This window comes from Vitis riparia, chromosome 1, assembly GCF_004353265.1.
Source record: "Vitis riparia cultivar Riparia Gloire de Montpellier isolate 1030 chromosome 1, EGFV_Vit.rip_1.0, whole genome shotgun sequence".
In the NCBI taxonomy this organism is placed as follows: Eukaryota; Viridiplantae; Streptophyta; class Magnoliopsida; order Vitales; family Vitaceae; genus Vitis; species Vitis riparia.
The window spans coordinates 11,834,695-11,972,640 of NC_048431.1; the positions used below are offsets into that span (position 1 = coordinate 11,834,695).

The window sequence follows — 137,946 nt, forward strand, 5'->3', positions numbered from 1 at the left end:
ATGAAATCTAATTACAAAAATACACAAAATAAATAATAAAATAATTATGCAAAAATGATTTCTTGAACTAAAAAAAGGAATTAAAAAATGGTTTTCAAGAAATTTCAAGGATTTTATAAAGAATGATTTTGAATTAATGATTTAAATTTATTTATTTAAAAAAAAAGTCAACTTATTTTCTCAATTTCAAAAAAAAAAAATTATTTATATTTATTGTATCAAAATAATTTATTACAAAATTTCTCAACCTCGAATGAAAAGATTCACCCAAGCCAAGGATACTCTTGTTAGCTTGGGAGCATAGGTTTAAACCTATGTGAATAAAAAAAAAAACAAAGTTTTGGAAAACCAAAAAAAGAGAGAATGCAACTTGGATGAAATGAGTTGCATGGTTTTTTTTTAAAGAAAGTGAGATCTTTGCCCTAAACCTAGAATGGATTTCTTTCAAAGTTTTTAGATGGTTTAAACTCTTTTGAAAACAATTTTTAGAGGAAGCAAAAAGAACTAAGTGAATTAATATATCGCAATCAATATACACAAAAAGGATTTTTAAGTTTCTAACTTGAAGTGATTAAAGAAAACAAAAGAAATGCTTACTTGGATCCACTTTTTGGCTACCCTTCATTAGCCATCAAGGAGCCTCATCCATAATGGTGTAAATTTGTTATTATTATTATTTTTTTTTTTTTGTAAAATAAATTTTGACTCAACTCAAAATGCTAATTTTAAAAAGCTTTTTCTAAAAAAGTGAGCTCTCAAAGATAAATAATTAAACATATATTATCCAATTTTAGCAAGAATACTAGATTTTAAGAATAATTGACATGCTTTCAAATATAAATAAGTAAAAACGAATTTTAACAAGGAAATCAAATATTAAAAATAAACATGTTTTCAAATATTAATGGCAAAAATCTAGTAGCATATCAAATATCAAAGACTTTACTAACAATAGATCTAAATCTTAAAAAATAAATAAAAGCAAGCTTTCAAAGATCAATGGCAAAAACACGCTTTCATTGAACAATGGTAAAAACATTCAATAGCATGTCAAATATCATGGATTTCACTAATAATAAATCTAAATCTTAAAAAATATAAAATAAAATAAATCATACTTTCAAATAACAATGACAAAAACACTCGATAACGTATCAAATATCATGGATTTAACTAATAATAAATCTAAATCTAAGAAAAAAAAATCATGCTTTCAAAGAACAATGGTAAAAACACTCGATAACATATTAAATATCATGGTTAACTAATAATAAATCTAAATCTAAAAAACATGCTTTCAAATGACAATGACAAAAACACTCAATAGCATACCAACTATCATGGACTTAACTAATAATAAATCTATATCTAAAAAAAAAAATCATGCTTGCTCTCATATAAATGTTCCTCATCATCTAACTTAATCCCAATAACCTAGAGAAACAAAACAAGTAAGATCACGTAAGAATGTAGTTGGCGGGAGAAGGAGAGATGGATAGAAAGGGTAATTTTGGGACTTTGATGCTTTACTCTATTAGAGTGCATGTTTAGATGATTATTTTTTCCAAAATGCATGTATGAAACTTCTTAAAAATGTTATTTAAAAAAAAAATTGTGTATGAAAGCATGATTTTTCCGTTTTAAAAAATGGACAATTATGTTTTAAAGGTAGATGAACCTAATAATGGCTCTAAAAGTTGCATATTTTGCATAATTGCTAATAAGGATAATGGTTCTGAAAGCTACATATTTTGCATAATTTCTAATAAGAACATGAGATATGATAGACAAAAGTACTCTTATCAAATGTCATGTCCTCTACTGCCTAGGCATCTCATACTTTCTTCTTTGCATCCCTCCACCTCTTTCAATGGAAGACTATCTTTTATTTCAATCCTTCGAAGATCCAAGTCTTTATTATCTCCACCTTGTAAGCTCGACCACAACCGCCAAGAATAATCTTAGCCCTTCAATAGGTTATCTCGTTTGTAATTTGTTTTCAAATTTAACAACTCACTCAACTTATCAAGTTGTCTCCAATCTTCAATAGATTATCTCGTTGTAATTTGTTTTCAAATTTTAAAAAATTTAATATTATTAAAGTAGATTATTATTTTTAAGATAAAATTAAAAATAAAATAAAATAATGATAAAGTTAATTTTTTGAATCTTTCCTTTGATTTCTAAATATTTTAAAAATGAATAGAAAAATTAAAATATTCAATTTGAAAACTAAAAATAATATTAACTTTTATAGGCTTACATTAAAAACGTAATGATTTTAAAAAATGAGATTTCAAATTCTTTTTTACTATCTCACATTTTAAAATTTTAAACAATGACTTGAGAACAGAAATTGCGTGGAGACGGATCAGGGCTAAGCCTACAGAGACGTGGTGGGCTTATCCGGAAGGACAAGGGAGCTTGATTGTTCCCTGATGGGTCCTAATTAGCGTGCCCTGGTTGGATAGTGACGCCCCCATTTTTAGTCAATCATCGAAATCCTACTAACCCCGTCTTTGTCGTGTTCTGATTGGATTTAATATTTAGTGCCTTCCGCTTTCTGAATAAGTCCATCACGTGTCCCTGTCCAGTGTCCACCTATTTCAAGTGCTCCTTCCATATGATTTTTTTAAAATAATTTTTAAAAATATAATGGGCACGAAAGTTTGACTGAGAAAGCTTTCAAAACAAAACTATTCATTATTTAATAATTAAAGTTAAATTATTTTTAATTTTTTAACTTAAAATTTATTATTTAATTTTTATTTTAAGTATTAAAATTATTTAATAAAATTAATTTAAATTTATTTTAAATCATCAATCCAATATATTTACTCTCATTAATTTTAACTAATATTTATATTTTCACTAATCTTAACTAATAAACTTATTTATTAAATATTTATATTTTAAGTATGGTAGATATATACCATAATAATTTTTATTTTAAAAAATAATTAGTTTCTATTACCTTATTGCATTTGGACAACGAAGTCTTATTTTTTTACAAGATTTTTCCATTGGTTTGAAAGCTGTCTTTTTCTTATCATCTCACTTGGAAATCTCCATTTTCAACAAGATATTTTTCCTCACCTTTACATCCTATTTTCCCCCTCTATGCTCCACTTATTAAACATTTTTGTTATTTTAAACAATATAATATTCATATTTAGTATTATTGTTGTAATTGGAATATTTAATACTTTAAAATAGAAATTCAAGTTTATAAAATATAAATTTTAAGTAATTATCTAAAAATAATTAACATTTCTACACTTTTTTATCAAAAGTATTACTAACTTTTAACCATCCTAGGTATTACATTTTACTCATAGTACATAAAACTTAAATTATTTTTAAAGAGTTTTTATTTTATAATTATTTTTTCATGAGTATGTGAATGTGATTAGTTGATATTCAAAATAGACAATTCAAGTAGGTAACTCAAGAAAGAGATGGTTGAATAAAAACAATTCCATTTTGAATTCTATTCCTATCAAAGGGCGATATAAATATTCTATTAACACGCTAAAAGGGTCATATGATATATCTAGTGTAGAAGACGGCCAACATTTGATAAATAAGAGGTTTCCAAGTTCATAACTAAATACTTATTACTTCGTGATTGTAATTGCTATTTTATTAGGTGCAGGTATTCTAGTTGTTCAGAATCTATAAATCATTTCTACTAAGGAAATGAAAGCGTTCTGGTTTTTTTAACGTATAGAATATTAAAAATATTAAAAATATTTTTTAAAATCGAAACGCTTTTAAATGATTTATAAATATAATTATTTTAGTTTAAAAAGTAAATAAGAAAGCTGTCTTTCTGAAAGAGTAATTTCAAAATTCAATTTGAATTTGAATTCCTTAACATGGTCGTAGATTTAGAAATAGTTTAAAAGAGGATATATTTTAATAAATAATTTCAAAATTATTGAAACCATACTGCGACACAACAGATTTATGCTTTCTACGAGAAAGGAAAGGAACATTTTACCCAAAAAGAAGAAAACGCGTGTGATATTATTAGGAAATGACCACACCGTGATACCCTGGAAAATACCTTGAAAGAGGGGACCGAATGCCCCATATTTTAGAAGTTTCTTGGCATTGTGCCATTCTCGCTTCCAAGCTCACAAATATCTTATCGGTCTCTCTCTATCGCCCTTATATATTACCACCCTTCCTCTCTGCTCTCAATTCTCTTCTTCTCCTCATCGCTCCCTCTGTAGCGGATCGGGGTTCCATAGACTCTTAAGGTAATTGAGACATTTTCTCTTAATCGCTGTGATCTTCCTAGATTTTATGAACAAATGCTTTTACTGTTTGGTTGCCGAGAAATTGTATCGGAAAATAATGAAACCTTGCCTGTTTCCGAGATTTATTCTCTTTTTTTTTTTTTTTTTTTTCTCACTAAGAAAATTATTTTCCTCCCTTTCCTAGCAACCAAACGTTGCTTTACTTTTAACGCTTGGTACCTTATATTTTGAGAAATCGGTTGTATTAATATGACGCGATCTATTAGCGACAGTGAAAGGGGAGGATTGGGTTGGAGTATAGGATCAGGAGCTGTGGATCAATTTAAAAGTGACAATCTGATTATTGGATTTAATTCCGTGTATTGTTGCATGAATTTCTTGAGTTCGGTTCCAATTCTGCGCCATTTCTTTTCCATTTTATGACATAATTTTTCTTTTAATTATAGAAGCTTCGGAAAAAGTAATTTATGAGTATTTTTAATTGAATTTTTATCCTTTTTTTTCACTTTTCTTTTATTTATATCGTGCTTTTCGTGATTATCTTGACATTGAATTGAATTGTATGATATATTTCTATATGTTTTTTCTGAGTGTTTTTTTGTTTTAGTTACTACTTGCATAAACTACTAAAAAATTTTAGTTTATTAATTGTATGAGAGAGTTTTAAGAGCATACGGTATTTGACCAATTCATCACTGAAAATGATTTCTCATTTTATTTGGTTTGTTGACCTATTTATCTTATGTTATTTTCTTGTTGCAATTACCCTTCTATGGATCTGAACCAGAGGACAGCTCTTTTTGTGTTGTCTTATTTTCTTCCTTTAGGCATATTCATATTCTTTTTGAACCTTATTGCAGCAAACTTTGAACAATTAAGTGTTTATTGCTGTCGAGTTGTTACTTAAAAACAACTTAATGCAATTTTATATGAGTTCCACATGTGTTACTTAAAAACAACTTAATGCAATTTTATATGAGTTCCACATGCCAGGCTAATGTGTATATATACGATAAAGGAAGAGACAAAGTCGGAGCTGTTCCTTTTGGGAATGTGATGTTGACCTCTGCTCCTGTCAACATTGTGCTAATGTACATACTTTGTATATTCATGAATAATGATCATTTGTTCCACCTGGTATCAAGTCCTTAGTTGTATTTGTGTCATTAAGAATTAGGATCCTTAATGGTGATAGGTGTCTAGGGAATATCTACTTCCAGGTCTGGCATGAACTAATTTAGATATGGTGTTGTCATGGTGTACCCTGTCTTTTTCTGCAACCATTACTGTACTATAGCCATTTTAAACCTTGTTAAATCTTTGGTCAGTATGACAGTAACAGCTACCCTTCTTTATATTTTTGTTTGCAAGATTACATTGGCATCATTAGTTGATGTTTGATTCCATTAGAATTGCATGAAATAAACTGCTAACCTTCTTTTTGTTCCTTTTCCTTCTTTTTTTCTTTTCCTTGTTTGCTTAATCATTTCTAATATTGTGAATGGGCATGCAAGTGTTATGGGTTGTTTGTTGCAAAATGAAAACTGAGAAGTTGTCTGGGAAAAGGAATCACTGCTTGGTCGGGAGCCTGTACAATAATGGGCTCTCTATGACAATGAAATAGTTTAAAAAATCCATCTTGTGTATGAATGAATATCTGTCTCCTGAATCAAATTCAGGTGCCAGCTTCTCAACATCACCTACTGAGAAGTTGTTCCTTCTCATGGAGCTTTTTGTTTATTCTAAAAGAACTTAGAAAAGTTAATTATTCAGGGTAGCTCATTTGAAAATATTTTGTGGTTTTTAAATAAGGGTGTCTTGGAAAGGCATATATATATCAATTTTTCTGGACGTAATTTTCTGCTCCCAGATTAAAATGGCAATGAACCAAATCCTTTTGTCAGTTTTCGTACTTGGTCTTTTTTCCAAGTCCAAAACAGCCAAAATCATGCAGTTGAAGAAAATCTATCTTGTATCTTGAAACATTTGAGTTTTTGAAGATTTGATCTATATTTTGTTTTGTTTAATAGGATGTTTATATTTTGCTTGGCTGTTTCTTTTCTATCTGAGATGAACTAGAAAGTGTTGTGACAAGTCATTGATCTAGGGTTTGATATGGTTCCAATGGATAAAATGGCTTTAGGCCATTGTGATGGTGTTCTTGAATTGGGGTGATAGTTTCTTTTTAGAATTCTAGGAATTTGCAAGCCATAGATATGAAAATGAACTCTAAGTAATATGAAATGCTGAAAGTAAAGAGATAAATGATAGAGAAAATGAAAACAATGATTTTTAATGTGGTTTGGCCCAACCCACCTACATCCACAACCCCTTAACTCCTCCACAAGCATTGAGGTTATCCACTAAATCCAAAGAGTCTTCTCAAGCATGACTTTTCTTATCCTCCTTTACATTGGATTTCTTAGGTTCTATTGAACCTTTACAAGATTGAAAATATTATAAACATACCTTCTACACAACCTCAAAAGAGTACAATGAGTAAAAAGTTTGGAGTGTATGATATACATTATGGGCTCAAATCCTACAAGCCTAAGCTTTTATGAAAATTAGTTGTCTACCATGGTATCAATGCCTTGTTTGACTAAAGTTCAAGTATTGGAACCCCACTACATGTTTATTTCCCCACCTTATTAAGCCTAAAAGAGGTTGTTTATGGTTTTATTTATCTATGTGTTTGTGTGTACTTATGTGTCTCTCCACATGCGGGTATGGAGTTGCTCTAACAAAAGGTACAGGAAAAGTCTCTTGAAGAGTAGGTGGACAGAAGTGTTTTTAATGAGAGCAAGCAAATTCAATCTAAGAGCATTCTAGAAATTTTTAAAGAGGATATTCAATGGAGTACAAATGATATGCAAGGGTTTAGTAAGTAATAAATGTCTCTTAGGCTTCATATATATACCTTTTGGGATTAAACTAACTGTTAGACACAGGCTTCCCAGAAAGTGCCAATCATAAGGTCGACGAAATGAACTGTAGATAACCGTTGGACGGAAAACCTACTGATGAGTTCTACCACATACACAATCACAGGCTTCCCAGACGGTGCCAATCATAAGGTCGACGAAATGAATTGTAGATAACCGTTGGACGGAAAACCTACTGATGAGTTCTACCACATACACAATAGGTCAACCACATGGTCGCCTACATGGTAGGCAGCAGCATTTTTCCATGATTTTCAAGTTTCAATAGGTCAACTAGGTTCAACCACACGAGTTGTAGCAGTGTTTTTGCTACCTCTTTAGGCTTCATTTTGAGAATTTTTTTAATACCCTACTTTTTTTTTTAAATCTCGTCTGAGAGTAGTATGACTTGATTGAGTTTTATCTACCTTGACCATACCCACTACTTGACTGAGTTGAGTTGATTATTTTGTTGACTCACAAAACAACTTGTTTGAATAAGAGGAGATGAATGTGTAGTCTTAGAATGATTTGCATGACAATTTCAAGATGACTTGTAGACGATGCTGAGAGTAAGTAATCCAACTGATGAAGAAGGTGGTGATGTCAAAGTGAAGGGTGATGGAAAGGAGGGGAAGAAAAGCTGTGAAATGAAGAAGATTGCAAGGACAGAGAGAGAGAGAGGAGTATGTTTGGGTCTCTGGGACCCTTCATTTACATCTTCATCCATGATTGATTTAATTCACACTTTGGTATTTGCATCTTCATTCATGGCTGATTCATCTTCAGTTTAAACTTTAGAGATGAAATGGAGAGACAAAATGGTATTCGTGTAGGGAATGAGAACGGGTATTTGGTCCTAAATGGGTAATGGTAGTAGGTATGTGATTGGAATTTAGTTTATGGATGATCAGTATCTGTTTTTAAATGGGCAATGGGTATTTGATGAAAATTTGCATTCATATAAAATGAGTAGGAGGTATATGGGCTTATATGAAATAAATGAGATATAAATATTGATATAAAAATTGGAAATGGATATAGGCATTAAAAAACATATTCATTTTTTAAATATGCTAATTCAATTAAAAATAAAACTAATAAAAAATTTTATTTGCAACTTTAAATGTTACATGAAGTAGAAGTTTATTTTATTATTTTTTTAGTTTATTCAATTGTATTTATTTTTATGATATTTTTAGAATTTTTTGTGTTTTCAAACTAGCATATTTTGCATATCACTGAATGCTGATTTGAGATGCCAAGACCGAGCACCTCGAGACCTCTTGACCAATACCATGAGTTAGAACCATGCCCTAAAGCCTCTTAAATGTGCGTACCATCTTTTAAGGACTTAAATCAATCTTTAAGAGTAATTTTGAAGCCCAAAAAAATTCTCGGTTTAGTTTTTTAACCTTTTAAGAACTTGAAGTTATTTTCAATAAAAAAACAAGGTATAACATGGTCCTCTATCACTTAGGTAAGGTCTTTGTCATTCTCATTAGTTGTACCCCCACCAAACTGTACATAAAAGGACCAATATTGCCTTCTTAAATTGATCCTTAACTAGCTTCTTGGGAATGTAAGCATACTTGATTTGTGCATGAGATATTCGTGACCATGAAAACCTATACACTTGGACAATGAACACATTAATACCATTAGCAGTGACAGTATTTGACTGATGTCATTTGCCTTTATCAAAATATGAGATATTTCCTGTGTAGGGATCAGGTTGTTATACCCCTCAATAAATAGGATTCAAGTTCAACAGATGTAAAACTACTACTGGAGAACATTACTTTGTACAAATCTTGTAGATTTTTTACCAGAAATTTACCCCTACAACACCTATATTTCACGTTGCAAATCTCTATCTCTATCTCTCTCTCTCTCTCTCTCTCTCTCTCTCTCTCTCTGGGAACACTCTGGATGTCCATGAGTGCCATTCTCCTTGAAGGCATTTCCTAAAGCAACCTTTGACTACAAGCAGCTGCAATGTAGCAACAGATTTGCATTCAAAGTTTTGCATTTTTATTTTTAAGATTTGTGTTGAAAGGTTCCCGTATAGTTTTGTCTTCTTATTTTCAATATTTGTGTTGAAAGTTCTTGTATTATCTTGTTGTATTATCTTTGTGGAAAGACAATAGCCCCCCATCAGGGCTATACAGCTCATCAAGTGTATATTAGTTTGGATGATCTTCTCTAAGGATGTACCTGATCTTCATAGCCTTCATTTACCTTGTAGAATCTTTACAATGGGACAAGCTTTTTGTTGTATTCAAGTGGACCAGTCTAATGTAGCTATCAAAGAACAATTTGGAAAGTTTGATGAGGTGCTTGAACCTGGTTGCCATTGTTTGCCATGGTGTCTTGGGAGCCAGTTAGCTGGTCATCTTTCATTGCGTGTGCAGCAGCTAGATGTTCGATGTGAAACGAAAACTAAGGATAATGTTTTTGTTGCATTTTTACTTCAATAGTAACTGGATTTAGGCAAACTAAAGTCTGCTGATTTTGGCACCATTCTTTAACTTTCTTTAATTTTAAACAGCTTAGATGTTTATAGTGCAATTAATTAGTAGATTCTGATTCATGGTTTTTCTTCAGGATAATGTTTTTGTTACTGTTGTTGCATCTATTCAATATCGAGCCTTAGCAGAAAAGGCATCTGATGCTTTCTATAAGCTCAGCAACACCAGAGCACAGATCCAAGCCTACGTCTTTGATGGTATGGACCTGAATCTTAAGCTTGTAGCAAAATTTTCAAAACCTTAATCCTGTTTTTTTTTTTACTTGATCTGTTCTCTATAGACAATTGAGCATCCATCCATACCAAGCTCTAGCTATGTCCTGTCTAATTGAAAAAGATTGAATTTTCCATTGTTTCAGATTCTTGTGGTTTTGAGCTCAGTTATTTTTCGATAAAACCTTCTGAAAGACCTCTTAGAATTGCTCCTTAGCACAGAATTAACTTTCAGATTTCAAAATGAGTATATTGGGACAACCAGCATGAAGGAAAAATTGAGAACATCAATGCAACTGACTACAAAGTCCTAAAGATGTGATTGATTGGATTTGATCACAACTAATGGTTGTTTATACTAAGTTGTCACTCTATAAATTACTTCAGAGGGCACTAGTTTTAGTCTACATATTTATTGTAATTATGGCTTGCTGAAGGAACTGTTTGCATAGTATTAATGCAGTTGTATTATTGCTTTAGTAATTAGAGCTAGTGTTCCGAAGTTAGACCTGGATTCAACCTTTGAACAGAAGAATGAAATAGCGAAAGCTGTGGAAGAGGAACTTGAAAAGGTATCTTGGTGTTCAGGTATCTTGGTTTGGCATTAATTTAAATTTATCATCTGATTTAACATTCTTTTGGTGATGCATAGGCAATGTCAGCTTATGGATTCGAGATAGTTCAAACACTTATTGTGGATATCGAACCAGATGAGCATGTGAAAAGAGCAATGAATGAGATAAATGCAGGTATTTTGTTCTTACAGTCACAGATTAGGAAAAAAAGGGCTGAATTATGTAATTTGTTTTTTGACTTATTCCCCCCAAAAGAAGAATTGGCATGGCTTAATTTCCTTATACAACGATCCAATTATCTAAAATTTAATATCTGAAAAGGTTTTACCTGTTTCTTGTCCGTACATGCGAAGGAGCCTTTGGAAGGTGGAATGAGTCTGCTTTTTCAGATAAGCTGGCGAGAAGCCATTGCTTAATTTGAAACTTGTGATTGTAATCAATTTAAAGCTCTTCCCACATTTAATTCATATCATGTCAAGTTTGGCTCCCTACAAAGATAAGGGCTTCATCTTGCATCAACCCACATTGGTCAACCAACATTCAGCTTATCCTTTGTCTATTAAATTGATTTATGGTTCTTTGCTGTAAAATAGCTTCTAGAATGAGGTTGGCTGCTACTGAGAAGGCCGAAGCTGAGAAGATATTGCAGATAAAGCGAGCTGAGGGAGATGCAGAATCCAAGTACCTGGCTGGGCTTGGCATAGCTCGGCAGCGCCAGGCCATTGTAGATGGGCTTAGGGACAGTGTTCTTGCCTTCTCTGTGAATGTGCCAGGGACTTCATCAAAGGATGTCATGGACATGATTCTGGTGACCCAGTACTTTGACACATTGAAGGATATAGGTGCATCCTCAAAGGCTTCGTCTGTTTTCATCCCACATGGGCCAGGTGCTGTGGGAGACATTGCTTCACAAATTAGGGAAGGTCTCCTTCAGGCTGAGACAGCAAAACATTAGCATTAAATTTAATCATTTAATCCCATGGCCCTTGTTTAGTTCCAATGGTATGCCTAAAGATTAGTGTGCTATACTGCTATTGTCTGAAGCTTGCTTTTACTTTGCTTTCTATTCTAGGTTGTAATTGAATACTGTAGGAGAAAATGTGTGTAAGCAGTAAATAATGGAGAAGGGTGATGTTCCATGTGGTTAGGGCATTGTGGTAAAGATGTTTATATAAATATGTAGGATTGGAAACCGGATTCCTTTGTGATGTACTGTTGGGTTACTATTTGTTCTGACTAGCGCAAGTGCCGCAATAGTCTGTTGAAAACAAATTAAATGCTGGATCTGTCTCAGGTTCTTGGCATTTGGCAAATACCATATTGTTTTCTGAGTTTATATGGTTAGGGCCTATTAGTGGCTATTTGTCTCACGGATCAAAGCAATGACTTTAGTGCTGCACCGCAATTATACAATTTTTGTTTCTTTTACTGATTTGCATAAGACTCCAAAATTACAAAGAAAAAAATGGGAAGGAAATTTTATGAGATTGGGTGAATGGATTAAATTATTGAAATATTCACAAAAAGTCGCAAATTTTGCAGCGGCCGTTGCAATTCTGATTTAGACAAAAAGGCACAAGGTAATACTGCATCCAGCTTTTAACAGGCAGCGGTAGGGCTTGTACCAAGTACCATACCATTCTTTATTGGGTTTGGGGAAAAGTGGCGACAAAGCAGTCCCGAAACGATTTGGCATGGGGAACTGCACACCATGCCTATATCGAAAACACAAATCTGACTAAGCATTTCCAAACTAGTTCTAGAAAAATTTAAAGAAAAATACTGAAAAACAAAGAGAGAATTTTAAAAAGTAATAATAAATAAATTTAACATTAATAAATTAATATTTTTCTATTAAAATTAAATAATTTAATTACACATAAACTTATAATTAATTTTAATTATATATATATTATAGTTTTTTTTTTCTAATAAACCAAACATATAAAATCACCTCTCAGTATTTTTTTTTTTCTCCCTACTTAGCCAGCTGATACATTTCCATCCATAGACACGGATAACCGGATGTAAACATATTAACGGATGAGGACCTACGGTTGCCACACCAAACTACTACCCCAAATGTCGCTTTTTAACCGAAAGGAAACTAGGAGCCTATTTGAGAATTATTTTTTGTTTAAAAAAAAAAAAAAACTATTTTCCATAACATTTGATAACTTTTTGACAAACAAGTAATTTTCAAAATGATTGTCCTTGACATAAGATATTACCTGAAAACGTATTTTAATTGTTATAAAAATATAAGAGGACCGTTAAAGCTCTCATTTCTAGGTTCCTAAAATTTCTTTGCATTCGAATGAGATCAGTTAGGAAAAGGGAATAAAAGGTTCAGCATATAAGTGGTATTCAAGCCAAAAAGGAAACAACACACACTGTCGAACCAAAATTCATAAGAATTTTTTGCTGAAAGTAAACTATCCTCCTTACAGTTCAATTTCAGTTGTGAAGGAGGATAATGAGCTTTGAACTGGAAAATGACGACCGTTGGTCCATTCCACCAGCAACAATTATTTTTTACAACCCATAACCACCAAATCCAAAGAAATAAATAGGGCCCCATTAATAGACCAAAAAAAGTTTCACCAGGAAAAAGGGAAACTGTCTAAAGGTCATTCATTCTACCTACCTTATTGCTCTCTGCCATAAACAAGGCCAACCTTCCACATACACCAAGTTAAGGGCTTAATCTATGGCTTTAGAGCCAAGGCCAGTCCAATCTTTGCACTTTTCTCAACCGCCCTGGCATCCACTTCTCCTGATATAGTGAAGAGAGATTTTGGGCGCCACTCATGCTGGATTAGAGCACTTACCTTTCCACTGTTATTAGCCCGAGCCTTCACCTTGGTTAAGGGGTCCAGGGCATGCTGTGTGCCAATGGTAAGAGTGTTTTCATTGGTAGAAAAGCAATGGCTCAGCTCCGCACCAACAGCTGTGTTAGTCAGTGGGCTTACAGTGTGGTAGTATGAAGCATTAAGTGTGTCACCCTTGTCATTCCTGCATTATCAAGAAACCTCATCAAACAGAGGAAGCACATAAATACATACATATGCATGAGCATACAGAAACCATACAAATATTAACATAGTCCCACCCCATTCTTGTTCCTTTTTGACGATTTAATAGGATATTTGAATACTTCCATCCAGCATATACTTAAAGACTGTGTAACTATAACATTTTTTAGTTTTTGTTAAGATTATTTACTGGAGTACTTTTGATGTTTCCACCCAGCCAATATTTCAAAGATTAAGGCATAGATATTTCAAATAACCTTGATACAGAAAGAGTTTTATCCATTATCTGGACTGTAGAATGAGACTGAATTAATTCTGGGCATTGAAATCACAAACATCAAACGGATCCAAGTTTTTTGGGGTATAGCACCTCCATGGTACCATAGAATTTTCCAAATAAAAAGTATTAAGTGAGGGCTAGCAAGGAAGCAATGAATGAATAAGATAAATTAAAAAATAAAATAAAAACATTTTTCCAGAAGGAACTACTCACAAAGTCAAGGCAGCAATGAGGTCAGCATTGGAGAAACCCAGGCCTGCATTGCATTTGGTGAAGTTCCCAGTGGCAGTGTCAAACGAGAGATCAGTCCCAAGAGAGAGAGTATTGTTCCCAACCACACCAGAGAAGTTCACAATTGGATTTGCAGTCAATCCAATGCTAGTGCTTATTCCAGCATACTCATGCAAGTACTGGAGTTCCACCTGTAAACACAGTCACCATAAATCCAATCAAAGGCGAGCCTTAAATGTCCATTTCTAAAAGAATATGATGTTCCAACATGATGAGATAAATTTGCACAAGGGCAAAGAAAACATGCCTCTATTCACTAGACAAACCAGTAATTCACAGAGAACAAGCTGCAAAGATGGGTAAGGATTGCAATGTTTCTTACCTTACCAGATCTCTGATCAGGAATGATAAAGCTAAATATCGTCTTGAGTCCAGGTGCAGGTTCATCAACAGTAATTGTCGTAAAAAGCTACACATTGGCATGAAAAATATTAGCCAAAACATCATAGCTAAATAATTAAGAAAAAACTGGCAAAGGTCATTTTGCCACATTTTTGCCTGCTGATCAGACCTCGGAAAATAAAACAATTTCAAACTCCTGAATAGTTGATTGTATCTGCAAGTTTTTCTTATACTTGCCGAGACACCACTATTCTCCAATGTTTTAAGCAAAATATAATGCATATGATAAGGATAAAAATATTTATTGGATCCAAAAACAAAAATGGGTAACCAGACAAGGCATTTTCATGGCTGACATAAAACCTAATATATAAGTCAGATGGTATCAAATTATGGAGTGGCAGAAAAATAAAATCATTAAAATCATTGCCATCACTAATAAGCTTTTATTACTTACATTAGAGTTTGTATCAACTTTCACATCTGTTGTTATGTTCTTGTTCTTCAACTGGGTATTCACATCCGCAATAAAAAGCTCACCTTTCTTAGTTCCTGATGAAGTAATGGCCTGAAATTTGTGACTTGAAAGGTCAAAATCTAATATGCAAAGCTAAAATTAGAAGCATCCAATATCACTCACACAAAATTTATATTTGCAATACATTCTGATCTGTAAGGATATGAATATAAACTTTAAGTTATTACCAAAAAGCGCATGAATGGATACCATTTGTTTTAGAGGATATAGTTATATGCTATCTGCAGCTCAATGATTGAAGGTTGCTGTATCAGACACCTTGCCTCACCGCACAATGGTAGCCTTGTAATTAACATTTACCCAGTATAACACTTCAGAGTAGGAATGTTCATATATGTTCTACACTACTTCCCAAGCACCATGATAACGTTTCTAAATATAACAGTACACCAAGAAAACAAAGAAACCAAGCACAGCATAACAAACCAGTGCAAAGTGGAAACAATGGTCATGCTGAATCAACCTTGCAAATGCTTAACACACTGGTAGCATATAATTAATAATGTGCCAACAAAATCAAAGAAAACCCAAAACGCACTAACCATTTTTAACTTCAATATGACTGATTAATCTATGTGCCAAATAGAAGGAAAATCATATAGCTCAATGTCAGTATGTCCTAAGGAGCAAAAATAATAGAAAATAAATAAAGAAAACGGAGAAAAATAGTGTTTGGTTAGCATTTTAAAAGCAATTTTCATACCTTTGAAAACAAAACAGGAACCATACATCTACAGATAAAAATCACTTTCACAAACCAATTTGCTTTCCTAGAGCCTACAGCTTGTGCAATTGAGCAACCTTTGCCTCAATTCCCACAGCCCACAACCCACCAAAAACTAGAAGAGACATCAAATTAAAAAATAAATAAAATAAAATAAAAAAATCATCTGCAAGCCTTATCATATTCCAGATATACTCAATGATCAAATATCTTGAGAGAGAAATCAAAACTTCACCACAAAATTTCCAAATTTTGAGTACGACAAAAACACCACCATCTCAACTCTATTCCAACAAAACTTCAAGCAAAAGATTTTATTTTCTTTTATTTCCCACTATTTTCTCGGGAACATACAGACAGCAATACTCCATTGGGCTGCCAATAGAAGGAGAAAACGAAAGCCAAAACCTAAAATGAAATCGAAAGTGCACACATTTTCCATGGTTTTATCAAACCGAAAAATCAACTTAAATAACCCAAAGTCAACTATTGGCACAAATGAGGTGTATGTTTATTCCTTTAAAGATAAAGGACATAGCTTGCTACCATCACAAATCACTTCCCCTTCCTTCCCTCGATTTTCTAGCCAACCAAACAGAACTCTCAAGAAAAGAAACAAAATGAAATCAAAACCCCTAATTCCATCAACTGATTAAATCGAGAGAGGGACGTACGACTCCAGAGGATGTGTAAGTAGTAACAGTGAACTTGTGGTCACTCTGGTAATCCCTGTAGAGAAGATCTGAAATAACAAGAAGAAGAAGAAAAGCAACAACATCATATTCATGAGTAAGAAAAGAAAAAAGGGGAAAAAAAAGCATAAGAATGAAGCAAAGATAAAAGAAACAGATGAATCACCTCTGGCTATCTTGCCGATGTCGGAGTAGAGACCTGGACCCTTTCCCATATTTTTTCCCGAGGAAATGGAGATCGACGAGAGAGAAAGTGAGGGAAAATAAGGAGTTGTTTCGAGCTCCTGGGCGAGAGACGAGGAAATATATACTGAAAACCCTAAAATAATATTTCTATTTTAGAATAATTTTGAAACGGTCGATCTTGAATGCGGTGAGAGATTCGCGAATCCTGACCGTTGATCGTAACATGACAGAAACAGATAGTATCGATAGTCGAGATCAATAGACTGTTTGGGCGTTTTCATTTTAACGCGTTATATAGTAGAACCCAGTTTTTAGTCTTAACGTGTTGTTATTTATTTATTTGGTTTTCATCTAAACGATCCACAATTGCTTAATAAAATATGTGAAAAAAAAAATCGAAATAGTTGATATTTTAAGATTAAGATTTTATTTGTAATTTGAATTATAAAACACATCTATACTTAATGAAGTGAAAAGAAAAAAAATTTTCAAATTAATTTAATTTTCATAAAAAAAAAAAATATATAATATATATATATATATATATATATATATATATATATATATATATATATATATATATGTGTGTGTGTGTGTGTGTGTGAGAGAGAGAGAGAGAGAGAATATAAATTATTTTAAAGTTGATTCTAAATTATATGATTTTTCAAATGTTCTTTATCTATGCACATAAAGGGGTAAATGGAAGAAAAGTTATTATTCATTTTCAAAATATTTATAAGGGTTAATTTTTTTTCAAGTTTTGATTAAATACACTTAATCGGTTTGAAATTTTATCAAATATCTCTTTATTTTTCTTTATTTTGAATAAGAGAGAAGGTGGATAAAATTCAAAATAAGAATGATGAAAAATGTATTTAATAAAATTTCAACTTGAGAATTAGATGCATTTAAGTAAAACCTCGAAGAAGTAAATAAAATTAATCATATTTATAAATAAAAGCCATTATCAAGTTGTTGACTATTTTACTATGATTTTTTTATGTTAAAGATGAAATATTGAAAATATGGAAAGTGAAAACAAAATTATAATTATGGATTTTATTATTTTGTTATTAATAAACCTAATGAAAATAGAAAACAAAATATAATCATTTTTTCCCACTTTCTTATATTTAAAAAAATATAATTGTCAAATTTTTAAAATTTTTATGAGAGAATACTAATATATCTATGGAGCATAGTAAATTTTGAAACCTACGGATTTTTTTATTATATATTTTTGAAACTTGTTTTTTATTCTTTAATTTAAAAATATAATTAAATATTTTTTTTATATTTAAAACAGGTAAAAACAATTGTTTTTTATTTTCTAAAAATTGTTCTTTATTTTTAAAAATTATTTCCAAAGAATAACGATAGAAATTTTAAAAAAATAAAAAACACACCAAATTGTTTTTAAATCACACCACACAAGAGGCTCTACATTTATGCTTTTGAATGGGTTTAAGGGATACACGTTGCATCTCCTCTATTAACTTCAAATTTTAATATGACACACCTACTACAATTTCAATTGGAAGAATAAGACAATGAAACGATGTCGCTTTCAGTATTGATATGTTAGCGGCCTAACTTTGGAGGCGGCTGGGCCACGTCAGGGTTGAACATCGAAGGATGCCACCAAAGCAACCTTAAATTTCGAATATGCCAATAATATTATCTTCTCACGTGCTTACACACTCTAGCCACAAGAAGCCAATCATATTTATTAAGAATTAAGCTATAAGAATTAAGCTAATTCTTTTAAAGTATTTATAAAAAAAATAATAATAAAATGGTCTTATATAAAAAAAAAATTATATTTATTATTATAAAGAAAAAGGATATATTAAATGATATAAAAAGGAATAAAACTCGTTTCTTAAGCTTATTATTATTTTTTATATATAATTTTGTTTGATTAAATAGATTTAAGATTTTTTTTATAAAAAAATTCCTACTTATTTTATAGTATGTGACTCATTGTTAATAAAACTAAAATTATTTAATTTATTTTTTATCAATAAAAATTTAAAACATTAAATAAATTTTTTTTTTTTTAAAAAAAAAGAAAAAGTATGTTTTGATTCAACAAGATCTACTTCAAACTTTAACAAGTAAAATTGCACAATTAGATCTGTCAAACAAAGCCTTATCTTCAAACACAAAATCAATCAATGTAATGAAGAAATTACACCTGAAAATGTAGATGAAATACAAGCTATGTTTGAAGATAAGGATCCTCAGATAAATAAGATTGTTCATAAGTTCAAACAACAAAGTAGGACTAGGAATTTTTATCCTAGACCCACACCTCCTGATCTTCAATACGAAGAAAGGAGTCAAATAGTCCAATCAAAGTATGATGGAGATGACATCTATGAATGGAACATAGATGGAGTTAGTGACCTTCAGGTCCTAAACATCCTCCAAGAAATGATTATGGCCTCCACGGCCTACAAATCAAGAGGAAATCTTGATCCAGCAATCTGCTTTCATTTAATAGCAGGTTTTACTAGACAACTCAAAGGATGGTGGGATAATGCTCTCACTGAGGAAGAAAGGAGATTCATCCAGAAAAGTATAGATGAAAGTGGAAACCCTAATGCGGTCCATACTTTAATCTATGCCATAACCAAACACTTCCTAGGAGACCCCCATTTCCTTTCAATCTCGAAGTTTTGAGATTCTTCAAAATTTACATTGTGACAAATTGAGTTATTACAGATGGTATAAGGAGGTATACTTTGCCAAAGTACACTCAAGAACATATTGTAACCAACCCTATTGGAAAGAGAGATTTCTGAATGGGTTACCCAAAGTCTTTAGTCAAAGAGTACAGTTAAGAATCAAAGAAATGTACAATGGTATAATTCCTTATGATTCATTGACATATGGAAGTAATAGCTTCTCCGTTCAAAATTATAAACCCTAAAGATGATGAAAAAAGATCTATAACTAGATTTCTATCTAGAAAATGTGGAGTAACTATTTGACGAGAAGGTTGATGGCCTTCTAGCTTATCTTCTATCCTATCAAGCTGGGAGGAGATAGTTTCAAGCATTTGATTTGTAAAATTATTTTGTTGTTGTAGATTTTTACAATCTTTTAGAGTTATAGATCTTTTTTCATCATCTTTAGGGTTTATAATTTTGAACGGAGAAGCTATTACTTCCATATTTTGAGCAGTTATGGTTATTTCTTCTAAAGGAGGATGGTTTGCCACAATATTTTTGGACGCAGTTTTCCAAACTTGTCCCTTATGAATCATGTTGACTTCCCCAAAGGGATAATCAAGGTTATTATTTGAAGCATAAATCTCCAAATAAGTGAACATAGGAATATTTATTCCATTTTGTTCCATACGCCTATACCATTCTTCCCTAAACTTATGTCTAGTTTGGGTGGTAAGTTTTGTAGAGAAAAACCATTCTTTTTTTTCCCTATGTTTGAAAAGATGTAACTCTTTGTTTAGATAATCCTTATCTATTTGAAAAGGTTCTGTAATATCATCAATTACCATTAATTGATGAGGTTCATCAGGTGGCAACATTTGTGAAAGTGTTGGAGAGGTTGGAGGTGAAGACTCTTGCTTAACATACCTGGGGTAAGGAATGTTAGGAGTAAAGTCTACGTTATCCAATTTGACAGGTGGCTTTCTAGAATCGAAAGAATACCTTGGAGGGGAAGAAGTGGTACTTCCCTGAGTTGACTCCTGGACAGAGATCCTACTACTTTGTCTAGTTTCTTTTGAAGGAAACTGAATGACAACGTCTCCTTTGTCATCCTGAGTGATATAAAGCGGCTTCCTATGTTTAATAGGTTTTAGCGCGCTTATGTATTTGAAATTCCAAGTATTTGAATGAGTTAGAGATGCCCAAGGAATCTCTAAGGGTGTCATAACAGAAGAATGTTCTTCATTTGCTTGGAACAAGAGGGTCATTCCCTTTTTTGGTTTCACTAGACACTTTGCATCAACTGCAGTAGTCATTGCCTTATAGTATATTCGATATACTATAAGAATATTTTTAGCTCTAGGGTCCATATCATAACCTTTGGTTTGAATATTTAGAGTTAAAGCCTTTTGTATGGATAGATCATCTATACAACTTAACTCTAAGTCAGGGAAACAATTAAAATAAACAGGGCCATGTGCCATGTTTGATTCTATGATTCCTAACAAGGAGTCATCAAAGTTGTTGTGTCTTGCATCTCTGAGGCAAACACAAACTGGTTTGTTTAACCCTAATCTGGTTAAAGGTTTGATTGCTACCTGTATGGCTCCTATATGAAGAATTTTGAATTTTTCATTTCTTAAAATTTCTATGTCTCTAGGTTTGAAGAGTTCTATAGTTCCAATATGTGATCCTATAGAATGGGTATTTTCTTACACTTTGATTTTATAGGTTGCTCTAAATTCAAAGCTTCCTATTTGATATATTTTATGTTTTTCTTGTCTGGGCATTTCCCAATTTTTGATATATTTTTCAAGAACATCAATTGATACATTCAATTGATTTTCAAACTTTGAAGTATTTTCTTCAACCATTTTGAGATCATTTTCCATCATGGTTATACTTTTACTAGAACTACTTCTACGAAGATTTCCAAATAAATTTGACATTTTGAATTATGTTTTCTTTGTTTAAGGGGATTGTTTATCGGGACCACCAACGGGAACACCTAACGCCTTCCATGGCTACAACGGCTTACCAACGCATGACAAGGGCTGACCAACACTAACCAGTGGAAACTTAAACAAATATTCATAAACTAAATGGCAAATTCACTTTGAAAATAAACGCAGTAAATGACTCTGATACCAATAACATGTAGGATCGATTTAAAAATATTTTAAGATGCACTTTTTCAAAAGTAAAATATTTACTTCCTGAAATGATTTTTCATTGTTAATTTTTTTTAGTGCGAGAATGGATTAAAATTATACATTTTTAAAAATTAAAAATATAATTAATTTTTTTTTAAAAAATTTAAACTAAAAATATAAAAATAAAATATTAACTTTCACTTTGTTAAAGTACAATTTCATTTAAAGAGAAAAGTTTGAATTTGGTTTTATTTACAAGGAGATATTTTTATTATTTTTATTGAAAACAAGATTTTATTTATTTATTTGTTTTTAAAGTATCAACTAAACATCTATTTAGGAAAAGTGGTTTTATCAAAGCATTTTTCACTAGGTTAAATACAAAAGGAAGATTTCAATTCAATTTTTGTTATGAAGATGATTTCTTCACAACTTTTATTTACAAAAATATTTATGATCTAATTTTCTATAAAAAAAAATATTTTTAATAAAAACTACATTTCAAAATTATTTACAGAAGAAACTTCAATTCCCTTTTTTTATTTACCAAAAATGATTTTTTATTCAATTTTATAAACAAAAAAAATTATTCTTGTTTTGTTTAAGGAAAGAACTTTTAGATTTATATTAAAACTTTGCAAGGAAATTTTCAAATTTATTGTTAAAAAAAGGTTTCCAATTTATTTAAAATAAACATTAGAAAAGATTTTATCTTTATTTTGTTAAAAAGAATTTTTCAATTTCATTTTATTTATTTATTTTTACTTTTATTAAGAAAGAAATGATATTATAACTTTATTTTAAAAAAAAGTTTTTTATTTTCTTTGAGAAGATAGGAATTATACAATTTTATTAAAAATTTTTTTATCATTTTATTTACAAAGATTTTGTAGTTTTATTTAGAAAAAGTATTTATATAGTTTTTATTTAAAAAAAAGGAATTTACAAATTTTATTTCAAAAAATGCTTTTATACTTTTTATTTGGAAAAGTGATTTTACAATTTTTATATGGAAAAGTGATTATATATATATATATATATATATATAGAAAAAGTGATTTTACAAATCTTGCAGTTTTATTATTTTATTTTATTTTAAAAAGGCATTTTAGTTTATTAAAAAAAAAAACTCGTTTTTACAAAGACTCTACAGTTTTATCTTCCTTAAAGAAATGATTCTAAATTTTGGTAACAAAAAATAAAACTATGCAGAATAAATACATATGGATGCAAATAAAATAAATGTGACATAAAATAAATAATAGAAACCAACTACATATCATCATCTATATAATAAATAAGAATACTAAAAGAGAAAGTAAAATGGACAACTAATCAATATTCTAAAATAAATATTTACAAACAAAAAATAACAAAAGATAATTAAAATGAAATAGAAATGGAGAAATAAAAAATAAACAAATGAAAGGGGAAGAAGAATGTACCAAGTTCAATTAATGCTCCCCATAGCTTCTTAGTGAAGCTCTAATAATACTCTAATAAATACAAAACAATGCACTCTTTCACCCAATAATACAAAATAAAAAATAAATAGAAAAAAAATGGAGAACAATCCTCCCTAAGTCGTCCACCTTCTCCTCCAAGCCTTTAGGTTCTGTACCCTTATATATAAATCCTTCAATGAGAAAATCCAACCCTCCACATGGCTGCATCTCCTAACTTCTTTCAAAAAATTTCATCAATAAACCCATGCATAAAAAATAAAAATAAAAAGACAAGCCCATTATCAATAATCTGATGTGTGCCTAAGCTTAAAAGATTAAATTAAAACCCAACAAGTTTAAGCCCAATATTACCAGCAAACAAGTTCAGTTAATTAAATAAGACCCAACAAGACTTGAGCTCAATATCACTATAAAGCAAACCCAAAACATGCATTCAAGAACCAAATAACATGACCCACTAACAAATTCAAAATCCATAGACCATTACTATAGAGATCAATGGAAAAGGTTACCTATATCTCCAAATGAAATCTAGAAGCGAGGAAGGGTGGTCATAAAGCAGTAACGGTGAGTGATGGGAGCGATGATGTGTGATTGGTAAGGTGACAACCAATGATGGCACATGGTGGAGCTGTTGGTAGTGTGGATTGTGTTGCAGTGGTGCATGGCATGGTGTAGATCTGGTGGTGTGGCCACACTAGTTGCAGTAAGGATGACGGGTTGTGGTGGAGGTGGAGTTATGGAGAAAATGGAGTATGGTAGTGAAGGTTGTAAATCTAAAGGCTATTAATTAAGAAAATCACCTAAGAGGGGAAGTGAATTAAGTTTTTGAAAACTTTTACAAACATATTTAATTTAAGCAAATTATAAAACAATAAATATAAAGAAATAGGGATAAAGAAAGCAAACACTCCTTACCTACATCCACTCTCCTTAAGCTTCAATCGAGTGATGGTTCCACTAAGTAGAAGATTCAACCAAGCCTTCAAGTCCTTATAATTGGATTTATGGCTCCAATGAGCATTTTTGACTGGTACTTGATTGGGAAAAGGTAATTGATTTGATTTGTTCCCAATCGGCTTAACTGGTTGAGCTTATCCTTGACCAGTTGACCATTTTTGTCCAAAAACCTATTTCTTTTAACACTTGGGTAAATTATTTTGATATCTTAGTAGATCAAGTTTAAAAAATTTTGCCTAAGGTTTAAGTAAGAATACTAGAGTTTTAATAAAATTTCACTTTAATGCATAAACTAAATATGAAGTTATGCATGATTTAATATAAAAATCCTAGATGCGCCCAAAGTGTTCACCTTACAAAGGATTCCTAGGCTTGAACGGTCTTCATGCATACTTGAACCTGCACTTCTTTGATCATTTGATGATTATCTTGACTTTTCATTCAAATTTCTCAATTAAAACCTAAAAACTCATCTTGATTTTAAATCATTAGTAAACTAACCATGATTTGTTATCATCAAAACATGTTTAAGAGAACCCTTGGGGTAACAAAGGTTAATGGCAAGGGTAATTGCAAATTTGGTGGTACGACCAATTGAAGAGGAGTTGCTATGAGAGGAATGAGAGAGAAAGTATTTAGCATGGTATCATGGAGAGAAAAATAAGAAAATGAAAGTGGAAATTAGAGAAATAAATGAGGAAAAGATTTGAAGAGAGAGGGAGTGAAGAATAAATATGGGGCTATTAGTGAGAAATAAGAGATGAGAATGAGGTTTAGAAAGTGGGGTTGTGTGGGAAAGAAAAAAAAGGAAGTAGAGAGTGAGTGAAAATGAAAGCATAATGGAAGGGAATAGTAGGTTGTATAAGTGGGTTGGTATAAGGGTAGTTGGCTTTGCTCTTTTTATTATTATTCTTTAATTTTCAACAGGTCTTCAATAATTCAAATAATATTTACATATTAATTGATAAGGAGTAAAAGCAATAAGGTAGGGGCGAAAATGTTAAATAGCCATTCCCAAAAGAAATAAAATGAGATTGGGGTGATGAGAAACCTAGACCCTGTTTGGTTACTGTTTTTGAAAAACAGTCTTTGAAAAGTGTTCTTTGATGTTTTGTAAAATTAATGTCTGTTTGGGAACTTAAAATGTTTTTAATAGGTTTTCTATATTTTTAAATATGTTTTAAAAATATTTGTATAATTAGTTGCTTTCTATATTCGTATAACATTTTATTTTTAATTATTTTCCATATTAATATAATTAGTTGTTTTATATCCTTAAAAAACAACTAAAAATAAGTAAAAACAACTAAAAAATGTTATTTAAAAACAATCTAAGATGATTGCCCAATTCATGCTAAGATGATGACATTAACTACCTTATTAAGGCATTGTATTCGCCATGATGATAATCATCAGTGCAAGAAATGCATGAATGCACAATCAAGGCCATGATGATGGCACCATATGTCCTATAAAAACCCCTCCAAAAGTATGAAAAAGGTACACGCGCACATAGCCATTCAAAAAAATTGGATTCACTTTTGCTAGATTCTGACTTAATCTTCGGAGATGCGTGCCCAGACCATTTGTTTGGATATCCTTTTGTGTGGAGAAGAAGTTTGTCTGACTCCAGTGAAGCTAGATGAACCTGTATCCAGTTGGCACGACACCAACATTGATGTTGTTTGTGGGAAAGTTCAACTATGAATGTCAATACCCTCCAAAAACCAATCATCAGCCATAGGTGACGAAGACTATTTTGTCTAGCATGAAAGGATGGAAAGACACTAACAAGAAAATGAATGGTGGATGCAGACACTACTCCGCCAAATGAAATGACTAAGAGAATAGAACGAAGAGTTGCGGGTTCAAATGTCAACAGTGGGCTTATCTCAAAGTTGACACACTCAAAGCCGACAAATAACCTCAAGATGAATTGTTGAGGCATCTTTTCCTAAGAGCACAAAGTTCTCATCCGGCAGCTACTAGAGGCAATTCGAGGACGGGTCTTTGCTAGTTTGCCAAACGCTGCCGGATGAAGGCACCAGCTTTACCCAAGCATCAAGAAAAATGAGGTGTGACAGAGGGTCACATTTGTTTGATGCGATGCGAGCCTGATTGGGACCCTAAGTACAAGGTGTGAAAGGATAACCACGCATATTAGAGACCTTGAGGGCACGTTTGGGATAGCCAGCCGTAACAACAACATTCGAATAACCTTCTCAACCACGAAAGTGGCAGCAAGTGGTAGCACCTGCAATGTGAGCCCCACCCAACTCTATCAATCAACGGTTGGACAACATACTCTCCACACTATTCAACCCTCATATCATTAACTACGAACCACCTAGAAGGTTCGTAGTGAGGTTCGTAGTGCCCAAGTTCACAATGTATGATAGAACGAAGAACCCGTTTGACCACATCATACACTTCAGACAGCTCATGACTCTCGACATAAGGAATGATGCATTGATGTGCAAGGTCTTTCCAGCCAGCCTACATGGCTAAGCTCTCTCTTGGTTCCATTGCCTCTTGTAGAATTACGTGAACACTTTCCGAGACATTTTAGAAACTTTTGTAGGCCACTACCTATGTTTTGCTCACCAAAAGCAGAACATAAGCACCCTGTAGAACATCAAGTTGTAGGAAAATGAGATGCTAAGAGACTTCATGAAGCGGTTCGGGCAAATAGCACTTCAAATTGAATCCTACAATATGGACGTTATCCTATAGATGTTCAAGCGAAGCATCAGCCCGGGCATGCCATTTTTCGAGTCCCTCGCTAAAAAGCTGCCTACAATAATAGATGGTCTATTCAGGTGAGCGAACAAGTGTTCTATGCTCGAAGATGATGTTCGAGCAGCCTCTTAATAGGTCTTGGTCACTAATCATCCAACCAAGAATGATAAGATGATGAGTTCTAAGCCCTTGAACCAATCAAGGCAAAATAACAAGAGGCGAGGCGGTTAGCAACAATGGAAAATGAGTCTCATCCTTCTAAGCATCTCCTATGAAAGACTCTTCCCACAAATCTGCGACTTGTTAGAATTTAGATGGCCATAACCAATCAAAACATATTCAGCTAGACGGGATCGGAACAGAAGGTGCTCTTACCATAAGGATCATAGCCACACCCTTGAATCATGCAAGAGTTTGCATTGCTTGGTGAAGAAACTTATCAAGGTCGGACACCTTAAGCAGTATGTTCGTACAACCAGCAGATAAAGATATGCAGCACCAGAAGTTGTCGTCCAAGCCTTTACATTTCCTACAGCTCTTAAAGTTGTCCTTAATTATATACATGGAGGTCCAATAGATGATAAACACAACTTTAGGTGGTAGAGGCAAAGGTTTCTCCGCACGACTTTTGTAAAAGAACATATTGGTTTTGTCCAAGGCACATTCGCAGAAGGAAGTGTGCATCTAATTGATGACACAATTACCTATCCTCTAATGGATGTCAATTGGGTGCTGCAACTGCATGAAGACACCTTGATCCTAACACTGGGGGTAGGTGGATTTGATGTACGAAGAATCCTAGTTGATTTAGGCAGTTCGGCTGACCTCTTCCAAATGTCGATCTATAGGCAAATGGGCTGCTCAACATTTGCCCTTGAAAATCCAAGACGTTTGTTGTCTAAATTCAATGAAGCTATGTCAACCTCCTTAGGCGATGTTGTGTTGCTTGTCCAAGCTAGTCCGGTCACATTAAGCATGCAATTCTCGGTGGTCGACAATCTGTCTCCTTATAATGCTATTATGAGACGTGCATGACTTTAACAAATGAAAGTCATTTCTTCTACGTACCATCAAATGGTGTGTTACCTCACAAAAGCAGGGCAAGTTGACCTTCGTAGTAGTCAACTAGTCGTGCGATAATGCTGTCAGGTGGCGCTAAAGTCTGGACATCTGATCGACGAGGAAGCACATCAGGAGCCATCAAATGCAAGAGAATAATAACAGTTATTGAGTCCGATGGAGAAAGATCCATTTGCAGTTGATTCGCTCCAACAACCTGTGGAAATCCGGTATGATTTGAGGGGTGATTTATAGGAAGATTGAGGCCCTAATAAGACCCCAATTGTGGCAGAAATTATGGTGATTTGTATGATTTTATTTTTTTTTCCATATTTTGCTCTCTATGTACATGTTAAATAGAGACTCGATTATATAAAATACATACGATTGAATATACAATTAAATGATTCTTAGTTTCTTCATGGTATCAGAGCACGAATTGCTCTAAAACCCTAATCAATCCATGGTTGCCCAAAAAGGACACAACCATGAGTCCAGTCAATTGGCAACCCAGGAAAGAGAGTCAGAGATAAACTCCTTCATGGGCTCGGCCAGTGCATTCGACAACTTCCCACTCCATCTTACCGTTGAAAAATTGAACGGTAAGAATTACATAAAGTGGGCACAGACAATCAAGCTTGTTATTGACAGAAAGAGAAATCTAGGGTTTCTTACTGGCAAGACTCGGCGACCATCTCTGATCGATGCAACAACATCCCAGAAATGGTTGTTTGAAAACTCCTTCATCACCTCATGCTTGATCAAGTCCATGAAGCCAGTCATTGGAAAAATGTATATGTTCCTCCCGACGACAAATGATGTGTGGGATGTTATACGGGAAACATATTATGATGCTGAGAAGGCTTCCCAAATCTTCAAACTCAAGACGCGACTCTAGTAGATGAAGCGGGAAGTTACGGAATACTACACCGAGATGCTGAGTTTGTGGCAAGATCTCGATCTCAATTGCGAAGAGAAATGGGAGTGCACGGGTGACAATGTGTGCTTCAAGAAGAAGATGGATAACGAGAGAGTCTTCAAGTTTCTAGCGAGGCTAAACCGCAAGCTTGACGACGTTAAGAGCAGAGTTCTCAATCACCAGTCGCTGCCCTCAATCCGAGAGGTCTTCTCTGAGGTGCGACGTGAGGAGAGTAGAAAGAAAGTGATGTTGCAAGAACATCCCACTTTTGGGCTCGAGGCTTCAGCACTTGTAACCCATGGGCCTCACATTGGATCTGGCCCAAGACAGTCTAAGATGACTTGTTGTGAGCATTGTAAGAAAATGGGCCACACTAAAAACACTTGCTAGACTTTACATGGCAAACCCATGGATTGGAAGCCTAGACAGCCCAATAAAGCCCATAGTCATCAAGCCTCCACCGAAACCCAAGCAGACAAAACACCCACAGAAAATCATCAGTCAGCTTCTAGTGTGGGGTTTAATTCCAACTAGCTTGCGAAATTATAAGAGTTTTTTTTTTTTCTAATTTCCAAGCCTCTAGTCAGTTTTCTACTACTCCGTTCTCTAGTTCTTTAGCTTACAAAGGTACATTTTTTTATCACACTTAGCACCACGTCTTATATTACTCCCTGGATTATTAACTCTGGTGCATCTAGTCATATGACTGATGCTCATCATTTATTTTCTACATACTCTCTTTGTGCCGGTAATTTAAAAGTAAAAATTACAGATGGTACTTTATCCCCAGTTGCTGGCAAATGGAGCATTTGTATTTCTGAGTCCATTACTCTCAACCCCATTCTACATGTTCCTAATTTATTTTGCAATTTGTTGTCTATTAGACAGTTAATCAAATAGTCTAATTGCTCAGCTAAATTCCTATCGTCTCGTTGTGTTTTTCAGGACCTATCATCGAAGAAACCGATTAGCAGTGCTAAGGAACGTGATGGACTATATTACTTCGACGAAACTAATATGCGTGGACAGTGTCCTCCTACTATTTGTAATTCTGCATCTAGTCCTAGGGAAATTGAACTTTTGTTATGGCAAAAAAGGATTGGTCATCCTAGTTTTCAGTATTTGCAACATTTATTTTCTTCACTATGTTCAAATAAAGCTTCATGGGATTTTTAGTGTGAAGTGTGTGAACTTGCCAAACACCATCGTGCATCTTTTCTTAAATCCAAGTATAAACCATCCATACCATTCACTTTAATTCATAGTGATCTATGGGGATCCTCACGTACCCCTAATAGGACATATAAAAAATGATTTATTACTTTTATTGATGATCACACTGGCTTATGTTGGGTATATTTATTGACTAATAAAACTGAGGTTCGATCAATCTTTATGAATTTTCACTCTATAATACAAACTCAGTTTCACACCAAAATTAAAATTCTTCGTACTGATAATGGTACTGAGTATTTCAATCACTCATTGAGCATTTATCTACAAGAAAATGGTATTATCCATCAAAGTTCTTGCGTTGACACCCCTCAACAAAATGGGGTTGCAAAATGGAAAAATAGCCATATTCTTAAAGTTTTTTTGTGTCTTGTTGTTTACCTCTCACATGCCCTCACAATTTTGGGGTGACTCCATTTTGACAGCCACATACCTTATTAACCGAATGTCTAGTCGAGTCTTATATTTTGTCACACCTCTCCAGAAATTCCAAGAGTTTTTTTCTCCATTGTAGACTCTATGTTTTATTTTCTAGTTACCAAACGTGTTTTCTTATTTTTTTTTTCTAGAGAATAGAAAATTGTTTTAAAAAATAGTTACTAAATAAACCCCTATCCTCTCTATTGAAGGAATGAGTTTCCTTGCAAATAAGCAAGCCACATAGAGCTTCACTTCAAGTACATTTAAACCTCGATATATAAATCCTCTATTTTGTTCCCATAACATATGATTTTTATTATGTTTGATGCCTCTTAGTTCATTTCCTTACATAGTATGCTGCTCATAGGATCCTTTTTGGCTTTTCTATTCTTCACACTCCTTAGTGGTTCACCTGTTATTTAGATTTAACATTGACTTTGAAGCCACTTTTTGAGACATTTTGAAGGGAATTTTAGATTCTTGTTGTGACTTTGGTAACGCCCTAGGTTTTACTTTTTTTTTTCAAGTTTCCTATGCTCAATTTAAGAGTATTTTTATGAGCTTTAACCTTGGTTTGTTGCATTTTAGGAGTTTAGGCTTGATTTAGGAAGATTTTAGATATTTTGGGCTAATGCTCTAAAGGAAATGAGGATAAGTGTCTAAATCTCCACCATTCTTTACCCTATAAAAAGAGGTCTTGTTGGCTCATTTAACAATTTTTTTTGGAATTTAGGAAATGGGAAATTCTATTGGATTTTTGGGAGAAGAGGAACTTTGAAGATTGGAAGAATTTGTGGTTTAGAAAACAAGGAAAGCTTACTTGAACTGCAAGTTTGGACACTTGTTTGGAGAAATTTTGTAAGTATGGTTTAATTTCGTTTTTTATCTTTCATTTATAGTCTATTTTTCTTCTCTTTTGATTATTCTTCATCTTCTATTGATTCTTGGGTTGATTGATATATTGAGTGTGGTTATTGAAGGCCACATTTGATTATTAATTATTTATTCATGATTTATGATGGTTTTTCTTAGTTTCTCTCTTTAATTCATATTAATTGCTCAAGAGATTGCTTAATCTTTAGTTTAAGTTATTGCACAATGATTTCTGATGCCTTGATTATCTTGATTTTGTTCTTATTTTGGGTATTTTGTCTTTTTTCAAACCACCCATTGATCAAATCATGAAATGAAACTTCATTTGAATTTGAAATCCTTTTATTTTTCTTTTGATTTTTATTTTGGGGATTTTTATTTTTTCCTTTCATTTTAATGATTTTTGAAGGTCTTTTTGATTGATTTTTAAATCAAATTTGAAAGCCATAAAGTGTTTGTTTGTTTGCTAAAGTGTTTCTCCATAGAAAATGCCTTTCAAGGCCTCTTTTGACCTTTTATTTTTATTTTTTTTATTTGTTTATTTTTCTTTTAAATTTGGTTGTAAAACTCATATTCAAACCTTCTTTGGCTAATATTTCAAGTATTTTTAATGGTCAATTTTGTGGCCCAAGGTCAAACCTTCTTCCATAAGCTTTGATTTTACTTTTATGCTTGAAAAAATTGGTTGTTGCTCTTATGATTTTTAAGTGTTTGAAAAGTTTTTCAAACTGATTTTAGATGATCATTTATAGACTATTTGAACCCTCTTTCATGGTCATTTGAGGCTTAAGTTTATGATTATTTGAATCTTAATAAATGGTTGTCATATTCTTTGATACATAATGTATGATTTTACATTAGAACATCCTCATCTATAAATATTTCTTTGTGAATTTTAGTCCTCTTTTCAAACTTATAATTTTCATATTTTATTGATTTTGGAAATATGAATAAATCTCACAAATCTCAATTTAATGAGATTATTTCCAGCCCTCATGAGCTTTCTTCTATGATTATTAGAGGGTAAGGGGGTGTAAATTAATATATGAAAATCAATTTGGGCATTGATAAGAGCCACATTCTTTGATTTTCAAAAATCACTTACTTGCTGCCCTATTTTCTACTCCTATACTTTTTGACATGTCCTAAATATTTTTGGGGCTTGGATGATATTTTGGCCTTCTTACATGTATCAAAAAAACTTTTGTTCTGAATTAAATTAAATTTTCAAAATGTCCAGATTTTGCCTTATTTTTTATACCCAAAATGTTTTTACAATTCCATATTAACTTGTGAGTTTTTAATTATTTTTGTTATTTTTCTTATATTATAGATTTCTTAAATAATGTTTTATTTTTTTATTTCACTCAAAAATATTTTTTCAAGCTTGAAAATTAATTGCATATTTCCTTATTGTGCTAACTAGAATATAATGTTATAAAATGTTATTCAAAATTTGGGATTATTGATGCATGATTAAACTTTGTAAATATTTTTCATGTGATCTAAACACTTTAATATACTATGAATTTTTTTTTAAAATTTTATCTTACTCTAATCTTGTCAAATAATTTCATTTCTGCATGACTTACTAATCTGTCTTATTTTTTAGCAATAGAAAGTTTAGTGAAATTTGAGAAATATGGTGCATGTTTAGGTCTCTTAGAAATTTTTTTGTGTTCTAAATACTTTGAGTATGATGCACACTTTTCGGTATGATTTCATCTTATTTTTAGACTTGTTAAATAAATTCATCTTTATATGATGTATTGTTCTATCTTGCTTTTTTTAACAATGATAGTTTGATTAAATCCGGGACAATTCGTTCATGTTTAGGTACTTTGGGCTTTAGGATTGTATTCTAGATACTTTGAAAATGTTTTTTATTTTTTTTATTTTATCTTATCTTTAACTATTTTATTTGGATTTATTTTGTAAGTACTTGTGTGTTATTCAATTTCTGTGTATGTCGTATATACTTGTTAATTTAATCTTTGTTTGTATGCTTTTGACCTTTGATTTGTATTATAGATATCTTGTACATGTTAAACAAGCCTTTCTTTGTATCATATCTCTTTATTATCTATTTTATTTGGATTTATTTTCAGATTGTATACTTACTACCAATTCTGAACCTGTGAATGTTGTATCTTAAGCTTACTTTAATGCTAGTTTAGGCATCTCTTGCTTCTTGATATGAGTTGTATCTATGTTGTATATTCTTGGTAGCCCTTGTTATAATTTTATGTTTTTCATTTTGATTGTGAATTAATCCTCTTTCTATGTAGGCGCGCTGCCCTACTTTAGGCATAATTGAGGTACCTTTCTCATTTTTTGTTGGTTTATTCCTTTGATCCACATGCTATACTCTCATGTGTTATCACCATTGTCTTGTTGCATATTGTTGTTATTTCTTAGTATCCATTGGTTTATTAGTTAATTGTCTTAATTCCCTCTACTTGTTTAGTAGAGACCTTTTTAAGACTAGAGGGGTGTTATCTTATAGTATTTTCCTAATAAGTAGCTTGACTCCTAAACTTTGACTTGGTTTTCGTAGACTTACTTTTCCTTTTATAAGGAATTACTTTTAGGGTTTTATTTTTTTTTATTTTCCATTTAAAAATAAATAAAAATAAGTGTTGATTTCAACCTTTTCAAAAAATAGTTTTTCATAATAAAAAGTGAGTTTCGTTGTGGCGTGGGGACACATGAGTAAAAAGGTAGTTCCACAAGCTTTATGAAGAAGGAATTTCTATTAATTGAGTGAATATTAATTTATCAAATTATTATTTTTTTAAAAATATTGTATTTAATATCAAGTTATTGTAATTAGGTAAATTAAATATTTCATTATACAACTAATTATTTTCTACGTATTTTTTTTAAACAAGTAAAATTATTTTCCAAATAAATATTTTTTTAAATATAACATTATATTACTTGAAACAAATAACACTAGATTTATATTTTATGAATACCTAGATCATATGAATTTAGTTGTATATTAAGAAATTATTGATTTATATAGTAAGTCGATCCTATATGAAGCTATACAAGTTTTTCTACAATGCATTATCTTGTTAATTTATCAAATTACTAATTTAGCACGTTATTTCCAAGTAGAATTTGTAAAAAAACATTATTTAGTTAATCTTATAAATTTATCAAGGTTCTACTATATAAAGTAAACATTTGGGACAAAGATAACAACATGATGGGTTTGAGAAGAACAATGTTTTATTCGCACTTCGTTATTTTTTTTTTTAAATTTTAAATTTTTTTAACCATATTAAATAAAATAGTATTATAATTTTTATAACTTATTTTGTTAAAAAAAAAATAGTTTTAGTTCATTATTTTATGTGTGAAAAATGGAAAAATAGAAAAATAAAAAATAAATTAAACTATCTTTTAATTGAGGCAAGATCGAGTGAGATAAGAAATTACTAAGGCCCATCCCCAATTATTAAAAAAGAAAAAAGGAAAAATCTCAAATATGTGGCCACCCCTTTTATTTTAATTTTCAAAATTGTTCTATTAGAGAGAGTTCGAGTAGTAAAAAAAAAAAACTTATCCTATTATCACCCCTAATTTGAAATACCAAAAAACATTGTAGGGACCCCTCCCCTATGACACGTGGCATGCCTCGCTGTCCGGAGCAACTCCATCCGGACTCCCCTTAGAGGACACGTGGTGCGCTCCCCTATCCGGACTTTCTCAGGGAGAAGCACACGGCACTCGCGAACATCACATCCGGACGATAGCATATCCTATTCGGATATGTTGTCCGGATCGTTGACTAAAGTAAGCAAATCTTACTACGTCATTCCGACAACCTGCCACAGCCCACGTTCCGCCACCTGCAGAGCGAAAGGACATGAATGATGGCAAGTCACCTCCCGCGATCTCTGATAGCCGTGTCGCCTACCACGATCTCTGACAACCGCCCGTAGGGTGATGATGACCCTGCCACCACCTAAAGGCATCATGATGAGCCAAAAAGTCTCCCCACCATTAAAGAGGGAAGCAGAGCTCTTGACACTACATATATGGACCTTCACACAAGAAGGAAGGTAAGCTTGCTATACCTAGTAAAAGGCCAACTGATTAATCTCTTTATTCATGGCTGACAAAACCATCGGAGGGTCCGGACACCCTGTCCGGATATCTTTTGTAGGGACAACTGAACCAGAACTCAATCTTGGTTGAGAGCGTGCGTCCATTTGGCAGCTACGTGATCACTGGGACGCGAGGCCTCAACAAACATGATGACTCATTTTCCTTTCGTTCCTAAGAAACGAAGCGCAAATATTATTATAGTTAAATGAACTTTAAACCTTTTTAAATAGTGAAATCTATTTAACATTTTTATGTTAATAAACTTAATTAAGTTTGTGAAATTATGATATAAAAGAAAAATTTTGTAAACTAAACATGAAATTTTAAAATATTGACTTGATTCATTGTTTCATTCCACCAAATAAAAATAATTTATAGCCTAAGTGAAAATAATTTTCTTATTCTCAACATTGCTAAAAATTGTCAAAAACACTATTTGTAAATTGTCACAACTTCAATCTTTTTATATTATGTACAAGGAAAAAACATTCACACTCAAATTTTATAATGAAAAAAAAAATATATACTATTATTGGGCTTTGGAACCACGTGGAGGTGTGACACTACAATTGAAAACCAACCTAACTTTGGAAGTATTGAGGTCAATTGAAGTTGCTTTGTTAATTTCTTTGTCCTTTTCTCTTTTGGTTAACTCTCACGTTTTATCCCTGGTTCTAATAATTCTTGGGTGGAGAAAATATGTCAAGTTGATTGGGTTAAGAAACTATTTAATGCCATGGACGATTCATATTGGTTCGTTTTATGTCAACACGAACGACACATGGCCTAAGAAGCTATACAGATGTAAAATATGTAATATCAATGTCATTAAAAGTATCTGCGGTATTTGGAATCGGAATTTGAATTGATTTTGTCCACGGTCACGTGCCTTTGCACGTGGAACAAACTTAGTGTTGAAGGGAGGCACCATATGGGTCGTGAAATGGTCGGCTCGAATGGCGTGGACCTCCCTGGAACCGTCTTTTGAGGAGTGGGACCAATATTTTTTATCGTGGTAAAAAAAGGATGGTAAATAGATTATTGGCCCTTCAGAATTGCTTCTGTCTGTCATCCATTCATTAACCACGCGTGGCGTATGGTGCCACCAATGTGCACATGAAGGAGTTTGGCCTGCTCTCTGACCAATAAAGGGCCACCAAGCATTTTTGGTAATTCATCTGAATGCCTCACCCTCCACCAGTCTACCTTTCTCTTTCTCCGCGGCGCCGCCCCCGTTTATGTATTTATAGATATTTTTTATTTTTTCAGGTACTATTATTTTCCATAAATAATAAAAATAAAACATCCTTTCCTCTCTAAGCGACTGTTAGATAATCTGAACTGTCAATTAAATGGATAAGGGATATCTGTTACATAATCTCAGCTGTCAATTAAATGGACAAGGATGGCGTATTATTATTTGACAATCCAATTGAGGGAAAGTATGTGACATTCATGTGGTGAAAAATATGTGAAAATTTGAGTGGGCGGTTATGACTGGTAATAGAATGAAAATGTGGGGAGACACGTAAGCAAAAATACATGAAAGTTCATTTTCGATTCAACCTCTGTGGGCTTTTAAGAGGACATCATTGTTATTTTAAGAATTTGAGGGGAGGTTTTTAACCATTTTAAAAAGAGTGAACATTTTTTATTTTTTTTTAGCGGAAAATTAAAAAATATCTGCCAACTCTTGTATATATCTGCAAACCGACACCCCATCTCCATGATCGTCTTCCTTTGCTCCGATCAACGATGTCGACTGTCTGCATAGAGCCTCTCTTTCAGCGCTGTCGCCGAGAAAACCCTAGATTTCGTCTCAAGTCGCTGGCAACGAAGCCGTCCTCTTTGAATTACTCTCGGAAGCCGCTCCGCAATGGCGGGAGCTTTTGCAACTTCAAATCTCTTCATGGAGTTCGTCCTCTCAGAGCTGCTTCGATCGATACAGCGCTTTTCGAGACTACAGACGTCTTCTTCAAGGAGACATTTATATTGAAGCGAACTGAAGTGGTTTGCACTTTTGGCAATTTTTCTCCATTGTTTTTGTATTTTCCTTTTTCTTGTTGGAGTTTGTTTGGGTGCTTTGAAAGTATTGGGAAAACTTTATTTGAAACAGCTCGACGGTTGTATTAATTCCTAGTTGAATTGATTATCCTTTTCTCTTGAAGTGCGGAAAATGTAAGATTTAATTTTTCTCTTTGGTTCCTCTGGTTTCTCGGTAACCAAACAGGGCATTAGGTTATTTTCATGCTTTAAGATAACAGAAAACGAAGGTAGAACCTCTAATGAATAGAGTACGATTTCAACGTTCTGACCTAGTCGAGTTCATTGTTTTATTTATTGAGACAACATAAGACACAAAACTAACATATATTTTCCATTTAGCTCTGTTTTCTCAGTTATCAAGGAGGCTTTCTTTGAATCTGACCATAACGTTACCATTTGGAAATGTAGGTGGAGGGAAAGATTTCAATCAGATTGGATCCCGGGAAGAATGGAGAGAATTGGCAGCTTACTGTGGGATGTAACATTCCTGGCAGCTGGGTTCTGCATTGGGGTGTTTCTTATATCGATGATGTTGGCAGGTTTTCTTTGCTTTATTGTTGAGAGTTCTTTGATAAATATTTTGAATCCATTGCTTCCATGCACTGATAAGTTTCCTCAGAGAAACAGGTCATCAGAGGTGTTTTTTGCACCGACACTATTTGAGCTTGCCTTTTGGTGACCTTAGAGCAAGTCGTTTCATTTATTTCATGGATGAGTTATGTCTTTGTGATCATCTGCCATCATCTCATGATTAGTTAAAATCTATTTTCTAAATTTTTTCAGTGAATGGGATCAGCCTCCTCTAGAAATGAGACCTCCTGGTTCCGTTGCTATTAAAGTATGTATTGGTTACTTCAATTGAGTACTCATCAGTTTGGTTTTTATATTGCCACTACAAATCTTAAAATTTCTATGCATGCTTTTTCAGGACTATGCCATAGAGACACCATTGAAGAAATTGTCCTCTGCTTCAGAAAGAGATACACTTCATGAAGTGACCATTGATTTTAGTCCTAACAGTGAAATTGCTGCTATACGTTTTGTTTTGAAGGTTCTGTTTTTCAACAGCTTGCTGTTTAGACTTCTAATTTTTGTATTATATATATGATATACTTATTCTTCAGTATTTAAGGAGCTTTTCCTGTTGACTGTTGTCTCCTTCTTGCATGATTTTCTTCCCACAGGATGAAGATAATGGAGCTTGGTATCAGCATCGAGGGAGGGATTTTGAACTTCTTCTTATGGATTACCTTTGTGAGGGTACCAATACCGTAGGAGCAAAGGAGGGCTTTGGAATATGGCCAGGTTGTCTAAATCACCATGTGATGCTTTTACTCAATCCCTATTACTCTTTTCTCTTCTTGCTTTTTTTCCCCCCCTTTAAATCCTACCACCTTTAGGATCCATGTTAGTCTGATGGATGCTTGTGGGCCATTTCCTAACAGCTTAAGCTTAGGTGCCCGAGTCTTTGTTTACTGTTATCTGCTCTCTTTCCTGGATTCCTTTTTATTTTTCTGGGGTTGGTTGTCCACCATTTTATATTCAGGCTGGGGTAGTACTATGGTTCTCTTAAGTATTATCCAAATAAGAGCCATTTTCTGAAAGGACTAGTTACATAAATGTTGATTATACAGGTAGCTTGAATTGTTTTTGGTTATTGCATTGCTTAGCTCTGAAGTCATTGTTGCTGTGTTTGCACCTTTCCCTTTGATTCAATACTGTTGACTGCTAAGAACAGAAATCACTTGTTATAGCTGCAGGATTTCTTTTCCTGTCCAGTCTTGTGCAACCTGACATATGATCGATTATTAGCTCATGCTAAAATCTGTTCCCAAATACTGCTATGTATTTGTGATCCATTTATAAATCAATTTGAAAATTTAAATCAGGTGACTTCCACTGGGCTAAGTTGTCAGCAGTGAATTCCTAAACCTGGAACCTACCACAAACCCTCCCCATCCCTTTACCACTTGAGCTAGGCCTCAAGGGCATTTGGACCGTTCATCTTCCATCTAAAACTTCCCTTGGTGATTGGTTAAGGACACCCATAGCATTGGGTATGGGTGGTGGATTACACGGATGTTCTATGATTATTCTTTCAGAGGCTGACCTTAGGTGGTGAATGACCATCCAAATTTCATGCTAAATGTAGAATATGGATGGATAGAAGTTAGCAGCATTTTAATATTTTTTCTAAGTTGATGAAATCATTTCTTTATAATTTTTTGAATTTTTTTATTTCATCAAAAAGTTATCCTTGTAATTTCTCCTGATGAAAAATTATCAAAGAAATGCTATCGGTTTGTTGCACTGTAGGGCCTTTGGGACAGCTGTCTAACATGCTTCTCAAAGCAGAAGGATCTCACCCTAAAGGTCAAGATAGCAGCAGTGTATCTGGAGACCTTATTACTGGGTTCTATGAGGAGCATTCTATTGTAAAAGAAGTACCTGTGGATAACTCAGTGAATGTATCTGTAAAGAAATGTCCGGAGACAGCTAGGAATCTTCTGTACTTAGAAACCGATCTAATTGGAGATGTTATTGTTCATTGGGGAGTTTGTCGAGATGATAATAAGACATGGGAAATTCCAGCTGCTCCTCACCCACCAGAAACAAAACTATTTAAGAAGAAAGCTTTGCGGACTCTATTACAGGTATAATGCACTTCTCAGTAGTACAGGTTACTGGAACTCTGGTGGTGCCTCACATGTTAATGATATGCTTGATTTATATGTATGTGCATATTCTTTTCTATTCCAGGAAACCAAGAAATTGCTCAGGTAATTGAATATATTGTGGATTTGATATTGCCTTCATGCTTGTTTATACCTGTGGGCACTTTTTTGTGTGCTACAAATATAAATAATTAATTCAAGTTTGATAGCACAGGTTTTCTGCTTGCTACACGATAAAAAGTAATCTCGAATTGATGGATCAATAAGGTCCACAGACGTATATTTAGTTTGGTGCACTTCCACTTTCCAAATTATTAATACATAATAATTTGGTGCACTTTTGCCTTCTGGGCTATTAAGACATAGGCTTTCCTGAGAGATCTACCTTGGACTTTTGGCTGACACCCATATTTGTCTTTGTTTGATGGTCAATCAGTTGTAAAAATGGGATAATCATATTTTAAAGATAATTTTGACTGACAAGACACAAATACAGGTGCATGTACAAACCTATACAGATACATATAGGGTCTTATTGGTGGCTTCACTATGCTTTCAATTTACATAAGCTCCCTTTCTCTTGCATCTCTCTTCTGTCCATCTTTTTCTTTTGAATTAGGATTGGGATTTTTACCTTGTTTAAATTGTTTGTTTTGTGACATGCTGGTTAAGAATGGTTGTGTTGTTGTTCTTATTTGTTATTTACACAGATATCTTGTTTTGCAGTCAAAAGAGGATGGGCATGGAAGTTGGGGATTATTTACTTTAGATGAAGAACTTGAGGGTTTCCTTTTTGTGCTCAAGTTAAATGAAAACACTTGGTTGAGATGTATGGGAAATGACTTCTACATCCCCCTTTCAGGTTCAAGTAGTTTGCCTGCTCAATCTAGGCAGGGTCAATCAGAAGGTTGGGGAAAATCTGAGAGAGTGGTATCAGTTCCTACGGAGATATCAGGGAAAACTGCTGGAGAGAATGAAATAGTTTCTGATGCTGCATATACTGATGGAATTATTAATGATATAAGGAATTTAGTGAGTGATATTTCCTCTGAAAAGCGTCAGAAAACAAAAACCAAACAAGCACAAGAAAGCATTCTCCAAGAGATAGAAAAGTTAGCTGCAGAAGCCTATAGTATCTTCAGAAGCTCCATTCCAACCTTTTCTGAGGAAGCTGTTTTGGAAACATTAAAACCACCTGAAAAACTCACCTCAGGAACAGGCTCCGGGTTTGAGATACTGTGCCAAGGATTCAACTGGGAATCTAATAAATCTGGAAGATGGTACTTGGAGCTCAGTAAAAAAGTTGCAGAATTATCTTCTCTTGGTTTCACTGTGGTTTGGTTGCCTCCACCTACAGCATCTGTGTCACCTGAAGGTTACATGCCAACGGATTTATATAACTTAAATTCCAGGTACAAGTAACAATCATGTAATCACAAGTAATGTATCTGTCATGGTTTTTATTCAACAATTTTTACCTTGGTCTACATGGAAGGAACTGATGCTTGAAAGGATGATTAATTTCTTAATATATCTCATGGAAATTTTATTAATTTCCCAAGCCCTAAATGCATGCTACATGTTTCTTGTTAAATAAGCTTAATTACCGTTTTCATTTGATAGTTCTTACTTGAAAGGAGCTAATGCCTGCAAAGATGATTAAAATCTTATTCATATTCTAGATTTCAGTATTTGCTTAAGTACCTCAACCATGCATGTGCTCTGCATGCATCTTGTTAATTGACTGCAATCAAATTGCTACAATTGCTCAATTTCTGGAGCTTTATATGAAGCTGCGTTACTAACCCGCAAAACCATCTTCAATAATTCATCAGGAATGAAAGCTTTATCAATTAGGTTTCTGTCTTTTATAAAGTCTGCTTGTGGCTAGAAGTGAGTGTTCTAACATACTGGAAATGCTAAGTTGGATTTTGGTGATAAAGCTTTTTTTTAATGTGGGTTGGAAAAAGGATAAAAGAAAAAAGAAAAAAGGGAGAGAAAGAGAGGAAAAAAAACAAGATTGATTCTCATATACAGCCATGTACTCTTAAATTGGGAGCACAAACATTGTCCTTGAAACCTTAAATTTTTGCTATAGAACTATTAAGAGATTAAATATCCTTGGAACCTAAAATTCTCATTGTCTGTCCAGTTTTTTGAAAATATGTATATGTATATATATATAGCTATAAATCTTCTTTAATGAGGAGATGAGTTCTTTGAAATTTTTTCCTATTTTGCTTTCTTTTTTAATATTAAATGTAAATAGGTAGGACCTTTATGAGTTGGATCCCATGAATGTTGTTTTCTTATTGGTGGTATTTGTATATTAGATATGGAAATAGTGATGAACTAAAGGCTCTTGTGAAGAGTTTCCATGAAGTCGGTGTGAAAGTCCTCGGAGATGTTGTTTTGAATCATCGATGTGCTCACTATCAGAATCAAAATGGTATTTGGAATATTTTTGGTGGTCGTTTGAATTGGGATGACCGTGCAATTGTTGCAGATGATCCTCATTTCCAGGTATAAGTGCTTCCCCCATATTAATCATTAAAATCCCATAGTTCAATCATGGATGTTGATTACCTTTGGGAAGTTGCTAAGTGGTAAGAATTAAGGATATTTCTAATTTTGATTTAACTTGCTATGTATTTGTGGGCTCCATCTTTTATTGTTGGCAATGACCACTGCAACTGCTCACCATCTCCATAATTTCCACCACCACCACCGATGCATCCAATATAATTAACAAAAATGATGCTTCTACCCCCATGGCTGCCTCTACCACTACAGTTTTCAGAGACTTTTGTCAAATAAATGAGGCCCCAGTGTGTTGTTCCTGAGTTTTCATATAAATGACTTCAAACACAAACTTCACCTCCACTGAATGTATTTTTATAAGATGACATATCATTCAATCAGTTCCAATTTTACAATGCATATACCAAATATCATGCATTTCTGACTAGAATACTCATTCAGACATCTTTTTATAATTCATTCCTGGATTTCGCCTTCTTCAAACCAATGCAAATGAATCAATCAAAGACTGCCTTTTAATTTTACAGGCAGTTGTAGTATGGTATTTTGGCCTATGCACACATAAATCAGTACATATATCTGTTTGCAGATATAGAATACTAAATTAATTGACATATGAACTACATATAGAGAGAAATGAACCTTCTAATGCTCATGAATCATGCTGTCAAAATAGTTAGGCACTCTAGTAGTTCAGTTCTTATAAACATAGTCTTTGGATACTTTATATAATATATCTATGATTTTCAATATTGTTTGTTAAGCTACTTAGTTTACTAAAAGTTTAAATTCTTAGCATATGAGCCCACAATGTGCACCAAACTAAAACCCTTCTCCACATGCAGCTCCATACCTGCACTTTGAGCGACAAATTAGCATTTATAGATTATAAAATCGAGACCTTTAATTAATCAGAGCTTTGATTCCATGTTGAGCAACCAACTGGACTAAAAGCTTAAGTTATTAGGATATGATGCCACAATGTCTAGCCTGCTAACACCCTGCCTCACATGCTGCTCCATACAAGCTTAAGTTGCCCCATACCTGCATATGGAGAGACAACCTAGTAGTAAACCGTACCTGCTTGTGGATAGATGTCGAACTATCAGTTCAGGATTGCAGATAAGTGGCTCCATACAAGCTTAAGTCACCCTATACATGGACATTGAGAGACAAATTAACAGAAAACCATACCTGCATGTGGATAGATGACAAATTATCAGTTAAGAATTACATGTATATAGATTGGTGACAGTAGTTGTAGGAGAGACTTGAACTTGAAACCTCTAGTCAACCATAAATTTGATACCATATTAGGTTACCAACTTTCCTAAAAGCTTGAGTAAGATATGAGATCACAATATATATTAGACTAACATTGTTTACATAGAAGTGGATTTCATGTATTCTGGTGTGATTATGTTAATCAAAAGAGTGGAAAGGGACCATTGTTCTTGATGTTCAGTGGGATCAACATAAGTTCTATGTTGCTTTTCTTGGTTCCATGTGGGTATAGGAACAGAAATCTTGAGAGCTTTTACTTTGTTGCGGCAATAAGAATTAAGAAATTGTTGTATGAGGTACTGTTAAATTTAAACTCCTCCATTTTGCTGATTCTGCTTTTATTATGTTGTTTCTTTAAATATTATTTCTTCATCTTTGTCCTGCTCTTTCACTGTGATTAACCTTGGTCAAAAATCTCTTGACTTTGCTGAAACTATATCAACTTTTGAATTGGATCTTCTGGTAGCAGGAGTAGTAGTTGCAGCTGCAGCAATTTCTTTGAATGACTAAGACTACTTGGTTGGCCACTTGGCTTGAACATCCAGTTTAATGCATATGCAATGATTTAAATTCATATCATGTGTCTTGGAACATTTGCATGCAATTTATATGTTTTGGAGCTTAATGAGTATATGCATTAGCAGAAACAGCTGCTTTGGTAGTTGAGTAGAATGACTACTAGCTGTCTGACTGGCTTGTTAAGTATTAGGTGCCTGAATTGACCATCTGGCTTTAATTGTGTGCATGCCGTATCAGACATCTCTTTCTTTTGATTCTCTTGAAAAAAGCAACTGCAATTATCAGGAATATATCCTATGTCCATATTTTGGAACTGCATTTTCTTACATGTGGGTGTAGATTCAGAATTGCTTAAGCTATTTTGTTCTTTCATACAGGGCAGGGGCAACAAGAGCAGTGGGGATAATTTTCATGCTGCTCCAAACATTGATCATTCACAAGATTTCGTGAGGGAGGACATCAAAGGATGGTTATGCTGGTTGAGGTTAATAGTCGAGCTTTTTCTTCCATTTTCTGTGGGTTTCCTTGATGTTGTTTCCCATTTTATCATTAGATACAAATTCTAATTCATATAAGAGGAAAACAGAGATGAAAAATTAAGCTGCTATATGAAGAATAGTTGATCTTTTAATCTAGTTCTGCTGTCACATTTTCTAATGCTGAGGGCTTTGAGAATGCATACTTGAACTGTTCCCATGCAGATCAAAACGTTAGATCCTGCCCTCCTCTCTCTCTCTCTCTCTATATATATATATATATATATCACACACAAGCGTTGTTGCTTACATCCACAACTAAGCCTTGTATTGCCTGGATATGCTTACAAATTTAATTTCAAATGTTATACAACTAGACCATTTCTTGGCATCAACCAACATGTTACTGGAGATTGCTTACAGTTTTTCTGAAATCAACAGCATGTAGGAGATTGAGTCTCAAATCATAGATGGAATCAGCCTTTAAAGTTTAGTTTTCCTAGTCACTTTCTTGTATGCAAATCTTGAGGCTGTACTTCAGAATGATGTCCTAGTGTACTTCTCTGAATCTCAATAATTGACTATACTTTGCTGCAATCATCAGCATGGTAATTGAAGAACTTCTTACTCAAATAACCTTTTGAGTTTATTGCATATATTTAATGAGAATTGAGTTTTCTAATGAATGAGGGCATCTCTTAGAGGTATCTCCAAGCCATTTTCCTAAATTTGTTATTCACAAGCTCATGCTTTGAAGAAAAAAATTCGGTGATGTTGTGAGAAGATTCATGGTTACTTATTTTGTCCAAAGATTTTCTATTTGAATATTTCTTCACTGAGAAACATACTTTGTGAAATGGATTTGTGTTGTATTTCAAATTTATTGTTCAACTGATGTATTATATGTGCTTGAGTGTTGAGTACCTTTGAGCTTCAGTTTGCTACTTAATGGAGCTCTTGTGCTAATAGGGATTTGCATTAAGCATCCTGCTGGGCCAACCCCCTAGCTGCATCATCTATGATTTCTACATACTCCTGTTTTTCAAAGAACTTGGCTGATGTACGTTGCCATGATTGGAAAATGGGGATTTGAGAAGTCTTATTCTGTCCTCATTTGAATTCATCAGAAATAGATAATGATTTTGTTGATCGTTCTTCACCTGCTAGGTAGGAAACCTTTTCTGTATTTGTACATATTTCTGAAGTAAGCTGTGTTGCCTGTGTTCTTCAATACTCAATCTCTGTATTCCTTCTTATAGATTTTTTATTTTGTTTTTTCTAGGAAGCATAAAGATCTTCTTTAGTCTTCCATTAAAGGAATCAGAATCCCTTTATTTGACAAGACAACAATTAGCTGAATGTTGCTGCAAATTTTTATGAGTTGAAGATGTCTGATTATATTTTTTATATGTATATCTTACCTTGTCATGTTTCAATGTTAGTACATCCATGTTTTCAGTTGCTTGATGTCGGATCCTATTGATGTGCATTATTTCTATGATCCATGCTTCCATTCTGTTTTCATGGATGATTCAATATAAAAAAATTTAGTTTTTTTTTGTTTAATATTCTGTGACTTGCAGGAAAGAAATTGGGTATGATGGATGGAGGCTTGATTTTGTTCGGGGATTTTGGGGTGGTTATGTCAAGGACTATATGGATGCGAGTGAACCTTACTTTGCTGTAGGCGAGTATTGGGATTCTCTCAGTTATACATATGGGGAAATGGATCATAATCAAGATGCGCATAGGCAGAGAATCATTGACTGGATTAATGCTACTAATGGGGCTGCAGGTGCATTTGATGTCACAACAAAAGGAATTCTCCATTCTGTATGTATTCATTCACATTATTCTCCTATGGGTTGTTTGGATGTAATAGAGAAATTCAATCAGTTCATTGTTTTCTAAGCAGCATCAGTAATTTATTATCTGATTTCATCTGAAAATAAGTTTTTTACCCAAAATATGTTAAAATTTAATTATGCCCATTTCTAATTTCTTTCATGACTGGTGATCTCTCCACATTAAAAGATCAACTTCTTATCCAAATGCTATGTGGAAAACCAATGGAATGATTCAATCCCTATGACTGAACTGAATGACAGATCTCTTTGGATTGGAAGAAACTCATAGTGGTAGCATTTATGCTCTGGCTTTTGCCATGCTGCCATTATTTGTAGTAGTTTCCAGTGAAAGTGGAACAAGCTGCAAATTATTTCTTTAGCATGATATTGAATCAGATAGTTTAATCTTCGTGGTATATTTGATTTCTGGATTCTCCAGTTGATTCCCTTAAACATTACCAGTTCAATAAAAACATGACTTGATTAATTGCTCTTACAATGATTTCATTAGTCATTGAACTACTAGTCCTTTTCCTCTTTCTTATTGTAAGATGGAAGTGCAGGATATTATACTTACAGAATCTAGTCATTTCATTTAGGCACTGGGAAGATGTGAATATTGGCGCTTATCTGATCAGAAGAGAAAGCCTCCAGGGGTTGTTGGCTGGTGGCCTTCTCGAGCAGTTACCTTTATTGAGAATCATGACACTGGTTCTACTCAGGTGCGGACGCTTTTCGTTTAATTATCCCATTTATCCAGATATCGCATCTGTAATACTTCTGAAGAGGGAAAGTATTCTCTGTCCTCCTTTCTCTACCAGGAACATGGCCCTTTCATTGATTGATCTTGGCTGCCTTAATTTTGGGGAAGATCAAGTTTAATCTATTTAGCTGCCAAAAGAATGTTTAATTATTTGAAATTATGCATTCTTTAGCCCTTGTAGTGTTAATTTTAACTTAACTGTCTGTCCCTTTCTGGGTTAGATTGTACCTCAATGCTCACCCAAGAAATCTCCTCTTTTGTTGCAATATAGTTTCATGTGGCGAGGCCTTAAAAATTTAATCCAATAAAATTTCTACTCCATAGAGTGTCATCTAACTTGCTTTTTCTCCACTTTTTCTTGATGAAGGGTCACTGGAGATTTCCTGGTGGAAAGGAAATGCAAGGATATGCATACATCCTGACTCATCCTGGGACGCCAGCAGTTTTCTTTGATCATCTCTTCTCTCACTACCGATCTGAAATTGCATCACTCATCTCTCTCAGAAATCGGAATGAGATCCATTGTCGGAGTACAGTAAGTATTGAAATATTAACATCTTTTGCTGAAATTTCTTTTGATTTGTAGCAATTTTGATGCAATTCATGCAGTGGCCATGCCTAATTAGAAAATCATGCTTTAAACAGAAGACGACAGATTGCCATGTCTGCATTGGCATTATCCATGCCATATATTAATCTAGGTTGCCATGTTGGTGCCCTCTTTCTTGGTGTCCACCATGACATTGCTTCTCTCTCCTATGTTCCTACAAAATGGGTTAGGCTTTTCAAGGATACAATAATAAAATCCATTTCTACATTAGTAATTAAGTTGGTACCTAATTTTGGAGTCCATCTTCTTCTTGTTCAATTTGAGAAATTGCTTCCTTCTCCTATGTTCTCACACAAGTGTTTGGACTTATCCATGACTGGTAGCAAAACCCATATTATTTACCAAAGCAACCATTAGTTCATTTTCTGTTTACTTTGTTTCCACTCCACCTTTATGAAATTGATCCTTCTTTTATAGTCTCATTAAGGTCCTTAAATTTCTTGAGGACCAAATAATAAAGCCTGTTCCATGAATTAAGTTATTATCTTTTTTTTCCCCTCATTTGTGTCTAGATTTGTGAAATTATCTCGTCCCACATTCTCTTTGTTCAAGACTCTGTTATCTACCCACATTATCTTGTCCTCTATTTCTTTTGTTTTGTTTTCTCTTCTCATTTTTCCTACTGGTGATGAACTACAAATAAATTAATCAATTATATTCACACACACACTGGGAATCATGTCTTGTGATCTAAAATAAATTCGTGCTCGCTACAAAAAGTTGATTTGGTGATGGTGTCCAATAATTTGATGGTGGTTTCTATCCAATAAATCAACTAGCCCTGTATAAGTTAATCAGAGATTCTTAACTACTTGATAAATGTTTCTTTCATGACTTAATTAGTATATCAGCAACTGCAGTGGTGAATTGCTGAGGGGGTGTTATTAAATTGATTCTTGACTAACATTTATATTGTAGAGTACTTTTTTATTGTCTGATAAATCTTTTCTGGCTGCTAGAGTACTGATATCAATGATGGTCTAGTGCCAGTAATTGGTCTGTTTGACCTGGAAGCCTAATCCCTTATGTCTTCTGTATGTTTAAATGTTTATTATTATATAGGAACTTGCTGCATCACTTCTATATGAAGACAAATTTATTTATTTATCTATCGTCCTCTTCTGTGGAAGCGAGGGTCTGATTCTTTGAAAAGAGAATTCTATAAAAATGACTTGTCTGTTCCCCACCCCCCATAGAAATGACTTGTCTGTTCATCTCGCAGCAGCCAAAGAAAAAAGTTTGTAAACATACTGACCAGCTTCTTGGTCTTTGTTTCTTGTATGCCCAATTCAGATTCAAATCACAATGGCAGAAAGGGATGTGTATGCAGCCATCATAGATGAAAAAGTAGCGATGAAGATCGGACCAGGTTATTATGAGCCCCCAAAAGGGCAGCAGAGATGGACTTTGGCTCTTGAGGGTAAAGATTACAAGATTTGGGAAGCCTCATAAACATATTACAGCAACACAGTTGTTATCAAGTATACGAGTTAATTATAGAATGTATCCTCCTCCTCCCACTTCAAAGGAGATACAGATCGCCCAGGGCAGGGCAGGGCAATGCAGTTGATGGAGATGGTTATGCTTCCAAGAACCTCAAACCACAGCTTCTTATCCGAAACCTCCTTTTCCATCAGCACCTGGGGTCTGGATGTCAGCCCTCAACCAATTCCCTAAAACGTTCTTGGAAGATGGAAATGTCGCTTTGGGTCTGGGAAGATGTACTTGTGGTTCTTGATATTATATTTACATTGCAATGCCTTGTGGAGATACTGATGAAATAAAATGCTAAAGTGTATTATATTACCTCGCACTAACGCTGGAAATTTGTCCGCAAATCATTGATTAATAAGAGATGCTGACGTATTTTTGTTAATGAAGTAGATAATGATTACTCTTCTTAGGCTCTTTTCCTTTTATGAATTGTAGCATCTCTCTTGTAGCGTGAGACTGAGTATGAAACCAATAACATGTCTTGGAAAGAGCAGGATGGGAAGCTGTGTGCTGTCCTTAAGAGAGATATGTAGCTTTTGGCTTTGCCTGCCACATCTCAAATCTCTATGAAGATCACTGCTTATTCGACCAACCGCACATGTCCATAATTGGAACTTATGGCAAAATTAATTAAGACAACATCTTGATGGTTTCAGATATTCTTAACATTTTGATATATTTTACTAATTGGGTTCAAATAAAAACTCAAGTTAAGATTTGGTACCCTACCCAAGTATTCATTAAATTTTGAGAAAATTTAAGTATTTAAAATTTATAATTTGAATATCTTCCTGTTGGATTCTACTTCAAAATCATGGTCAGGTTCTAATAAGATGCGAACATATTTGATAAATTATTTTTATATATTATTTTAAATTTATTTGACTCATTTTTAAAAATATTAAATAATTTTAAAATACATAATTTTCAAACTAATTTTTATTATATTTCTTTTTCATCATTTACATATGAAAATCAGATATGAAAAAAATTATCTTCTTTAATGTTTTTTTGTCCTCGGAATGCACAAAACCTCCTCTCCACATTTCCCATCAATTTGTCCATTATCTTTAAAACGAGTGACACGATCTAAGTTTACAAAAACACGAACATATACCAATCACTTTTGTAACGGCCGCTTCTTGTTCGTTTAACTTGTTTTAGAACACACAGCCTTTGTAGATAAACATAGAATTCAAAAAGCCGTTTTAACTTCCTACCGTTACGAGTAATTGGTACCCAATCTTCCAGCTTTATTTTTCCTCAAAACTTGATAACTTCTGCCTTGTTTCGGTTAATTTTGTTGACCCATTTAAACAAACTCTTGTCTCTATAATAATTGCATGCTCCCCCACAACCAAGCCACCCAGTTCTCTCTGATTCCTTAGTGTTGGTTTTGGCCAGGTCTAGCCTCGCCATCACCAACGTTTAATCACAAGGCAGGACAAGGAGGAAAATTAAAAAGGAAAAGGAAGAGAAAAGAAAATGGCAGCAGTTAAATCCAGTTCCTTGCTTCTCCTTTTTTTCGTGTTCTTCGCTGTTATAGCGCCAACAATACGAGCCAACATTGCAGAATATGATGATTATTGGAAGGAGCGAGAAGAGGAAGCCAAGAAAGCTGCCCTCGAAGCATTCCATCCGACACCGCAGGAAGTCAACGACCATTTCAATCTGCATGTTGAGGAGTAGGTTCAATCATGAGGATCCATCAAACAGTTTCCCATGATTTTCTGTCATACGTGCTTTTTTTCCATTCTGGTTGATCAAAATGCCTATTCATATGCTCTTTTAATTCTTTATTTCTTCTTTCATGTAGTGAGCTAACGGGGAGCAATGGAACAAGGAGGAGCCTGAGAGTTAACAAGGGCCCATGCAAGGCTACAAATCCTATTGATCGATGCTGGAGGTGCCGTCCAAATTGGGCTTCACAACGCAAAAGGCTAGCTGACTGTGTCCTCGGTTTTGGGCGGAACACAGTAGGAGGAAAGTATGGCAAATACTACTTCGTGACCGATCCCTCCGATAATGACATGGTGAACCCTAAGAAGGGAACATTACGCCATGCCGTGATCCAGCCAAGGCCGCTGTGGATTGTGTTTGCTCGCAGTATGATAATTAGGCTGAATCAGGAGCTGATCATGACAAGTGACAAAACCATTGATGGAAGGGGAGTCAATGTCCATATCGCCTATGGTGCCGGCATTACAATTCAGTTCGTCAAGAATGTGATCATCCATGGCCTCCACATTCACGACATTGTTTCAGGCTCAGGAGGACTTATTAGGGATTCTGTCGATCACTTTGGCTATAGAAGCAGAAGTGATGGTGATGGAATCTCCATTTATGGTTCATCCCACGTTTGGATTGACCATAATTCCATGTCCAATTGTAAGGATGGACTGATCGATGCCATAGAAGGATCCACCGCCATCACCATCTCCAACAACCATTTCACCAAACACAATGAGGTTATACTCTTCCATTCATTAATTAACATTTTATCATTTTTACTGGTGCGTATTAGATAGATTGCTCTATATTATTAGTCCATTTTTCTGACCAAGAGGGGGTGTTACAGGTGATGTTGTTCGGCGCAAGTGATAGTAACTCCGCGGATGAAATAATGCAAATCACGGTTGCATTCAACCACTTCGGAAGGGGATTGATTCAGAGGATGCCGAGGTGCCGATGGGGCTTCTTCCATGTTGTGAACAACGACTACACCCACTGGAACATGTATGCCATTGGCGGTAGTGCACATCCTACCATCATCAGCCAGGGCAACCGATACACAGCTCCTCATTTAGTGGATCCAAAACATGATGCTAAGCAGGTACTCCAGCTTACAAATTTAACATTTAAGCATTTGTGCACGTTCACGTGATTGCGATTGCGTGCATGCAACGAATATTATAATAAGCTTCATTTATGGAACTGATGTTTTGGTAATATATGATGAAGGTGACCAAGAGGGACTATGCGATGGAGTCGGAGTGGAAGAAGTGGACATGGAGATCGGAGGGAGATCTGATGAGGAATGGAGCCTTCTTCGTTCCATCCGGGAACCCCTCCAAAAGGATGCCATACTCTAGGCTGGATATGATCAAAGCAAAGCCAGGGACCTATGTTTCAAGACTCACCCGTTTCTCCGGTGCACTTACCTGCAGGCGTGGTGGACCTTGTTAATTCCAAGATGTCCTACTTCTCTTCTGCATTGAAAATCCTGATGTGACTATAAATCATCATGTATTGCAGAAGAAAACAAAGACATTGCTACTGCTGTCTTGTTGCTATTTGTCATCTTACACTTTGTTTAATTTGTTTCTTCCACCATATTTTTGGCTTGATAATGCAGAGAGAATTAAAAAAAAAAAATGTGGGACTACAACAAAGTGACTTATTTTAAAATTTAAGGATTAATTTCATTTCGTGAAGAACATGTATATGCTTTGAAAACACAGTCTATTTTAAAGTGACTTTATCAAAGGGAAAAGTGGGAATACATGGGATGGGAAGAGTGATGCCTCTTTATCATCACTTTTTTTTATCACTTGTTTAATTATGCCACAAAGTGCTAAAAAATTAATTAGTATACATAAGATTTTTTAGACATTTATTAAGAGCTTGCAATATGGTTAACAAGTGATCGATCCGATAAAAATTATGATATAAACCGCAAAAATTGTGAAAGAAATACCATCACTCATGGTTACCATTTTCTTATCAATGGTGAATTTCCCAATTACTATCAGTAGTATTATTAAAATTTCATGAAGAAGTGGAGCATAATCAGTCAGTTTCTTTTTCTTTACAAGAGGCACGTCGGTCCAAAAACCTGTAAGTAAATACCCTACTACTTATCAGAATTCGGAAGATAATTGTTCTCTTAAGCTTGTACCAATTGAACTATTTTAGAATTAACAATTATCGATTTTATAATTTCTCATTTTCTTCGTCTCATTATCTTGTAACTTATCGTGTGATCATAGGAAAAAAATTGTACGAAAAACGCAACAATCAGGATTTCATAATTTTAAGTTTCATTTAAATATTTTGAAATTCAGTGGATGGCATCTTAACGCGGCCCGTAGTCTCCTTCAATTGATATATAATTACAAAGGTTGAGCACGAACATATATGATATATCACAGAATTTTCATCTAAAAGGAAAAAGAAATAATAGTACTATCAATAAATATCCATTTTTAGAAAACTTTCGAGATCGATGGCTTGATTTAGAACATCCGATTGAGGGGTAAAATAGTTATAACTGTTGGGCGATGTGAGGAATCCGATCTTCCTGCCCTATTTCTCTCGCAGCCTTGTATTATTGGCCTTTGCTTAGACCATGACCTGATGTGTATAAATAAGTTGTTCTGCTAATGGTCGGACACCCACAATCAGGGCAAGACGAATCATCTGTGGTTCGGTGTTCAATCAGTTGGGTTTAGGCTGGGGCGGGGGCTTGGGTGTGGTCCTGGGAGTCTGGGACTCAAACCTAAGCCTTGACTATCGCCAACGTTTGAACCCAACGAACCAGGACGAAGGGGAAAATAAGGAAATATGGCAGCACCTAAATCCAATTCATTGCTTCTCCTGTTTGTGGTGATGTTCATGGTGGTAGTCCCAACAATACGAGCCCACATTGCGGAATACGATGACTACTGGAAAGCGCGGGAAAAGGAAGCCAAGACAGTTGCAATCGACGCATTTGATCCCAGCCCAGAGGATGTCAATGACGATTTCAACAATAATGTTGAGAAGTAGGTTATCACAAACAAAGACCGAAATGATAAGTTCATGGAACACTTTTCAAAAATATTGTCGTCAAATGGCCGGGTTTTTCTTTTCTCCTGTTTTGGTTACCATTTTCTTTCAAACTTGAATTCTTCATTTATTTTTTCATGCACAGATCGATATTCGGAAAGAATGGCACGAGAAGGAACCTGAAAGTAAACAAGGGCCCATGCAAGGCGACAAACCCCATTGATCGATGCTGGAGATGCCGTCGCAACTGGGCGATGGATCGCAGGAGGCTAGCCGACTGCGCCCTTGGTTTTGGGCGGAGAACAGTGGGAGGAAAGCACGGGAGGTTATACATTGTGACTGATCCGTCCGACAATGACATGCTTAATCCTAAGCCTGGAACCTTACGCTACGCCGTCATCCAGCCACAGCCACTGTGGATCGTGTTTGGGCGCAGTATGATAATTAAGCTGAAACAGGAGCTGATGGTGACCAGTGACAAAACCATTGACGGAAGGGGAGTCAATGTCCACATCGCATATGGTGCCGGCATTACGATTCAGTTCGCCAGGAATGTGATCATCCATGGCCTCCACATTCACGACATTGTTTCACGCCCAGGAGGACTTATTAGGGATTCTGTCCATCACTTCGGCTTGAGAACCAGGAGCGATGGCGATGGAATCTCCATCTTTGGCTCATCCCACGTTTGGATTGACCATAACTCCATGTCCAAGTGCGAGGACGGCCTGGTCGATGCCATCCAAGGATCCACCGCTATCACCATCTCCAACAACCATTTTACCAAGCACAATGAGGTTAGTCAGAAGTCAGAAGAAGAATTATAATTTCAGTTCCATTCTCTAATAATAAGTGATGAGGGTCATGCATGCAGACGATGTTGTTAGGCGCAAGTGATGGGTACTCGGGCGATATCATAATGCAAGTGACCGTGGCATTCAACCATTTCGGGAGGGGATTGATTCAAAGGATGCCAAGGTGCCGATGGGGGTTTTTCCATGTTGTGAACAACGACTACACCCACTGGAACATGTACGCTGTGGGTGGTAGTGCACATCCTACCATAGTCAGCCAGGGCAACCGATACGTCGCCGCCCCCTTAATGGATCCAAAGCATGACGCTAAGGAGGTAGGCATTTATACTGGCACAACCCCAAATTTTTTTAATTTATGGAAAATTAATGATGATGATGGTTTTTGTGGTAATAATTAAAAAAAATATATGGTGAAGGTGACCAAGAGAGACCATGCGACGAAAGCAGAGTGGAGCAAGTGGACATGGAGATCAGAGGGAGATCTGATGGTAAATGGAGCCTTCTTTGTTGAATCGGGGGTGCCTTTTAAGAAAAAGCCTTTCTCCAGATATGATATGATCAAAGCAAAGCCAGGCAAATTTGTGCCCAGACTCACTCGCTACTCAGGCGCCCTTACTTGCTGGCGTACCTCACCCTGTTAAGTCCAAAAAGTACAGTTGAATGAAGATGCTTTCTTCTCTTTTCCATAGATATGAAGCCAAATTACCTGTTGTTACAACAGATGATCATTATATGTAGGAGAGGAAGAGAAAGGGAATACAATACCATTGCTGCTATTCTTGTTTTTGTTTCACATTTTTTCTTTTTCTTTTTTGTTTTCTTCTTCGTTATTTTGGCTTGATTGAATGGAGATTAGTATCTTCCAGACCGATGTGGGATTAAGCACAACATGTTCAGGAAATTAAACAAGCAAATTCCTTTTACAAGTCTCTTTTTTGCCTTTGTTTTTATTTTTTATTTTTAATCCATTTTCTCCTAATAATTTCATTTCTACCTTGCAATTAATTTCATTTCTAAAATCATATGATCTAAAACATAGGGATAAATCTCCATACTCTGAGGACTATCCCTCCAACCAGGTCAACATTTTTACTTCTTCCTTGTCGGTGACTACACCAATAATGGTAACATACACTACATTCATAGAAAAACAATTAGTTGAGATGACTCATGCCATTGTCAAACTCACCAAGACTATCAAAGAAAAAGATCTACAAATAGTCTCCCTCATGAATAAAGTTGAGGCACATACATAAAGTACAACTTAGTTGAGTCAAAGATTCATTCACGTTCCAAGGATTGCATTTTTAAGTGATGCATCACATGTGTCTAAGTTGATGTAGGCCAAAAGGTAAACCATGGAATTTGCCTCAGTGGCATTAGTATTTGTCCAACAACTTCAAGACATGACAACTAACATCATTAGAGTGCATTATGGTAGACCTTCCACAAAGTGCACTTTTGTGCTCTAAGCCTTACATCTAGAGGATTGATAACCTATGTATGCTTGTGAGTTATCAACCTTCAAAAGTTTAGTCATTCAATGGAAAGCGAAATCCAAAGCAATATATTCCTCACTTCATTGAAACTTGTAACAATGTAAGTATAGATGGTGACTTTTTAGTCAAATAATTTATTTGTTCTCTCTAAGGGAACTTTTTTTATTGGTATAAAGACTTTATGGCCAAGGTAATTGACAATTAAGACCAAATGAAGTGTGAATTGCTCAATCACAACTATGGTACCTAACGAATTATAAGCACGATGAAGCTTACAAATACTAAGCAATGGAAAGACGAGTCAGTCATTAACAACATCAATCGTTGGCATTCCTTAAGCCTTAACTACAAGGATATATTATCCATGGTGTCGTTTTAGAGATGTGCATATAGGGAATGCATTGGGGTCTTCTATACATCCTCCAAGGGATACAACCCCATACCTTTGAAGAGATGGCTATTTGAGCATATGACATGGAACTCAACATAGTTAACCATGGTGCAAAGAAAGACTTTATTGTTAACCAAAAAAGAGGAGTGATAAGATCCCTCAAAGAAACCCATGCATCCAGAGTCAATGACAAACTCTCATCAGAATCTCAACATGAGATAAAAATAAAAATGTAAGAAAACGTATACCAATATAGGAAAAAAGAGGCATCGATCCACCTTAAGGGAAATCAAGGATAAGAAATATCATTTTCTTGACTTTGAAATGCTTAGAATGTTGGAAGACTTACTCTAGAAAAAGGTTATTAAATTACTCAAGTGTAAGTGCTCAAAAGAAATGGGTTGTGTTGATGATCCAAAGTACTGCCATTACCACCAAATTGTTAATCACCTAATGGAGAAATGTTTCATCTTAAAAGAGCTCATAATGAACCTTGCGAAACAAGGAACATAGGAAATAAGGAAGAATTCATTTGGATCTTGGTGAATTGGAATAGTTAAATCACATTATTGTCACATTTGGATCATTAAATCTTATTCAATTACATGATCCACCTAAGACACCAGGGGCATGCATTGGTATTATTTGGTGCGAATCACCTAAGCCAAAGCAAACACAAGTGTCATACCAAGACACCTTTCTTCACCTTAGATCTAACAATGAGCCAATGCTGGATAGCAAAGAAGGTTAGACGTTGGTAACTTGAAGAAAACCTTGCAAAAAGTAAGTGTCTTATCCACAACCTAACTTTCCTAGGACGGATCAACTAAAGAGAAACACACGTCAATATTCAAAGAAGAAAGGAAAAAAAAAAAAAAAAACTTAAAAGAAAACAAGTGGTAGTACAAGTTGATGACCTCTTGGCATAGAAACTCATCACTTCTATCACTGTGAGATAATACTTCCTTCTACTCTTCGATAAAGGAATGATGACAATGACTCATATGGTCTTTTTTACAAACCTCTAGAAGATGATGTGTTAATTGAAGATGAAAAAAAGACTTATTGTAGAGTCAAACAAAACCAAGGAAGAAAATGAGGTAGTAGTAAGTCTACAGGGCTTACCTTCACTTTTTAAACCATGAAATGCTACAACTTCCTGAGGAAATGCGATGTGCTTTGATTCATTTACTCAAGAATCTAACATCTATGCCACCAAAATAAATGGGGCAAAAAGACTTGAGAATGAAAGCCACAATTGTGCGACATGTTATGCAGTCATCATCTTCACCAATAAAGGCCTTCAATTAAGGTCAAAACCACATCATGAACGCTATTCTTTACTAATACATGTGAGAACAAAAGGTCACTTGTATTTTAATTGATGGAAAATCTACAATAAATATCATACCTAAAGCAACGATGAAGCGACCCAAGATTGCCATAAAGGAGTTAACACAAAGTCACCAAATGATCCAAGACTTCAATCAAGAGGAACAACAAACTATTGGCATGATTCTTCTAGAGCTTATTATTGACAAGTTAAGTTCAAACACATTGTTTCATGTAATTAATGAAAAAGATCTTTCAATCTATTAATCGGGTGACCATGGCTTCATAAGAATAGGGTAATTACCTTCAACACCGAACTAATGTTTCAAGTTCTATAGATCAAAGGTAAAGAAAGTAAAGATTGATGTTAAACCATTTACGGAAGTTGGGTCTTACTTTGCTAATGCCAAATTCTACACAAAATGAATGAAAATAAGATAAATGAATGATTTTTTAATATCTTTCATACTCAGAATGAGGGATGAACATTTTACACCATGAAATTTTCTTTTGATCTTACAAGAAAATTTTTATATGGGACTTTCTATTTGTTTTCTAGGAATATTATAGTATATTGTGATGAAGATATATATCATTGACATTTGAAAATTAATTTTTTAGAAAATTATTCTCAATATTGTCATCTCCCACAAAAGGAAAAATGAAATAGTTTCCATATCATGTTAGAGTTGGTTTGAAATGTTGGAATTAACAATGAGAAATTAATTTTATTTTTATTTATTAATGTAAATGAATTGTTTTTTAAAATTTAAATAGGAATGAAAATTTTTATAATTATAAAAATGATCAAATCTTATATTTTGATTTTTTTATATTCTTTTACATGGTATTTTGGTTAATATCTCATCATGTTTCTGTTCATATTTTTTCTATTCTTAAAACATGTTTTTTGTTTTTTGTTTTTACCTTCTTTTCTTATTGTTTTTATATGCATTGAGCAACATTTAGAGTAATTTGAGAACGATGATGGGTTAGAAAATTTCTATAAAATCCTTTTATTACATAAATTTTCCTTCCATAAAACTTTTTATTTTTTTTTAAGAAGATGTTTTATAATTTTTTTTTTTTATTTTCTATGAAATTTCCTTTAATCGGATGTTTGTTTATTTTCTAAGAATATTATAGTATGTTGTGATGAAGATATTGGTTGGTCATATTTGAAAAATAATTTTTGAGAAAATTATTCTCAATATTGTCATCTCCCTCAAAAGGATTCTAAAAATATGTTTTAGTTTTGTCTTCTTTTCTTATTGTTTTTATATGCATAGACCAAACTTTGGAGTGATTTGAGATTGATGATGAAATTTTCCTTTCAAGGTTAGGAAATTTCTATAAAATCCTTTTATTACAAAAAATTTTCCAATCCCTTCCATAAAACTCTTCATTTTCTTCATTTTTCTTTTTTCTAAAAAAGATGTTTGATAATTTATTGATCAAAAGAATATTAAAAGTAAAAAATTTAAAATATTGAATATCTTTTCCTTTGATGTTTTTAATTTTTAATTTTTTTATTTGAACATAATTTTCATATCCAAATTTTTTATTAATTATTTTAATTAGGAAAAATAAATATCAATTGGAGTTATGACTAAAAAATCAATAATTTTTGTGAAAGCCTCTTTAGTTCTTTCTCATACTAATTTTTCTCTTAACATTTTTTTATAATAAATTAGGTTTTTTTGTCTTATATACACAATTTGCATGCTTGTTATAATATCATGCCCTCTCATATTAGTAGTTGAAAACATTTTTATATTTTGTTACTAAAATTTTATTTTATATAATTGGGATGAAATTTAATGGACATTGTTATTTCATAAAATGAACATTAAAAAATATTGAAATTAAAAAAATCCTTGCAAGAAATAAAAATATATATAAAAGAATTAAATGTTAAAAATGATTTTTTTTTTAAAGCATAATGAATTATTAAAAAAAATAAATTTAAAAAGTGTAGATTTTAAGTGGAAAATTACAATTTTCTAAAATTTTAGATTTATTTTTTGATTTTTTAGTTTTGATTTTATTTATTTATTTTCTTGAATTGTTTTTATTTGAGTTCAAATGTGATTGCTTTATTATAAGATTCATTAAAGAGATAATTATTGATTCTATAGTTATTGTATTAAAGGTTTTACTCATTTAGTGAATTGCACATAGTTTCATACTTCCAATTATTGTGATATTAATGTTATTCTTATGAATTTGATTTCAGTTTGATGATTAAAAAAAAACCATATTCTCAAGTAGAATTTGATGAAATTAGAGGAGAATTGACTACTTTTGTATTATAACTAATCATGAATCATGTTGATATATCATGATCATGTATGGTAAAAGAAAAAAGAAAACATTAGTAATTAGATTTATTTATTTTTTATAACATCAATTAACTTTTATTTTCAATAAGAACTCTAAAATTCATTAAACTATGAAATGCAGGTATATACTCTTGGGAGGACATTATGAAGAATAAAAAGAAAGGAGAAAGAGGCAACAAAATTTTGGGTTTTAGATGTGACTCTTATGTCATACATTATAGGACATAAACATTACTTTATTTGGTATTAAGAATTTTGGGTTTTTGGATGCAACTTTCGTGTCATTTTATGGTTAGCCGATTTTATGTATATGAAATGCAGGTATACATGAATGTTGGAATGCTTAACATTCCTAAATAATATTTTAATGTGTATTCACTTTTCTTTTTTAGTTTTGGTGGGTTTGATGTACTATCATTTTGTGAACATTTGATATACAAATATTACTGGATGATATAATGTATTACAGGTTAATCCATAAGCATTATGAAAATATAAGTTAAATGTGATATGATTATTATATTTATGGACAAAATATAGACAAATTAATCTTATTTATTAATAAGCATTACAAAAATCTACTGGCTAATTAACAAAAAACAATCATATCTTCCATAATCATTTACAATGACGTGACACCATAACTCAAAAGTGACGTATTTAACGTGACACCATAACTCAAAGGTGATGTATTTCATCTAACGCCTTATATATCTCACACAACTCTATATAAAATTAAGTATCACTAAAAATATATGGTGTCGCTTCTGATGTGTCATCATTTATCTGCTTTGGTATCGCTTCCAAATACGTTACCAATTGGTACCCTTTATGGTGTTAGTGGATAAAGTGACGTTATGTTGTAGCGACACCCTATGTTTATAGTGACTCATTATAAATATCACAATATATCTTTTTTCTTATAGTGATTTGAGTCTTTAAAATTTTTTTCTTAAAGTGTCAAGGTAATTTTTGAGAAATAAATTATTTAAAAGCAAATTTATGTCTATGAGTGATTGGGATCAATGCATGTTTGGGGATCATGACAACACTTTTTCTTCCTTAAAGAAAAAAAGGAAATTAGAAAAAAAAAAAAAAAAGTTTTAAAAGATGGGGTTAGAAAAAACGTGTATATATATACACACATATAAAGAATGATTAAAAATAAGGCACTAGAGATACTAGAGATAAAAGTTATTTTTAAAACATATTTAAAAATATAAAAAATAAGTTAAGAATATTTCAGGTTTAAAAAAAGACTTTTTTTCTATAAAATATCAATGAATGGTTTTTAAAAACTGTTTTTAGACTTGTTTTCAAAAACACTTTGGAAAGGGAGTCTTAACTCATTCCAATTAAGATGCCTTTCTTGCCAATAATGACTTCATTTCAAACAAGGCTGCATTTTATAGTCATAACTAGAGAGTAGTATTAGTAGACATTTCGCTTCTTTATTACTCAGAAAAGAAAAGACAGAAAGATTGCCTGTCTACGAGTTTTGAGAGGACTTCTATAAACAGTTGCAATTGACAGTTAAACAGAAGAAGACAAGGTTAAAGCATCATTCCATTAAGATTTCCGCCCTGTCCCATTGAATAATGGCGGTGCAATATCCTCCTGCAACACTAGACCGGGCAAAATGCATCAGCATTTGATGAACACACATATGGAACATTCCTAACTTCTTCATAAAAAATCCCTCCAAACTCATTTTCCTTGCTAAGTTCTCTTGGTTTCTTTGCATCATTCCCTCAGTTTCTTATTCGATGCTGTTCGAATTCTTCTCCACCAGTTGTCTAAATACTGAAGATCTATGGAGGAGACTTAGTGCAGTTGGCGAAGATGACTTGGTGCAAGGGCTGATGGAAACCTCTCTTTGGAACTTTTCTTGCTTTAGAGGAGTTGCCAAGTCATCTACTGTAAAAGGATTGGGGCTGAGGAAGGAAAGCTCTACTTCCTCATTTGGAAGGCAGTTAGAGGATGCTTGCATTGTTGAATTTGATCTTGGTTCCTGAGGGGTAAGAGCAGTGGCTCTGGGCCTTAGCCACCTTACGTATGTGCTCAACTCGAAGTTTGTTACAGCATTGATCCCTCTGTACTCAATTGCTGCAATGTCATAAGCATGAGCAGCCTCTTCTTGGGTACCTGCAGTGAGATTAATAGTCCTTTTAAGATTAGTGACACTTAAAATTATGTGTTTAAGAATCATTTTGTTCGATAAAAAGTCGACTAAATTTCCTACTGAATCTTTGGTGGTCTTAAAGATTGGAACTGACACTCACTGTAAGTTCCAAGGTAGAGATACTTGTTTCCAAACACCCTCCCAATCCTTGCTTCCCATCTTCCGTTGTGATGATGCCTGCATTTTGTCCGGAAACGCGACCTTGTTACTGGGTGTTTCCTTGTTAGCATCTAAGAAAAAAGGTCAAATTATCAAGAGAAAGGCATTCTTCACCTTGCAACTCCTCTGTACTTGGACACTCCTCTTGAAAAACCACTGCTTCTCCTATGAACAAAGAACAAGGACAATCAATTCCCTTAATTAAATCATAAAGCTCTATCTCTTAACAAATTGTGGTCATTAATTAAGGAAATTACCTTCTTAAAGAAGCCAAGTATTCCTCCTTTGTTAGACCCTGCATTATTTCAATCTCCTTCTCATAATCTGATACCTGAAAAGCAATTGATAGAGTATTAGTGTTGATCCGAACTCTGAAACAATTTTTTTTTCTTTTTTCAGATTTGTTTCTCATGGTCATACTGGGAAATTGGTAAAAGTTGATGGCCCCCAATACTTCAGTGCAGCCAAGTCATACGCTCTTGCAGCAGATTCTTCTTCATCATAAGCTCCTGAACAATTAGCATTAAGTTTTAAAAGTTTCCCAATGAGTTCAGTATCTCTAAATCAAAAAATGGTTTTCATTAGGTATGAGGGAACTCACCAAGATAGACTGTCCCAAGCCAACAAGTGTGTTGAGAGCACAACCACATGACAAAGCCACAAAGAAGCCATAGTTGAGCCTTTTAAGCATTTAATGCAGTAAAGCAATAGAATCAGCAAAGTAGGGTGGTCTATATCTACCTTGCTTTCCCTTTTTTCTCTGTGTCACATTCCAGGACCCTTTATCCCATAAATGAGCCTCAAACCTCCCTGTCCATCTATGTCTGCAGAGAGGCACATAGCAAAAGGAAAACAGTCAAGAAAAATAACCAAAAACATGGGAATATCCCATGAAACCAGCTATAGAACTCATATGTTTCCTTATGTATGCCAACCTGCTAACACCCCTGAATCTTGAACTTCTCTTCATAGTAGTGGCAATGGCAGTAATGGATTGCCCAGCCTGCAGCAACACCTGCTTCTGCTGCTCTCCTTGTTTACTGCATCCGGGTGTAACTGCTGATGGATCTCTTCTCCTTCTCTTAACACACTTGGTCACCTCCAAAGCATCAGTTTCTGCAGTGCACAAGCGGCCCCTTTCCAGGCCTAATTCAGATTTCACAGTAGTCATCTCCATCTATCCTTTCCTTCCTTAGAGAGAATGGCTTATTTTCAGTGGTGTCAAGGGACTCAATGCAAGTACATATATATATATATAATATATATGAGGAAAATTTCTTGTTTTTGCACTTGGTTTGTTTTTCGCTGCTACAAGTGCCTCTTTAGAATGGTTGAAGACAAGAGTGGACGATTATTTCGGTGGCCTTTGAGACACATTTCAAGTGTCAACACTACCTAAGGCCTCCCATTAGGAGATCCTCCAAATTCTCTAGTTAGGAAAGCACTTGATATTAGAACTCACTCCAACTATATTATTCAGTATAACCAATGTTTTTATCAAGTAAAATTGTATGTACAATATAAAGATATGGAAAATGTTTATGTATCATAATGTTACTAAACAATTGATTCCGACTATTAAATAAGATTTGGGCCATTGAACAATAATACAAACAAATAAAATTAAGATACAAAAGTATAAATAAATAAGAGTGGAATACAAACAATAAGACCTAAATATATATATGTAGCATTGATTAATAGTAAATTTTCAATGAATATTGAAAATGTGTTATCCAAAATATACGTAAGACTATCCGGATAGACAAAAAGAGGAAAAATAAGATGGAAGTAGTCATCGAAGTGGACAAGTGATGGTAGGAGACAGTACGGAACAGGGTTTGGCTTATCCCGGATAGGATACCTCATCATTTTGTTTTGTTTTGTTTTGTTTTTCGGGATAAGAATAGAAGGCGGTCCGTATGTGCAGTTCCACGACAAGATGATACGGCGTCGTTTAGCCCTTTTCCTTTGGATTCTACGTCGGCCAGGAGTCCATATTTGACATGGATTTTAGACTGAGTGTAGGATTCGAATTAGGTGATGTGTGGTTGAGAATGCAATTTGTTTCCACCACGGCATGTTTTTTGGCCGGCGGTCTCTCCTATGCGATCCAATCATCCACGCAGCTTCAATTATTTTCATCGCAACCCCTCTATAAAATAGTATTAAAGGCGGGGACATGAAGAAATCCAGTCCACCCCCGTAACCACTCACCTACCCGTGGCACTAACAAAATTAAAACGTGTGATTAATTAAGAAAACTCTTTTCTCTTCTCATGGTCTTTCTAGGGTATACGGTATGCCCCCACCATCGAGTGAGCTCGGGGGAGAGACAAGGTTGGTGTATTTAATTTTTGGAAAATATCTAATTATTTAATATAGGGATTAAATTATCCTTTTTTTTATATTATTTTTTTCTTTTATCACACATGAAAAGAAAAAAAAAATCACTATATTAAACATAAAAAGAAATATAAATATGTTCAATAATTTTAATTCCATTTCACGCTTCTTTTAAAATAAATATTTATCTAATAATTTCTATAATAAATATTTATATATATATACATATATATAAGTTATGTTTGGATGATTTGTCCAAATCAAATTCAGGAAGCAAAACAAAACACTCATTTTTTGTTCGATGTCCAGCACAATATTTCCTCTACTTTCGGAATTCAGAAAACAGAACGTAAGTTAAAAGCAGGAAATCCTGGTGACTGGGTAAAGGAATTAAATAGAATGCCAATTTTGTCCCCCAAAAAGTCCCAACAGTCATGCTTCATCAGCATGATGGTTACATTATAGTATTATACTGTCAAACAAGCACATAGAAAACGAATCAAGAGAGAAACCATTATCTCCATGATTTCTTTTTATGTATCATATTTTACTCGATGGGGTGACAAATGTCACCCAACAATTTGTCAAATGTACAAAGGTAACCCACAGCCATGCCGAGGTGCTCTTATTTAGTAATGCTGTATTCAACACTTCACAGAAAAAGTCCTGCAAAAAAGATATGTTAGGTGGACAACCGTGAGAAGATGCAAAGAGTATTATCAAATCCAAATTCATTAAAAGCAAAGTCATATAGTGAGATGTAGCTTCAAATCATATAAACCACCATAACTGGTCTGACATGAACAATGTAACCTGTCCCACCAGGAAGTAAGTAATCACCACAAAGAGAGCACTCGTGTTCAGTTTCTCTCCACCCAGAAAAGCTTATACAATGTTTTAGACTGTTGTTGACTGACCAAATAAAAGGGTTTTGATAAAGTGTTCTAGGACAGAATAGGAGTGCTTTTATCAGATGGTGTTTTTTTTTTCCTAATTACACAGCATTCTTGTAAAAATGAATTTACAACCAAAAAATGCAGGCAAAATTTTAAGCAAATGCAAACATCGTGCCCAAGCTAGATGCTCAATGGGAGTATATATCCATGCTTATTGATATCTGTTATACAGGTTGCTTTATGTGCAGTTGTGGGTTCTGAACCACAAGCAAACCACATGTATCAATTTCCCAATACATATGCATGTAGGTGGCTGCAAGCACAGAAAATAGGGAAAATGCTGTCAAATTAAATCATCTCATTCAAACCTTGTCAGGCTCCTTGGCTGATCATCCAATTTATCAACACCATCTTGCATGATACCATTTGAAGATCTAGAATTTTCAGATATTATACTGCCTGCGATCTCCTTAAGACCCTGCATTAACATAGAAGACATGAATTGCTTATGAAGTCAAAGAAATGTTAATTGCCTCGAGAGAAGAAAAAAAACACCTAAACACCATCATCAACCCACACATCCATACAATCACAAACTAGCATTTAAGTATCAAGTTTCTCATAGCTACAATCAATAAACAGCTTCTTAACCCCTTGATGGTACCATGAAACTTGAAAGCATACATCCAGGTGGGTTGACTTGAAGTTTGAACCATGAGTTGCACTGCAAACTATAATATCAATTCAACCAACTGAAATGCCTAAACCAGGCAGTCTGGACTGGGGAAACATAAATTTATTTTTCATGTTGTGAAAAGAAAAGAATAAAGAATCTCCTTCAAAAGCATTTGTAATTTCTATAAATTTTTCATGTCATGAAAAGCAGAGATTAAAGAATGTCCTTCAAAATAATTTCTACTTTCCCCAGCTAGCAAATCGGAGTTTACTTCCAAAACCCTCAGTGGAAAAAAGAAAAGGATGTATAAGACTTCACCAAGCCCATCAACTTAAAAATGTTGCAATGAAGTGGTAACAGAAGCTTTCACTGAAATAACCAGATACCAAACCACCCGCTTGGCAGGCCAGCCCACTTATAAAATGGAAATGGAATGACTCTTGTGAAGCAAACAGCTATGCATAAACCTAAGCTCTAACCATTTGAAAATGGCACCATTCATGTAAAACAGAAGATGACAAGGTCATCAATTTGCACATTCAATAACTGTGTATTATTATCACCAGATTGTCAATTGAGATCATGGAGCATCTAACAATTATTTTTGAAGTCAGAAAGAGGGATACCTGGAAACTTGGAGCTTCTGTAGATGTGAGTAAACCGTGGGACTTGCCAGGCAGTTTAAGCTGTTTCTGAAAGAAGATGTTGAACAAAGGATGTGATCAGTGAGAACATCTAGATGAGGAATCTCCCAGATATGACACCACATTTGAGAGTAAAAAAAATGTAAAAATGAATTCAAACTGTATTCTTTAACAGGTCAGGTAAATAACCAGAAATTAATCCAGATATCCAGATGTGTTCAATACTAAATATAAAAATATGCTTTAGATTGATGGGGAAAAGATTGGACTTCAGATCAACGGGAATAACGATGGCATGCCATCAATGCTCATTGGCATCAAACACCATGTGGTTAATGAATGCATTGAGGACCCACACAGAGCATGTTATCAAGGAGAATTAAAGAGGTGCAGCTGTATGTGGATTATAATATTATCTAATTACATTAAGGCACTGCTGTTTGAACATCTAGTGAACAAAAGCATCTTAACTTGAATCTAAGGTAGATGGAAAAATTCTTTTAAGCATAGCAAGTAGTGAATAAGAAATTATTTTACACTTAAAAGTCAATAGCAAACTTGAAATTTATACCAACCAGCATAGTTTCAGACATTGGTACACTTCTTCCATTAACAGCGTTGCACAGGTACACCACACCCTCAACTGCAAAATTCTGCTTATTTGCCAAAATTAGGTTAGCATATGCTCAAGCCGACAACTATGAGAAAAACATAAACCACAGATGCAACTGCAAGTTACATAATAATGTAACAGGTGGCTATTATTACCATAACACAGCAGAAAACAAGAAATGATTGTAAATATAACAAGACACACTGAGATTACACTGCAAATATGAGCTTTTCCATAAACAATCTAATATATATATCAAACCAGCCAACGGATAATATTGTAGACAATAAGATAATAGTAGAATATTTAGATATCATAAGTTCCAATTTGTATCTCCCAAACACTAGTATTGGATATTTTGCTATTAAGAATTAATGTGATCTTCACCATAGCAGTAGATAAAAAGAGTTCAGGTTGGCCGTTCTAATCATCTCTTATTCATTCAAACAGTAACTTTAGGATTTTGTAGCCATCAGATCTAAGAGTTATTTCAGTATTTTTGAATATTTTCAGGATAATAAGCAATTGATTTCATAGGGACCCATTTGCCTTTATTTCGCATCATTACCAACTATGTACTGAAAAAATGCCCCTTCTAAAGAAATCATGCATTCATCATGTGTTGTGACTCACAATTTGTGCAGCTTACCCTCTCATTTTTTCTAAACTTTCCAATCACTGGATTCCTTGTTTCCTTGCTTCCTTTCTTTTTTCTTAGTTCAGTAGCATTAATGAAAACTCAATAAAAGGAAATATAAACATCTTTAAGATTCTTATCATATGACCTGTTACTGCTATCCGGGAGGCACCCTGATGTATTTTCATATTTCTTCCTTTGAGATGTGAAAGATGAATTTTCTTTTTCATTTTTTTTTTTTTTTTGATAGGTAAGAGAAATGACTCAATGAGATGTATTAAAAAGTGCCTAATATAAGGGGGCACACCCTATATACAAAGGGGATATGAAAGATAAAAATTTTAAAGGAAATGACAAGACATTAATCTTTTTTATGAGCATGAAACATATTGAATCAAAAAAGAAAACACACTCAAAATAAGACGGTAATCTTTAATCAACAAGCAGGACACACTTCTACAGATGTTTACCTGTAACCAACAAAGCCATTCATGTATTTAAAAACCACTACTAAAGGCATTATCTTCCCTTGATTGCCCAGATAAAGTTCTCTTCTTGAATACAATCCCTTATATTTATTTTTCTTTTTCTTTTTTGTACTTCAAATTTTTTGGATTGCAAGCTTTTCTCAGGCCAGGATAAGCATTGAAAACAGATATAAGTGTTGACCATGTTCCACAATAATATAGCTTCTTTTTTTCAAATCAGATAACAATATAAACGGTATTTCACCTGCTTATATTCCAATGAACCTATCTTCCCATCCTGCAATTGAAAACAAAAGGTATTCACAAGAATTAAAGAAGATTCGCAAAAGAAATGAGAAAAAAGTACATGTTAAGAAAAAAAACAGAAGAAAGAAACACATCAATATATGCTAAGTGTGTACTGTTGAATTAACAATCTGCCAAGCTACCCAATAAAGCTGTTTAATATCCACACCACATTGAGACAAAATGGGTGCTTAGCTCAAGTTGTTCAATCTATTGGAGATTTGCCACAATCTACCCATGATACCCTAGATTTATATCAAGGAAAAAGGCATTTGATTTGGATTTTGAAAAGAGAGGCTATGTACAAACAAATGCTCCTCTCACTCTATGACAGAGGCCCCATATTCACAGGAGAACCTGGCAAGTCACAGGTTCGCTAGGTGATTAATGCATCCACAGCCCTACTTTTAGGTGATAGATACACCCACTAGGGTAGTCCAGTTGGTCAATGCGAACATTGGGAAGTGTGGTCCCAGTAAGTGGCACATGGTCCTAAGTTCGAATCTTGCCACTAATGATACCCTGAATTTAGCCAGTACTAGTTGTTGCGGGGTGGTCAGCACCCCAAGGTTTGGGTCCCCATGGAAAGTCCTAAGGGCTTGGCCATGGAAGGTTCCTTGATTATCCTAAATGAAAAATAAAAAATTGGGTGAGAGATACATGCAGCGCCTACTTTTTGGAGTGGATTTTAAGGTCAAGTTTTGGTGAGAGATAGAAGCATTGCTTCCTCCATTAAGTGGATTTAAGGTTACAAAGGAGATTTGTTTTTTTTTCTAAAAAATATTCTTCACAAAAGAAAAAAAAATTATTAGTGAAAAATATACATGCAGATCTAACATGGGGTGTATTCAAATGCACAGTCCATTCATTAAATACATCAGCGATGACATAATTTCTAAAAATTTAATACAGAGATTCAGTAGGCTACTTTTCCCTACTCAATCTCTGTTCTTAAAGCCCAAATACATTAGCTAGACATATTTCTCAAAATTTTTTATGATATTTTAAGTGTACAGTCCATTCATTTAATGATTTTTTCTTCTTTATTTTTTGGTTTATGTGCTGCCTCAACTGTAGCCTTCTTTTTATAGAGCCTCATTGTTGAATGAGATTGTGTATGAAGTTTGAAATTTTTCTCCAAATAAAACTCATCAACCCAACTTATCAGAAAAAAAAAAAAAAAAACAAACAAAAAACAAAACAAAACCTCACCAATCCAGAGACCATCCTCTGTAGTGAATCCAAGTCAAAGCCAATTTGAGAAATATCACCACGAGCTTCAGTAACCTGTTTCACAAGTCTGTTAATAATTTTAAAAAGCAGAAATTCCATGATAGCACATAGTATTATAATAAAATGCAATAAATCATGCTAGATCCTTATTGAATTGAATTGAATTGAGATCAATTTAGAACATGGAAATGACCACATCAAAGATTTGGATACTTATTATGTATTCGATACGTTTCCCTGTATCTAAATCAGTTGCAGATCACAATTTAATGCTTTAAAGGGTTGGGAGGGTTTGTGCAAGGTTCCAGGTTCAAGTCCCAATGGGAACAAAAATTTACCCATAAAAAAAAAGGCCTGTTTGTTATTCAATAAGCTTCACCAGAATTAATTATTCTGAGTGCATGGTATTAAGATAAACATATTCTGAAACTCTTCTTTTTTTTAAAAAAAACTTTATTTTTTGTTGCTTTACGTTGTTTCTTAGATATAAGATACAAACTCATTAGGGAATAATACAATAAGGGAGGTAGATTTTTGGATCTACCTCATTCTTAATTAACTTCGAGATCTCCTTCTGCTCATCCAGTTTTCCATCCAAATTCTCAATTCGCTGTGTCAAATGCCTTTTTGTTGCCTGATCACCAAAAGAATTTACAAGAATCAAGAAGCTATATACAAATTTCATGATATTTACGAAGTTATAACAAGGGAGGTTCATTATAATATATGCACCACAATTCATAATCAATTCAATAAATTGTCACAAGTTAAAGGCTAGAAATAAAAATCAGTTGGAAACAAAACTCTCCAACTTATCTCCTCAATTCAACTGAGAAAAACTTCAGATGACAGCAACATAGGGTCCAGTCCGAGAGCAAAACTACTGGGCATTAACTACATCAATCCTTCACATTAACATCCCAGTCTAGAGCCCCATCCTAATGCCCCCACTCCACAAACAAACAATCAAACAAAAAACCAAAAATGCATCAAAGGAGATGTCATGAAGTATCACTTGGTGCTGCAAAAAGGATACACAATGGAAGCTAAAATATGAATTTGTGCATCATCAATTAAACATAGAGGGCTCAAGAAAAAAAAAGAGTCATTTGCAAAAATTTAGTGCACTTGCTTTTAATGAAATTGAAGAGCCCACTTTGTAACAACAAAATCCTTATTATCGAACTCTTTTCAATTTCTCAATTTTTATTGAAAACAAGGAAAACTAATTTTTTAGCCTGAAATGTTGACATGCAATAAAAGGTTTATAGAGCAATATTAATGGGAAAATCCAATACAAATAGTTAGAGCAATGAAGATTTTTAGGCTACTTTAATAACTGTTTCTTTTGAAAGGAAACTTTTGTACAATTTTAAACCAATCCAAAACATAAACTAGAATAAAATAAAACAAATCTATACTATGCTGCCTTAATTCATAAGGATAAAAAATAACACAATTTTTTGATAAGCAATCAAAGAGAAGATATATATTAGTAAAAAGAGTTATACACCAAGGAACACAAGTTGTACAAAGGGAAACAAAAGGCATAGCACGGAAGAGGGAAAATACAAAAAAGTGCTCCCTCTCTCATCTAGATCCCATCCAATCTACATAATCGATCAAAGGCATTGATCAATTTTGAAGAAAATTGTATAGCCTTTACAAAGAAACAAGGAGAATGATGCATGAGACCACAGAAAACCAAGAATTGCGACCCACAATATCAAAAATATAACATGTCCATACATGAATCATCATAACTAATGATCATCCAGAAAAAAATGAACTATAGCATGAACATCCACACATTGTTGAAAAAACCAATTGTGAACAACTCATAAAAAATATCTAAACTGTTTGGAACACAAAGAATGTGCTTCTTTTCAAAGTATCTGATGTGCTCACCTTTTGACATGTGAAGGATACCTACTATAGACAACACAACAGTACAGTATTTTGAAGGGCCTCAGAAATATCAGTAATTGCTAAAACTTCTTTTGTTTAATAGGCAAATCAGTAACTGCTAAAATCACCCTAAAAGTGAAAAACAAGACATAATAGAGTCATACCCATTCCAAATAAAAATCAAAAACAATATCATAGAAAAGTAAAATAGATATTCGCATATGTTTTTCTGATTAACATCTAGTCCACTTAAATGAAAAAAGGGAAACCCTTACACAAGCTTCTTTGCAGCATATATAAAATAAGACAACATTAGCAAAACTAAGACTTACAGAAAGAGCGTCTGAGACATGCTCCAGATGCTTTTTCAAGTTTGTAACCGCAGTTTCCATATTCTTCTTCGTTACATACATAAGATCTGATATTGAAAGACCCTATACATTTAAGGAGAAGAGAGACAAGGGGAGAGAGAGAGAGAGAGAGAGAGAGAATAAGTAAATAAAGGAACAAATTAATCTCTTAGCATGAAAACTACCATTTCGATAACTAAAAATTAGAACATTCTGGAAACTTCAACAATATTAAGCATGTGACTTTCTTCGATCAAGGCACCTTCCAAAGAAGTTTAAATGTCACTTTCTAGGCTTTGATCCCAAAAAAAGGCAACGTAGAAGACTTGAAAGATCTTAAGTCCATCAATTTTAGAAAGGGGAGTGTATAAACTTTTACAAAAAGTTTTGGCAAATAGGCTCAAAACAATAGTGGAAAAGCAGTTTCAACCTATCAGCATGCTCTTGTAAAAGGAAAACAAATTCTAGATGCAATTCTTATTGTTAATGGAGCGCCCCCTGTTTTGGCGTATTTTTATTTGATTTCTTCTCTTTGTCTATCAAAAAAAAAAGCAATTCTTATTGCTAATGAGGCCACTGATTTAAAGTTAAAGAGCATCAACATGGAGGTTATCTGCAAGATCGACTTCAAGAAAGGAGTACGATCACATCAACTGAGAATTCTTAATTATGGTTTTGGTCAAAAGCAGATTACATGGATAATATGGTGCATATCCACCACATACTTCTCTGTTCTATTTAATGGGAACCCATTTGGCTTCTTTCAAAGCCCTAAGGGTTTAAGGAAGGGAAATCCTATTTCCCCTTATTCATTTTGACGATGAAGGCTCTCAATCAGATTCTGAGTAGAGCTAGGGAAGGGAGTTCAATTCCAGGATTTAAGGTGGGTCAAATGGGAGGAGAGTGGATGAAAGTGCCTTATCTTTTGTTTGTCTTCTTGTCGATGATACCCTATTTCTTTGTGACACCAATCAAGGGTAATTGAAACATTTGAGTTGGAAGTTGCCAATTAGGGGACTAACTAATGTGGAGGGATTAGCTTCTATGTTGAGCCGTATAGTGGGGAAGTTGCCAACTACCTAATTGGGCCTCAGGTTTTTCCCAAGATTTTTTATGAGAGGTATCCCCGCCCCATGTATTGAGTTATGTAGTGGGGAAGCTGCCAACTACCAATTTGGTCCTCCCTCTAAATCATCATGGGTGTAGAAAGCAGTAAAGGAGAGATTTTGAAAAGATTGGTGTTGTGAAATAGGCAATATTTATCTAAAGGAACACTTAGTATGATTAAAAGCTCATTATCAAGTCTTCCAATCTATTTTATGTCTTTGTTCATTATTTTGAGAAGGATAAACTAAAGTCTAGAGTAGAACCAAAGATATTTTTTTCAGGGTGAGAGCTTGAAAAAAGGACTCGGTTAATTGGTCTATTGCCTACTTAGGGAAAAAAAAAAAAGACGAGGGCCTTGGCATTTATAATCGATCCACTTTAAACAAGACCAAGTAGAAGTGGATATCCATAACTGACAAAGAGTCCTCATAGAAACATGTCATGATAGGGAAGAATAGAGTAAAGGAAGGAGGTTGGTATTCGAAGGGTATGAGGGATGGCTATGAAGTAGGGGTGTGGAAGAAAATTAGAAACAGGTGGGAGGCTATTAGAAGCAAGGCTTGCTTCATAATTTTTTTTTATTTTTTATTTTTGGTTGATAGGTAAAAGAAAATTGTATTAACAAAAAAAAGTATACACAACGTATACAAAGCAACCAGAAGCGCAAAAACACAAAAACCACCAACCGCATCCTAAAAAGGGCCTAACTAGTCTATGAAGTCTAACATCAACAAAGAACCATCCCCAATGTACAATCTAACTCAATCCCAAAAATGATACAAAAAAGAACTTTTAATTGTTTGGTCTAAGCGTTCCCAGTTCAAAGACTTTCCTATTCTTTTCCCTCCAAATGGTCCAAAATAGGCATAACATAGCAATCCTCCAAGCCTTTTCTTCATTTTTTGCCAATAAAGGAATCACACCAACTCAAGAGCATCCCTCTCACTAAATAGTGCATCACCAATTGTACATCAAGCAAAAAATCAATTGCCACAAAATGTGTGCTTTTGGACAATGTAAGAGGATATGATCACTTATTTCTTCTTCTACTTTGTACATATAGCATCTATTCAACATCCTCCAACCCCTCCTATTGAGCTGCTCCTAAGTTAAAATCTTGGCCTAAGTTGCTTCCCAAACAAAGAAACTAGCTCTTACAGGGACCCAAGAATTCCAAATTGGGCCATAAGGTAATGATTCCACCCTCCTACTTGCTAAGGAGGAGTAAAAAGACTTAACTGAGAAGTTACCATTCTTTGTCTCCATCCACACCATAATATCATCGATATCCAAACAAATGGAGTGATCATACAACCTCTTAAAAAAGACATCTACCTCCTCCAACTCCCAATCATGTAGCTATTGGATAAACCTAGGACCCCAACTACTATCGTCTCAAACATCAATCACACAAGCATCTTTTGAAGAAGTTATAGAATAATGATCCGGAAAAGAGTCCCTCAAAGGCATGTCCCCACACTACTTGTCCTTCCAAAACTTCACCCTGTTCCCAAAACCAATCTTAAAGCTTGATTTATCTTTGAAAGTCTCTCATTCATTTTTTATTGTCTTCCAAACCCCCACTCCATCTCTCTCTCTCACTTCTTTAGTGCACCACCCCCCTTCTTCTTGTCTATACTTACCAACAATTATCTGTTTTTGAAAAGGGTGCCCTCACTCATAAATCTCCAAGACCATTTCCCCAAAAGATCCTTGTTAAAGATCGAAAGGTTTCTAATGCCCAATCCCCCTTTCCATTTATCCAAACAAACAATAGACCAATTCACCAAATGTGGCTTATTGGCCACAAGCGCCCCCTCCTCTCCCCCAAAAGGAAGTCTCTCTAAATCTTCTCCAATCTAATAGCTAACCTCTTAAGGATGACAAAAAGAAACATGAAATAAATCAATTAGTCGGATAAGGTACTCTTTATCAGTGTCTGTCTCCCGCCTTTTGAGAGATATTGTCCCTTCCACAAAGCAACCCTTTTCTGGAAATGTTCTTCCCACCCCCCGCCCCGCCCCCGCGCCTCTCTTCCCACACCCTAAAGGACTTGTAAGGGGCACCCACAACAAGCTCCTCCAAATTTTAGACTTCCCCCATTGGAATCAATTCACTTTTCTCTAGATTAATCTTTAGCCAAAAAATTGCTTCAAACCACATGAAAACCCAGCTCACACACTCTAACTTCTCCTTACTAGCATCACAGAGAATGAGGGTATCATCTGCAAATAACAAATGAGAGACCTCTACTCCCACATCATCTCTTTCTCCAACCGAGAAGCCATCGATAAAACCCCCTTCCTTTGCCCTGATAAGGAGGTGAGAAAGAGTCTTCATCATGAAGATGAACAAATAAGGAGACAAAGGGGCCTCCTTCTCTCAAACCCCTAGAGCTTTGGAAGAAGCCAAAAGGGGATCCATTTACCAGGACAAAAAAACATATTGTAAAGAGACCATCTAATCCATCTTATCCATTTGCAACTAAACCCCATTCTCTCCAAAACCACAAGGATAAAACTCAAATTAACATGGTCATAACTCTTTTCAATGCCGATCTTACAAATGATTCCTCTCAAGTTGCCTTTAACTTCGGAATCAATGGCCTCGTTTGCTATCACAACAACATCCAAAATTTGCCTCCCCACCACAAAAACATGCTAAAAATCTGAGACTAAGTTTCCCACCACCTTTTTAAGTCTGTTAGCGAAGAGCTTGTATAAACCTCCTACCAAGCTAATAGGTCTAAAGTCCTTTAAATCTTCTGCAACACCAAAACTGGAAATGTGGCGTTTAAACTCCTCTTAAAGGTCTTTAGCTCATGGAATTTCTCTAAAACCCCCATAACCTCTTGTTTCACAAAGTCCCAACAGAATTGCCAAAAACCCAAGGAGAAGTCATCCGGTCCAAAGGCCTTATCACCACTTAAGCAAGATAAAGTTGCAAAGACCTCCTCTTCAGAGAAGGGAATCTCTAGAGCTTGGGAATCATCACTAGCTAAGGAATCAAACACCAACCCATCAATGTTCGGCCTCCACTTCCCTGCCTTGGATAGAACCATGTGGAAAGCATTTGCTACACCTTCTTTAATAATGTCCTCCCCAAAAAGCAATACATCATTCACCCTTAACTAGTCCAGAAAAATCCTCCTTTGACGAGCATTGGTCATTTTATGAAAAAATCTAGTAATCTTATCCCCTTCTTTTAGCCGAAGTTCTCTTGATTTTTGTCTCTAAGAGATTTCCTCCAATTCTACCCATTTTTTAAAATCGTCCACCATCCCCCTTCTAACCTCACATTCCTCCATTGTAAAAGGTCTTTCCCTTTCCTTTGCATCCCACAACCTTAATTGTGTCAAAGCCTCAAGCTTTTTTGTGGAAGAGTCTTGCCCAATATTATTTTCTGTAAAAGCCACCAAAGATGATTGGGTAGTAAAGACATGGGAGCACTTTAAGGAGGGGGGTTAATTGAGTCCCCATTTTTTATTATAATTCAATAATTGGGAACTTGAAGAAGGAGAAATCTTTTTACAAAAAGTGCATATATGTTTAATTAGAGGTGATAAGGAAGATAGGTTGAACGAGAAGGAAATCAAATGTGGCAAGTTTTCTATTGGATACTCTTTGCCTCCTTAGCCAAAGGAAGAAGAGATTCCTTTCCTACAAAAGCATAATTTGGAATTCTTGGGACAGTAGGGTTATTTGCATGGAAAGCGACATGGAAAATGATTTTGACTCTAGATCAACTCCAAAGGAAAGTATGGATTTTGCCAAATAGATGTTATACATGCAAAGGTGATGAAGAATCGGCTCATAAATTACTCCTTCATTGTTCCAATGCAAGAATGTCGTGGCATTTAATTTGTTCTCTATTTGGCATGTATAGGTGACACACTCTAGAGTTAAAGGAAACCTCTTGAATTGGTACAACTCATTTGTGGGGAAGAAGCAGAAAACACTTGGAGGGCTACTGCCTTGTGCCTGTTTTAGACCTTATAGAAGGAAAGAAATAGGAAGTTTTTTAATGACATCAGATGGTTGGACCAAGCAATCAAATAAAATTTCATTTTGTCTATTTTTAGGAATTGGTACAAGTATAATAGAGAATCATTCTACATCTATGGTAGGCTTTGTAAATTAGTTAAGTTTCAAGTAAGGAGAGAGTTTTTTTTTTTTTTTTTTTTTTGGCTCTTTCCTTGGTTAGCCTTTTGATACATCATGTATGCTTTGGTGCATCTTCTTTTAAGCACTTCTAATATATTTTCTTTTATTGTCTACCAAAAAAGAAAAAAAGGAAGATAACTTTCAATCAATCCCCAAAATAACCCCTTGACCAAGCAAAAAGATATTTCCAACACCACCTTAGACGCTCTAAACAATTAAAAAAAAAAAAATCAATTCCACTCTTTCCAAATACTGCAAATAAGTACAAAGGGATCATCCACCCCATGCTCTTCCTTCTGTTGCCAATAAAGTTATCATGCCAACTATCCAAGGTCTCCTTAAAAAAAGGGAGGCAAAACCCAATGAAACTATAATAGAGCAAATAACAAAGACCACAAACTACACATTCATGTGCAATGAATCAGGATATGTTTTGCTAATTCCCCCATTGAGTAGCAAATTAGGAAGAATCTCATCCCTTATAAGTTGGCCAATCATTAGCATTTTCTCCTTGATTGCTTCCCAAATGTATTATTAAAAAAAACAATCCCAATTTTACTTATTAGAAAAAAAAAAACAACTATCCCAACTCTTGGAAGGAGCATAAGTACCACCATGTTCCTAGCCAAAAATGTATAAAAAGTCTCCAAGCAAAACCATTTGTGGAAAAAATTCATAGAAAAGCACTTTCATTGGGACAATCCCACATTAGGCTACTTTTCCTCCCACCAACAATCACTGCAGAGTGAATAAACTCTAAAACAACTCTACTAACTACAAATCCCAATTGTAAAACTCATCAGGATCAAGGATTCAACAACCCTGACTACCCTCCTCATGGCGCAAAAGAAAATCAACCAAGCAACTTTGTTGCAGCAATGTTGGGCAAATCTACAAAATAATCTTCCAAGGTGTACCTCCCATAATGTGCATCATCCTAAAACCCAGTCTTAGTCTCATTGATCACAAAAATGCTTGAATTAAATATCAAAGCAACCTACTTCTTCTAATAGTGTTCCGAAGGCCAACACTACCAGACTTACCAAATGGCTTATCAAGACAATTAACCACTTACCAAACAAGGTTTTATTGGGCACCAAGTTACCAACAAGCTTCTAATACACAAGCCACCAATGACCTTATCAAAAGAAAACAATTTACCACCTAACCTAGTGAATTTTGCACTCCATTAATCTCAAAAGAAAGCAATTTAAACCTTTAGGCCTAATGTAGACCACTAGAATCATAAAATAAGAAATAAATAGATTAGCAGGTAGGCAATGATACATTTTATGTGTAATTCACCCCGACTAATAGGCATTAAAGAGACAAGTCCCCTCTTAAGGTAATCCTCAACTAAATTCCTCACACAAGCAGCCTCCAACACAAATCCAAGTAGACAACAACTTTCCAACCTTACAACCATGCAGGAAAACTAACAAATCTACATTCAAAACATCTACCTCTGAAATGAGCTCATTTTTTTTCACATTGACTTTTTAGACCAAGCACCAACTTAAAGAAAATAGGAACTCACTGATAAGATGAAAAGCATTCCTTTGAAAATTGTGAAGAATATTTGTGGATTTGAATCTTCATCTAAAGTTTAATTGATGATCAATTTGGGACTGTTGAGGAATAACTATGAATTCAAAAAAATAGATTGGGAATTTATTTTAAGATTTTTAAGTAAAAATATGATTTAAATGTCTATTTCAAAAAAGATTATGAATCAAAGAAAAACAGAAAAGGAACACTTGGATTGGATTTATCAAAAAAAAAAACCACTTGGATTGGATCCTCTTAGGTTGCCAAACTCCACAAAGATTGGGTGACTAGAGCTCCTCTCTGTGCTCTGTAGAATCCTTCAGATTTATTTTGCTAAACCCTATTTGACAATCCAGAGTCATGTCATTGTAATCCTAAATTGGCCAATTAGCAGAGAGCTGTTCTTTTTCAATTTTCAAAACGTAATTTTGTCATACCCACTGGTGAATCAAAATTACCAGTAACATGTTGATTCAGATTGGATCCTCTTAGGCTGCCAAACTCCACAAAGATTGAGCTCCTCTCTGTGATCTGTAGAATCCTTCAGATTTATTTTCCTAAAGTGTATTTGACAATCCAGACTCATGTCATTTAATCCTAAATTGGCCAATTTGAAGATAGCAGTTCTTTTTCAATTTTCAAAACGTAATTTTGCCATATCCACTGGTGAATCAAAATTACCAGCAACATGTCAATTTGTTCTTATCAAGAAATGTAAGGAATTCGACAAGAATGAAAGGTGGAAACACTGAATTACTTGAAAGGTGTCTCTGTTTTTTGTTCCTGCTTTCTTCTTCCCATTTAATTTTCATTTGGTTATCAAATACGTTCTTTTGTCTTTTACATAATCATGCAACAATGATCGTCTAAAACATGATGGATTTCACAAAACCCCAAAATAAATCCTAAACATGGTGCTTTTTTGTTATTTTTAATAACTGACAACCTGTAACAGGGGTGCCCCTTCACTACACTTTCCCCAAGCAAAAGAGAAACGAGGAAAAATATCCACAACTTATTATCATACCTTCCACCACATGTAACCATATCCCAATGCCCCCAAGGTGGCAGCTGGGATTGCAAGTGATGTTATGTTGCCTGATAAGACAATAAAAAAGGATTATGTTAAATCAATAACAACAGACTTGACCAGAAAAATGCCATGTGTGCAAGAGAAAAAACATGACATGAGTATCCACAAGTAAAAATTTGCAACAGTTATCCATTGAGCATCTTAAACAGAGGTGGAAAATTGTAAGAATTATTTAAATATATAGTACCAATTTGGCCAGAATTCCCATTTAGAACAGTTATCTGTCGAGCTGAGGCAAGTTGTTTGACCTCCATTGCTAACCGACGGACCTATAAGATAGTCACACGGGACATCCAGCAAAACAAAATAAACAAATGAAAAAAAAAAAAGGATGCATGAAGTTGCAGAAAATAAATATCCCAACAGGAAGCACATATTCTACTACTGAATCTATTGATCTACACTTAAACCCAACACCCCAGAGGAAATACCAATTCAAAAAACACACTGCATCCCAGGAAAAAAAAAATTATAATAGCAAGTTTGATGAATCAATTTATATAAGTCAGCATGATCCTTAAACTAAGTGCTAAAAGAGTCTTCTCCTGATGGATCTGCAGCTATGGAAACTGAAGTTCCACAACTGCCAGCAGCTAGGAAGAAAGAACCCAGCAGAAGGGCTGCAGCACAGAAAAAGCCCTTGGCCTCTTTCACGGAAATTTCTGATGATGATGTATGATGAAAATTTTGAGGTGGAAGAAGTATCTGCCCTGGACACAAAAAAGAAGGGAGGCAGAAAACCCGCTGCAAATGCCAAGGCAGCTGCTGGTAAGCCTGCTGCTACTGCAAAGAACAAGAGAGGAGCAGCCAACAAGCAGCAGCCTCAGCTACTGGGCCAGACACTGCTAACTGAAATCTTCAAACCGGCAGAGACCTTGGGAATCTCTCCAGAGAAGAAGGTGAGGAAGATGAGGGCATCACCATTTAACAAGAAAAGTGGATCTGTGCTGGGCAGCAGTACTGGGGAAGAAGATGAGACAGCTGAAACCAAAGAAAATTCAGGCTCTGCTTCTACTTTAAACAGCAGCTCAGGAGGGGAATCAAATGAAGTTGTGATGCCAGCAAGGACTAGACCACAGAGGGCGAACTGTGTGCAGACAAGGTACATGCTGACTGCTAAGTGACTCTGAGAGACAAACCAACCGCTGGTTCAGAATTTGATGGAGAAGATGACTAAATCTATGGTAGAGTGGTTGGTTGGTTTAAGTCTGGAGGGAAGGCTAACTGAAAACTGAAATTTGAATTGGGAATTTGGCTTGTTTCCCACTTGAGTTGTAATTGTAGTTGTTGATGATTATCCTAACTGAAAGTTTAGATCAAAAAAAGTGCTAAAAGGAAGTTTTATTTGACTTGAACCATTCTTTCTTTCTAGTACTACACTGCTTTCCCGTAAACATACCTGGGCAGCAATAGCATCAGAATAGTCAGCTTCACCATTTGATGAATCCCCTTTTTTCTCCAATCCTTTCACCAACGACTGCCCATAAAAAATAGAAACCAATTGTTACGGCACATAGAGGGTGTAAATCATGTTACTAATGCTTTGTTTGGTTCGCTGGGAAACTTGTGAAAACACAAGAAATTAAAACGTATCATTCGATACCCAAACCAACACAATATGTCAAGGCTCCCCTTTTCTCTTTTTCCCAATTTTCTTATAAGCCAAACAGACCGTTAAATTCCCAAAAAAAATAAATAAATAAGTAATATTTATACAAAAAAAAAAACTAGTAATAAGAAGAAGAAAATTTGTTTTTCTTCATTGATGTGCAATTATCAATAAATAAAGAATAATGGCCAAATTTAAACAACAAACAGTAACCCAATATAACAAATCTAAAATAAAATTACCTGAAGTTCACCCAATATATCCGACAATTTGCCGTTCTTGAGCAAGATCGTACTGGTGTATCCTGTAGGAAGAAAGTAAAGCAAAGATAAGAAGATGAGAACTGGACTGAACGAAGAATTGAGGTGATAATGGAAATGGATAATCCCTTAATTACCTGCTCCAACCAGGATCAGGATCTTTGAAACCCCTACACCAGTTTGCATCGCCATCGCTGATCGGGTGATCAGAAGCCCTAATTTTTTTGGTTCTTGGCCTCTGGGCGTGGAATGTGATATGAGGATACGAAGACGACGTCGTTTTGAGAAAAATCCCGTCCTCTGTTTTATTAAGGTCTTTGGTCAAGCCTTGCGGTATCGAGCCTGCCTTCCGGCGGGGACTTTCCGGAAAAGTACGGTCGCTTTTAGAAAAAAATAACTTGAAAGATTATAAAAATGCTAAATTAAATTACTAAACAGCGTCTCACGAATAAACTCATACATTTTAGCATTATAATAAATGCAAATTTTAAGTCATATTTGATAATAATTTTTTAAAACCATTCTCTATTTTTTAAAATAAAAAAAAAGGAAAATATGTGTGGACCCCCGCATTTCGTGCTCATGCGTTTCCCACTCGATAGCGAGCTCGATTTTTATTTTATTTAAAAATTTGATTTTTTTTATTAGAAAAATGACTTGGAGTCGCCATTTATTTTTGTTTTATTTTTAAAGGGTAAACAAAATAAGAAAGAAAAACCCTAAGTGTGACTCCTTATTTTGGAAAAGGCGGTCTGTGAAAAACCGGATCGGGTTCAGGGGTCAGGTTACTCATCGGGAAGGTACGGTAAAGACCGTAGCACCCCTCTAAGTCCCTAAAGTCGGGTCTTTACTAATAGACTGAAGCTGACGTGACAATCAATGAGGAAATTAGCGAATACTCAAATCAAACTTGCACATATGAAAATAAGAGCATGCATAGAGAATAATCAAAATGAGCATGAGGAGTGACCATGATGTGAGAAAATACGTATCTGGGTGGCGAACCAATATGCGCTATCAAGAGAAGGGATTAGTGCACAATAATGATCACAACTATGTCACTTATGTCACCAAACAAGATAAAGAAAGCATCAATAACACACATAGCCTTTCATTCAAATTCACTTTTATTTTGAAGAAAATTTATTTGATGTCGGGTCCCCACCATAGCCCATTTGTTTTAGCATGAATTAATTCCATAAATTCCATTATTCGGAATTACGGAAATTAATTCACAATTATTTTTAAAACGTTTTAGAAAATCACATAAAATGTGAAAAAGGCTTGCTTGGAAGAAAATGGCGGCAAATTTTATTAAAAGAATGAGGTATTTAGAACCTAAAAAAAAAATGTCTAAGGATGAAAAATTTAAGAAATGTAGAGTTGGAATTATTTAAAAAAGAACCAGAAAAACATTTGAAGAAAACGATTCGGAAGATTATTTTCAAAAATAAAATAAAAAGGATGAATTGGAATATGGCACGTGGTCAAAAAGTGGCCATGCAAAAAGGTGGCCATGCACACCTGCCTGTAGAGTGGGCCCAGGGAGTGAGTTCTGAAATGGGCTACAGTTGCAGGCTCCTTTGAACAGTGAGACAAGGTTCAGATCAAGAGGCTGGCCCACATTAACCGCGTTTACCATTTCTTCATGAAGTCTTGAGCATGCCAGCCACTTTTAGGTTATCTTCCCCTCCCTCTATTTCAATGCAAGCCCGGACGACATGATATAATTCTTGTGACACTTCTGTATCTCCACGCTGTATCACATTAAAACCAAGCTTAGCTTCATTCTGACCACTAACCATACTAGATGCAGCTTCTCAACTGTTGAGCTATCATTGATGTTACAGGCAAAAGATATGAGCTTCTGAGCAGCCTCCTCAGATCCAGGGACAGGGAAACGTTCTATCTCCATATGAAACCTCACAGAGCGTTTCATCATTGTATTCTTCCCCATTAAACTTAAACCTTCCAATGGTTTCATCAGCGCACCTTATCTTCTTTACTAAATCTGGCCTAGCTACTTTATTGCTAAAACTTCAATGGGATTCCACATGGCCAGGGTTCAGCGCAATACTTCATGTTTTCACTCTAATGGAACACTGATTTGAAGGTTTCATTATGAAACGGGGATACAGGCTGACTCCAAGTGGTTCCTGGTGGTGGCAGTTGCAAAGGTGTGATGAGGGAAGGCCGCGGCGGCGCGAGTAGTGGCACTACAGCCGCGAGTGCAGGAGCTAGCTTGAGCGCCAGGTCTGCCGTTGTAGTAGGACGCGCCCTGCTGTGAGCACGGCACACTGTTCCTACTCAGGGCACCGTAACTTATGTACCTGGGATGGATTATTAGGTTCTTGAATGAATGAGGCAGGAACCCGTGAATCCATGGAAAGCGAAACTCGGCCTGCTTGTGATATGGGCAAGGATGTATCACCTGAATCTCTTTGCTGCTGCTGTAGTTGTTCTTCCCCTTATGACTGAAACTTTCTTCAATGCACTTGCATTTCTGCATATTCATCAAGCTTCTCGTTGAAGTCCACTTGTGGATCCTTATTCATCAGAACTCCATACAAAATCACCAGATTTTTATATAAAAACACCCTTAACCAGTTTGGGAGTATTGAAAAACTCATGCACTTGTAGGCTCGGAAAATGAAATGTCCAAGGAATCACTAAATGTCAGAGGCCTAGATGTTGGATGATTGGAACTAACATTAGAACGCCTAGTAATTCCTACTGATGATAAATTAAATGCCACAGGTTCCTGCTGATGCCGCTGAAGCTGGTCGCTGTGGTGATGGCGGAGGTGTTTTGCCGCCGGCGTCATTCGAGGACAACTTCTCAATTCCTCAAGCGTTTCAGCAAATTATTCAGACCTTCCTCGTTAGTAATAGGCTTGCGCTTAACAGATGAGTCAAGCTGATTACACCAGCGCGGCCAACAGGACTTGCCGGATCTCCCAGCAATTCCACAGGCGATCAGACTCCAGTTCCTGGCCCTGAACTTACTCACCAGTCGACTCAGAATGACGTCCTCTTCAGGAGACCAAGGCCCTTTGACTCGGTCCCCTCTCACGGCCTGGCTACTGCTCCCACTTCCCTTGCCGTTTCGAAGCTCTCAAACAATCACTAACCCAGAAAATCTCCAAAAAGAATACTCCCTTCTCTCTATACTCCTCTGCACATATGTATGGTGGACGGAGAAATAGAAATGAGGCTAGGTGCACTTTTACATCCATAGGACCCACGCCGAAATCATCTCCTTTGCAATAGCTTTGGCCAGCATGGTCTTTCAGGTGCCAAAGGGGATCCGTATATCAATCATTAGTCACAGACCCTCAATCTCATGTTTGTTACTGGCCATACAATAAGGAGAAATTCCCCTCCAGCCTCACACAACTCAACGGTGAACTCACAAGTTTAAAATAACATGTATGGAATAAGAAGGAGCAGGGGTAAAAGCAAAGGAAATCTCAAGGAATGAACAAATAAGAAATACCAGAGAACCAACATATTGAACCCTATTTCAGGTATTAATCCATAGGCTATGTACAGGGGCATGGCAGAGAGCATAAACACGATGCATATGAATTCATGCGCATGATGGCCTCAAGTGAAATCAAAGAAAATGAGAGAACAACATAGCAAACATGTCCCAACAGTGAATGAAAGCTAAAACATCAGGAAAAAAAATGCATAAGAGATTGTGTAATGAGAAATATGAACAGAAAAAACCACAATGCCCGCACCTGGGAGAACTCCTCTCTGGCAAAAATAAATCAGAAAACCCGTGAGTTTATCCTCGTTCCTCTCCTATTCACAGCTGATTTCAAATACTCTGGTTCTCAAACTTTCCTCTCTGGTTTCTTGTCTCTACTTTTCTCTCTCCTTTTTCTTCTCTGCTTTCCCTCACCAAAAACTCTATATCCCCTTCCCCTCTGTTTTTTCCTCTCTTCTAGCAAAGTATCCTCCCCCAAAATATCTCTAACGGCAGCACTAAAAACACCTCACCCCTGCTGCTTGCTGCCTCCACTACCCTGCAGCTCTCTCTGGTTCTTCTCTCTTTAGTGAGCTCTCTCTGTTCTCTCATCCGGTAGTCTCTCCTCTAAGCTTAAAAGCAGCTTGCCTCTCCTCTAACAGAAAAGCTGCCATATCCCCCCACAAGCACATCCAAAAAGCAACCCCTTCACTGCAGCTGCCAGACGCTCCTCCATAACGGCCTGAGGATCTTCGAATATCCTATTGACAAGTGTCCTATTCTGATTGCTTCTACCAGCTCCCTCTCAATGGTCAGGTGTGTTACTTGGTGACCAGTCTTCAAGCTCCACGTGGCTCCCTGAAATTCGGACATTTGGCAAAACAGGTTGTATGAAATGCACCCGATCATGGGGGTCTACAATATGTTTGTCCATCATAAAATAAAAAAAGTTCTTAAAAATAGAAAATATGCTGGTTTTTTTATAACATTTTTTTTACTTATTTTCACTTATTTTTTTAGTATTATTTTAAAAAATAATAATATAAATGTGGAATATGTTTAAATAAAAAACACTACACATAAAAATTATTTTTAAAATATATTTAAAAACATAGAAAGCACATTGAGAAGATTTCAAGTTGTCAAACAAACTTTTGTTTTACAAAATATTAAAGAACAATTTTTAATTACTATTTCAAAAAATACGTCCCAAACAAAGTCTTATAATTGTCATGCGAGTATTAAAAGATAATGGCTTAATAATCTAAGAAATTATTTATTGCTTTTAGCAAGTAATTCTTACATTTTTTTAAAATATCATTACTTTTAGCAATAGTATTATTTATTTTTTATTATTTGTTAATCCAAGGTTTCTTAAAAATGATTTTGATGATAAAAAATAAACGTTAATTAACCCTACTCCAAGAAGAAAGCATGACTTGAATAAGAGGTGTAAGTAAAACCGAGAAAAAACGGACAAACCAATCAAAATCGGTTATATTGGTTTAATTTTTAATAATAAAAAAGGTTGGTTCCATTTGAAAATTTTGAAAATTGACTTTATCTATTTGGCTTCCAATTTTCTTGTCTTTTAAATGATAAAAATCAAACCAAATCAATATTTTAAAACTTATATATAATTGTTTAATGTTTGATAAGTTTTTTTATATTAGATTCTATTAAAATAATTCATTGTTTTTATATTATGATCAAATTAATTCTAAATACATTCAATATATTTTTAACATCAAATCTAAGTTAGTTTTAATTAATTTTAAAAACAAATTAGACTTAAGGCTAAAATGAAAGGAAGTTGACTTGACACTTCCCATATACAGTTTTAGTAGTCATTGATTTTGTAATCATAGTTCATATTCTCTCCCATATTTTTTTCCCTCATTTTTGGTTGTAATTATAGAAAACATAGCTCATATACACACCATGTACTCTGTATAAATAACACTCAATAATATGTGAATATACAAATTTTACTTTCTGCTCATCCATGTAACATGGTATCAGAGCTCTAATTGCAATTAGAGTTCCTTATCTCCAATAGTAAATCCTAGTCATTTATCCAACAACATCCTTTTCTCCTCATTTTTTTTCTCTGCCTTCACCCACATCCATTATGGTCGATGTAATTTCCTCCTCTTTTGAAAATCTGATTGTCCTCATCATAGGAAATATCCCATCTTAGTCACACACCCTTATTTTAATCTGGTTGTTCTCTCTCCTTAAGCAAGATGAAGCGAAAAAGAAAACCCCACCTATCACTGCTCATTTTCACCAAAGATATTCCCTCAACAATAAATGAAGCAATAGAAGCAACGGAAATTCTGCAGGACTTCCTGGAGGTCATTCTAATAATAAATGGTCAACCTCTCATTTTAGCAACAAAAATTTCTTCGATAATTAAGGAAAACACAATGTCCAAGGCAATCAAGGTAGTCTCAAGTCACCACAACATCATTGGCATCCTAACCATGGTAATAATCAACGTCGCATTGTGTGTCAACTATGAGACAAGGTTAGCCATGATGCCAAAGTATATTGCTCACGTCTACAGACACAATTCTCACCTCAAGTTAATTACATGGCTAGTGAACTAGTTAGAGGACATAGCACTTGGATTTTTTTACTCTAATGCATCCCATCACATAACTTCTGATCTTCAAATTCTCTCCCCAGACCTAGAATATGGTGGTGATGAGGACATCATGATTGGACATGGTAAAGGAATTTCTATAACTCAGGTTGGTTCCACCACACTCAATTCACCCACAACCACTTTCTCACTTAACAATGTTTTGTGTGCACCCTTAATTAAAAATAAATAAAAATCTTTTGTCTATCTCTCAATTTTGTAATCAAAATAACACATCTATTGATTTTTTTCTTGACTTTTTCATTGTAAAGGATTTGAGCACAGGGGCATCCTTGGCTCAAGGCCAAAATAAAAGGCATGTCTACAAGTGGCCAACGTCTACCTCACCCTCCCCAACCAAGCCACTAGTTTTTCTCTCCACTACATCTACCATGGACTGCTAGCATTGTCGTCTTGGTCACCCGTCATCTCAAGTTCTCAACAAATTAGTTTCTACTAAAGCTTTGCCTGTTAATAAGTCGATAAATTTATCATCTCATTGTGACTCTTGCCTTGTAATAAAAGTCACAAGCTCCCATTTGGAACCTCATCTCTTTCTTGTACTAGACCACTAGAAATTATTTATACAAATGTTTGGGGTCCTACACCAATCATTTCCTTTGATCATTTATCGTTACTACGTGATTTTTGTGGACTATTTACAAAATATACATGACTTTATTCACTTAAAAAAAAATTGATATAACATCCATCTTTGAGTGATTCAAAAATGTTGTTGAAAACTTATTTGACACATCTATCCAAACTGTCTATTTAGATGGAGGTGGAAAGTATCAAAGCCTAAGTCATACACTCTCGCACTTTGGTATTCAACATCTTAAGTTACCAGCTCACACACTTTAAGTGGTCGGTACAACTAAACGCAAACACCGTCATGTGGTTAAAACAAGACTTACACTTTTTCATCATGCATCAGTGCCAATTCGTTTTTTGTCTACTACATTCCAAACAGCCACCTATCTTATCAATAAGATGCCCACACCAATTTTGAGCTACCAATCTCCTTTTGAAAAAATTTCAACAAACCTCCAAATTTTCAAAAATTATGAGTCTTTGGATGTTTGTGATACCCTTGGTTTTGCTCCTATGCACCTCATAAACTTGATCCTCATTCTTGTCCTTATGTGTTTATTAGTTACTCCACTAAACATAATGCATACCGTTGGTTTGATACCTAGTCTAAAAAACACTTTGTTTCCCGTCACGTAGTTTTTGTGGAGTTTGAGTTTCCTTTTCAAACTATTTCTCTACATGATAACAGGATCGTAGACCCAAGCCTCTCTAATTGGCCTCTCATTGATCAATCAACCCATTTCCTTGTTTCCCACACCCCATACTTTCTCCAACAATTCACCTACTAACGTTGTTCATTCGAGCTCCATTCTTCAGTCCCATTCCAAGGTTGACATCTCGCCAAACTCCTCACTAGTAAGCTCCTCATCACTTCCTCCCATGTCTTATCCACTTGACCATTCCAACTCCCTATCACCACCCCGGACCACACCATGATTACTAAAGCTAAAAATAATATCTTTAAACCCAAAAAAGAATTCGTATAGATTTTCCCAAAACCCCATTCTAGTCTATCCGAAAAATATAATCTAGAATCCACTCTCCGCCCTTATTAGTAGTAGACGAATAGTGACCCTATTTGTATGCGCATTCACACGACAAGCATGTTCCAATATCTCCCGCAACGAGAACCTAACACATGGTTTATTGATAGTAAGCTGATTAAATAAATGGATCATAGGTTGGTTGAATATTGAGTTCGGCTTAGGCTACGTGTTTTGTTCTCAATTTAACTACCACTACCCCATCTTCTCATGAGTCCATTAAACCCACCACTGTCTCTCAAAGGTAAAAAAAATTTCATTGGCGCCAAACTATGAGTGAGGAATTCAATGCCTTAATCCATAACTCCACCTGAACTCTTGTTTTCCTTAACACCACACAAAACATTGTTGGGTGCAAGTGGATTTTCCACATTAAGCGAAACCTTGATGGCTTAGTCATGAGATATAAAGGTCGACTTGTCTCCAAAGGATTTCATCAATGACCTAGAATTGATTTCTCTAATACTTTCAGTCATGTGATCAAACCAACAACAATTCAAATTCTCCTTCATTTAGCTATGACCAATAATTGGGATCTACGTCAATTGGATGTTAACAATGCATTATTACATGAGTCTTTAACTAATGATGTTTTTATGTAGCAACCACAAGGCTTTATTAACCCTTAATTCCTAGACCATGTTTGCAAATTGAATAAGGTCATCTATGGTCTCCGTCAAGCCCCACGAGCATGGTACATGGAGCTTCGCCAATTCTTACTAACCATTGGTTTCATTAATTCCAAGTAGGATAGCTTACTTTTTCTCCATCGTCGGAAGGAATTCACCACATTTCTACTCATATATGTGGACGACATCATCATCACAGGAACTTTTTCTAAGCAAGTTCAAAGAGTTATTACTAGCCTTGCTCATTGTTTTTCACTCAAAGACATTGGTGTCTTAACGTACTTTCTTGGTGTTGAAGTTATTCCAACATCATCTAGTATTTTCCTATCTCAGTACAAGTACATACATGACCTCCTTGAAAAAACCAATATGCTTGGTGTCACTGTAATCTCAACTCCACTCTCTGCTATTGTGTTTGTCTTGTTACATGATGGTGCCCCACCTATCGATCCTGCCAAATTTCATCAAGTCATTGGATCTATACAGTATCTCTACCTTACTCGACCTAACATTTTCTTTGTAGTAAATGAGCTCTCTCAGTTCATGCACCGCCTAGTCACTAATCTTTGGTCTTTAGTTAAAAAGGTTCTTCGGTATCTCAAAATAGCAATTCATTTCTGGCTTCCTTCTTTGTAAGCACTCACCACACACTCTTCATGCCTTGTGGGATGCTAATTGGGCAAAAAATTTTGATGATCACACTTCCATGTCTGCTTATGTTGTCTTTCTTAGCTTTAATCCAATTAGTTGGAGCTGTAAGAAACAAAATACTGTGGCTCAATCCTCTACTAAAGCTGAATATTGAGTTGTTGCCTCCACTACAGTTGAAGTTAATTGGGTGCAAAACCTTCTCCATGAACTCAATACTCATATTGGCTCCGATTCTCTAACGATTTACTGCAACAATGTAAGGGCCACCTATGTTTATGCTAATCTAGTATTTCATTCATGAATGAAACACATTGCCATTGACTTCCACTTTGTTCGAGACTAAGTGTCCAAGAAATTGCTACGAGTATCTCATGTCCACACCACTGATCAACTTGTTGACTCCCTTACAAAGCCATTATCGCACCTCCAACTTTTGGACCATCATTCCAAGATTGGCCTCCATGATGGAAGCTCAATCTTGAGGGAGCATGAAAGGAAATGAAGTTGACTTAACACTTCCCATATATGATTTTGTAATCACAGTCCATATTCTCTCTCATATTATTTCCCTCATATTTTGTTGTAATTATAGAAAACACAACACATATACACACCATGTACTCTTTATAAATAACACTCAATAGAATATACAAATTTTCTCCTATGCTCATCCAATTAACAAAAGTCTAATATAAACACAAATTAATGGGTTTTGGGTTCAAAGCAAATGCAAATTTCCTATTGGGTTGAGGACTAAAAAAAACCATTAAGTTAAATCAAAATCGATCCATAAAAACCAAACAAAACCAACTTTAAAATGATTGGTTTGGTTGGTTTTGTTTTTTCACTTCAAATTTGGTTAGTTTGGTTTCTTTTACATATAAAATTGGTTATATTGGTTCATTTTTTACTTAAAAACCAACTGAGCCAATCTTATTTACATCCCTAACTTGAATCCTTGTTTCAAGAACTTTTAAGAAAATTATAATTAAGAATTTATACAAGAGAAAATTATTGAATACTAGACTCAATGCAATAATGACCTTGAAGGGTCATTTATTAAATTTACATGAATCAACCAACTTATAAGATGAGAACTTTATCTTTTGATTTAAACTTTTTTTTTTCAATTACTCATTTTGCTTCCATAGAATTGAGAAAAAAAAAAAAAAAGGAAAAGTAAGTCATGAGGTTATAACATTACCTTTTAATTTACCTTTTTTTTTTTTTAATTACTCCTTTGCTTACTTATGGTTGAAAAAAATAAAAAGTGAAAATAAATAAATAAATAAATCAAGAAAACTAGGCCAAAGGAAATTAAAAAATAAAAACAAAACAGTATATAATTTTTTCTTATTTTATTATAAGAAATTGAATTATCTTAAATATATTTTTATCAAATTTTTTTCCAAAAATTTGAGATTTTTATAGAGAAATCAGTAAAAAAAATGATTTTCAATTTCTCTAGAATAAAAACCAAACCCTAAAGTTACATCATTTTATGCATATAACAACTAATTTTAGCAATTGTTAATGACTAAGTAAAAATTTTGTTATCTTAATAGAACGAGAAATTGTTTTCCACAAGCACTCTTCAATTGAAAAATATACAAATAATCGCTTGGTAGTATAGCACATTAAACAATTCAAAATTTTCTAAATTAGGTTATTTCATAATGTATTATAATATTAGTGAATCAACAAATCATACTAATATATTAACATTATTCACTCAATACATTGAAATTGTTTAATCATTTTTATAAATAAATATATAAATAAAATTACAAGTCTTATGAATTCAAAGTAGTACTTCATTTGGTTTCAAATATGGTTCATAATATAAGTATGTAAAGAGTATAGTATAATCATACAAAATTGTCAATTTCATAAATAAATAAAAAAAATTAAAATTTTCTCGATTGGGTATTATTGTAATATTAGTATATTTATGTTATAAGTATAATATATTTTCATGGCACATGTATTTTACAACAAAAGTAATAATATTAGAGATATTTTTTTTATACCTCATTAACATCCAAACTTCATATTAGTGTATTAACACCATCCATTCAATGCACTAAAAGAAAAAAAAAATCAAAATTATATATATATATATATATATATATATATATATATATATATATATATATATATATATATATATTTAAAAATATTTTATTATAAAAAAATTAAGACAATTAAGCATTCTATATCCATTTCTAATTTCTTTGGACAACCGAGCTGAATAATTAGAGATTCTGTTTTCATCAAACTTAATATAAAAATATAATTTATCAATTTAAAATTAGAAAAAAACGTAATACTAGAAACTTTTTTCAAATAAAAGTAAAAATAGAAATGTGTTTAAGCATACATTAGATTCTATTTTGAAAATATTTTTCAAAAGCATTTTGATCTTAAATATCAAATTATACCATCATCATACATTCCAATTTGTAAGGGTTAAAAGCCAAAATTTTGGTTTAAAAATTAAGTGTTTATTGGTTATAGCTAATATGGGGTCATGTGCTTTAAATGCCCTGAAAAAGTTTCACACGCTAATGCCCTAAAAAATTTCACCCAACTTTTAGTTAAAGAATATTTATGAAATTTTAACCTATTATTTTACTCAATAGCCTTTGAGAGAATTTTTCCAACGTGCCCCTACCTTCCCTGAAAAATCCACTGTGGTTGTAAGAGATTTAAGGGTGAAATCCTTTTTCCCTATTGTTCAAGTGATTGTTGCCCTGGAAGATAATCCTAACAAGCCTCACATTGAAGCAAGTTCCATTATTGGGTTGCAGGCGATGGAACTGAACTAGCTTAGGCTTTTTCCCTGCGACTGGGAAGAAAGAAAATCCTTATTCATAAGTTATTTTTTGTGTCTTGTCATGCACTAAAAGTTATTAAGATAGAATTATTAAGCCTTTGAGAAGTACAAGGTCCGCTAGGTTAAGGTGCGTCAAATGACAGTGCATAGGATTTACTTTAAGTTTAAAATGTAAAATAACGGAATACTCTCATTTGAATCCAATAAAAATATATTTAGATGCTAATTTTAAGTAAATAAAAATCTTAAACCTTGTTTTGACAACTATTTTTTAAAACAGTTTTGTCTATTCTCGAGAACAAAAAAAAAAAAAAAAAAACCATAAACAAACTATTTTTTAAGTAACATATTTTAGTTGTTTTCATTTATTTTCTGAGAGTTATTTTAAAAAATAACTATACAAACGTGGAGAATGATTAAAAATATATCATTACAAAAAAAGAAGAAGTAATTTTTAAAATATTTAAAATTATAAAAATATGTTAAAAATATTTCAAACTTTCAAATAAACTTTTATTTTATAAAACATTAGAGAACAATTTTTAAAACTATTCTCAAAAACTATTTTTGAAATTTGAAAAGAGTCTTATTTTCCAATTTGATTTATAAATTGACAATTTATATTGAATTTTCTTAAAAAAAAAAATGTTCTCTAAGTAAAATTATCATCGATAAAAATCCTGAAAAATTATTTTGAGTATCAAAATAGAGCCTTATTTTCCAATTTTAGTTACAAATTGATAGTTGCATTGAATTTTCTTTTAAAAAAAGTTTGTTCAAGTAAAATTATTACTAATAAAAATCCTAAAAAATTATTTTGAGTCTCATCAATATGAAAACAACAAAATTTGTTATTTTTTATCTTAAATTTTGAAAAATTTAAAAATGGTCTACTTCTCATAATGAAATTATGCACTAGGATGCATTTGAAAACTCTTCATCCATTAGACCATGTTGCCTATATTCTTGAACAAAAAAAATAAATTACAAACTTATAAAATAAAGTTAATACTATTATTATTGAAAAAATAAACTAAAATGCAATAATAAATAAATAAGTATTTGGAAAAGTAAAGAAAGAAAAATCTTCTAATTGTTACCCGAACAATAGACCTATAATTTTGAATATTAAAAATAAAGAAAACATATTATATTACAAACATTATATCATTATCCATTAATTCATATTTCAAATTCTAGAATTATGAGACTAATATTTTAATATTATAGTTTTAGAATTTAGAGTATGATGATTTTTATATTTAAAAAAATATCAAATAAAATTTAAGGATGAAAAACCGGGCAAAACTTCAAAAAGAAATCTCTTCTAAGGTTGAAAGCCAAAGTTTTGTTGGTAATTTTTAAAGTAAAAAATAGTTTTCTAAAGTTAAGAAACTTAGATGGAGCTTGATTCAAGCTGAAAGATAGCATTGTAGCACAAAACATTGATTCTCCAACTTAGAAGGTTGATCAATCCTGCTTGGGTATAAGTTCTATATTGTGCAATGTCTAAATGTTGCTCAACCAATTGATTAATTAAGTATTAGCGGTTATTTATAACACGTATCAAATTTTAACAACTAGTCAATCGATCAACTAACATGGTAAAAACTTATTTCTAACTTAGTTTGTGCAAGTATTACCTATTTATAACTCTTTATTTCATTTATGAACTTTATAACTCCCAAAATAAGAATTCTTATTAATCATTTGAGCTTTACGCATTATACTATTAGAAAAAAAAACATATTATTGATATTTTCTTACTCATTGTTTTTTATTAACACTTACAAAAAGTGTCGTTTTTATCATTGACATTATATGTGATGAAAAGCTTGAACAATTTATAAGCTTCGATTATCCTTAATGTTGACACCTAAAAAGCATCATGCAAAAGCAATTACATCATTAATATATTGATCCTGGAGGTATACATTAGAGCTTCCACAAGCAATCAAAATACCTTGATAATCATAATAATAATAATAATAATAATAATAATTATTATTATTATTATTATTATTATTATTATTATTATATTACTTATGGGACCTTTAAATTTGTCAAATTTATTCTTATATTTATATTTAATTACTTTTATAAATTAAAAAAAAAAAAAAACCAGTCCGATAAGATGATGAAAAAACATTGACGATTGATGATATAATTGTAATAATTAATTTATCCCAAAATATGTTGTAAAACTTGTAGTTTAGGTATAAAATCTATCTTATATATATATATATATATATAATTAAGCATATATAAAGACCAAAATTTATTAAGCATAAAAAATAATAAACAAGGACTAATGTTGCATAAAAACATAAATTAAGAAGGTCATTATAGGCTTAACTAACACAAGAAAAAATAAAATATAATGGTGCACTAGTGATGAAGCAAATTGACCAATTCTAAAGTGAATGCCAGAAAAATAATAATAACTAGAATTTAAAATGCCTAAAATGCATGTCACTCCGCTCCGAAGTTAGAAATTGGACTTATGATCAAAGAGTACGGATGTCAAGCATTTCGTTCATTCAAATAATTTAATTTTTTTTTCATTTAAAAAATTAAACAACATGGGCCAAGTAGGACGAGTATGAGAATTTCTCATATTCGTCCTAACCTATTTCTATTTTTTTGAAATATTTAAAATTTTTTAAAAAACTTTATTTTCAAATTTTTATTATATTAAAATAAATATATTTTATAAATAATTAAAATATTATCATTTTTATAACATTTTTATTGAAAAGTATTATTATTATTATTATTATTAAAAAATTTAAAAATTAAATTAAAATTTAAAATTAATTTTATATATAATCGAGAGTAAGATGGGATGAGATAAGACAATATTAAATTCATCCCACATTTAAATGAAAAAAAAATTCTCAAACTCACCCCTACCCTAATTATTCAAATTCCAAATGGGGGGTAGGACATGTATTAAAAAAAACCCACCATATTAGCATCCCTATTTAAAATTCCTTATCCTTCCCCAAGTTCTTTTCCTAAAAAATAAAAATATATCATACCAATATTTCACTTATGTTATTGATCCATTATAACTCTATATTTATAATATTTAAAAAATAATAATTTTTTTTATATATATAAAAAAGCTGGTTTGTATGTTACCCCTTAGAATACACAAGCTTCCAGCGAAATTTATTAACCTAACATAATCATAATACATGTGTTCACAAATTTGCAAACAAGCTAGATGATAAGATCCACCAAATCAAATCATTTGTTTCAACATAGTCGATTATTTGTTTCAAAATAGGTGGTTTACTATACTGGTATATTATTTAAGTGCATTTCATTTCAGGACCTAAAGAGTTTGTCCTCCCTACCTACAATTTACACATGTACACATATAAAGGGGTTGTCATAATAATTTGGTGGGCATTTACATCATAGAAGATATTCTAGACCAAAAATTTATCAAGCTAGACAATCATGAATAACTTATTGTTGGTGTATTTCGAAATTGAGATCAAACCTCTTTTATTAGTATTACTATGAATAAATCAATCTAAAGAGCCTTGTGTGGGTCAACAATATGAAGTTTGGGTCCTAATCCTTCTATATGTATGGCAAGGAAACCAACTAAATAGACATTGCTCTCTTTCCACATCTATTGAATCCTTAGAGTGCATTCACATATTCAAGAGTTTCATAGAGGGATGGAGAGCTTATATTCTATATTCCATTAAAATCCCATTTTGTTGCTACCACACAACTCCTTATTTACTTAGGGAACTATAAATGTTTTAATCATATTTGCAACGATGTTCATGAATGGTTCAGAATATTACAAAGATTTTAATCTTTGGACCGTTGGAGATGGGATTACTTCGGTAGTTTGTACAAGTATTTTTGTTTCACTAATTACTAATACTCTAGATACGTCATGGTATGGGATTATTTGGACTACAATATCAAACCAAATTATAAAGCAAGATTTGATAAGTAATAGTCAACAAATTGGAATTCATTTATCAACAGATTTTTTTCTTTCATTTGAACTAATTTCAATAATTCTTTTAGTTGCTTTGATAGTAGATTTGAAGAGTTTGTCAAAGAATTTAGACAATTTTGGATCTACATGAACAACAAAATTTGTGTCCTACAAGGTGCACAAGTCATGAGCATTGATGAATGGCCTGAAAATAGCAACCATTATCTTTTGAATGGTGTAAGTGAGAACATAAAGAAGTATGACATAGATGTAAAAAGAATATGATATTATTATCTTTTTAGGGTGCAAAAAATAACTTGTAAATTGCATGGCTAGAAGATAAAAACCTATATATTTTTTTCAAGAGCTATTTCATTTGATGTTTTAGGTCTACATTTAATTGCAAAAAAATGATGGACTTTAATTACTAAGTACTCAATGAACTTTGGTTTTTAACTAACGAGTGGTTTTTAACTAACGAGAAAACTGTTTACTAAGTACTTAATTTCATTCTTGATGTTGTATTGTTGTACCACTTAAATGAGAGGAGCAGAGTCAACTAACTTTCTTACTTTTCACGTGAATTTTGTTTAAAAGTTATTAATATATTTAGTTATTATATATTTATTATTTGGTTACTATATCTCTTATTTATTTAGTTATTATATTAGAATTATTTTATTTCTTTTTAGATGTAAAGGTAAATTAATCTTCATTTTCTTTATTAGGTCTATGTAAATTCTAATGGTGTTGTACCTATTTTTAAGATAATTCATAATAAGAAAATTTAAATTTTTTTTTTCTCTCTTTTTTGCTTTGAATTTTTTTTTTTTGGATTTCAACATGGTATTAGACCAAAATTGATTTTTAATAAAACTTTTGATTTGTAATATCATGGAAGAGAATTTAATCTCATACATTGTTTTCATATTTGTTTTATCATGGATTTTATTTTTTTTGTCATATTTAATCATAGGATATCGTAATAGGTGATCGCATCATTATTTTCTTATTTGATCATGGTATTTGATTTCCTATTCTTTTTCTTTAGTTGGTATCTACTTTCTCTTATTTGGTAGTTACTTGTTACTATTAGTGTGAGATTGGATGAAAAAAAAATTATTCATATCAAACTTATGTGATGAAAATTTTTCTAAAGGACAAAAATATGTGGGGTTATATTGATTGTATTCCCTTTAGAAAAATTTTTGTGATAGAATCTAACCAAATCTCCCAAATGAATATGATAAGTACATAAACTATAAACTGAAGGATTAACACATTGAATTGGTTTAAGAGATTAATACCTTAAAGTTGATTTAAATATAGGGTGTAGATTGCTCTTAAGATCTAATTCGATCTTGATGAATGTTAGTCTTTAATTTAGTACTAGTGAAGTTAGATTGTGAACTCTTCATAAGTTTTATTATAGAATTGATTATTACCACTTGGATTGTGAACTCTTCAAAGGTTTGTATTATGGATTTAAATAAAAAAATTTATCTTGATTTTTTTTAAAGTGCGTTTGATAATGATTTTAGAAGATGTTTTTAGTTTTTCTAATATTTTAAAAATAAAATTTTTCTAGCGTAATTTCATAGCGTTAGAAATGTTAGAAACACTTTGTACAATTACCACAAAACATACTCTTAGTCAAACCATAGATGTCTTTATGATGATAATGCAAGTTGTGGTGATTCAAGGTGATTCTTGACGGGTTTGCCATATTTTTAAGTTTTAGTAAATTAATTACAGAAAGTAGTATCACTAATCACAGTAACCATAATTTTTTTAGGAAAAGTGTGATTTGATTCACTAATATAAAATTACATGGAAAAAATTACCCCAATTTTTTTAAAATTGGTATTATCTTCATCTATTTTAAAATAATTTGAAATACATGTACTTTTTAATGAGTCATCCATTATTCCCAAAAATACCCTTTTACTTGTCATGTCATTCAAATCAATTAATAACTAGACTCCTTCATATAAATGTTTCCTCTCCTTTTAGATATTTTATTATTATTATTATTATTTGAGATTTTTTTCCTCTAAAAACAAACACCCGTATAGGATTCTTATTTTAGTTTCTTACAAGTTTAGAAAATATTGTGCAAAAAGAATCCTATTTAATCATAATTACCAATTCAAAAAATAATAAGGTTGTTTATTAAATAATAAATAATAAATTTAATAATATATAATTATTTTAATTATGATTAATTTATTTAATATAAAATAATTATTTATTTATTTATGTTTATACTATATATCAAAGTACAACCATATTATAAAACATTTTATATCTGAAAAACTCTTACAACAAATTTTATTTTCTATTATATCAAACAATTATTAATATTATATAATAAATACAAATTTATTATTGGTTTATTTATTATCAAGAATATGAATTTATTTTTAACTTATTAATACTAGAATAAACTCTCTTTTTTATTTTTCTTTTTTATCAAATTCTTACCTTATAATGTTTCTAGAGAAAAAAAAAATTATCACATAATAAAATAATAATAATAATAATAATAAAATATCTAAAAGGAAGAGGAACATCTAAGTGTAATTGTCAATTAATTTGGATGCCATGACAAGTAAAATAACATTATTGAGAATAATTGGATGATTCATTAAAAAAAATGCATGTATTTCAAATTATTTTTAAATAAATGAAGATAATACTAATTTAAAATTTTTAGGGTTCTTTTTTTCATATATTTTCATATTAATGAATCAAATCTCACTTTTTCCTATTTTTTTTTTTCAAATATTACATTTTATCAAATGCTCATTGAACTCGAATAGGTTGAATGGGGTTTATAGTCAATATAATCTAAAGTGAAAAACATTCAACCTAATCCAATCTAATCTAATATCCTTTTTTTAAACTGGGGTTAGGTTAAACAAAATTGTTAGATTAATCAAATTGTATAAGTCAAAAGCAGGTTGGATAAGGTTGGATTGGATTAATCCCACATGAAATTTTTTTTTTAAAAAAAATTCTATGTTTTATACCAAAATTTAAACTTATTTAAAAATAGTAATAAAAATATAAAAATAAACTCGTCTCATATCATTATAATTTGATATTTTTTCCAAAAAAAAAAATTATAAAAACAATATTATATATGCGAATATAAATTATAAATATTATAAAATATTTCATCTATTTGGATTGATGCAATCCAATTGAATTTGGGTTGAAAAATTCAATTCGTATTAGGTAAAACCGACCAACTCAAGTTTCCCCGAGATTTTAATTTTGCACCCAATCCCAGAGGCCCTATGTATAAAGTTCTTTTGATGATAGTTTCATGTTCTTTAGAACAAATTTAGATTGTAAATACATTGGTCAATTTTTGTTAGAAAATGTTTTTTGAGATTTTTTTTAAAACAAACTGTTTCTTAAAACAAAATTTAGATGGATTTGATTGTTTTTTGTAAAGTGTTTTAAGTAATAATTAATACGAAGAATTAATATTTTGAAAATTTTTATGTTACACCATACCCTTTTAAAAAATAAGTTGAAAAAAAAAGTAATTTTTCATATTTCAGTTCTCAAATAAAATTTTATTTTTAAAAACTATTTTTGAAAACGTTTCCAAACATGCCCTTACTAGCATCGCTATTTTGGGTTTTAATTTTTTTCAAGGACTATTCAACTTGCATGATATAAGTTAGAAAGGATATTATTATAAATTAATATTGTTTAATTATCTCTATAATAAACCACCTAAGCAAAAATGAATATCTTTTCCTAATCTCAAATCCAGATTTATCCAAATAGAAGGACGAAAATCATTAATTATTTTGATGCAAGATTCTGAAAAGTTTAAGAATATATCCCCAAATCATGTACACAACATAGATATGAAAATTTCATGATAAATTAAAATCTATTTTTTTAATATTTAATATTTAAAATATAATATCTTTGTATTGAATGAACTGTTTTTTATTTTACCCATTCGCTATGTTTTTAAAAACAATATTTTATAATAATTCACAAGTTAAAAATAATTTAATATCTTATAACATAATAATTTAATAAATTAACTCATACTTATATACCATCTAAATGCTTAATAAAAATGAATATTTTTCTTTTATAGTTTTATAATCAAATTCATGCAAATCAAAGATGAGAAAGTTTGATACGATTCATCTTACGAGTCAAAACTAACACATTTTTCACAAGTTTAGATTGAAAATATTTATATTTGGATTAGATTTATATCAATATTGTTTTTTTAATAGGTAAATAAAAGCATATATTAGAAAAACCAATAAACGACAAAAATAGTATATGCAAAGTATACAATAAATGCCCAAAAAACTAGGCATCACAATGACAAATAAGCTCATCCCTTACTTAACAAATAACCAATCTACAAATCAATCATAAACAAAGTGTGATCCTCTATATACACCCTAACCTAATTCACAAAATTATACAAAAAACAATATTTGATGGCTTGATCAACCCGTTCGACATCGTTGAAAGCTCTCCCATAAGATCCACATTAGGCATGTAGGGGCAACCTTCCACGCCTTCGCCCTTCTTTTACCCACAAAAGTGTCATTTCATCTAAGCAAGTTCCCCCTCACGGTGGAATGCAAAACCCATTGCACAACAAAGAGGGAGAAGATCGGATTCATATCGATATCGTTATGCATAACTCATTTAATAAGTAGATTGTTTTTGGGTCAATTGTATTTCATGAATTTGCCCTAAATTAAAATATTTAATAATAGAATTGATCAACTCGATTATATCTTTAACTTATTTAATTCATCTTTAACTCAATTTTAATTGAATGTTGAATAAGTAGGTTAATTTCATCATAAATATATCAATTAAAAAGATTAATCATATTGACTGGAACAAGATGTAACTCAACTTAATTATTAAATAAAATATAATTATTAAATGTACTAAGTCAATTACATATGATGCATTACCTATTTAATTATTAGGCTATGTTTGGATTTATACTTTTAATCTAATAATAATAATCCATGTCATGTTCAAAAGTCCCATTTAATCGAGGGTCTATACTTTGATTGCCACAAACACTAACGCACCTACACAAATTGTCACCCTATTCCAAATATAAAATAAGAACTATCAAATCCTACCAAACACATTCATTTGGCATGGGTTTCCCAAACAAACGTGGCCTTAAAGTGAATGCATTTAACGCCCGTACTCCCCGTGAATAACACTAGTCTTGTGAAAAATGTATAATATTTTAAGCTTTAGGCATTCATTCCAATTCAGGTTTCAAATTGTTGGATGACACAATTCCAATATTAAGCAACTTCATTGCAAGCACAGACAATTGAAGAGAAGCCAATGTGCAGGACAAGTTTTCTTCTTCTATTCTGTCTACTGTTCCTGACATTAATTCGTCTAAGATGCCTTTCTCCACAACAAGGCCAAATGGTTTCTTCCTCCAACTGAAAAGATTAATCTTCATCAGGCTATTTATTTTTGCTAGGACATGTCCTGATATTGTGTCCTTTTTCTAGGCACAACCTGCAGGCATATATCCTACTTCCAGAAATTAGAGAACCTCTGTTTGTACCACCGGCATCTAATTTTAACCCAGTACCTTGAGGGCATGTCCTGCGGTTATGGCCGCTATGACCACATATCCTACAATGGTGATGCCTTGAAACCGTGCTTCTGGTACCACTTTCTCTTGACCTCCGACAGGTTCTTCTATTATGGCCCTTTTCCCCACATAACCGACATCTGAACCGCCTATCCACTGAACTATTGGCGAGTTCAGGACAGTAGTGTCTCCTATGACCTTCACGTCCGCAGTTTCTACAGTAAAATTTGGCACCTGCATAAGAAAGAGGAATTGGCTGATTGCAAATTGCATGAGAAAATTCAACGACAAAAAAAATGATGCAACTATCAATTATTTAATGAGTCATTAAGCACACAAACCTCTAAGTATCCAAATTGTTTAATAAAAACTACAACCTGCTTGTCAGGAAGCCAAGGCATTGCCAGCACTAGCCCTACAAAAATACTTTGGCAGCCGATTATGGGGTCCATAAACCAAATCAGTCACATGGTCAAGATTCCAAACATGTTGAAGATTATGGTAGTCCTCAAGCTAGTGCATTCCACAAAATATAAATTCTTCATAGAAGTTATCAGGAACCAGGGCCCTTTTACAAGATTCAGGTCGAAATGGTTTCAGAGTAATATCATATTCGATTGAAGAAGGTGAATGTGATTCTATAGTGTGTCAGTGTGGGTAAAATGTTTATCCGATCATGTACACCACCATGGAATGGACATGTAATGGAAATAATAAAAGACAAAAACAGGCACGTAAGGCCTGGATCAAGTGGCAAGGAGTTGGGGTGGAGATGAGAGAGGTTCTTGGTTTGATTTTGCAGAGGACAAAAAATTATGGCCTATCAAAAAAGGAAAAAGGGAACAAAACAGATCTAGAAGTGAAACACCAAGTTCGGTTCAAAATCATCTAGCAAACAGTGTAATGAACCAATAAAAAACAACATATATTAGGATTTTGGGGAAAGAAAGCAAAAACAGAAGATGTTAGTTTAACAAAGCCATCTACATTAACAATAGAGTACATAAAATGACCTTTCATGGCAATGCTTCTCTTACGACGGTTCTCTGGGTCACGGAAGAAAGCTTTCAAAGCTTCAGAAGCACGCTTTCTTGCTGCAGCAGTACCTTTGGCTTTCTGCATAAAGTACTAACTGGTAAATCTCAGAAGATTTATTTTTACTAATGTTGGGTTATCACATGTCACTCTTTCCTTTTACATTAGCACATGTGTCCATTGAAATCATCAAACATCTTGACGCATGAAATGCACTTATGAGTTCATACTTCTATCTTCTAACATGCAACATGCTTTAAACTAAAACAGAAAAATGCAAAATATGTAAAATATCATTCATATGCTCCAGAGTCTTTACACTACAATAGAAAATTGCAAAATATGTATGTAAAATATCATTCATATGAGGTAAATCCAGATTCTTAGCTGTCTATAAAAGGGAATTCAATAAAATTTGCAACTCCTGAGTTCCAATGGAAAAAGAAAGGAGCCTTCACTTTCCACACCTTAATTGCAGCCACTCTTTGCGCATGAAGCTTTGGATCACGATGAATGATCTTCATTCTCTTACTAAAAAGACCAGTTTTGGCATTGAGACTCTGCAATCATCCAACTAAACAAAAACAATTAAATTCATGATCCAGCCATCATAAATCCTTGCCAGTTGAAAATAATTTTCAACAAAGAAACGAATGTAAAATATTATTTTGGGAAATTAGATAAAAGTAGGGTGGTGAGCTCATGTTCATGTGTTTAGTCTAAATTCATCACAAATGGTAGACAGAAAGGCATGTACACATTTATAATGTTAAATTTCTTACTGATGTGCAGTACAAAATTTATGGAATACATGTCAGGTAATGTACGGAAAAAATTCCTTAATCTCTTCCAAACCTCAACTGCAAATTGGCTTGTCTTTTAAACATTAAAAAGGAATAAAACAATCAAGGAACAAGCAACCAGGAGGTTCATAGAATGGATGATTGGCTTTTTCATGTGTCCAGGGTGGCTAGTATCTATATTAGTTTGCTTGTTTTTTGTTTTGTTTCTATATTTCTACTTTGTTTTGAATGAATTTCTTGCTCAAACCTAAAGAAAAAATTACAACTATAATTTTAACTCATTGTGAAGGTTCCATTCTATAATTTTTTGATGAGAGAGAAATATATATAGATAGCTTGATATGGCTAGACCGTTGGACACACCACAATATGCAGACAGGGTGCTTAAGGCACCACACGGAATGTCACCAATATCAACTGGATAATGCTCATCCACCAAAATTAGTAGGTCAAAATGGGGCAAATCTTTTAAGTTGTTGACTGCAGGTTTCCTGTATATAAACAGGATGCACCCTGACAATTTTTTTTTTTTTGATAGGTTAAAAAGCAAATATATTAAAAGCGCAAGAAAAGGCGCACTAGGTACACACAGAGTATAGAAGGAATGCAAAAGAGCAGAAGAAGGAAAAAGAAACAGCAAACCACAACCCAAAACAAGGAGCCCAAAACAAAGACAACACCCTGTATGACAGAGAAGTAGAGGCTCCCAAACTACTTAACCTAGGCCAAATCAGCAACTAAAGTCTTCACCAAGGGCCACTCCCCCAAGCCCCTACCTGAGGCAGTTGCACAATACCCCTTGAAAAACAAACAAACCAAACTACAGATCCCTTACAGGAAGCAAACAGCAAGAAAACATTCTCTTCCTCTCCACCTACCTCTCTGCTTTCCAACCCCTCACCTTAACCTAGGCTACACCCCAACACTTGAATGTGATGCTAATCCAAGCTTAGCGCCCATTTACAGCTAGTCCAAATAATGCACCACAAGATCATGGAATGACTGGATGGTCTCAGCCTGGTGTCTTAAGCAGAGACTCACAAGTGGCAGCAAGCATTGCTAGGAATCTTTTGCCTTCCTAATAGGGATTAGAGTTCCTCATCATCTCCCTGAAATGTCGACGATACTCACAACCATTGAAAAAAATTGCCTGAAATAGCTGACAGGCTTAACTGGGTTGGAAATACTATATCACTTCAGCCTACAATAGCCTCAAATTGAGCAATTGAAGTACACTGAGAAAATCTAGACAGGTCGAGGAAGGAAATACCAAAGGGTCATAAAAGTATCTAAAGACAATAGCCATCTCTCAGTTCCATTAATGTTAGTAAATAATTATTGTGATTGAACAGCTTTACCACATGTGGAGCCCATAATGCATCTCACTATATACAAAGAAACCAAACGAATTTTAGAAATCATCAGTAAAGAGAAAGATAAGAGATAAAAGCACATGGTATATCGGAACAGAATCAGTGATTTAAAACATATGATCAAAGCAGGCAACTAACTTTTAGTGATCGACTGATCTTTAACCCAACTTCAGGAGATGGAGATTGGTATACACGCTTCGACTTTCTCCTCACATCCAGCTTTATGTCTAAGTTGTCTACCTCATCATCTTCCTTCACTTTGAGTGGGGAGCTGCAAATGCATAAGAATTGAAGTGAGAAGAGAAAGGTGAAAAAAAGCCCAACATTTAAAACAGCACTGCATTATCAAAAAACTCAAAAGACGAGTCTTGTGATTCCATAGCAGGTCTTTCACCAAAACTATAGATTTAAGAGTCAAAATATGTTGTTTTTTGTTTCCTTGACCATACCCTGAGCGCTTGCAATCATAGGGATGAAGAAATGTTGATACTACCAAGGCTACAAGCAGGACCAGCCAAATATTTTGTTTTATATAGCACCAGTTTCCAAGATAAAGTGCAAGGCGTTATGGATTAGTGATTTCAATTCATAAACCACTCTCTCTTATGGATTTTATGCTATTCCAGCCTTCTTTATAAGTATTCTTCACCCACTATAGTATAGAATTAGATTTTTTTTTTTTTTTTTTCTTTTTGTTTTCTGATGTGTTGAAACAAATTCCATTATCAAGTTGAGAAGCACAGAAAAGATGCAGGAAGGCCATCAAGAAGAATGTTTGGCAAACCAAGTGCATAAAATAAAAGCATGGTCAAAGAGTTACACAGAGCGGGCTTTCTCCCATGGTCGTTCATCAATAGACTCTTCCCATATGACACAATCCCCAAAGCACTTATGGCAAGTCTGCATACCCTGTTAGAATTGAACCAAACAAATAACAACAATATGATATTCACCCATGAAGATCAATGTCTTAGTTCTTAAGAACACCATAAATAGTTAAATAAGACAGAAAAACCAACACCACAACCCACATGCTGCTTCCCCATGATTCTCCGCATCTTATTTTTAAGCTTATAAACTAATGGTTCTCTAGTGAAATCACAATTCTATCTTGCTCAAAAACAATTTGAGGTTCATAAAAATACTCATCATTTTTCCACTGCATAAGAAAAAATGCAAAAAAAAAAAGAAAAAGAAGGGTCAAAATGTCAAAATTACTGCACATCAATTTAACATACTCTTATAGTATACTCAAATCCAAAGTTACATGCTTTTATGGTATTTATACTCGGATAAAAATATTTAAGACAACAACCTTTTCAGATTATTCAACAGTATCATAAAGTGAGTGCACAACCATCTCCTCATGTTTGTACCTATATGAAATCATCAAATGGGGCTGCAACATCATATACCTTTCCATTACATTGTGAACAATCTAATCTAGATCTTTCTATTCCACACTCAGTGCATGGTGTATATCCCCTTCCCCTGCAACTTGGGCAAGGTAGCTCTCTGATATACTGGCCATTGGGACCAAACCACGACCTTATTTTGGGAGCATCAGATGTAACATTCCTGAAATTTTAAGTACATGTTAGATACCATGCCCCAATTGTAAAATTTGAATACTAGTAAAATTTAGTATGGATTATTCCAGCATTGTCATATGAACTTAAACAAAGCACTTCAACAAAGAAATCAACAGTCCATGCTACACCCAGCATGATATATCAGTAACAAATATCTCCATTCAGAAGAACACAACTAGAAATTTGAAGCAGTAAGATGAAACCAATCTTAACTTGAACACCAAATTTGCAAGCTTGTATGATTATTATGATGAATTAACAAAAAACATAACATATCCTAAATGAGTCTGTAATTTTTGTAGGTTGACATGTAAAATGTTTATCCAACACAACTTGTCTAGAAATGCAGAATTCTATCTTTCTCTCTCTTTATATACACACTATTTATTAAAAGCCCGTTTAGTTAAAGTACTTTTATCTATAGCATTTCTTAGAAACGGTTTTTTAAAGAATCACTAGTATTTGGATATAAACTAAAAAAAAAAGTGCTTTAATAATATTTTTGGTAAGGTATTCTATAACATAAAGTGATTTTTGGAAGAATCACATACAAGTAATTGTCCAATTGATTCTCCAAAATTTTAAAAATAATTGTAAAAATTTTACCACACACCTAATTTTTGTAAGAAAACACTTTCAAGCATTAGAAGCGTTTTGAGCACTTTTCAAAATCACTCCCAAACAGGCTATTAGCTACGGGAAAGATTCTCTCTCCTCCAAGATTCTTTCTCCTCCATCTCTTCTAACCATTTCCACTTATTCTTATTATTAATTCCACCTTACAAATAAAGCAACAATTTACAATTATTGGACTGCTACAAATAAATATTATTGACTTCTAAAGCTGCCTGTTACAATCACAAGCAGATAAGTATTTATTATATTATCATGAATGCATCTAGTATATTATATTAACATGAGGTCAAGTACTTAAATTAAACCTATCTCATCATGATGTGATTCAGCTTATGATGAAAAAGAAGATAATAAATTTGCATGCTAGCCCATTCCACAAGTAACTTCCTTTTCATTTTCTCTAGTAAATTCTATTTTCTACTTTTAACTTCTTCTCCCATTTCTATCATACTACAGATCATAAGCTCAGAACGAGGATGCGTACGCTATGTGTGAAAATGTAATTTTGAAAATGTAAACATGCTCAATTAATCACAAGGTTAGTTTACAATTTCTTGACGCTTTCACTAATTTCACAAGGTTAGTTTACAATTTCTTGACGCTTTCACTAATTCTAGGTATTTCAAATCCGGATCAATGCAGTAACAATTCATGAATTGATGAATAGACTGAACCTGGGTTGTAGATCAACCTCCAGTCCGAAGAGCTCCACCGAAGGATCATAACCCAACTGCCGATGAAGAGAGAGGGAGAAAAAAAAAAAAAAAAACCAATTGTAAGATCACAATTCAGTATGTATGTGTGCATATATATATATATATATATATATAAAGAGAGAAAGAGAGAGATTGCCTGGGGTTGTTTGGGAACTGAATCATCGTTGATGGAAGAAGAAATGATGCGGGGAGTGAAGTCTATCTTTCGCTTTGAGTGGAGAAAAATCAAGAAGCGGACGTTTTTGTGACTCCATTGAGGCAGCATAACTCGAAGTGGCGAACAAATTGAGGACATTTTCTATGGATTCTTGTGTACTATAAATGAGTGTAGAGAGGGAGTTTCAGAAACAAATTGGGGGCTTTGAGGTGGGAAATGGAAATTGAAATCAAGGTTTCAGTGATCTTGTGTGGTCAGAAATGAGAGAAAGGAGGACACTTTGTTTCCTCCCTGCCTTTTTGCTTCTGATAAGCCCCACGGCTTGAAGGCAAACAATATCCACAAAGCTAAAAAGCCTGTGTTGATAACATCTTGTGTCGTGCTAAATGCTAATACGTCACTGAAAATGGGGGGTCGCAATTCGTGGTGGGTGTGTGTTCGGCTCGTGTCAAAAATCTAAATAATAATATTAATAATCGATTTAAAATATAAATTTAAATACAATCTAAATATTATATAGATAATACATCATATAACTCATTTAATAATCAAATCTTATTAAATAATTATATCCCGTTAAATCTTATATCAATATATTATTAATCTACTAATTTGATATTTTGATATTTTATGATTTAATTGATCTATTTATTTAAAATTATATTTTAAATGAGTCAATAAATGAGTTGATATTAAATAAGTTAAGGTTATAACTAGATTAATCAATATGATTATTAAATAAATCAATATAGGTCTAATTCTTGTCATACAAGTTAACTAAAAAACAACCTATTTATTAAGCAAGTTATATATATCGATATGAATTTAATCCAAATACGAGTATACTTAATTAAATTTATAAGAAATGTATTAGGTTCAAGTCGTATTAGTGAACCATATTGAGATTTGTCTAGCATGCTTAAACATGAATATAAGAGGATAAAATGATTTATATATACGAGGGCATAATTGTCTTAAAATAAGGACTTCTACTAGGAGAGAAAACTTTCCATCCCATGGTAGTCATTTGCTTAAATACTACTTAAAATTTAGGGTTAATTTTATTGACCTTTCTTAAAGTTTAATATAAATGCAATAAACCATAGTTAGTTCGTAAATTTATGGAGCACCTTCCCTATTATGAAGCAACTTTTGTTAAAAGGACTAATAAGTTATTTAACAATATTTATTTAATTAAAAAACAAAAAGCTTGCACCTACCATATTTTATGGGTTGCTTCCAATGGAAGCTTCACGTCGTACTTCATTTTTCATTACAGAGAAGTGACTGAACTCATTATTTCATTTGTCATTCCATAGAAGCCACTTTTCAATACCATTTCTTGCAAAAAAAAAAAAAAAAAAAAAGGCAACCATAGAGGTGAGTTTTTGCAACCTTTCTTTTTTTTCTTTGCCCTCCATCTTTCATTTGAAGACTAACATGCATCCTAATATTGTAAGGTTTTAGGAAATTGATATATACTACTACGTTTTTTCCTATTAGGCATAATGTTGTGTCATTAATAAGCTTTTCTTTTTGGATTAGGATATGACTGAATTCTATCTTACAACCTTTTTCTATGCTTAATGAAGTCAATAACAATTTTTGTAATATATAGATAGTTGAGGATGATGTTTTTCAAGGGACAGATGATGAAGAAGATCAAGGGTTCTATTTAAATAAGACCAAACTCTATGAATTAGTAATCTTAGAGCATATGCAACCGGAACAAAATGAAGGTTGAAGTAGCGATGATAATTAGTTAGAGCATAAATCCAGTGAGGATGATGATGTAAAGGATACAAACACTAATGATGAGAACCCACTAGCTAAAATAGCAAGGTTTATGAGGGACAAGGAATTTAAACCTATAATTAAAGGTAAGATTATGCTTGACAATGTAGATCATTAGGGATTATGTGATTTAGGAAGGATTTACCATCGAGAGGATGAAGAATGAGAAGGCTAGAGTGACATGTAAATGTGCTAATTCCATGTCCTAAGAGGATTCATGCTTGTCCCATGCCTAATGGAGTCACATATAAGATAAAGTCCTAAATTGTCAACATAATTGTATAAGAGAGACAAGAAATGTTAAGACAACATCAAGCTAGATTGCAAAAAATGTTTAAGGGTTTATTAGTTCAAATCCAAAAATAAAAATTGATGTACTTATGGAAGAATTAAAGACAAAAATTGGTGTCTAATGTAATAGGCAAAGGTTAGAAAGGCTCTTGACAAAATTAATGGAAACCATGTTGCATTTTATCTCAAATATGGGAATATGGTGAAAATGAAGAATCCAAGAACTATAGCTCTTGTTAAGGCTAATAAACTAGTTATCTCAAAGGTGTTTTCTTAGTTTTCCAACACAAAGACAAGGACACTTGAAGGGTTGTATACCTTTTATTGGAACTTGATGGGCGCTACTTAAAGGGTCCATTTGGTGGGGCTTTATTGTTAACTATGGCTTTGAATGCCAATATTGTGTTATTCTTAATTGTTGTTTGTACTTGTGAAGGATAAGTTGAATTTTAAAATCATTTCGAAATAGTTATTTAGTTTTGTGCAATTGTCTTCAAATGACTAAAACTTATTCGTTTCAACTCCGATTTATGCACTATTTGAAGCAGTGGACTCTTGAATTTTGGAGTTTCAAAAGATGCATAACTTGCTCAAAATTAATCTTGGAAAGTCTTTCAAAATTTAGTTTAAAGTGAAGATATGTGTTGTTGCCAAATTTTGAATTCCAATTCCCATGTATGAACTTTAAGTTGTGACTTTCGACCCTTTTTCTTGTCTCTACTTGCTCTTCAAATCTTTCCATAGTCTTCATTTCTCATCTTTTATGTTATGAACTACTCCATTTTCATTTGTCATAACTCTCATCATGCTTGAGAACTCTTAGAACTACTTATATGCACATTAAGCTCCTTCACTATCATGGATGAAAGAGGTTCTTATAACTTGCAACCTTTTCATCTCTTAAACCTAGATTTTAGCTTAAGATATATGTGAGACTCTATCTAGGGTCTTAGCAATAATTTGAGTTAAGTGGAATGAGTTAAGCATTTTTATCACACAATTCACTCTCTAATTATCCCATTAGAGCACAATTTGTGGCTCTAATCAAGTATTCATCTCCATAACAAGGCAAACTAAATTACATGGAATCCAACTATCTCATGCTTTAGAAATTTTCAATTAAAAAATAATGCTCTAACTTAATTTTAGGTATCTCATATGGTACTAGGGTGAATCACTCAAAATAAGCTTGCAATTCTTCAAATCTCAATTTTGCTTCAAAACAAATTAAGATATTTTAAGAGTTTTTTTTTTTTTTAAATAACTAGTTCTAAAAAACATTTTAAAACGTGAAGAATACTTTGAAAAATTGTACATTATATAAAAGTGCATGGTATTTTCACAAAAAATATATATATGGAGAAAAGTATTTACATATTGTTATTATTATTATTATTATTATTATTATTATTAACTTATATTTCTCTCTTCAAATATTTTTCAACAATGAATAAAAATCACATAAATTTATAAATATAAATCACATGTAAATGCTTCAACACTTCTCAAGACAAATTCATAAGAGCAATTTCCTCTTTAACACATTTTCAATTACTACTTGGTATCTTTATTAAAATTGAATAGAAAAATATTCAAGATATCCAAAGGATAATTACACTAATTCAACTCATTTTTCATCCATCCAACATATATTCTTAAATAACGAATGATATTAATAATTGGAAATAGCTAAACAAATAGAATGAGAGAGAGATAATGAATTCATTAACAAGTCTAGTAATTTTTTTTAAAATAATTTAAAACTCAAATAATAAATTCATTAATACCATAAATTTGTGGACAAAAATTGGTTTATAAGGATTGTATTGTTTATCTTGCATAAAAAAATCATTATTTTTCAATTTTTTTTTTTTTTAACTAGGCAAATAAACTCTAAATTAAGCAAATCTTGAATTCATTAAGGAGTCTAATAATTTTTAAAAATAACCTAAGACTTAAATAATAAGCCTATTAATACCATAAATTTATGAACAACAATTGGTTTAGACTCTACTGTTTCACTTCTACATAAAATCATTATTATTATTTTTTATTTTTCGCTATGCAAATGAACTCAAATTAAATATAACTTAATGTATTGGATTCATTAATGAGTATAATAATATTTAAACATAACTTAAAACTTAAATAATGATCTAATTAATACTAGAAATTTATATACAAAAATTGGTTTATAATAACTTTATTATTTATCTTATACATAGAATCATTATTATTTTTATTTATTTATTTTTCACTTGACAAATAAGTACCAAATTAAACAAGACTTAATATATTATATTTATTAACAGGTTTAGTAATTTTTAAAAATAATTTGAAACTCAAATAATAAACCCATTAATACAAAAAAAAAAAATGAATAAAAATTGGTTATAATGACTTTATTGTTTTTTTCATAGATAATTATATTTTTTGTAAATTTTCTCATTAGAAAAAGAACTTCAAATTAAGTAACACTTTGTATTGAATTTATTCATGGCTATAAAAAATTTTTAAAAATAATTTGGAATTCAAAAAATATATCTAAGGGTTATTTGGTTGTTGTTTTGAAGAACCGTTTTTTGTTTTTAAGAACAAAAAACACTAAAAACATGTTTGGAAAAAAGAGTTATTTTTATTCTCAATGTTCTCCGTGTTTCCAAAATGCATATTTTCAAAGAACAAAAAAAAAAAAAAATTAGGGTCTGTTTGGTTGCTGTTTTTGAAAACTGTTCTGGAAAACAGTTTTTGAGAACAAATTTTAAGAATAGTTTTTGGTGTTTTAAAAAAAAAAAAATTGTGTTTGGGAATTGAATTCTGAAAAACAATTTTGTTCTAAAAAAAAAAAAACATGTTTGGTTGAGTTAATAATTTTTTTTAGAATAAGTAAAACAAAAAACATGTTTGAAAGTTGTTGTTTTTAATTAATAAAGTGTTTTCTTCCATTAACTTGATATTATAAATATATACATAATTTTTATATGCACAATTCATTTAAATTAAAAAAAATATTCAATTTTGAAATTTTTACACCAGTTATATTTTTCTTAAACAAATGATGACTTTGTAATCATGTGTACGTATATTAATTTTAATAATTTAAAGAATAAGAAAGGACTTGCAAGTGGGGGTGTGGTGGAGCTCACCTTTGTGGAAACACAAAAAGTAGCTAGGAAAATACAAAAAGAAGAAAGAGAAAACATGGAGAACAATTTGTTCTTTGAACAGTGAACAAATAATAAAAACATATTTTTATTGTTTTCAAAAAAGTAGTTTTTGAGAACATGAAAAATACAAAAAACAAAAACACACCACCTTTCCCCAAACATGTTTTTAGTGTTTTTTGTTTTCAAGAATAGAAAATAGTTCTTGAAAACAACAACCAAACAAACCCTTATTTTCCTTGTTTTTTTTAATTGTTTAGAGAACAAAAATAGCAATCTTGTTCTCCGTGTTTCCTAGTTGTTGTTCTCATTGTTCTTATTTTTCTTGCCTGTTGTTCTTTGTGTTTCTCACTGAAAGTGTCTTCTCCAGCACAAGACAAAGGTCAACTCCACCAAATCCATATATATATTGAAGTTTTTTTTTTTGCTGGATCTGGAAAAGTTATGATTTTTTTTGTTGATAAATCTGAGAATTTTGTTGGAGAAAATGTTTTTATTTATTTATTTCTTTTGCTATTGCTATTTATGGTACTCATCTTGTTCAATTTCCATTTCTAAAGCATAATATGATTTTTTTTTTTGGAGGTTTTTCTAGTTGTTTTGGATTTATCTATGATTTTATGAATTTGAATCATGTTTTGTTCTAAGATTTGAGCACAAATAGCTTTATGTGGGTAGTAGAGATGAGTTTGAGGGGCAATGTAAATGATCCAAGAGAGTTTTTGCAGTAGGCCAAAATCAATGTAAAAAAGTCTTTACCCTTTACCTCTTCAGCTTAAATTAATGATTAAAGTCAGAAATTTTTTTTTGTTGATCTGAGAAATTTGTTGGGAAAAATGTGATTATTTTTTGTTACTTCTATTTGTGCTATTCATCTTGTTCTACTATCGTTTCTGGATCATAATATGATTATTTTTTTAAGGGTTTTTAGAACATAATATGATGAGTTTGAGGGCTATGTCACTTATCAAAGAGAGTTCTTGCAGTGGGCTAAAATTAGTGTAAAATAGTTTCTACCCTCTTCCTTTCTAGCTTAAATTAAAGACTGAAGTTGTGTGGTAATATTTTATGGTGCATGCATTTAATAAGTTTTTATAAGTCGTTTGAGAAAAGAACATGTTTGTTGAGGAGTGGTGTGCCAAATTTGTTGTATCTTGAATTGGTAGAGAGAGAATAAACCATGTGAAATATGAGTTTGGCATGCCCTGTATATTTGGTTCTCATTCTAACCCTTAAATTGTTGTTTTCTTTATAAATCTGAACTAATTTATAGGAATGTTAAAAAACCATTCCACGACTCTCATGTGGATTATGTTTCCAATTTTCCCTCACAAACCAATGTAGATTGATTTATGTTTTTCCATGTTGTCACTCTCATGGCTTCTTGTACTGAAGTTCCTCTCAACTTGATTTTAAGTCCTTGCTAGCAATTGTTCAAAAGAGATAATTTTTTATTAGAATTATGAGGCGGGCTTTCATTCTTATGTCGTATACCTAGTATTCGGTGCTTGTTGAGACACCATGTACAGTTGACTAGATGATATAGAATTAGATATCTTAAATATCATTTTCAATAGGATATGTTCCATTATTCTCATATTATATATTAATAGATTTTCCCTTATGGAAAATTTATTAATTAATTGATAAATTAATAATTTTATTAATTTATCAAAGTATTTATTATTTTTTCAAAATATTATATTTCTCTCTGAGGATAATTATATCATGAAGGTTGAGAGTCAATTATAATTATTTTGTAATTGAGTGTTTGAGTGCCTAAGACAAATGGAAAAACTAGCAAGGTGATGCCCATTTCAAGGTTGTCATGGTTAATTGAATTCTGTGGCTTACTATTTGATAAAATACTTTGGTTGTACTTTTGATTGAATCGTGATTAATTATATCTAATTTTTTAATTTTTATAAATCTACATCTTTTTTAAAGAAGTGTTTATTTTTCTAAACATTACATTACATTCTTCAATATATTATTTCATTTTATGCACATTTAACCAAACAAATAGATCATATGGATTTAACCACAACTTTGGAGATGTGAGACATGTATTATGGATTTAATTATATATTAAAAAATTATTTAATTAAGGTTTAGTTCTAATTTGCCAATAAAAAAAATGTTAAATCAGAATTTGTAAGGCATGTACTATGGTTTCAAGGAGTAAAATTCCTAACTTTCATGTTTTTGCAAAATGCCTAAGTATTATGGTTTTGCCTTAATTTATTTGCATGGGATTGGTCCAAGAGTGACACTTGTGTTAACAATTGTTTGTTTCTAGTTCTTATCTATCAAGAAATAAAAAATAAAAAAGTTTTAGTTCTTATTAGACATGAGCTTTTATTTTAAGTTCATAAATTATTTAGCATCTTAATATTTTTTTTATTATTATAGAATTTATAGTTCATCTATTTGAAAAATGTTATTATCCAAATAACACTTTTTTTGGAATGGGGTGGAAGGATATCAAGGCATTTTAATTTTTAATATTTGCATATTACCATCTTGTGGTTTGTTGTGTAACAACAAAAATGACTCATTGATAAATATGGTACTTAATAAATCAAACTAACATGCATCAATTTATAATATGATACTGAATAAATATGGTATTGAAGGACCTTTATGACTCATAAGACTAGTTTAATGATATATCACTCATATGATTCATTGATAAATATGGTAGTGAATAAATAATTAAGTAATATACACATTGAAACCAAACCTCAATTAAATTAAAACTATTCATTTAAAAATGACCCATAAGACTAGTTCAACATTTAAATATGATTATTGATAATACTAGTAAGTAAACAATTAATTAATAATTCCAACCACCTAATAATTAATGTTACTAAGTAAACAATTAATTATTTCAATTTAAAACAGAACTCTATAGATTACACTCATGAATGAAAACATAAATTGTGATGTAATAATCAATATTAATATCAAAGTTAGTAGATTTTTTTGGTTCCTTTTCATAATTTTTCTTTTCCGACTTTTGTTTGATTCTTATATAAACTTATTGTTGATTTGTTTAGATAAGAAATATTTTAAATCCTTTTAATATGTTTCAATTTCTATTTTATTTATTTATTAGTAAGCTTTGAGTATTTCTTTTAACTATTAGCTTAAAAGGCACAATGTGTGTTTGATATAATATTGTTGATCATAACTGTTACATTCACTTCTTAAAATATTTAAATAAAATAAAAGTATTCAAATTTTGTGTTGGGATTGTATAGAAAGCAACTAAGATAACAGATGTTGAGGATGCAAGAACATAGAGAGGTAATATAGAAAAGATATTTATTAATAACGGTAACATGGATAGCGGTGCATTTAATACCACCACATGGAGGAGGATGTTACTTGACTTCAATAGTCAAAGGAAAATAAATTTCAATTTGAATCAGCTTAAGTAAAAGTATGATAGATTATGTGCGATGCACCGTGACTTTTTTATCTATTAAAGCATACTAGATTTCATTGAGATGCTAAAACTAATACGGTGCATGCTTTAGAGGAAACATGACAAAATTACATTCGGGTAAAAACTATTTATAAAGTAATCCTTTTTTATTCTCAAATATTTGGTATACACTAAAGATGATGTTGTGTTTGTTTGTTTGTTTGTTTTTTTTTGTTTTCTATTAGACACACCCAAATACAAAGAAATTTTGCTCAAAAGGATGTCTACACTACAAGTGGCTATGATTGATCTTTAATTCGTTAACAATAACCGGTGTCCTTCACTATTCTTTCACCCAAGATCCACCAAACACTGATGATAAGGATGAGATGGATCACAATCTAGAACATGATGGAGTGCATGTGGTTGTAGATTGCAAGATTCTTGATGATCCTCTACAACCAGAGCTTGTGAGAGGAGTGACCACCCATTCTAGACAATGTACAAGTAATTCTCAATTAGATTGTACAAACAAGAAAGAGTCAAGATTAAGTCAAATGGGTGATGCTTTGAAAGCTTGGGCTAAAGCATCTAAGGCCAAAATCGAGACATCTAATACTAAAACTGAAGCATTATTGGCTAAAGTAAATAGATATAAGAATGGAACTAGTAATAAAGCTACTAGTGCAAGTACTAATGATTTTAGCATAAAAAAGTACACGATAGCCTTACAAGTCATTGACTTACCAGATAATGATAAATATTTAAAGGCTATTAAGAAGTTTACATTTCTAGATTAGAGAGAAATTTTTATAAATATGCTTGGTGAGAGGAAAATGGCATGACTTGATAGGCTTTAAATATGACAACATTCTGATGAATTAGTATTATGATGACATTGTAATATCTACCATTTATTTTTTGTTTAGACTCTTTTACTATATCATTTACCTTGTGGTTTGCATCAATGTTAATTATGGTTATGAAACTTATATTATATGTATTTGAATGTTCATTTGATGTTATTTTATATTGTGATTTAATTTATTTTGTGTAGTAACTAATGGACGATAATAGTATAAGTAGTGATTCACTATATGATTCAACTTCATATTTTGAAAGGGATGATGATGTAGATGAGTTTTTTATTGCTTACATAATAAATAAGTACGAGAATATATTTCTATTTAAGACACCTCAAAGGACATCAATGTTAAGTGGTGCACAATTTGTTAGAGATATATATGATAGATAGTCACCCTCAGATATGTTATGAACTATTTTGAATGGATAAGCAAACATTTCTAAACCTTTGTGATCATCTTAAGAGACATGAAAACTTGCAAGATACATGATTAGTGATAGTTGAAAAATGTAGGTGCTATGTTATTACTAATAGTAGGACATAATGTGAGAATGAAGGTTGTAGCATAATGTTTTCAATACTCCATAAAGACTGTTGCTCAACACTTTAAAGAAGTTAGACGTGCATTATGTCAACTAGGCAAAATTCTCATACATCCTAACAATATGGCTAATGAGGTGCATTCCTATGTTGTTTGTAATCCTAAATATTTTCAATGGTTTAAGGTAAGAATTAAAAAAAATATATATTTATAAATATGAATCTCATGTACATAAAAAGTTTTCATGACAATTTTTTTTATTTCCTTAATAATATATATATATATATTGTTGTAGGAATGTATTGATGTAATTGATGACACTCATATTAGCACATGAGTCCCAACCAATCAAAGTTTTTAAAGGTGAAAGTGTGAGGCAAAGTGTTCTTGTGTCTTTGAGGCGAGTCATAACCCTTAAAGCGTTAAGTCGTAAGCCTTTTGAGACTATCATTTATAGAATTAATAAATATTAAAATATAATTTAAAATGTATAAAAAATTTAAAAGATAATTGAATTATATAAATTTTTGCTATTAAATATCAAATTAATTTCATAACCTTTTTTAGACTATAAAAGAATAAAATTTCAATTATATAATGAAGTTCAAAGTCTACAAATTCAGATTCTAAATAATTTCAATATTAAATTGATTGTCTAATTTTTTTGTTGTTTGAAAAAAAATAACAATTGAAGAAAATTACAAAAATCAATTATCTAATTTTTTTTTTTTACTATTTATATCAAATCAATTATGGAAAAAGAAATTAGTGGTTTGCTAATTTTTTTTACATAGAAAAAATGAGGGGAAAATGCCAACTTCATTAAACAAAGAGATCAGGATGCTTTTTAAAAAACCAAAACAAAACAGAAAGATAAGAAAAAAACAAATAGGTGTGAAAAAAAATAGGAAAAAAAAGGAGCAGTATAAAATGGAAAATGAAATATAAAACCAATTTGGTAATAAAGAAGATATTAGAACTGGAGAAAATAAAAGAACAAAGAAGGAAGAAGGAGATGAAAGAAGACCTAAGAATGGAAAGGAAGAAAAAGAGTTGAGGACCATGTCGGGATTAAAACAATGGGAAGATGTCGAAGCTATCAATGCTAGAGTGAATCGTTGCCACAGTTCACCAATGGTGAATTAAGAATGAGGGTTTTTTTTTTAGTGTTTTCTCCTTTGATTGCATTTTTCACAGGCTCTTTTGGTTAACGACAACCCTTTTTGTATATTTTTTTTTGTCTAGTCACAACAACGAAAACATGTCCAAGGCCTACGCCTCAAGTGTTGATGCGTTAAAGGCGCATAAGAAGCGCACCTTAGATACGCTTCAACTCTAGAGGCGTGCGCCTTTTAGGAGTCTAGCACTTTTGTGAACGCTTCAACATGTTTTGGGAATGCTTTGTCTCAAGGCGTGCCCTGAAGCGAGCCTCACCAATGCCTTTGAAAACACTGCAACTAATAGACAAACCAGTTTTAGTGATAGAAAACAATTATAACACAAAAATGTTATGTGCGCATGTGATTTTGACATGATGTTCACATTTGTTTATGTTGGTAGGGAATGAACAACGAATGATGCACATGTCTTTTTGGATGCATTAACGAGACCAGAAGTCCAATTCCCTCGGCCAAGTGAAGGAAAATATTATTTAGTTGATTCTGGTTATCTTTGTACATCTGGATTTCTACCACCATATCGAGGTAAGTGATATCATTTACAAGAATTTTAGGGTAGACGTAATCAACTTGTCAGGTATAAAGAACTTTTTAATTATAAATATTCATCTCTTTGGAATATTATTGAAAGGTGTTTTGAAGACATGATTTTCAATATTAAGGATAATGTTTTGTTATAAGCTAAGTAGACAACCATCAATTGTTGTTGCATGTTGTATCTTTCATAATTGGATTTATCTATTAACTCGAAATGATTGATTGTTTAGAGAATATGAGGTAGAAGATTTTTCAGTCCAAGGTCAAGAAGAGAGTATAGGTAGCACAAGCCACTCATTTGATTTATCAAATGAGAGTACAACATCTTTGACAACTTGTAGAGATCAAATTGCTCAAGTGATATGGTCAAATCATATTAATATCAATCCATGACTTATATTGTTTTTAATTCTAAATATTTTTTTATACGTCAATTATATGTTAGAATTTATTATTAATTGTTAACTAGTTGTTGTTAGTGTTATGTGATGTGTGTTGTAATTTCCAATGGTTAAATGTTGCTTATAAATTTGACTTATAATTGTAAAAGTAGGATGGACAAAAAACCCATGTGTTATTGTGGGTGTAGACGTATGCACATTTTCATGTCGAAAACACATAAGAATAATGGTCGTTGGTTTTATCGCTGTCCATTATATCATGTAAGTATATTTATCACATGAAAATATATTGATATTAATAAAATACACACATCATATTTTATTCTTTTTAACAATTTAAGTATTGTAGGAACATCCCCACTACTTTATATGGGTTGATGAGTATGATCCACAACAACCTCAATAAGTAGTTGCCAACTTACAATGCCCAATGTCTACAACAAATCTTTAGATTCTATTTCTACTTATTGGTTGTTGTGGGCGTAGCATTGTTGGGTATTTTTTTTATTATTTATCATATTTCTTCTTCTTATTTTAGTTATTGCTAAGTGAACGTATATATTATCTAAAAAATTATTATTAGAACTTTAATATATTGTATTAAAATATGATGTTAATATCACAAGTACTTATAGTATTTATTTTAGTATTGATGTGTTACTATATATTGTGTAATTTACATGATTTTTTTTTTTAAAATGAAAACATGTATTAATATGATGCATTTCTGATAAAAATAAATGTTACCAAAATGATTAAGGAGTTTACTATATGTATGAATAAAAATATTATATAAATCAAATATAGTTATACATGTTTACAAAGTAATAATTTGTTTTTTTAAAAATATAATAGGTGCAAATAAATTTAAAAATGGAAGATTTTTTTTAATTTAAATGAAGTGTGAATTTAAAAATTATTTATATATTTACAATATCAAGTTAATTGAATTAAACACTAATTAAAAAAAAAAACAATAACTTCCAAATATTTTTTTTTTGTTTTACTTGTTTAAAAAATTTTTTTTTATTAACTCAATCAAACATGTTTTTTTTTTTTTATATATATAAATAAAACTGTTTTTCAAAATTCAGTTCACAAACACAATTTTTGTTTTTGAAAATACAAAAAATTATTTTTAAAAACTGTTTTATAAAATAGTTTTAAAAAACAACAACCAATTAGATCCCTAGTCATTAAAAAATAAGATCAAAACTGATATATGAGTTATGACTTTATTGTTTCTCCTTTATACACAATTATAGTTTTTGAATTTAGATAAATAGATTATAAATTAAGTAAGAAATAATTAATAATTTAAATTCTTTAATAATTTTTAAAAAATTTTAAGAATAATTTAGAATTCAAAAAAACCAATTTAATTAATTGTTAATTAAATTAAAAACATTTTAAAATATTATATTGTAATTCAATACTAAATGTGTACACAAAATAAAAAAACTTGACTTATTTACATATTAAAAAAGTTAAATTTTATTTTTTATTCATTTTAAATAAAATATTTCTAAAACTTATTATTCTAAATTGTTATTATTCATTTAAGAAAAAAAATTACGAAGATGTTAATATCCTTATGGTTTTAATATATACTAAAATAGTATTTTTTTTTTATAAAAAGATATAATTTATGATTTTATTATAATATTATTATTAATGTTTTATTAAAAACTATATATATTTTTAATTTATTTGTAATTACAAAACTATTTTTATTGTTAATAAGACTTGAATTAAATTTAATTAATATTATATAAATTGAATTAGTAATGTTTTTATAAAATAAAAAAAAAATCATTTTTAGAAACAGTTTATCCAAGAAAATCAAATCATTTTATACAAACAAGTTTTTTGTTTTTTATTTTGAAAAAAGTTTTTAAAAAACAATTTGTCAAACACTCTTATATTTATAAAACACAAGAAAATTGTTTTATATTCTTTAATTTAAAAACAATTTTTTAAAAACAAATTTAAGAAAATATGACCAAATAGACCCTAATTTTTTTGGAAATAATTCTTAAAAATAATTTTTTATTTTCAATAATAATTTTTTTTTGGTCCCAACTTAATTTTTATGAAAATATCTCATATAGTGTAAATTTCGAAAAATAACATATTCTCAAAACAAATTTTCAAACAAATTTTGTATTAAAAATTTAAAGGGGCTTGAGATTTCCAAAGATGCCAACAGACTTTTTATTCTCACGAAATTAACTTTTGTAATTTAGTAATAAGAAACGGCAGCGTGCCTCAGGGCATCGTCAGCAGCCTCATTGCTTCAAAGTTAAAAGCTCTATCTTCCCGAAGCGAAATTGGGGGTTAAGAAGAATAGAGGCGGAAGAATGCATCACCTGCACCTGGTTTCTTCCTCATTCACCATCCAAAACCCTAGATTATGCCCTAATCACTCCCTTTCCTCGCTCCACTCCTCCTCACCCTTGAGCTTCACTTCACGAACTCCTCTTCTGCTTTCCACAACCAGGCACGTCCGTAAAAAGCGCTCATTGCAATGTCGCCAGTCGGATTACTTTCAACAGCAGAACATCACTCGCAGACAACCTCCAAATGACTCTTCTTTTGGAGGAGGTGAGACTGACTTTTTCCTCTTCATTTCCGTTAACTTATCCGCTTGGTTGCCGAGAGAATGAAAACATGGAGCGGAACTAGTACCCCTTTTAGTTTCTGAGAAAACGTAAAGAAAAAGGAAGCGAATTGGGAAGGGAAGGGTGAACATTCGCCAGCTGAGCCTAACGCTAGAATGACTTGGCTGGTTGCAGGGGGTATTTCGTTGTAGAAACTCAAGAACCTCCTTTTCTTCTTTATTTTATTATTATTATTTTTAATTTCTGTTTTCTCAGCAACCAAATAGCGGGTTAACTTGTTTTTATTTGTTTTATCTTTGTTTTTCATCCTTGCTTTTAGTTCTTCAGTTTAATCTCAATTGGATGATGGAAATATTGGTTGGATTTGTGTTTGGCCGCAGCTTTGCAGCCTAGGGTTTTTGTTGGTCATTCGATATACAAAGGGAAAGCTGCTCTTACGGTAGAGCCCAAAGCCCCGGAGTTTACGCCTTTAGATGTATGTTTGATTGTTGTTTGATTCTGTTCATTGTAGGAAGTTCGGTCTCAGTTTTGTGGCAACTCATGGCATTAGAAACGGTCTTGTATCATTCTGAGAATTTGAATGATTGCTTTAGTTTTTGTCTTTTGCAGTCAGGGGCATTTAAAGTGTCCAAAGAAGGTTTTGTGCTGCTCCAGTTTGCTCCTGCTGCAGGTGTTCGACAATATGATTGGGGCAGAAAGCAGGTGATCTCTAATTTGGGGCTTCTCCTTTTTAATTATTCTATGAAAATGTGGTTTAAGAGTTGGGCAAAAATTCCAATAAGAAGTTATCTTCAGACAATGAAATTATGACAAAAGCCTTGCTAGTTCTTTATGGTTTAGAAATTATTGATCATTTTCATGCTGTTTCTTGTTGGTTGGTGGTGGGATTCTGCCATAATTGTTTTCTGAAAGGCATTTGGTTGTTAATCTCTTGGAAAAACTTGTTTTTCACTATAAGAAGTTAAAGCATTATTGTTGTTGTGGTGGATGTTCATTTCAATTTTCTCTATGTAGGCTGTTTCAAAGTGCATTTAATTCCCCATAGATTTCTAATTCAAAGGTTCAACTCACACATGGCCTTTGAACCCTTGATCCAGATTATAAAATCCTCTCTGTCTTGATCACTTATCATACATCATGGTCCAGATTTTATTAAAAAATTGTAGTTCAGTGGAATCTCAATATACTCAAACCCAGACAAGGAAACAATTTGTCTTGGTTTGGGGCGTTTAGGCCTTTAGTTTTGGAAGCAATATTAGTGACCCATAAAAAACATTTAAAAGAATCATATTACGATCTGAACATGGTTTATTTGGTGGATTTATGTAACTGAATCGCATAAGTTTTTATCCTCTTTTTCTGAGACTAATTGCGTTAGCTTCCATGTTTGTCATTTCTATTTTTGCACTGTGTTGTTTGCTGTTTTATGAAAATGCTCTTTTGATTGTCAGAATTTCTCTTGCTTGAATATCCGATTGTTCTTATTTATTTCCTATGTTTTCAAATGGATTTTTGATTTTTTTATTCAATATATATAAGTTTGGTAGCTTTCGTTCGTTTTTTGTAACATTTCATAGAATATCATGATTCTTGGTGCTGAAGAGTTCCTCACTAGGATCTGGTATATAGGACCCCATTGTTCTTAATTATATATAACTCAACTATTGGGTTTGGCATCGGAAATATGCTACATTTCAACTGTATAAAGGTTCGAAAAATGGTTTTAGAGTTCATACTCTGGAATCTTTTTGAGCTGTGTTGCATGGGCACTTCAAAGTATGCCAAGTACCCATGCTGGATAGGAAAATGACCTGGGTTTGAGTAGGAGATATGTGTCTAGCATGACTATATATTAGGTATGTATCCATACATAAAAAGGGAACAAATTTCTAGTCTGTTGTAATGGTAAACATTATGGATGTTCTATATTAGTTAGACACTTGAATTTATTCTATGGTATGGAATGAGATAAAATTGGAAATTAGGTTATTTAGTAGTGGCCTGTGTCCTAAGATCTGGGGATTAAATAAATTTAGCAACTACCCATGCCCAGGCTAGACACTTGTATTTGAAGTCCATGTAACACGATATATGAATTAGCATGACTCAAACTTCTAAAGTTTAATGCATTGTGTTGTATAGATAATGTATCTTCATGTTAAAAGTTAGGGAGTTAACAAATATGCAAAGTCAGGAAACGTGATTAGCATGAAGGTTGTCCTTATATTATGCGAATGAAATTTCAAACTTCAAATTATTTATGATTTCACATATCTCCAGGTGTTCTCATTATCTGTGACTGAAATTGGAAGTCTTATTAGCCTTGGTGCAAGAGAGTCATGCGAATTTTTTCATGATCCTTTTAAAGGAAGAAGGTATCATCCATCCCATACTTCATTTTTTAGACAAGATGCGAAATTTCTATTGTTTCTTTTGGTTTAGTCCAAATCAAATCTCTAATTGTAACTGACACTAACAGTCTTGGTTTTGATTGAATTACATGGTCACAAAGGGGTGGGGTAGGTTAAAACAGAGGGGGTTCTAGCTGTAGTTAGTTTTTGTTTCTGTGCTCTATGGCAGATGCTATGGGTCTTGAGGGATTCTGTTACCATATTTGTTCATTTTAATTAATTTTATTTGATGGCGTGCATTTAAATGTTTTGAGACTCTGGCTCTTTTGGAAGCCTTTTGTTTACTTGGTTTTATTGCTTCACAATTTTGTGAAATGACTTTGAAAAGACATTGTTTCAATTATTTCAAGTTGTCTAAATCTGAGGATTGTTGGACATGACAACCACAACAAGGTGGTATTGAATCTTGCCATGGGCCTGCGACATATTTCTCTCATTGTTACAAGATGGGCTCAGCATAGCAGTGACTCACAGTTATGCTGTTCAATTTGCACCACATTGATTCTTGTAGATAAAAAAGGAATGAATTATACTTCTTTATGATATTATTCTTTCTTTGTTATTATGGTTTCTCCTTAAAAAAATAAATTGTCTTTTTTTGCAGTGATGAAGGTAAGGTCCGGAAGGTGTTGAAGGTAGAGCCGCTCCCAGATGGCTCTGGTCATTTCTTCAATCTCAGTAATTCTCTTTTCTTTCAAACCTTGTCGGTGAATTTTTGGTTATTACTTGCTTTATTATGCCTTAATAATATTGTTCTCTGTTATTTGTCTTCTTTTCTACTGAAGTTTAAGTTATTTGAAAAAAAATGTCTTTTTTAGAAGTATGATGATATTTTGCTTTGGAAGATCCCCCCCAAATTTGAATCATGAAACTATATTTTTAATGACTTGCTTTCTCCAACTTGGATAAACTAGGTTTGGTGAGAATTTCTCTTCTGAAATCCAGCCAAGTTAGGTTTGCATGTAGTGGATTTACTATGCTTACTTGTTTCTGATCTTAACCTGATCTTTGCAGCCCAAAATACATCCCTAGGTTCGACATATTCACTGAGTGTTTGCTCAAATGTTTTAAGAAGTATCAAATATTGACTAGATGCAATTTTCAAGATAGATTCCTTTGGGTTTGTCATAGAAAGTTCAGTACCTGAAGGGTCACACCTACATGTTTTTGGTGCAGACATTATATCTTGAGGTTCAGGTTGTGTTTTAGATTAACATGTGCACCCACCATAGATAGGTTTTTTGCCAGAAAACATAGCACTTAAAATACTACTTTCTCTCTCTCATGGTTAGAATCTTATGAGCTAGCAATTCTCTCATCATGATTACTTGCTAAATGCATTTTATAATGCTGATTAGATTTTCTTTTGCCAGACACTGATTTGATTATTGAGAATTTGTACTGAAAGAAATGAAAAATCATTCATTCCATCCTCTATCTATAATCTTTCATTTCGTTTTCTAATGTCTTACTGGTCATTGAAGCAGCATAAGGTTTCTTGTTCAAGCTTTGGTTAAATGATCCACCTTGAACAATTAATCCCACCAATTATAGCTGAAATGTCCTTAATCTTTGTAAGATTGAAATGGATTTGCATCTGCATCCTTGCATCTAGTTTTGTTTAATTCAAATCTTCGTGAGGTTCTCTGTAACATTGAAATGGATTTGCATCTGCATCTAAATCCCTGCATTTAGCTTCTGTTTGAATTATTATTTTGTTGCCCTACTTCACTACCATTCCAAACTGAAGTTCCTCATTTTTTACCCTTTTGACATGCAATATGCATTGTGTTATACCTTATGTTGATTTAGTCATGAAGTGATAGATTCAGAGATACTAATTATATTGTTTTTATGCTACAAATTGATATCAAAATTATCATATGACATCCATTAGGATTACAAAACATCTATTTTTTCTAATCTAACTTTTGCTCTGTCTTTGTTATGGCTGATTTGAAGGTGTTCAAAACAAGCTTTTGAATATGGATGAGAACATTTATATCCCTGTCACCAGAGCAGAATTTGCTGTGCTCGTCTCAGCTTTTAATGTATGATATGCCTTTCTTTAAATCCCTTCTCATTTCTTTTTGTGTTTTAAATGAAAGAAATGATTAGACATCCCCCTCCAAAAAAGCAAAAAATAGAAAAAGAAAAAGGTATCATAGTGGTAATATGTTGCCTGCTGGGGGATGTGTTGGTTGGAGGAGAGTGTCAATAGAGCACTTGATTTACCAGAGAACCTAGATAACTGGGTCTCCCGTGTTTCTCATATTAACATTTACTTGTGATTTTCTGCAGTTCATTGTGCCATATCTTTTAGGCTGGCATGCCTATGCGAACTCCATCAAGCCAGATGATACAAGTCGTGTGAATAATGCTAATCCGAGATCTGGGGACTTTGAATGGAGCAGATAGTAAACACTGGTACTTCTAAAGCATGGACTGGGAAATGGTGTTTTGATATCTTCCAACTTTTTTATAGGGAAAATCCTCCCAAAAATTTTGGCGGTTTTCTGTGTATGCCTATATTGTATGGAATGATAAAGATAGATTAAAGAATGGAATAGAACAGACAGGCTAACCAGAGACACTAATAAACCCCTGAACACAATGTTTGTTAGCCAGACTTCCTTGGCTTAGCATTTGATAATGACTAATTTTTTGACATCCATAAATGATCATAGCAAGGATAAAAACGCCCCATGCTCCACCTCAAATTAGGGTGGACGTTGCAGACTCCTGTAGGAGAGCAAGCAGAAGCTAGACAATGGGTGACCTCATCCATTTTGGTCTAACATAAAGAAAGTAACTTGATTATAACTTCGGTATTTAGGTATATCTACACATCAATCTTGCTTTTACAAGTAAAATAACTCTTCTCTTGCAGCTTTCTTGCCCACAAAAAAATATGATATTCATTAAGAGCATACCTCGCATGTCAGGATTTGTAAAAGAGGCTGTTCCGATTCTGCTTTGCAGGTGAGTGTTGCCCAATGCCGTAATGTTTTCAGGCTTTTCATTTGTTGAAATGGAACAAAATTCTTTACAAAAAAATTCATGTTTAAGTTTTCTACCTAGTTTTAAAAGCTATATTTGTCTATCTAATGCAGATTAAACATGTTGCCTGAGCTATAACGAATTAGAGAGCCTGATTTAACAAATTTGGTGAACTCTGGACGCTTATCAAAGGTTTAACCAGATCCCTCCATGGCAAACATGAAGGATCCATGTTTTAATTATAGAGAGAACTTTAGCTTAAGCTTTGAGAGTAGGTTCTTGGAAAATTTGAGGAAAAGAAAATAGAAAGAAAAGAAAAGATAGGAAAATAAAAAATAAATTCAAAATCAACAAATTTTTTTCATATGTTTTTTCAAATTTATTTTATTTAATTTTTTTTCATTATATAAAGATTAAATAATTTTAAAATTCATAAAATTTTAACTAATTTTAAATGTATTTGATTTGATTTTATATTTTTCATAGTGAATAAAATTTGAGAAAATTATTTTTTTTAGTATTTTTTTCTTTCCTTAATACCAGAACCAAATTTAGCCTTAATTTATGGTTATTTCATTAACTTATGCAATGTCTTTAGCATAAAGATATGGCGTACTATGGTGATATTGACAACACTTTGTACACTTCTCCATCGTAATTTGCAATTTGAAATTTTTTAGTCAAACAAATTTCAAAACTAAGCACTTTGCTTATTCCATATTTTTATTTCATTTATTTATTTTGAGGAGAAAAAGGGGCGCGGCCAGGCATATCTGGCCCATTTATATAGCTTCTCTAACCGGCCCGGTGGCACAGGTCAAAACAGCCCACTACTACATGGGCCCAATCAGCATGGTTTGGCCAAATCTTAAGGGAGAATGGGTTTCATGAGCAATAGTGGATATGAAGTCAGTCATCCACTAAATTTGTTTTAGTCGATTTGGTTCAATTCAGTTAAAAAGTCAACCATTTGTGATAAATTTGGGAAGAAACTCAAAATGCCCAAAGCTAAAGCATTAGGAGTGTTATTGCAGCCAGGAAAAAAGCTCTAGATATAGTGCAGGTGTATTTGTGTATGCATGAATAATTGTTAGTTTGATTTATTTTTTATTTTTAGAACAGACAACCGTGGAATAACCCAATTCAATTCAATTTTCAACCTGTGAAATCGAAATTATAAAAAAATCATGTCGAATTGGTTCTATTCAAGCAAAATTTTCACATCACTCAGGCTTTTTATACACCCTTTTATAGCGATGTTTGATGAAGATAGCTATTAATAATGGGCAAAAGAGTTGCATGACAAAATATGGTACAATTGTCTCTTGGTCATTTGGAGAAGTATATAAAAGGTGAGTTGAACCCGAAGAGGGAGACTTTAGTTTTGTTATTGACGCAAGACGTGACGTTGTCAGTGGGAATAGAATAAGAAGTTGAATTTCCATTCAAAAATGGCTTGGTCTTTCCCAACTTCGGGGAGGCTCCTGCTATTGCTACTCCACCCGCTTCTCCACCTAATCGCCCCACATTAAATACAAAATGTTGGCTCTGGTTGTTGGTTCTGATCATTCTAGAGGGCTGATGCTACGTGACGACAGCACTGGGCCTCAAAGTACAACAATCAAGACCAGGAAAATGAAGGTGATGTTTGTTTTTTAGCTAAATAAAAAAGATTAAAATATTTGATTTTTTTCTATTAAGTTAAAAGTAATTTATTGACATCAAGTAACATAATTAAACTAAATTTATTGATAATAAGTTCAGTTTAGTTATATAGATTAATAGTAATAAGGTATTTTTAATTGAATATAAAAAATAAAATATTTTGACTTTTTCTATTCAACTAAAAAACAAACACCATCAAAGAGTTTAACCATTTATCATATTAGTATGCCCGAGGTTTGAGAGAGCACTCTCTTTAAAGCAGATCCATCTTTCTCGGAGATCAATCTTGGTGCAAGAGAAACCGATATCCTACGTGTAAGATTCAACAATTAAGAACTTGCCTAAGATGCACTCCTTGGACGAGAATCAGAATAGCTCAAAAAATGAAATGACTGTAGCAAGTGGAGTCTACTGCAACTACAAGAAATGTGTCTGAATCAGAATGGACTACAACAGTGAAAATGTGTTGCAAAGGCTATGCTAGTCTGCAATAGTGATGGACTAGACTACAATAGTTAAGCTATGGCCAACTACATTGCAGCAATGGACGAGACTATTGCAGCTAGGGCTACGGTCAATTGAAGTGGTGGAATGGACTGAAACAGACAGGGAATGGTATGTCTAAATGCACTAGTGGAGCAAAATGGTTCACTGGAGTAAAATGATGAGTTGCCATATCAAAGAGATGAGATCAAAAGAAAAGAAATGGAGCAGAGTGGTAGATTTTTTTTTTATTTTAGTTTCTACGGAGTCTGACATAGGATGGGTTGTTTTAAAGGGACTCATTTAAAAAGTTGAACGACCAAAACAAAATTAATTAGTAAATTAATTAATTGATGCGCTTAGGTCGTGGATTCAATACTTTAACCCCATTAAAATCTCTAACAGGAGAATAACTCAATCAAAGTCTAATCGAGAATGACTTAGTCAAAATCATAGCTTCAAAAGAAGATTGGAGCAAGGATTAATAAAAATTAATTAATTTCACTTCTTAAATATTTCTACAAATACGGATGCGCTCAAGAGTGGAAGGAGAAGGTGCGGAGTCCACCTCCATGTGATGCACACGGATTACGCGTACTAAAGTTTCCTGAATCGGGCCACTTGAAATCCCATTGGATGGACTTGACCCTATGGGTGTGCAAGCCTTCCACTTCCTTTTCTACCAGTTGATTGTAAATTTCTATCATAATTAAAATACTAAAGTTTAAATATGTGATAATCTTAACAAAAAATAAATAAAAAATTAGAGAGGGTGTTACCATAACTTTGTGGTATTATTAGTTGTCATCCTCAAGAATCAACTTTAACGTATTCAATTATTTTTAGCTTAGAAAGATTAATTATTTGTTAAATCTAATGAAACCCTAATTTAAATAAGTAAGAATAAAATATGGATAAAGGTTTCCTAACAAAAATTAAACAAAATAAAATAAAGGAAACCATTTGAAGGGGAGCATTAGTTTGATTTTGAATCCATTGAGAGAAAGTGAGATTTTTCCTATTTAGAGGATCAAAAAGTCAATCCAAGATTATGTTAGAATAGAGCCCTTTAAAGTGTGACATAATATAACAAAATATGGAATTTATTATTTCTTAATAAAGTTCTAATTTCACTTTTATTTATCTTCATTCTATGTATTGTACTTTATGAGCATTTTGACATGCATCTCTTACATTGTACGTAACTTAGGTGAGCTATAAGTTGCATGGAAGATTCACGTCATAAATTCTTTGTAATTAAATGATTTGTTTACAATTAGTTTGCGGGTCTGGGTAATCCATTAGAGGTTGTAGTGCACAACCTCCTAATTAGAGGAATAACTAGTTTTGACCATTAGGATGAGTTTCTTATAGTGAGTGCACCAGTAAATATAGTTACACAGTGGACAAGACGTACGATGAGTCATGACATAAAGCTATCGAGTAGTCATGACTTCACGAAGCTGCTATGTTGTGTTGTATCTCAACCCTAAGAGAATATGGAGCTTGTGTCAAAGTTAGCAATGACTTCAATTTATGGGTGAGATCTTAAAGTGATCATATATTCCCTATGGACTGGGTTACTATTAATGGAAGTTAATAGTAATAGGTATTCTCAATAGAGACACCATGATATTTCATGGGATTGAGATTGTGTGTCTCTTTGAGTAATCCTAAGGAGATGTATTCATAAAAACTATGGTCATAGTAGTTCCATAAGTGAAACTTGACATAAGCTCTTAGTGAGTTAAGATACGTCATTTGATCGGACAATAGGAGGATCTACAACTCAAGGATAGTAGAAATAGTCTTCAGAATCTAATAACTTTTACCTTGTTAAACTATAGACACTAGTTCATGAGGAGATTGTATATAACAGATAATAGGTCATAGACTTAAGCACTCAGTGTCTCGACATAGGGTACCAGAATGTAATTGATTCTCTATAGTGAGATGTTAAATCAACTTCAGAATTGGATTATGAAGAAATCGGTACTATCCTATAAGTCCTAGCAGTCCCTACTCGAGCTCATATTCCTTGTTAGCATAGTTTATGAGGGTTGGATCAACTCTTGGTTCACTTATGTGCATATGGGCATTTTGGTAATTTCGCAAGGTTGCATAAGGGTTAGTGAACAATATCTTTGGATTGGGCTAATTGACTAATTGGATAGCCTTGTTTGATTATTTAATCAATTAGAACCTATTTTAGGATAAATTAAGTTACCCAAGTCTTTGGCGGGCTCAAGTTACCTAAACCTAATAGGAAATATTAATCCTATAAATGTCCCCTTAAGGTTAGGGCATTTTCAATCTTCCACCATCAAGAGAGAGAGATTTAGCTTCCATCATCCTAAACCCTACATTGTTTATGTGCCAAGGAATAAGGGAGAGCCATTAGGCGTAAGATCTTAGGTGTATAAGACTTTTGATGGCTGTAAGATTGATCTTCACTAAAAGGAATTGATTTGGGAACATCTCTACATATTTGGTAATGTTTTCTAAAAGCACTATTCTAGATTCTTTTGTGTTAAAAACTATATTTATGCTTTCGTTGATCCTTTAGTGTTAAAAATTGTTTTTATGCTTCTGTTACCTAGGATCTAGATGCATAGGTAGTTTTCTTGTGCCTAACCTAATCTTAGGATAGAGAATGGAGTGATATGAGATTCCCTACACATTAAACCACATCTTAAGATCATTTAAGTCTAGAACTCTTATTTGACAATTTAATTTAGATCTCAAAAGTATTTTGAATCAACCCTAACCTTTATTTCTCATTTTGACATTCAAGCTCTAGGTTCATTTGTGATATTTATATCTCATGAATGATCAATAAAATAGATTATCCAATACAAGAGACTTTAAAAAATAAATCTAAAATGATCAAGAGGTGATAAAGCATCGTTGGAACCAAGCTAAGCATTGATTTTCCCTTAATCGAGAGGAATTGCTTATATAATACATTCAATCATAATGAAAATGAAAAATTGAAGAGTTTAGGTTTAGAGTTTACTACCCTTCCACACACACATATTCTAATTGACTACTTATACAAAAATTTAACATAAAATATTCTAAAATAATAGAAAAAAAATTATGATTTTTGAATGATCCAAGCCCATCCCAAGTTGGTGGAGTGCAAAATGCTAAATTCAAAGTGAAGAAGGTTTAGGTTTGAAATAACAATGGATGAATTTGAATTGGAGGTGACCAGAAAATTTTATTATAATTAAAATGCTAAAGCCTAAATACATGAAAATTCTAGCTAAGAAGAACCAGAGATAACATTACCACGAGTTTGTAATATTCTAGATAGTCATATGTCGGAACCGACTCTAATGTGCTCAATTGTTTTTAGGTTAAAAAAATTAATTATTTACTAAAGTTAATGAAACCTTAATTTAAATAAATGAAGATAAAATATGGATAATTTTTTTTTTGACACATTTAATGAAATAAATCAAACAAAGAAAAATGTTCCAAAAAGTGTTACAATCTAGTGTCAAATCCTTAAAGAGAGTGCATTATAAAATCTAAAATTTAGGATTAAAGTCAATTTGTGACCAAATTGAGTCCTACAACTAATATTATCCGAAACTTGGATTTTTATTTTTAAAACATAAATCTCTTAAACCAATTAAATATGGTTAATTTTTGTTTTTAGTTTTATTCAATCACAAGCTTATATCCATCTATGTAGATTTAACCCTTATATTCATTATCAGTAGGATCAAATTATAAAAACTAGAAATCAAGGTTTTCCCAAGAATCACTAGTATCTTGATAAAAATAATCTATATCTTATCTAAGCTGAACTAACATAAATGATTTATTTCTACTAATTCAAACTTGGAAACATAATCAAATTATTCAATATATTATCGTTTCTTACTACTCTTCCTTTAGATTCTTCATTTTCATGTTAGCATCTTCAAAACCCATAAAATTAGCCAAACATGGTGAAGGATTTCTTCTCACACCCCCATGTTTGGTTTCCTAGAAAATAGAATGGAAAGGAAAAGAAAAAAAAAACCTAAAACTTTATTAAGAATTTCAAGAGGAAAAATCAATCTTTCTTTACATTCCATCCTCAAAACCTAAAAAGAATTGTGTTTAAATAGTAAAAACTAAGCTTAGACACATGACATAGCCTTTTTGGCTAAAAATGTTCAAAAACAATTCAAGATATCTCAAAAATCATAAAATTCTTAAATCTTAGGCTTGTTAGACTCTTCTTAGGGCTTAAGAGGCCCAAAAGTGAAGTAGAGGAAGTTTGGAGGGGTTTGATTTGTGTTTGGAAAGCTGAATTTGAAATTTGGATGTTGAGTTCGAAAATTTCAAACTTAGGTTTTTCCATTCAAAGGTGAATTCAAAATTCTCTTGAATTTCAAATTTAGTTTTTGTCCATTTTGTATAGTTGCTTCAATGGTCATATTTTCCTCGTTTCAACTTTGATTCATGCACCATTTGAAACATTGGACTCCTAATTTCTTAAGCTTTGAAATGATATGTAGCTTGCCTAAAAATATCCCAGGAAGTGGCTCATAATTTATTGCAAAATCTAGTGTGCTGCAATTGCTTTTGTTTGAGTTAAATCTTCATTTGAACTAGGAAACATGACCTCAAAACTTCTTCCTTTATGGTCGATTACTCTCTAACTCTCTCCATAACATTCATTGCTAGTATTCATGCCCATGAATTACTCATTTCACCCTTGCTAAGACTCTTTACGGTTCATAAGTTTTGAGTCTCTCATTTATACATATTTTACCCATTCTTCTTCCTTGGTTGAACTTGACTCTTATAACTTATATCTTTTTTCTCTTTTAAACTTGAAATTAAGCTCAAAATATATGTTAGATCCATAAATAGGGCCTTAGCACCAAATCATTTTAATTTGAATAATTTAAGCCTTTTATATTGCATACATCATATCATATATGTGCTATTAAAGCAAAT

The 137,946-nt window shown here is 32.8% G+C and overlaps 9 protein-coding genes across 14 annotated transcripts; 5 read left to right on the forward strand and 4 right to left on the reverse strand.

The window, feature by feature from the left end:
- The first annotated feature begins 4,110 nt into the window (after window positions 1-4,110).
- Window positions 4,111-11,843, forward strand: LOC117917234 (hypersensitive-induced response protein 2). Its single transcript, XM_034833439.1, has 6 exons — window positions 4,111-4,265; window positions 9,438-9,636; window positions 9,797-9,917; window positions 10,413-10,504; window positions 10,585-10,681; window positions 11,101-11,843. The coding sequence occupies exons 2-6, from the start codon at window positions 9,448-9,450 to the stop codon at window positions 11,460-11,462; spliced, it is 861 nt and encodes a 286-aa protein (XP_034689330.1). The 5' UTR covers window positions 4,111-4,265; window positions 9,438-9,447; the 3' UTR covers window positions 11,463-11,843.
- A 1,044-nt stretch (window positions 11,844-12,887) lies between these two features.
- LOC117923115 (mitochondrial outer membrane protein porin of 36 kDa) lies at window positions 12,888-16,692 on the reverse strand. Its single transcript, XM_034841362.1, has 6 exons — window positions 16,576-16,692; window positions 16,392-16,459; window positions 14,913-15,023; window positions 14,436-14,522; window positions 14,036-14,244; window positions 12,888-13,522 (listed from the first exon to the last, which is right to left on the reverse strand). The coding sequence occupies exons 1-6, from the start codon at window positions 16,622-16,624 to the stop codon at window positions 13,216-13,218; spliced, it is 831 nt and encodes a 276-aa protein (XP_034697253.1). The 5' UTR covers window positions 16,625-16,692; the 3' UTR covers window positions 12,888-13,215.
- A 20,200-nt stretch (window positions 16,693-36,892) lies between these two features.
- LOC117911825 (alpha-amylase 3, chloroplastic) lies at window positions 36,893-49,848 on the forward strand. 3 transcript variants are annotated; one of them, XM_034826249.1, is made up of 13 exons: window positions 36,893-37,221; window positions 37,666-37,796; window positions 38,041-38,095; window positions 38,186-38,308; window positions 38,442-38,562; window positions 39,574-39,911; window positions 40,659-41,344; window positions 42,266-42,455; window positions 44,654-44,760; window positions 46,336-46,585; window positions 47,199-47,321; window positions 47,730-47,897; window positions 49,266-49,848. In XM_034826249.1, exons 1-13 carry the CDS (start codon window positions 36,967-36,969, stop codon window positions 49,422-49,424), a joined length of 2,706 nt encoding a protein of 901 aa, XP_034682140.1. In that variant the 5' UTR covers window positions 36,893-36,966; the 3' UTR covers window positions 49,425-49,848. The 3 variants fall into 3 exon arrangements, with proteins under 3 accessions (XP_034682140.1, XP_034682148.1, XP_034682154.1); XM_034826257.1 differs by having other exon boundaries at window positions 39,613-39,911; XM_034826263.1 differs by lacking the exon at window positions 36,893-37,221 and having other exon boundaries at window positions 37,756-37,792.
- A 949-nt stretch (window positions 49,849-50,797) lies between these two features.
- Window positions 50,798-52,799, forward strand: LOC117912783 (pectate lyase-like). The gene is made up of 4 exons (XM_034827495.1): window positions 50,798-51,151; window positions 51,283-51,934; window positions 52,045-52,299; window positions 52,428-52,799. Exons 1-4 carry the CDS (start codon window positions 50,952-50,954, stop codon window positions 52,650-52,652), a joined length of 1,332 nt encoding a protein of 443 aa, XP_034683386.1. The 5' UTR covers window positions 50,798-50,951; the 3' UTR covers window positions 52,653-52,799.
- Window positions 52,800-53,846: 1,047 nt separating this feature from the next.
- On the forward strand, window positions 53,847-55,971 carry LOC117912747 (pectate lyase-like). The gene is made up of 4 exons (XM_034827441.1): window positions 53,847-54,229; window positions 54,379-55,030; window positions 55,108-55,362; window positions 55,465-55,971. The coding sequence occupies exons 1-4, from the start codon at window positions 54,030-54,032 to the stop codon at window positions 55,687-55,689; spliced, it is 1,332 nt and encodes a 443-aa protein (XP_034683332.1). The 5' UTR covers window positions 53,847-54,029; the 3' UTR covers window positions 55,690-55,971.
- Window positions 55,972-62,043: 6,072 nt separating this feature from the next.
- On the reverse strand, window positions 62,044-64,377 carry LOC117923375 (AP2-like ethylene-responsive transcription factor At1g16060). 2 transcript variants are annotated; one of them, XM_034841642.1, is made up of 8 exons: window positions 63,889-64,377; window positions 63,695-63,777; window positions 63,555-63,563; window positions 63,374-63,462; window positions 63,211-63,284; window positions 63,068-63,118; window positions 62,895-62,971; window positions 62,044-62,757 (listed from the first exon to the last, which is right to left on the reverse strand). In XM_034841642.1, the coding sequence occupies exons 1-8, from the start codon at window positions 64,128-64,130 to the stop codon at window positions 62,372-62,374; spliced, it is 1,011 nt and encodes a 336-aa protein (XP_034697533.1). In that variant the 5' UTR covers window positions 64,131-64,377; the 3' UTR covers window positions 62,044-62,371. The 2 variants fall into 2 exon arrangements, with proteins under 2 accessions (XP_034697533.1, XP_034697527.1); XM_034841636.1 differs by having other exon boundaries at window positions 62,889-62,971.
- Window positions 64,378-65,673: 1,296 nt separating this feature from the next.
- On the reverse strand, window positions 65,674-83,083 carry LOC117917072. 2 transcript variants are annotated; one of them, XM_034833302.1, is made up of 13 exons: window positions 82,947-83,081; window positions 82,792-82,853; window positions 82,340-82,417; window positions 81,128-81,209; window positions 80,875-80,945; window positions 73,012-73,113; window positions 71,316-71,405; window positions 70,751-70,825; window positions 69,498-69,530; window positions 68,091-68,168; window positions 67,498-67,563; window positions 66,564-66,673; window positions 65,674-65,965 (listed from the first exon to the last, which is right to left on the reverse strand). In XM_034833302.1, exons 1-13 carry the CDS (start codon window positions 82,999-83,001, stop codon window positions 65,944-65,946), a joined length of 924 nt encoding a protein of 307 aa, XP_034689193.1. In that variant the 5' UTR covers window positions 83,002-83,081; the 3' UTR covers window positions 65,674-65,943. The 2 variants fall into 2 exon arrangements, with proteins under 2 accessions (XP_034689193.1, XP_034689199.1); XM_034833308.1 differs by lacking the exon at window positions 73,012-73,113 and having other exon boundaries at window positions 82,947-83,083.
- A 20,818-nt stretch (window positions 83,084-103,901) lies between these two features.
- Window positions 103,902-110,920, reverse strand: LOC117922514. Of its 2 annotated transcripts, XM_034840648.1 has the most exons (8): window positions 110,580-110,918; window positions 110,402-110,457; window positions 108,915-109,077; window positions 108,320-108,408; window positions 107,638-107,770; window positions 105,791-105,883; window positions 105,302-105,404; window positions 103,902-104,522 (listed from the first exon to the last, which is right to left on the reverse strand). In XM_034840648.1, the coding sequence occupies exons 1-8, from the start codon at window positions 110,736-110,738 to the stop codon at window positions 104,155-104,157; spliced, it is 1,164 nt and encodes a 387-aa protein (XP_034696539.1). In that variant the 5' UTR covers window positions 110,739-110,918; the 3' UTR covers window positions 103,902-104,154. The 2 variants fall into 2 exon arrangements, with proteins under 2 accessions (XP_034696539.1, XP_034696547.1); XM_034840656.1 differs by lacking the exon at window positions 105,302-105,404 and having other exon boundaries at window positions 104,174-104,522; window positions 110,580-110,920.
- A 14,171-nt stretch (window positions 110,921-125,091) lies between these two features.
- Window positions 125,092-130,506, forward strand: LOC117921095 (single-stranded DNA-binding protein WHY1, chloroplastic-like). Its single transcript, XM_034838923.1, has 7 exons — window positions 125,092-125,408; window positions 125,806-125,900; window positions 126,035-126,127; window positions 127,706-127,800; window positions 128,441-128,514; window positions 129,799-129,887; window positions 130,138-130,506. Exons 1-7 carry the CDS (start codon window positions 125,165-125,167, stop codon window positions 130,252-130,254), a joined length of 807 nt encoding a protein of 268 aa, XP_034694814.1. The 5' UTR covers window positions 125,092-125,164; the 3' UTR covers window positions 130,255-130,506.
- Window positions 130,507-137,946: the final 7,440 nt, after the last annotated feature.

Bases quoted from the DNA above. Each gene is read 5' to 3' on its own strand.
- LOC117917234 (XM_034833439.1), top strand. From the start codon at position 9,448: ATGGGACAAGCTTTTTGTTGTATTCAAGTGGACCAGTCTAATGTAGCT. The intron at 9,918-10,412 runs GTATGGACCTGA...TTATTGCTTTAG, and splicing joins CCAAGCCTACGTCTTTGATG to TAATTAGAGCTAGTGTTCCG. The intron at 10,505-10,584 runs GTATCTTGGTGT...GGTGATGCATAG, and splicing joins TGGAAGAGGAACTTGAAAAG to GCAATGTCAGCTTATGGATT.
- LOC117923115 (XM_034841362.1), bottom strand. From the start codon at position 16,624: ATGGGAAAGGGTCCAGGTCTCTACTCCGACATCGGCAAGATAGCCAGA. The intron at 16,460-16,575 runs GTGATTCATCTG...TTGTTATTTCAG, and splicing joins CATCGGCAAGATAGCCAGAG to ATCTTCTCTACAGGGATTAC. The intron at 13,523-14,035 runs GTGAGTAGTTCC...TTGATAATGCAG, and splicing joins CTCATTGCTGCCTTGACTTT to GAATGACAAGGGTGACACAC.
- LOC117911825 (XM_034826249.1), top strand. From the start codon at position 36,967: ATGTCGACTGTCTGCATAGAGCCTCTCTTTCAGCGCTGTCGCCGAGAA. The intron at 38,309-38,441 runs GTTCTGTTTTTC...TTCTTCCCACAG, and splicing joins CTATACGTTTTGTTTTGAAG to GATGAAGATAATGGAGCTTG. The intron at 47,322-47,729 runs GTGCGGACGCTT...TTCTTGATGAAG, and splicing joins ATGACACTGGTTCTACTCAG to GGTCACTGGAGATTTCCTGG.
- LOC117912783 (XM_034827495.1), top strand. From the start codon at position 50,952: ATGGCAGCAGTTAAATCCAGTTCCTTGCTTCTCCTTTTTTTCGTGTTC. The intron at 51,935-52,044 runs GTTATACTCTTC...GGGGTGTTACAG, and splicing joins ATTTCACCAAACACAATGAG to GTGATGTTGTTCGGCGCAAG. The intron at 52,300-52,427 runs GTACTCCAGCTT...TATATGATGAAG, and splicing joins CAAAACATGATGCTAAGCAG to GTGACCAAGAGGGACTATGC.
- LOC117912747 (XM_034827441.1), top strand. From the start codon at position 54,030: ATGGCAGCACCTAAATCCAATTCATTGCTTCTCCTGTTTGTGGTGATG. The intron at 54,230-54,378 runs GTAGGTTATCAC...TTTCATGCACAG, and splicing joins TTCAACAATAATGTTGAGAA to ATCGATATTCGGAAAGAATG. The intron at 55,031-55,107 runs GTTAGTCAGAAG...TCATGCATGCAG, and splicing joins ATTTTACCAAGCACAATGAG to ACGATGTTGTTAGGCGCAAG.
- LOC117923375 (XM_034841636.1), bottom strand. From the start codon at position 64,130: ATGGAGATGACTACTGTGAAATCTGAATTAGGCCTGGAAAGGGGCCGC. The intron at 62,972-63,067 runs GTGAAGAATGCC...GACAAAATGCAG, and splicing joins AAGTACAGAGGAGTTGCAAG to GCATCATCACAACGGAAGAT. The intron at 62,758-62,888 runs GTCAGTTCCAAT...ATCTCACTGCAG, and splicing joins CCTTGGAACTTACAGTGAGT to GTACCCAAGAAGAGGCTGCT.
- LOC117917072 (XM_034833302.1), bottom strand. From the start codon at position 83,001: ATGGCGATGCAAACTGGTGTAGGGGTTTCAAAGATCCTGATCCTGGTT. The intron at 68,169-69,497 runs GTGAAATACCGT...GCAAATAAGCAG, and splicing joins GTTCATTGGAATATAAGCAG to AATTTTGCAGTTGAGGGTGT. The intron at 65,966-66,563 runs GTTTGAATGAGA...TCTTTTTTGCAG, and splicing joins CAGCCAAGGAGCCTGACAAG to GACTTTTTCTGTGAAGTGTT.
- LOC117922514 (XM_034840648.1), bottom strand. From the start codon at position 110,738: ATGTCCTCAATTTGTTCGCCACTTCGAGTTATGCTGCCTCAATGGAGT. The intron at 109,078-110,401 runs GTTCAGTCTATT...TTAAAATTTCAG, and splicing joins GAGGTTGATCTACAACCCAG to GAATGTTACATCTGATGCTC. The intron at 105,405-105,790 runs GTGTGGAAAGTG...TACTTTATGCAG, and splicing joins AAAGAGTGGCTGCAATTAAG to AAAGCCAAAGGTACTGCTGC.
- LOC117921095 (XM_034838923.1), top strand. From the start codon at position 125,165: ATGCATCACCTGCACCTGGTTTCTTCCTCATTCACCATCCAAAACCCT. The intron at 125,409-125,805 runs GTGAGACTGACT...GTTTGGCCGCAG, and splicing joins TGACTCTTCTTTTGGAGGAG to CTTTGCAGCCTAGGGTTTTT. The intron at 127,801-128,440 runs GTATCATCCATC...CTTTTTTTGCAG, and splicing joins GATCCTTTTAAAGGAAGAAG to TGATGAAGGTAAGGTCCGGA.